The sequence below is a fragment of the Ascidia mentula genome, chromosome 7, assembly GCF_947561715.1.
Source record: "Ascidia mentula chromosome 7, kaAscMent1.1, whole genome shotgun sequence".
Classification (NCBI taxonomy): domain Eukaryota; kingdom Metazoa; phylum Chordata; class Ascidiacea; order Phlebobranchia; family Ascidiidae; genus Ascidia; species Ascidia mentula.
The window spans coordinates 10,013,552-10,137,707 of record NC_138572.1 but is presented as its reverse complement, the minus strand read 5'-3'; the positions used below and the strand labels follow the sequence as shown (position 1 = coordinate 10,137,707).

Below are 124,156 nucleotides of genomic sequence, written 5' to 3'. Positions count from 1 at the left end.
CAGACGCCTGTGTAAAGGTGATTTCCTCACGGAGAATCACCGTCTGTCGTAGGATCGCAGCCAGTCGCACTGGGAGGGTTTTGACAGGCGACAGGTTCTTTAAAAATAACCTTGTAACGCCCCAACCATCTCTAACTGACACAATATTCGGGAAATTCTGAATCAATGGTACTTTTCAAGACACACTAAACCAGTTACACGACAATGTCTTAACATCTTAGGTTACAGCGAAGGCTCTGGAAGACTCGTAACAAAGTTTTCGATTGACGGTTCGTGTTAAAAAGGAACAACACTTTTTTTACTGTTGTTGTTTTTCAGACGTTTTTAAATTCATTTTATTGTGTTTACTGTAAAAAACTGAAGATGCCTATGCGGCGGAATATATATTCCTGATAAAATGCCAGGCTGATGCTGCAGTAAAAAGCTACTCTTCTGGGGTTTTTTTTATGTAAAATTGTATTTTCTTATCTGCTCAAAATTAAAAAGAGGCAAATGACGCATACACATGAAAGCATTATTACAAATAAAATACACTGAATAAAAACACAACCTACACGGCGGCACATATAGAGTACGTATACCTACTGGTAGTGAGGCTTACTTTTCTAAATATATGATAAATTTTTTTGTGATTTTTAATTTTTTTTTTTAATTGTGATTTTTAATTTTGTGAAAATGATTGAGCTCAACAGAATCGTTACAGCGAACATTCTGTATTACTACGTAACAGAATTACAGAAAACTTTCGAATTTTTTGCACCTTTTCCTTTCTTTGTGACCTCGTGCGGTGTCGTTGCGATGCCTCTGTGACATCAGTTAGTTCGTTTCCTTGTTCTGACTGTGTGCCATAAGCAAGAAGTGGTTTAATTATGCAAAAAAAGTAACGCAAACGAGGTTAAAGGTTATCTTCCATAAAAGTAAGTAAACGTTTAATATAGCCTCAGTCATTGAGAATTGATTCTGGGAATCATTTCCCATTCTGTTGCAATTTGGCCCTGAAGATTTCCACCTTATTATATATATAACAACTGTCTATGAAACTTTCGTTTCAGGTTAAAATCTTTCAGTCTTCTTTAATTAGACATGTATATTTCGCTTCGTTAAAAGCATCATCAGTGTCTATAAAAGCAAATTAAGAATTAGGCCTCAGTCATTGTTGATAATTTTGACATATTTTAATATACATACGTCATATTTTAATACACATACGCCATATTAGACCTTGCGTGGTGTCGTTGCTGTAGAACAACTTCGAAGTCAGGTATTTAGTCTCGTTGTTACGACTGTTTTCCAAAGGCAAACAATAGTTGAAATATTGGAAAAATAAAACGCACACGCAAAAAAACATCACTTTTCTTAAATGTTTTGTTTAGTGCCATTGCGAGGGGTATCCCAAGCTAGAGTTTTTTTTGCCAGAAAGCGATTTGCCGTTATGTAAAATTTTCAACTTTAGTCGACAGAGCACAGTGGCCCTACGTGTCCAGGATAATATAATGAACTGATGATTTTTTCGATGTCGATTTAAACCCGTCAAAAAAAGCTCTTCCACTTAGCATGGATGCAATGCCAGTGAAACCTGAAAATGTCATTTATAATAAACATGCAAATCATCTATGCTTGACCTCCAGCAAAGTTCTTCAATATTTAAATCCCACCACTGCTATAAACTGTATATAAGTTGTAACAATAAACACAAAATGCGAATTGTACCGCTAATGGATTCTTTTGTCAATCAAAATTACAGCTGTAACCAGTATTGGTGGCAAAAAGTAGCACAACGACATCATACAATAACTACAACAAATTTGCAATATATTTTGCAACCCTTTCAGCTAACTACTGAAATGCCGCAATGAAAAACTAGTTGGAATTTCTTTTTCCATCCCCAAACCTACTTCCCTTTCGCGCAAACCAGCTCTGTCGAAATTAAGCATACGCTTGACTGCATGACATGGGCGACTGAACAAAACCACATTCAAGATCACATTCCGCTTCGTACCTTGCAGCTGGATTTCCTCGGTCAAGATCCTATACGACCAACACGTCAACGATTGGCATTAAAGCTATGTAACCAATATGTTTTCAATAGTGAGCCATGGAAAGGTCCACTGTTTCTACATAATAGGTCCTACAATGATCTTGTATGTGAGCAGTCAAGCAAGACATTCAATTTGTGGTGACTACAGCACAGTCGCCGTCAACCATTGGGAACAAAGCTAAGCGCAACCCGCGGAAAACAAACCAACATGGAAGTGCTAAGAAAAACTTGTACAAGCTATAGGGCCTAAAAAACAACTATAAAAGCAATTTCAAGCACTTCTTGTATTTCAATGTTTATCATTTATCTGGTGCAATGTGACAAAGTTAACAACCTAAAAACCGGTTGCATTTGTTTAAAAGCGAAGTGGTTTGGAAGTGATTCGAATTCAATACACCTCATTTGAACCGGTAGAACGCGAGAACAATTGAGTGCGGCAGTGCTCCTCTTGCACATGAAAAGGGAGGAGCGATTGGGCGAAGCGAATTCGAATTCGTTCTTCACGTACAAATTTACGTGTGCAGAACATCTTAGATGCTCCATAACACGTTTAGCGAATGATAACACAAAATCAATCATCCGGACGTGGGCGCTGTTGAGCTGTTTTAGTTATGAGTTGATGGTCGATGAGCAATTGGGGGCGGTTGATTGGTAGCATTGGCCATGTGTCCGACCCATATACCAAGAAGAAAACCTGATCGGGATTCGTGGCGAGGATATCCTGGGTTCAAACATCGGTGTGGTAAAAAAAAATATGAGCAATTGGCAACATCATTTAAGAAGCCCCGACCCATGTAGACTTGTAGCCGAGATATTCTGGATTCGAATCTCGGTGTGGTCGAAAATTTAAAAAAATAGAGAATTTTTACCTGTATTGGCTCACGTTAAAGTCGCGTCGCATCACTTGACGTTGTTTAACCGTATACGATAATCATTCTGTAGTTGTTTGCAATAGGTATTGTAAAAAGGGATAACATGGAAAAAGTAAACGAACTAGAATTACCTTCCATAGAGGTTACCGATTCTTGTCTGTTTACGTTAAGTGCAGCTATCCTGCAAGAACCTTAAAACACTGCAATGTTTTATTTGGTATCTATTATCGTGCAATCAATATTATGGCATCACTGACGATAAACAGTACACCAGTTAATGTGAAACAATCGTTTTGTTGGCAAGATTTTTTCAGCAAACAAGTACTTCAGTCCGTCGCATTTTTGTTAAAAACCCTTCACATAAAATGCGCTTGAATTTCCTCTAACGTTTTTCCCTTGGTGTCGGGCACATAAAAGATTTGGAAAAGCAAGAAACAAGCATGAAACACTATCGCTTTGTAAAAAGTACTACTTCGCGATATTAATAAATTCATAGTGTATTTGTATGTTAATGTTTGTGTGAAAAGTACCACATGTACAAGTATGCCACCAGTCAACTGCAGGTACGCGATTGAATCAATTTTCTCAGTCGGACAAATATTAAACATTTACTCAAATTTGATTTCTTGAAACCTCAACAAAATCTATTTTGTTCGTTCCCGTGGCATTCGCTTGCGATTGTTGGCGTTTGCGTTATCGCACGAAACACCTTTGTTGTTGCTCAACCATTTTGTCAAGTTATATCCTCCACGTCGCGGCAATGCGCAGACCTTCTTTACTAACTAAATTCCTACCAAGATGGTGGAGACTTACGTTTAGCAGTCGTTATAGCAGCCAAATATGAAAACTCCTGTACCGTTTTGTTCTTGTGCGTTTCGGCGCTTTGCAGGGATCATAAAAGTACGATATGATTCTCCATGTTGTCAACAAAAAATGCAGAAATGATAATTATTATTTTCCTGACACAGTTAAACAAATGAAAAAGTCAAAAAAAGCAGCGAGAGACCTTTATAAATCTGTTTGTGTTGATAATACAGTACGAAATGCATTTCACACATCCCATAGAAAGCAACACAAAACCAATTTCATCAATAACGAACAAAAAAAAACACCCAAATCTTAACCAAGTTAAGAGCATCTTTCCCTATGAACTGCATCTTGCCGATCACATAATATATATTTTTACCTACGACATCTTGGCACAGTCGCCACAACTTCCTTCTGACCGATTTGCTGGCGAAACCGTTTGAGCGCCTCTAGTGAGCTCAGTTTTTAAGGCCTAAAAGCATATCTTGCTCGGCGAGTGAAATGTTAAAATTAGCGCCAGCTATATTAATTTTATTGAAGCACTTGTGGCTAAGGGTCTGTATTTATTGCTTACTTTATACACGCACATGTTATGACAGCTACAACGCAAAAATTGTAAAGCGAATTAAAAGCAAAATGGTCGCAAATCATAAACGGCAAAATTATGTACACCTTTTTATACAAAACGCTGCAACACAATTCAATGCCAATTAGCAAATCATTAGTCAAACTACCAATGTCAAAAATATTGTATGTCAAGATGTACAGTTAAACCTTCAGGCAATAGCTTTTAAATTGGTAAATCTAGGTTTACATGAACCCATTACTCGCGTGAGCAACCATTCTTCCGGTTTTGTGGCGAAGCCCATTTTCTGCACATCCGCTTCGACAACCCAAGATTTAAACCATAATTGAACATTCCTGAAGAAAACGTGGGCGTCTTGAAGGGTTTGGACATACATTGTTTTGTGAAACAAATTCACGTTTTTCCATTTTACTAAATGAGATTCTATATTCCAATTTTAAAGCTGCAAGTTTTTCCTCCCTAATATCTGCTGGCAAGTTTGCTGTGAAAGCCTTGCCTATGTTTTCCACTTTGTCATAAAATATTCCCATCTGGGTACCGCTCATTTTTGTTCCAGAAAGCATCTAATAAAGAATAGGAATTTTGATTAATGTTTATTTTACGCAAGTTTGGACAACAAAATATAATTTTGTGGAAATAGAAAGGAGTCGAAAAGTAAATACGAACATATTTCCCACCCATTGCATTTCTTTATTTCATTTTTTCAAAAGGAGTTGTAATAGAACTGATGATCTTTTTCGTTGATAATTCTGGCATAAATAGACAAGCATCTAATTATTAAATTACAAATAATTTACCCAGTATGCCAATTCTCACCAAGTACATTTTATTGTATTTTTTCTGTGTTTCTATCCACTTTTTAACTGTTTCCTTTGGACAAAGAGAAAGTATTTCCTCGGTATTTGCCGAACTTCTCCATTTATTTAAACTTTTCTCGGAAATGGAAAACAAGGATTCAACTCGAAACATCTTAAAAATTATACTGCAATAATCTGTTTGGCAAATGAACAGAAATGATTTATTTTATTTTCCTACCGATGTTGCCAGCAATATTTTTCTTGCACAAAGAATGAATGCTTTGTATTGCCTTTTCCAATTCAACACGATTCTTTGTCTAGAAAAATGCATGTAAGTATTTATATTTTTGCAAAAATGAACACAGTAATGTAATGCCACACGTCTTCTTTCAGTTTATATTCAACGTCATTTTGATCACTGGAGGTTGAAAACTGGTCAAAGTAGTGTTTAACGATGTTGTCCATCGAAGAATCAAGTTTTCGTTTGAAAAGATCCTGCCACGTTGCTGGCAGGTTCCCCATATGATCAACAACAAAATCGTCCATCGTTTGTTTTTTTATACTCAGGACGTTTTTCTCAAGTATGCCTTTATTTTTGACCTATGTAAGCGAAAAGAAAAAAATGCAGCAGGCCTTTAGCTTTTCATGTACAAAATTTTCTTACCTTTTCTTGAAAATTTTGAAGCACATTTTCAGATTCCTTCAAAACAGCGATAGCAGTATTTACCTACAATATACACAGTTTCTTGCATTTGACGTGGCATAAAATATTCGTAAATGCTGTCTCACATTCTCTCGCCCAGTGTGTGTGTGTGTGTGTGTGTGTGTGTGTGTGTGTGTGTGTGTGTGTGTGTGTGTGTGTGTGTGTGTAAAAAACTTTGTTTGGTTTTACCTGTTGTAGTTCATTATCCTCCAAAAATACCCTTAATAATAGGTCAAGTTTCTTTTCCAGTTCAACCAGCAGTTCTGCTTCAAAAGTTTTGTCAACCACTTTGTCGCCTGCAGTGTCCTTGAACAGTTTAATTGCGTTGTTTTTCATTTCACCAAACTCTTTCTTTATTCTATCAGCAGACAAGAAGCGACATTGATTCACGTGTCTTCCGTATATTCTCTAAAGTCATTCGTTTTGAGTTAAGCTATTTGTTATGTACTGTTCTGTCTGCACACACAAACCTTAAACTCATTAAGGCATGCATCGAAACAGTCTTCCATCAACAAGCGGTATAGCTCCCACACACCTGCCTGTGCATAAAAAGATAACAAAAATTGATTTATTTTGTTTGAACAAAAGTCGAATGAACCAGATATTATCTAATCATCCTAGTGCCAAAGTTTTTAGTTGACACAAAAAATTATTTTTCCTGCAATCACAAAGATAAAATAACGTCCCGACTAATATACTAAGCACTGTAAAATATAAATGCAGCACAATACTACACACAACAACTTTAAAATATTTACAGCCAATATACCCTTGAAATGTTGTTTAGATTTTCTGCAATAAATATTCTTTTTTCCAGACTCTTTTCCAAATCAAGTCGACTTTGTGAAACAAAGTGTTGTAACTCAGGCTTTAACCATGTATCAGACAATTTCATCACTTTATTAACAATTTTTGAATAAGTATCCTTCAAAACTTTATCGGACATGTATTTGTTTTCAGTTGAGGCAACCTAAAAAGAAGCATTGTTGAAAGTTACGATTGAAAGGGTAAACGCATGCCTAGGACAGACCTTCATTTCCTTGTAGAAATCATCTTCACTGCTCTTCATAAGATTTGCAACAATTGTGGTTGATAATGCCTAAATATAGTCGTAAATTTAAATGAATATCTTCAACAACGGCAGACAAAAGACCTGTAAGATTCCATTCGGACCAAATACGTTTTTTTCAACTGTTTCCGAAATTGCTATTGCCATATTGATAATATCCTCTCCTTTGAGCGTCAAATCATTAAGCTTCTTTACTTCGATTTCCTCAAACATTTTTTTTAGAATATTATCAGTTGCATCCAAAAACATTGAGTCAATATCTGTGTTTAAAAATATATCAAAACATTTTTCAAACCAAAACAAACGTACAAAACTGTAATTGATGTAGAGAACTGCCATGTAGAGATAATTGTGACAGAAAGACAGAAATAGATAAGTTGTAACAGACATATTGGGATACAGCAAATAAAATATGGTGCTTCGTTTTTCAGCTTGCATTTGGTGAAACATTTGGAACAAAAATGCATAAGAATATATATAACATACCTTTTATACTAGCTTTAGTGTTGGTTTTGTTTCTGTATCCTATTTTATTTCCAGGTGCGGAAGCAAAGGGGTTGACCAGTCCCTCACAAGAAAGAGCAACGTCCGATTTGCGATTTGCACCAATACATTATTAATGTTTTTGGTGCGTTGAAGGCAAGATTCGTCGCACAATATTACTTTAAAAGCAACCATCTTACTTGGTAACTTTCCAAAAGGTTTGCACCAAACACAAGACTTCCACAATCTGAAAACGTCGTGACACAAATATTAGATTAAAAAGTTAGTTAATGATATTATCTAGATATGTAAAAACCGACCTTCAGTTTATTCAAATGTGATGAATCTATCATGCTAATTACATTGTGAATCTGACATGAGCTTAAAAACGTACTTAAACAGAACACAAAAGAATCGGAAAACTCCGAATTTTTCCTATCAAAAACTCCTTGTGTATCCATGAGAAACACAGCTATCTGTAGATCCAAAAACATACATAATACCCTAGTATATTGTTTTACGTGATTGTGTAATGCTGTTGTTGTTTATGCTGTTGGTAATTACAACACTAAAGAAGGGACTTTAGCCTAAGGGGCCCACAAGGTGAAACTACATATTACAGATTAAAAATCGTTTCTAACATATTCTATTCGACATATTTATTACCGTGAGGAAGCCTAGCTGGATAGCTGGTAAAACGTCGGTTTAATTGTGCCAGAAAGACAGATTATTAAAATAAATTCTATTCAGATGCAACCCTTTTGGTTTTCGTTACTTTTTAGCCAAAATGGTTCACTCCAAACCAATATTCCTTCAGTGTGAGACTCAGTTCCCGGACGCCATTCAAAATACTTGTTTAACTCGGCATTTGGGTCGTTTTTCCATTCGTCTTTCTGTATCAGAGATTCAAGTTTAAAAGAAACTGAGGTAAATTAAACAAAAAACGTATCAAAAATATTCGGAATTATATAATGCACAAACTTTCTTTAAATGCATTTGACGGTGATGTCCTGTTTGATAAAATATATTGTCATATGAGCTAACCTGGTTTTTCACAAGAAAGTCCAAGTATCTTGATACCAAGTTCATAAAAAAGGACTTTCCCTTTCTTAAGCATCCTGCAATTGAGTAGATTGCAACAGGGGAGTAACGAACGTCGTTTCTTCCAAACACTTTTTTGATTTTATTTTGGTCAATCACGTGCACGTATTCCTTGTTTACTTCTTTCTTCTTTGTTATTGTAACCGCTTAAATACGACCAGACTAGTTTAAAAATTTTCATTTCGTGTAGTTATTAAGAAGGAAGTCATTATACATCAACATATGCTGCGCCCGAATATTTGTAAAGTAGGGTGGATAATGCTTAATACTGCATTTGCATGCAGTTACTTACCACAAGGCGCACTTGGAAGCGCTGGCAGTACGCTTCGGAACATGAGATCACTTCACAAAATAAAGCTTCTGTAACTAATAACATGAATAGTTAAATAAAATTTTTTGGACATATCACATAAACCTGGGTGTCCAAAACTAGAGTTTTTTTTGCCAGAAAGCGATTTGCCGTTATGTAAAATTTTCAACTTTAGTCGACAGATCACGTGGCCCTACGTGTCCAGGATAATATAATAAACTCATGATTTTTTCGATGTCGATTTAAACCCGTCTAAAAAAAGCTCTTCCACTTAGCATGGGTGCAATGCCTGTGAAACCTGAAAATGTCATATATAATAAACATGCAAATCATCTATGCTTGACTTCCAGCAAAGTTCTTCAATATTTAAATCCCACCACTGCTATAAACTGTATATAAGTTGTAACAATAAACACAAAATGCGAATTGTACCGCTAATGGATTCTTATGTCAATCAAAATTACAGCTGTAACCAGTGTTGGTGGCAAAAAGTAACACAACGACATCATACAATAATCACAACAAATTTGCGGCATATTTTGCAACCCTGTCAGCTCACTACTGAAATGCCGCAATGAAAAACTAGTAGTTATTTATTTTTCCATCTCCGAACCTACCTCCCTTTCACGTAAACCAGCTCTGTCGAAATTAGGGATTCACTTGACTGCATAACTTTTGGCCGATTAAACAGGCCACATTCAAGACCAACTTCCGCGTCGTACCTTGCACCTGGATTTCCTTGGTCACGATCATACGACCACCATGTCACCGATTGGAAAGCATTAATAATCAATAGAGTCAACAATGTTTCCAATGGTGAGTCGTGGAAAGGGCCCCTGTTTTCACATAATAGGTCCTACAATGATCTTGTATGTGAGCAGTCAAGCAAGACATCCAATTTGTGGCGACTACAGCACAATCGTCGTCAACAATTGGGTATAAAACTAAGTGCGAAACAATTTGTGCAAGCTATAGGGCCAAAAATGAATGGAGACAAACTTAAACAAACCCGCACACTTAAAACCGCTTGCATTTGTTTAAAAACGAAGTAAATTCAACACACCTTCATCGAATGGATTAAACACGGGAGCAATTGAATGCGCCAGCGCTCCTCTTACGCATGAAAAGAAAGGAGCGATTGGGCGAAGCGAATTTGAACACGCTGTAATTGTTCGGCGATACCTGGGCTTCGATTCGAGTTTACCTCTGCAGAACATCTTAAATGCTCTATGATGGGTTCAATGATTGAAAATCAATTACCCGGGGGTTGGCGCTGTTCACCTGTTCCAGGGATGAATTAATGGTAAGATTATTCAAGAACCCCGACCCATCGCGATTCGTAGCCGGGATAACCTGGGTTCGGATTCCGGTGTGGACAAAATTCCGAAAAACATAAAAAATTAACCTGTATTGACTCACTAATGTAATATAACCTAATGTTGATCATAAGGTTCACAAAGTGACTAAACGCCTTTGTTTGTTTGTTTTCTATTGTCACTGTTCAGGCAACAGACGTGGACGCTTTTGTGCTGTCTTAAGTTTCTACATTTTCCAATAGCATACACACGGGGCTGGCGATTGAGGAGAAAACCTGATCGGGATTCGTGCCCAGGTAAATCCCGGTGTGGTCATAAAAAAAACACATACACGTGAGTGGAAGAGACGACAAAAAAATGCACTTACCGGAAAACATTTAACTCCATACATGAGGCTACTGCATTCTTCGCTTTGAACGGAACCATATGTTATATGATCTAACACAGGGGAATGATTTGTCCTATATTCGTCAGTTAGTGTTTACTTGCGCAAAACAGCAACACATGCATAATGAGTTCAAACATATTGCACAACAAACGCTAAATAACCTCATCAATCCAATCGCAGTGAAACAAACAAATTGACGAGGCTGTAATTTCGTATGAGCTGGATTACACAAATCTCAAAAAACATGAACAAACATAAGACTGACGCATTTCATCTGATACGATTAAGAGAAACTTAACCCTAACTGCACCGAAGAATTGATTCAAAATTTACCAAACAAGGAAGTGTTTTTTTAGCCAGAATACATACAAAGTGCGCTAATAGTTCAGCCTGTAATTTACTACAGTTTGTTGCCCCCTTTGCAGTACAAATTTAGAGACAGTATAACAGATAAAACATAGTTGTACATTGCACGAACACATTTTAGTAGCACACTGTGGTAATTGCAGCCCATGAAGGTTACATGAGAAAAGTAGGAAAGTTTGCTGACTTGGTAGCTGTCTTGCCAGGAAAATATCCCTGTGAAAATACTTCCACATTGTGGTATCTTCGAGTCGCTAATGATTGTATCAAACTGTGAATGGATCACTTTGCAAAGTGTTTAGCTTCGTTTGCTTTGCGTTCTTGACCTCTACTATGATACTATGGTTTATCGGGTTTGTTGTCCTGCAAGAAATACATCTGATTAAACTAACTGGTTTCAATGATTACCTCCAGTGATTTAATAGAACGCAAAAAATCACTTTGTCAATTTTCTGTGATCAGACTGTTTAGTGTTTTAAAGACATTTGGCAATGTTTATTTGCCTCCCGCCTGATTCTGTGAAAATTATGAGACATTTTGGATTTGTACAAAACGAGTGCGACGATGCATGTTTCGGTAAAAATAAACTTTAAACTTTAACCCCTTAAAGCTGGCCTGCTGAAATAGGCATTGAGAATTTTTGATTCTCCTTGAAATCCACTGCAGAATTCAACAAATTTAGCAGGTCCATACGAGTCACAAGGAAAATACCTGTTACACTCGTATTGCTCGCAATTTGTACTAATTGTTTTGCCTATTTAAGACATTTGCAAAAGGAGAGAGGCCATTTGCCATCTCATAAGTTTAAGTGACATAACATTTGCAATAATATGTTATAGCAACGACGTACTTTCCCATTTTGGAGGTAAAAGCAGCGCCAATGGAATATGTTGGAGTATGTTGCAATAGTAATGGGGCATAATGCATTTTTCCATTAACTCTGAAATACCGTTAGCAAAACCGTTCCGAGTAACAAAATTTCGTTCCAAATTGAACAATTTCGTTTCGGAAAAAAATTTTGTTCCGAATTTTGTTACAAGTTACGAAAATTTCTGGTATGTCGTAACAAAATTTTTGAACAGAAAAATATCGTTAAATTGGCTGTAACAAAAAATTTTGTTACCATATTTTTTTTTCATTAGATGGCGACAGAGAGGATTTTTTTAACATATTTTCAAGATTATGAATGTTAAATTCATACATAGATGCTGAAAACGTAACAATTAGATCCCGTTACCAAAAGTGTTAGCTGTAATACAATTTTGATACAAAACTGTCAATTGGAAGAAACTACGTCACAAAAATGTTACTGGGAACAAAATTTTGCTACGAAAAGTGTTAGCTGGAACAAAATTTATGCCACAAAAAATCGTTGAAATAATAACATTTATCTCACAAAAGTGTTAGCTGGAACAAGATTTTGTGACGAAAAGTGTTAGTTGGAACATAATTTTGTTACACGAAGTGTTGGCCAGGAGCATGCTTTAAGTTGCCAAAATCATCGTTTTTTTGAATAAATTTAGCTCACAAAAAGCGATAGCTATAGGAAGATTTTGTTACGAAAAGTGTTAGCTGGAACAAAATTTTGTTAATCGAAATGTTGGCTAGGAGAATAGGCTACTTTAAGATGCAACAATCATCGGTTTTCAATATTAGCTCACAAAAAGCGATAGTTGTCAGAAAACTGTGTTGCGAAAAGTGTTAGCTGGAACAAAATTTTGTTACACAAGGTGTTAGCTAGGAGCATACTTTAAGTTGCCAAAATCATCGGTTTTAAATAAATTTAACTCACAAAAAGGGACACCTGTCAGAAAATTTTGTTACGGAACAGCTGGAACAAAATTTTGTTACAAAAAGTGTTAGCTGGAACAAAATTTCGTTGCAAAAAGTGTTAGCTGGAACAAAATTTCGTTAAGAAAAGTGTTAATTGGAACAAAATTTCGTTACAAAAAGTGTTAGCTAGAACAAAATTTCGTTGCGAACAGAGTTAGTGGGAACAAAATTTCATGACGAAAAGTGTTAGCTGGAACAAAATTTCGTTACGAAAAGCGTTAGTTGGAACAAGATTTCGTTACGAAAAGCGTTAGTTCGAACAAAATTTTGTTACTCGAAATGTTGGCTAAGAACATACTTTAAGTTGCCAAAATGATCGGTTTCAAATAAATTTAGCTAACAAAAACCGGCAGCAGTAATAAAATTTCGTTACGAAAAGTATTAGCTGGAACAAAATTTCGTAACGAAAAGCGTTAGCTGGAACAAAATTTCGTTACGAAAAGCGTTATTTGGTGCAAAATTTTGTTACTCGAAATGTTTGCTAAGAGCATACTTTAGGTTGCCAAAATGATGGGTTTTAAATAAATTTAGCTCACAAAAAGCGACAGCTGTAGGAAAATTTTGTAACGGAAAACTGTTAGCTGGAACAAAATTTTGTTACAAGTGTTAGCTGGAACAAAATTTCGTTACGAAAAGTGTTAATTGGAACAAAGTTTCGTTACAAAAGTGTTAGTTGGAACAAAATTTCGTTACGAAATGCGTTAGTTGGAACAAAATTTCGTTACTCGAAATGTTGGCTAAGAGCATACTTTAAGTTGCCAAAATGATCGGTTTCAAATAAATTTAGCTAACAAAATCCGGCAGCTGAAAGAAAATTTCGTTACGAAAAGTATTAGCTGGAACAAAATTTCGTAACGAAAAGCGTTAGCTGGAACAAAATTTCGTTACGAAAAGCGTTATTTGGTACAAAATTTTGTTACTCGAAATGATTGTTAAGAGCATACTTTAGGTTGCCAAAATGATCGGTTTTAAATAAATTTAGCTCATAAAAAGCGACAGCTGTAGGAAAATTTTGTAACGGAAAACTGTTAGCTGGAACAAAATTTCGTTACAGAAAGTGTTAATTGGAACAAAATTTCGTTACAAAAGTGTTAGTTGGAACAAAATTTCGTTACGAAAAGTGTTAATTGGAACAAAGTTTCGTTACAAAAGTGTTAGTTGGAACAAAATTTCGTTACGAAATGCGTTAGTTGGAACAAAATTTCGTTACTCGAAATGTTGGCTAAGAGCATACTTTAAGTTGCCAAAATGATCGGTTTCAAATAAATTTAGCTAACAAAATCCAGCAGCTGAAAGAAAATTTCGTTACGAAAAGTATTAGCTGGAACAAAATTTCGTAACGAAAAACGTTAGCTGGAACAAAATTTCGTTACGAAAAGCGTTATTTGGTACAAAATTTTGTTACTCGAAATGATTGTTAAGAGCATACTTTAGGTTGCCAAAATGATCGGTTTTAAATAAATTTAGCTCATAAAAAGCGACAGCTTTAGGAAAATTTTGTAACGGAAAACTGTTAGCTGGAACAAAATTTCGTTACGAAAAGTGTTAATTGGAACAAAATTTCGTTACAAAAGTGTTAGTTGGAACAAAATTTCGTTACGAAATGCGTTAGTTGGAACAAAATTTCGTTACGAAAAGTGTTAATTGGAACAAAATTTCGTGACAAAAGTGTTAGTTGGAACAAAATTTCGTCACGAAAAGTGTTAGTTGGAACAAAATTTCGTTACGAAAAGCGTTAGTTGGAACAAAGTTTTGTTACGGAAAACTGTTAGTTGGAACAAAATTTTGTTACTCGAAATGTTGGCTAAGAGCATACTTCAAGTTGCCAAAATAATCGGTTTTATATAAATTTAGCTCAGAAAAAGCGACAGCTGTAGGAAAATTTCGTTACGGAAAACTGTTAGCTGGAACAAAATTTCGTTACGAAATGCGTTAGTTGGAACAAAATTTCGTTACAAAAGTGTTAGTTGGAACAAAATTTTGTTACAAGTGTTAGCTGGAACAAAATTTCGTTACGAAAAATGTTAATTGGAACAAAATTTCGTTACAAAAGTGTTAGTTGGAACAAAATTTCGTTACGAAATGCGTTAGTTGGAACAAAATTTCGTTACGAAAAGTGTTAATTGGAACAAAATTTCGTTACGAAAAGTGTTAATTGGAACAAAATTTAGTTACAAAAGTGTTAGTTGGAACAAAATTTCGTTACGAAAAGCGTTAGTTGGAACAAAGTTTCGTTACGAAAAGCGTTAGTTGGAACAAAGTTTTGTTACGGAAAACTGTTAGTTGGAACAAAATATTGTTACTCGAAATGTTGGCTAAGAGCATACTTTAAGTTGCCAAAATGATCGGTTTTAAATAAATTTAGCTCACAAAAAGTGACAAATTTAGCTGGAACAAAATTTCGTTTCGAAAAGCGTTATTTGGAACAAAATTTTGTTACTTAAAGTGTTAGTTGGTACAAAATTTTGTTACTCGAAATGTTCGCTAAGAGCATACTTTAGGTTGCCAAAATGATCGGTTTCAAAAAAAATTTGACATGGAAAACGGTTGGCTGGAACAAAATTTTGTTACGAAAAGTGTTAGCTAGAACAAAATTTCGTTACGAAAAGCTTTAGTTGGAACAAAAGTTTGTTACAAAAAGTGTTAGCTGGAACAAAATTTCGTTACGAAAAGCGTTAGTTGGAACAAAATTTTATTACTTAAAGTGTTAGTTGGAACAAAATTTTGTTACGAAAAGCGTTATTTGGTACAAAATTTTGTTACTCGAAATGTTGGCTAAGAGCATATTTTAAGTTGCCAAAATGATCGGTTTTAAATAAATTTAGCTCACAAAAAGCGATAGCTGTAAGAAAATTTTGTTACGAAAAGCGTTTGTTGGAACAAAATTTTGTTACTCGAAATGTTTGCCAAGAGCATACTTTAGGTTGCCAAAATGAACGGTTTTAAATAAATTTAGCTCACAAAAAGCGACACCTGGAACAAATCACAGGCGGACAACTGTCAAATTTAGTTCATTTCGCCGAATCTTAGCCACCATGGTTTCAAACATGCGTTTTCGGCAAACAATAAAATTCTAAATGACATACGCCAATTTGGTTTTCAGTGCTTGTTTTGTACTGGCATCTTATAATTGTGTGCAAAATTTCAAGTCGCTTGACACAAAAACGTGGAAATCACAGGCGGACAACTGTCAAATTTAGTTCATTTCGCCGAACCTTAGCCACCATGGTATCAAACATACCTTTTCGGCAAACAATCAAATTCTATAGGAGATACGCCAATTTGGTTTTCATTGCTTGTTTTGTACTGGCATCTTATAATTGTGTACAAAATTTCAAGTCGCTTGATACAAAAACGTGGAAATCACAGCCGGACAACTGTCAAATTTAGTTCATTTCGCCGATCCTTAGCCACCATGGTTTCAACCATGCGTTTTCGGCAAACAATTAAATTCTGTAGGACGTACGCCAATTTGGTCTTCATTGCTCCTTTTGTTCTGACATCTTATATTTGTGTGCAAAATTTCAAGTCGCTTGATATAAAAATGTTGAAATCACAGGCGGACAACTGTCAAATTTAGTTCATTTCGCCGAACCTTAGCCACTATGGTTTTTGAACATGCGTTTTCGCCAAACAAACAAATTCTAAGTGACATACGCCAATTTGGTTTTCATTGCTCGTTTTGTACTGGAATCTTATATTTGTGTGCAAAATTTCTAGTCGCTTGATACAAAAACGTGGAAATCACAGGCGGACAACTGTCAAATTTAGTTCATTTCGCCGATCCTTAGCCACCATGGTTTCAAACATGCGTTTTCGGCAAACAATTAAATTCTGTAGGACGTACGCCAATTTGGTCTTCATTGCTCCTTTTGTTCTGACATCTTATATTTGTGTGCAAAATTTCAAGACGCTTGATATAAAAATGTTGAAATCACAGGCGGACAACTGTCAAATTTAGTTCATTTCGCCGATCCTTAGCCACCATGGTTTCAACCATACGTTTTTGTTTACGAATAAAATTCTAAAGGACATACGCCAATTTGGTTTTCATTGCTTGTTTTGTTCTGTCATCTTATATTTGTGTGCAAAATTTCAAGTCGCTTGATATAAAAATGTTGAAATCACAGGCGGACAACTGTCAAATTTAGTTCATTTCGCCGAACCTTAGCCACCACAGTTTCTTACATGCGTTTTCGTTTACGAATAAAATTCTAAAGGACATACGCCAATTTGGTTTTCATTGCTCGTTTTGTACTGGCATCTAATATTTGTGTGCAAAATTTCGAGTCGCTTGATATAAAAATGTTGAAATCACAGGCGGACAACTGTCAAATTTACTTCATTTCGCCGATCTTTAACCACTATGGTTTTAAACATGCGTTTTCGCCAAACAGTCAAATTCTAAGTGACATACGCCAATTTGGTTTTCATTGCTCGTTTTGTACTGGCATATTATATTTGTGTGCAAAATTTCAAGTCGCTTGATATAAGAACGTGGAAATTACAGGCGGACAACTGTCAATTTAGTTCATTTCGCCGATCCTTAGCCACCATGGTTTTAAACATGCGTTTTCGGCAAACAATCAAATTCTAAAGGACATGCGCCAATTTGGTTTTCATTGCTCGTTTTGTACTGACATCGTATATTTGTGTGCAAAATTTCGATTCGCTTGATATAAAAATGTTGAAATCACAGGCGGACAACTGTCAAATTTAGTTCATTTCGCCGAACCTTAGCCACCATGGTTTCAAACATGCCTTTTCGGCAAACAATCAAATTCTATAGGAGATACGCCAATTTGGTTTACATTGCTTGTTTTGTACTGGCATGTTATATTTGTGTGCAAAATTTCAAGTCGCTTGATATGAAAACGTGGAAATCACAGGCGGACAACTGTCAAATTTAGTTCATTTCGCCGATCCTTAGCCACCATGGTTTCAAACATGCGTTTTCGGGAAACAATTAAATTCTGTAGGACATACGCCAATTTGGTTTTCATTGCTTGTTTTGTACTGGCATGTTATATTTGTGTGCAAAATTTCAAGTCGCTTGATATAAAAGTGTTCAAATCACAGGCGGACAACTGTCAAATTCAGTTCACTTCGCCGAACCTTAGCGACCACAGTTTCAAACATACGTTTTCGTTTACGAATAAAATTCTGAAGGACATACGCCAATTTGGTTTTCACTGCTCGTTTTGTACTGGAATCTTATATTTGTGTGCAAAGTTTCGAGACGCTTGATATAAAAATTTTCAAATCACAGGCGGACAACTGTCAAATTTAGTTCATTTCGCCGAACCTTAGCCACCATGGTTTCAAACATGCCTTTTCGGCAAACAATCAAATTCTATAGGAGATACGCCAATTTGGTTTTGATTGCTTGTTTTGTACTGGCATCTTATGTTTGTGTGCAAAATTTCAAGTCGCTTGATACAAAAACGTGGAAATCACAGGCGGACAACTGTCAAATTTAGTTCATTTCGCCGATCCTTAGCCACCATGGTTTCAAACATACCTTTTCGGCAAACAATCAAATTCTATAGGAGATACGCCAATTTGGTTTTCATTGCTTGTTTTGTACTGGCATCTTATAATTGTGTGCAAAATTTCAAGTCGCTTGATATAAAAACGTGGAAATCACAGCCGGACAACTGTCAAATTTAGTTCATTTCGCCGATCCTTAGCCACCATGGTTTCAACCATGCGTTTTCGGCAAACAATTAAATTTTATAGGACATACGCCAATTTGGTTTTCATTGCTTACTTTGTACTGACATCTTATATTTGTGTGCTAAATTTCAAGTCGCTTGATACAAAAACGTGGAAATCATAGGCGGACAACTGTCAGATTTAGTTCATTTCGCCGAACCTTAGCCACTGTAGTTTCAAACATACGTTTTCGTTTACGAATAAAATTCTGAAGGATATACGCCAATTTGATTTTCATTGCTTGTTTTGTACTGGCATGTAATATTTGTGTGCAAAGTTTCGAGACGCTTGATATAAAAATGTTCAAATCACAGGCGGACAACTGTCAAATTTAGTTCCTTTCGCCGAACCTTAGCCACCATGGTTTCAAACATGCCTTTTCGGCAAACAATCAAATTCTATAGGAGATACGCCAATTTGGTTTTGATTGCTTGTTTTGTACTGGCATCTTATGTTTGTGTGCAAAATTTCAAGTCGCTTGACACAAAAACGTGGAAATCACAGGCGGCCAACTGTCAAATTTAGTTCATTTCGCCGATCCTTAGCCACCATGGTTTCAAACATACCTTTTCGGCAAACAATCAAATTCTATAGGAGATACGCCAATTTGGTTTTCATTGCTTGTTTTGTACTGGCATCTTATAATTGTGTGGAAAATTTCAAGTCGCTTGATATAAAAACGTGGAAATCACAGGAGGACAACTGTCAAATTTAGTTCATTTCGCCGATCCTTAGCCACCATGGTTTCAACCATGCGTTTTCGGCAAACAATTAAATTTTATAGGACATACGCCAATTTGGTTTTCATTGCTTACTTTGTACTGACATCTTATATTAGTGTGCAAAATTTCAAGTCGCTTGATACAAAAACGTGGAAATCATAGGCGGACAACTGTCAGATTTAGTTCATTTCGCCGAACCTTAGCCACCGTAGTTTCAAACATACGTTTCCGTTTACGAATAAAATTCTGAAGGATATACGCCAATTTGGTTTTCATTGCTTGTTTTGTACTGGCATGTAATATTTGTGTGCAAAGTTTCGAGACGCTTGATATAAAAATGTTCAAATCACAGGCGGACAACTGTCAAATTTAGTTCATTTCGCCGAACCTTAGCCACTATGGTTTTTGAACATGCGTTTTCGCCAAACAATCAAATTCTAAGTGACATACGCCAATTTTGTTTTCATTGCTCGTTTTGTACTGGAATCTTATATTTGTGTGCAAAATTTCAAGTCGCTTGATACAAAAACGTGGAAATCACAGGCGGACAACTGTCAAATTTAGTTCATTTCGCCGATCCTTAGCCACCATGGTTTCAAACATGCGTTTTCGGCAAACAATTAAATTCTGTAGGACGTACGCCAATTTGGTTTTCATTGCTCGTTTTTTTCCGACATGTTATATTTGTGTGCAAAATTTTAAGTCGCTTGATATAAAAATGTTCATATCACAGGCGGTCAACTGTCAAATTTAATTCATTTCGCCGAACCTTAGCGACCACAGTTTCAAACATACGTTTTTGTTTACGAATAAAATTCTAAAGAACATACGCCAATTTGGTTTTCATTGCTTGTTTTGTACTGTCATCTAATATTTGTGTGCAAAATTTCAAGTCGCTTGATATAAAAATGTTGAAATCACAGGCGGACAACTGTCAAATTTAGTTCATTTCGCCGATCTTTAGCCACTATGGTTTTGAACATGCGTTTTCGCCAAACAATCAAATTCTAAGTGACATACGCCAATTTGGTTTTTATTGCTCGTTGTGTACTGGCATCTTATATTAGTGTGCAAAATTTCAAGTCGCTTGATATAAAAACGTGGAAATTACAGGCGGACAATTGTCAAATTTAGTTCATTTCGCCGATCCTTAGCCACCATGGTTTTAAACATGCGTTTTCTGCAAACAATCAAATTCTAAAGGACATACGCCAATTTGGTTTTCATTGCTCGTTTTGTGCTGACATCTTATATTTGTGTGCAAAATTTCAAGTCGCTTGATATAAAAATGTTAAGATCACAGGCGGACAACTGTCACATTTAGTTCATTTCGCCGAACCTTAGCCACCACAGTTTCTTACATACGTTTTCGTTTACGAATAAAATTTTAAAGGACATCCGCCAATTTGGTTTTCATTGCTTGTTTTGTACTGGCATCTAATATTTGTGTGCAAAATTTTTGAGTCGCTTGATATAAAAATGTTGAAATCACAGGCGGACAACTGTCAAATTTAGTTCATTTCGCCGATCCTTAGCCACTATGGTTTTAAACATGCGTTTTCCCCCAAACAATCAAATTCTAAGTGACATACGCCAATTTGGTTTTCATTGCTTGTTTTGTGCTGGAATCTTATATTTGTGTGCAACGTTTCGAGACGCTTGATATAAAAATGTTCAAATCACAGGCGGACAACTGTCAAATTTAGTTCATTTCGCCGAACCTTAGCCACCATGGTTTCAAACATGCCTTTTCGGCAAACAATCAAATTCTATAGGAGATACGCCAATTTGGTTTTCGTTGCTTGTTTTGTACTGGCATCTTATGTTTGTGTGCAAAATTTCAAGTCGCTTGATATAAAAACGTGGAAATCACAGGCGGACAACTGTCAAATTTAGTTCATTTCGCCGATCCTTGGCCACCATGGTTTCAAACATGCGTTTTCGGCAAACAATTAAATTCTGTAGTACATACGCCAATTTGGTTTTCATTGCTCGTTTTGTACTGTCATCTAATATTTGTGTGCAAAATTTCAAGTTGCTTGATATAAAAATGTTCATATCACAGGCGGTCAACTGTCAAATTTAGTTCATTTCGCCGAACCTTAGCGACCACAGTTTCAAACATACGTTTTTGTTTACGAATAAAATTCTAAAGGACATACGCCAATTTGGTTTTCATTGCTTGTTTTGTACTGTCATCTAATATTTGTGTGCAAAATTTCAAGTCGCTTGATATAAAAATGTTGAAATCACAGGCGGACAACTGTCAAATTTAGTTCATTTCGCCGATCTTTAGCCACTATGGTTTTGAACATGCGTTTTCGCCAAACAATCAAATTCTAAGTGACATACGCCAATTTGGCTTTCATTGCTCGTTTTTTACTGGCATCTTATATTAGTGTGCAAAATTTCAAGTCGCTTGATATAAAAACGTGGAAATTACAGGCGGACAACTGTCAAATTTAGTTCATTTCGCCGATCCTTAGCCACCATGGTTTCAAACATGCGTTTTCTGCAAACAATCAAATTCTAAAGGACATACGCCAATTTGGTTTTCATTGCTCGTTTTGTACTGACATCTTATATTTGTGTGCAAAATTTCAAGTCGCTTGATATAAAAATGTTAAGATCACAGGCGGACAACTGTCAAATTTAGTTCATTTCGCCGAACCTTAGCCACCACAGTTTCTTACATACGTTTTCGTTTACGAATAAAATTTTAAAGGACATCCGCCAATTTGGTTTTCATTGCTTGTTTTGTACTGGCATCTAATATTTGTGTGCAAAATTTCGAGTCGCTTGATATAAAAATGTTTAAATCACAGGCGGACAACTGTCAAATTTAGTTCATTTCGCCGATCCTTAGCCACTATGGTTTTAAACATGCGTTTTCCCCCAAACAATCAAATTCTAAGTGACATACGCCAATTTGGTTTTCATTGCTTGTTTTGTACTGGAATCTTATATTTGTGTGCAACGTTTCGAGACGCTTGATATAAAAATGTTCAAATCACAGGCGGACAACTGTCAAATTTAGTTCATTTCGCCGAACCTTAGCCACCATGGTTTCAAACATGCCTTTTCGGCAAACAATCAAATTCTATAGGAGATACGCCAATTTGGTTTTCGTTGCTTGTTTTGTACTGGCATCTTATGTTTGTGTGCAAAATTTCAAGTCGCTTGATATAAAAACGTGGAAATCACAGGCGGACAACTGTCAAATTTAGTTCATTTCGCCGATCCTTGGCCACCATGGTTTCAAACATGCGTTTTCGGCAAACAATTAAATTCTGTAGTACATACGCCAATTTGGTTTTCATTGCTCGTTTTGTACTGTCATCTAATATTTGTGTGCAAAATTTCAAGTTGCTTGATATAAAAATGTTCATATCACAGGCGGTCAACTGTCAAATTTAGTTCATTTCGCCGAACCTTAGCGACCACAGTTTCAAACATACGTTTTTGTTTACGAATAAAATTCTAAAGGACATACGCCAATTTGGTTTTCATTGCTTGTTTTGTACTGTCATCTAATATTTGTGTGCAAAATTTCAAGTCGCTTGATATAAAAATGTTGAAATCACAGGCGGACAACTGTCAAATTTAGTTCATTTCGCCGATCTTTAGCCACTATGGTTTTGAACATGCGTTTTCGCCAAACAATCAAATTCTAAGTGACATACGCCAATTTGGTTTTCATTGCTCGTTTTGTACTGGCATCTTATATTAGTGTGCAAAATTTCAAGTCGCTTGATATAAAAACGTGGAAATTACAGGCGGACAACTGTCAAATTTAGTTCATTTCGCCGATCCTTAGCCACCATGGTTTCAAACATGCGTTTTCTGCAAACAATCAAATTCTAAAGGACATACGCCAATTTGGTTTTCATTGCTCGTTTTGTACTGACATCTTATATTTGTGTGCAAAATTTCAAGTCGCTTGATATAAAAATGTTAAGATCACAGGCGGACAACTGTCAAATTTAGTTCATTTCGCCGAACCTTAGCCACCACAGTTTCTTACATACGTTTTCGTTTACGAATAAAATTTTAAAGGACATCCGCCAATTTGGTTTTCATTGCTTGTTTTGTACTGGCATCTAATATTTGTGTGCAAAATTTCGAGTCGCTTGATATAAAAATGTTTAAATCACAGGCGGACAACTGTCAAATTTAGTTCATTTCGCCGATCCTTAGCCACTATGGTTTTAAACATGCGTTTTCCCCCAAACAATCAAATTCTAAGTGACATACGCCAATTTGGTTTTCATTGCTTGTTTTGTACTGGAATCTTATATTTGTGTGCAACGTTTCGAGACGCTTGATATAAAAATGTTCAAATCACAGGCGGACAACTGTCAAATTTAGTTCATTTCGCCGAACCTTAGCCACCATGGTTTCAAACATGCCTTTTCGGCAAACAATCAAATTCTATAGGAGATACGCCAATTTGGTTTTCGTTGCTTGTTTTGTACTGGCATCTTATGTTTGTGTGCAAAATTTCAAGTCGCTTGATATAAAAACGTGGAAATCACAGGCGGACAACTGTCAAATTTAGTTCATTTCGCCGATCCTTGGCCACCATGGTTTCAAACATGCGTTTTCGGCAAACAATTAAATTCTGTAGTTCATACGCCAATTCGGTTTTCATTGCTCGTTTTGTACTGTCATCTAATATTTGTGTGCAAAATTTCAAGTCGCTTGATATAAAAATGTTGAAATCACAGCCGGACAACTGTCAAATTTAGTTCATTTCGCCGAACCTTAGCCACCACAGTTTCTTACATACGTTTTCGTTTACGAATAAAATTTTAAAGGACATACGCGGACAATTGTGGTGAGGAAACAAATAGAGGAATGGTTGGTGATTGATTAGTATAAATTAAAAAACTGGATTCCGTATAGTGCAGTCGCTGTAAACGAATTCCAAATCCGTTGCAGTTTTGTCTCGACCTTTCACCCCTTAACACTTTGCTTCGATCCACATTGTTACTTTTTTGAGAAAATCATTCCGTGTGGATGTTTTTAAAATCTCAATGACTTGTAATGGTACTTTCGTAGCGCAGCGGAGTATCGTGGTGTGTAACTTTACGTATAAGTCTTAACCCCTACCTGGTGTCGAATATTTGGCTGACAAATTTGGTCAGAAATTTCAACTTTGTTTCCCACTATTACATAGGAACAAAATTTTGTCACAAAAAGTGTTAGTTGGAACAAAACTTTGTTACGGAAAGCGTTAGTTGGAACAAAATTTTGTCATATTTGGTCGTGCAATTTTACTTTTAAATTTCAGCCTAATGCGTTTTTTTGTGACGATTTCTTTGTGCTCTATTATTCCTTGTAGTTGCATGTAGTTTCTTGACATACGGGTAGTTACATTAGTCACGTGTATAGTTACCCTACATCTCATATTGGAAGTTACACAATTTTACACGACAATTTCTATATGCGCGATAGATTTTTGTAATATTCTTGTAGTTGTAAGGTTGATAGTGTGCATTTTTCAAACCGACTAAGCTGTGATGTTCAAAACTAATGTAGCCTTAGTTCACATTTGTAGCGTAAAGTTACGTATCATATAAAGCATAGTTGTAAAGTATAAGCTCATTTCACCACAAACATTGGAAGTTATACAGTTTTTGTAATCTCCCATTTGCCGCGGAGTTTGATTGATTAAATTCACACTTTCTTTCGTCGCGTGTATTACTTTCTGGACTTTTGACCTGTTTATCTTTATTGTATGAAGAAGCAAGTTGACAAACAATCTGATATTGAAAAATTTAGTACCGCAAAGTACTCGGCTTCCCTAACAATTTGTGTCGGTGATGCTACCGCAATGTGAAGGTCGGCTGACCTGTTGGTTAGTTGCCACTAAATTGTCGATTCACCTGTGCTCTCGGCCGAGATGCAGACAGGCAGAATAATTCCAATTACGGTTTATGGATCGAATCAAAATCAGAATGAGTCTTGTTCAAAATAACATAGCATGGAAGAGAATTGAATCAAATAGAATAGAATGGTCAGAAAGACGAAAGCGTTATCGTACAAAATGGAAGTCACGTGATATGCGATATTGTGAGAGAAAGGCAGTGTGTTATTAAATATCATGTGGATAATTCTCTGGGGGATTATTTAAGATAAAGTGTCCCTGTCAAAAAAAACTCCCCCCAATGATGGAACACTGGAAAAAGTTTTTATCAAAACAGCTTCCAGCTGCGGCGTTGACCGACATGCGGCTTTGTAAGGCAATTGAGGGCACATTCTCACTCCCTCAAAACAGTTACCAACACTTCAAAGGCGGTTTACATCACACGAGCTGCAGTACCACCAGCTATGCATTCAGTGTTTAAACATAGAGACGTTAAAACAAAAACCTATAGGTATAATAGACAATTTGTTGTCACTGATGGTCGGACTTACACTAGACCCCGGAAAAACTTACGCAACCTTGATACTTAAGAGGTTAAAAAGAGACTCATAGAAGCTACACGCAATGTTTTCACTGTTCAGTGTTCACTTCCATTATTTTTGTAAATAATATTCATTTATTTTTTCATCACTGTATGCTCTAACAGCTGTGCCTTGTTGCAACAACGTTGTACATCACTGTAGATTATTTATTTTCTATGTAACTTCATATTCAATAAATCTCTTCACTTCATGTAAATTTATTGCTTAAATACAGACTTGAGAATTCCAAACTAATTAACATATCAAATCATTTCAAGTGTGGGATTTTCAACGCCAAAATATATGGACCTCTACCTCCATCTAACGGTTTTCCAATGTTGAGACTCGACTTAAAAAATTATGTTCTGTACAAAAATTGTAACACCAAATGGTCGTTAGGAACCGTTACCAATGCTAACCAAAATTATGTTACAAAAAAAAATCTCGTTCCGAACCGTTACATAGGAAACAAGCGTGTAAGAACATCACAGAAAAACACAGTAAAACAAACAATATATATTGCTATGTGAAATATATGTTGGTGCAGACGATGCTTCAACTAGCATCAAACCTTTCGAGCCATCAATATAATGTCCTTGTGTGTAAGTAACGTTGCTGGGAAGACATAGAACCACCAACATAACCTTCAACATACGAAAAAATTGAAAGTAAATGAAAATAAAAAAAAATTCCACTTTACCTTCGTATACAAGTCGTGTTCCAACATTATTCGCACAACTTCTTCTTCTCCATCGAATATAAGTCGTACCTAAATATTTAAAACTTTGTTTACCAACTAATGGTTGGTCACCGGTCGTTAAAATTTTTCTGATGCGAATCATCAAACATTTTGTACCGTTGTGTAATAGTAAATCAAGACAATAAAACCATTTGATGCATAGGTTAATTTTTACTGACCGATTTTAAAAATATGTTGAGCATAGCGTCCTCTATGGGCATAAATGTATGATTACAAATGACGTTTTTTTTGGTGATGGTGTAGCGCAAAAGAACTTACCCACTTGTTTGCGTTTCATTTTCAAGTTGCACGCTTTGTTATATCACGTATTCTTTTACGCCTCGTTCTTTTTCACCTTTTGTTATTTCACCTTCCACCTGTTCATATAAATGTTTTGTGTTGATTTATATTTTTATTTACAAAGTGAACGCACCAGTTACCGCACGTTGATTTTATATTAGCAGCGCTAGCTCCCTTCCTCTCACGTGACACTGATGGGCCAATGACTGGCGAGACAAAAGATAAAACCGGGCTAACACGAGACTCTAAGAGAAATCGGAGGGAGACCGTTTTTGGCAGATTGTGTTTCGTCTGTGCAAGTTTTATAGTTTTATGAACAAGATTGAATTGAATTGTTTAACCGTTGTGCTGGAACAGGCTTGTGGTTAGCCATTAATGCAGCGTCCTGAGGACCTTGGAAAGCATTGGTTTAAGAAGCGTAACAATGACAGCGCTGGGTATTGCTTCAAGCAGATTTTCTAAAAAGATAACAATATGTTTTACAACAGCGATTTTATCTATAAAAATCCTGACCTTATTGTCAAGTAAATTCATACATGCATGTATAAAGAATTAATTACGGATACCAAGCACATACAACACATCTGATTTCCCTTCCATTCACATAGGGACCACATGGTACGTTAAAACCGCACCTTATTTCAGCAACATACAAATATGCCCCGCTTTGACTTCCCTGAGAACCTGGATTTGCTTCCGGGGTGTCATCCACACAAATATGTTTGGATGAGTGCTTCGTATCGCTTACTTTCCAGTCATGATATAACCTGTGTATTCAATCCTCCAACCATCAGGACAACTTTCACGACTTGGTATCATCAACTAAACATTACATTTAACATTTTTAGAATAAACAGGTTTTTGACTAAAAAATTATTACGTGTGTTGGACTTGTAGTGAGACATATTGCACACGGAACACCATGATATTGAAGCTGTCCATTTCTCATCAGCGAAAGATCAAACAGGGAATTTCAAGACGACGTATCGCGATATTCAACTCCATGAACATATGCTGAACCTTTTTACATAAGATATAGCAAAACAATATATATATTGCCATGTAGTATATATGTTTGTGCTGACGTTCTTTAACTAGCACCAAACCTTTCGCGCCATCAATATAATGTCCTTGTGTGTAAGTAACGTTGCTGGAAAGGCATAGGAAGTCAGATCCTCCACCAACATGAGTGTAATGCGACCCACCAGCATAACCTTTAGATTAGGGACAAAGTTTGAAAAATATAGATGTTTAAAAATTCCACTTTACCTTCGTATACAAGTCGTGTTCCGACATTATTTGCACAGCTTCTTCTTCCCCATCGAATATAAGTCGTACCTAAATGTTCAATAAAATAGAGTGGTTGCAAATTATATATAAAGTATCTTAGCTTGATTTACATTCTAATCATTTTGTTAAAATTATGATTCCAGAGATCAAATCTACTATTGTTATTTGAAATTGTGTTTACCAACTAATGGCTGGTCTCCGGTCGTTGAAATTTGACCGTCTGTGACTGAATTCTGCAATCCCGGAGATCTTTTGTGGATTCTGTGTTTTTGAGAGCTTTTTATGGCCACCTGTTGTTGATTTGCAGAAACAAAATTCTTTTCCAACCTAAATTATAGGATTTAATGAAGCTTGAAATTTTTAGTTTAACATTTTCACAAACAATTACGCATAATTTAAAAAAGTTGTATTCTGGAATATCTAAAAGTCTTCATTTCCAAACTTGAAACGACAATGCAAGATTGCAAAGTAGCAAAATACCAATGAAGGTCGACTATACCAATGAAGGTTTTAAACGTTGAAGTTCCTTTCCTCATGACATTGAAAATGGGTACAAATGTACGTTGAGGGACTTTGAATTCCTTCAATAATTGCTTTCGGAAACAATTAAATTCAATTTCTTCCTTTGACGAATGAAGAGTTGGAACTAGTCTCATTTCACTGGGAGAACAACGCAAGAAAATTGTTGTTACTGACCAATGAATTACGAATTTAACCGATACAATTAAATTTCTCATGCGAATCATCAAACATATTATAACGTTGTACAACAATAATACAAGACAATGAAACTGTTCGATGCAAAGGTTAATTTTTACAGACCCATTTTGAAAATATGTTGAGCACAGCGCTCTCTCTTGGCGTAAATGTACGACTACAATTTAAACCTCATTATGACGAGCGTGTGTGTGTGTTGTAATCACAGTTAGTAAGTAATGTGTTCGTTATTGGTGATAACAGCTCAGGTGTTGCTTCAAGCAAAAATCTAACGCGAAATATATTTTCAAAGAGGTGACAATATGTTTTACAATATAGAACTATCTATAAAAATCGTGAACTTATTGGCATGCTTTATAATGACAATTTTGTGTTCAAAGTGACGTGTCGTTGTTTCTATTTCTGTAATATTTCAGAATGACGAAACCGTCGGTCAAATTTTTGATGCTACGTCGCACGCTGCGTTTGTCTCGACAATCCATGAAGGTCATGTCGCCACGTATTTTTAAGCAATAGCGGAAGCCATTGAATGTATGTTGCAACAAAAGATAAAAATGGACATTTTCGATATTCCGAAAATTTTGATCGCTTTGCGGTTAGATTTTCTTTGTCAGCAATTTAAATTGATAACATTCATTGCTACAATATGTTTTTTATTTGAATAAAGGGTGTGTAAGAAACACTTTGAGTATTGTATTGGTAGACAAAGTTTGATTGCATGTAGCAGACATAACCACGTTTTAAACTAAAACGTATTTGGTAAATGCCATATGCTTGTCATCACCACAAACAATTTTCGCATCCGCGTCAGTGCTGATGATCCTCCAGACAGAGAAGCTCAGTTTTTTGTCACTTGTATTTGATGAAAAGCCAATTTCCCTCTGGCGATATTACTTCTGTTCACTCTTTTATCAGCAAAATTCTGGCTATCTGTAAAACGGGAATAACAGTTAACATTAAATGTTTTTAAAAAATGTTCGTTTTGAATCCGACAAAACTTGGCTTAAATCTACACTCCAGTTTCTCCCCTTCTCGTTCTCGTCGACCCGCATCGTTTAAATCATTTGAATGAAACCAAATGTAAATTTTTAAAAGAGATTCTTCCTGAAACAATAAACTTGTCCTTTTTTAGGCATTCATGGAAGTTAAGGTAGATAGGACGATCTAATAATGTGTCGCCAGTTATACACGTGACGTCATGTTCTAGAACTTTTTGTTCTTTATTTGCCTTCTCTTCCCCTCGATTCTGTGCCTCCTCTCAACAGGGAATCAAAGATCTTTTGGGTTTTCATCAAATAAATTTTGAAAAATGTTACTCAGTAAACACGATTTTTTCTTTGCATCAAAAACATGTTATCCTACGTGGGTCTCCATAGCTTTTAACAGATTTTACAGGACACAGTCTCATCAATTGGTATTAGTTGATGAAACTTTTCGCAGCATAGCTAAGCCTGTGTCACGGAACAATGTTCCGCAGTTTGAGTAACTCTGGTCTGGTAAAACCTAATCAGCTCAATATGCCCATACTTACCGTCAAACTTCCTTAGCGTAGGCAACAGCCAGTCAAAGAAACTGCATGAATAGTTTCTCGATGTAGGTTCTGGCGACAAGATTTATTCTAAGCAAACATATTTTGGTAAATTTGGCGTTTACTAAGGTGCATTTGAAGTGGGATGATTTTATCTTGAGATTGGAACGAATGAGCATTTTGAGTTAAGAGGATGAACATAATAATATATTATATTGTGTTTGGACACATTTTAACGACTTGGAAGGAACGAAGGATCAATTTAACTACTGTTACGTACAAATTTTCTCAATACAGACAAAATTACTTGCCATCATTGTGATTAAAAATGATTTGAAAACTCTGTGGTCATTGTAACATGGAACCTGTATTAAAACTGACCTGTTGTGTGCCCGTATGACAATACTGACCATCAACAAAATGGTATTCAATCGCAGCCCAATTTTTTGTAGCACAAGTCTCATTAGCCTTCAGAATACCTAAGGACGTACGGAGTAACACAGCAGCCTTTACTTGTGAAGGGGCGCAGTTAGCGAACTAGTTTAATTAAATGTTGTACTTTTGAGACATTTATAACACTTAAAAATTTGGCGTGTGATTCCACGCGAACCCGAGTTTACGAAGCCTTAAATTACTCAAATCTTTCTTGGGCTGGTTTTTATTTAGTTGGTTATTGGTTACTTCTGCTTTACGGTCAGTCATGTAATGAGTTACGAAAACCACCATTAGCAACCAATTACCATGGCGACTACGTCGTTTGCGCGACAATCGATATGAGGCAACTATACGTTCAACACGTCCGGAGATAACGATTGCTTGTCGTAAACTACTGGTTTAATTGATGTGAAGGGAGCTGGATGTAGCAAATTGCGAATCCGTCTGATAGAGACAGCACATAACACATGTTATTGGTGAAAATTTACACGTGAATTTTATTTACTGCAATCACACAATCACAATTGGTAAACGGCGAATCAATTTACTGATACATGAATATTTACATGTAAGTAAATTCATACAGGCATGTATAAAGAATTAATTACGGATACCAAGCACATACAACACATCTGATTTCCCTTCCATTCACATAGGGACCACATGGTACGTTAAAACCGCACCTTATTTCAGCAACATACAAATATGCCCCATTTTGATTTCCTTGTGAACCTGGAATTGCTTCCGGGGTGTCATCCACACAAATATGTTTGGATGAGTGCTTCGTATCACTATGACCTCCAGTCATGATATAACCTGTGTATTCAACCCTCCAACCATCTGGACAACTTTCACGGCTTGGAATCATCAACTAAACATTGAATTTAACATTTTTAAAATAAACTGGTTCTGATTAAATTTTAAAATAATTACGTGTGTTGGACTTGCAGTGAAACATATTGCACACGGCACACCATGATACTGAAGCTGTCCATTTCTGATCAGCGAAAGATCAAACAGGGAATTTCAAGCCGACGTATCGCGATATTCAACTCCATAAACATATGCTGGACCTTTTTATATAAGATCAAACAAAACAATATAAATATTGCCATGTAATATATATGTTGACGCAGACATTGCTCTAACTAGCTTCAAACCTTTCGAGCCATCAATATAATGTCCTTGTGTGTAAGTAACGTTGCTGGGAAGACAAAGAAAGTCAGATCCTCCACCAACATGAGTGTAGTACGACCCTCCAGTATAACCTTCAAATTACGGACAAAGTTTAAAAAATATGATGTAAAAAATTGCACTTTACCTTCGTATACAAGTCGTGTTCCGACATTATTCGCACAACTTCTTCTTCCCCATCGAATATAAGTCGTACCTAAATGTTCAATAAAATACAGTGGTTGCAAACTATTTATAATGTATCTTAGCTTGTTTTAAAATCTAATCAAATTCTTTTTGTTGAAATCATTATACCAGAGATCAAATCTACTATTGTTATTTGAAATTGTGTTTACCAACTAATGGTTGGTCTCCGGTCGTTGAAATTTGACCGTCTGTGACTGAATTCTGCAATCCCGGAGATCTTTTGTGGATTCTGTGTTTTTGGGAGCTTTTTATTTCCACCTGTTGTTGATTTGCAAAATTCTTTTCCAACCTAAATTATAGGATTTAATGAAGTTTGAAATTCTTAGTTTAACATTTCCACAAACAATTACGCATAATTTAAAACATTATTCAGAAACACGAACCTGTTTACACTTCTGTGGAGCAGATGAGATGAGGAAGCAATCATAGCAATCAGGAAAATAAAACCTGCTGCACAAACAATTAAAACTCTCGGTCTCCGTTGTATTCTGGAATATCTGAAAGTCTTCATTTCCAAACTTGAAACGTCGATGCAAGATTGCAAAGTAGTAAATTACCAATGAAGGTCAACACAAAGCAGTAGCGTTTTAAATGTTGAATTTCCTTTCCTCACGACATTGAAAATGGGTACAAATGTACGTTGAGGGACTTTGAATTGCTTCAAGAATTGCTTTCGGAAATAATCAAACTCAATTTCTTCTTTCGTCGAATAAAGAATTCCAGAATTCCAAGGCTCATTTCACTGGGAGAACAACGCAAGAAAATTGTTGTAACTGACCAATGAATTACGAATTTAACCGATACAATTAAATTTCCCATGCGAATTATCAAACATTTTATATCGTTGTATAACAATAATACAAGACAATGAAACTATTCGATGCAAAGATTAATTTTTACAGACCCATTTTGAAAATATGTTGAGCATAGCGCCCTCTATGGGCGTAAATGTATGACTACAAATTAAGCCTCAGTATGAGATTTTTGTGTGTTGTAATCATAGTTAGTAAGTAATGTTTTCGTTGTGGATGATGACAGCGCTGGGTGTTGCTTCAAGCAAAAATGTAATGCAAAATATTTTTTCATAAAAAGGTAACATATGTTTTACAACAGCAAATTCATGGAAATTTATGGTTTCGACCTATAAGGTTTCATCAGTGCAACTGGTGTGACTATCAGATTTCTACTATTGCCGATTTACCGCTTCCTTGTTCTATCATCGCGGGTGCAGTGTTTGTTTGTAAGAGAGAAAAACGGATAATAAATATTTTAATAATTCTTATTTTGGATGTTTTAATTTTAATATTGATGGTTCTAACAAATTCACGGGGTACTGAAACTCGATCGAGGTATGTTATTTCAAAAACCACAACTGTTAGTAAATTACCACCTGTCAAAATAGATGGTAATATGTTTGATTGACCTATGTTAAACACTTTACCCCAATGCGAAAGTGATATTAAATTTTCGAGCGATATCCTTACGCGAATATTGATACGTTTAACGATTATGGCAACCTATGTTTTATGCCACTCAAAAACTTATAGTTTCACGACTTTTTAAGTTGACTAGGCGAATATTATGTCGATCTCCATGTTTTGCTGAGCCACTTGTTTCCATTTGGGACATATACTCGTTTAACAATGTACATCAACTTGTCAGCGAATTGAACAGGCATGAAAACTTTTTATCAATAAACGTTTGTTTTTGGTGTAGTTTTGCAAAGTTTGATTTGGATCTATAATATAAACAAGATAGCCCATACATAGGTAAAGAACTTCATACGAACGTTTCGATTGTTTTCTACAATCATTTTCAGTGTAAAATAAAGGCGAACCGGCAAAATGGTGCGGTGAAGTTGCGACATGTAAAAAAAGGCTGGAAGTTGAATAAGCGCAATTGTTAAGATTAGAGTCGAGCGGAGTTGCCTGTGGTAGTGATGAAAACAAAGGGTAAAAAACAAATTAAATGCACTGTGCACGATAAAAAATTAGCACATGACGAGCCCTTCTTGGGATGTTTGTCAACATCTTGTGGCCAATCCAACACACAAGATAGACTTTAACAACCCAACCATCCTTGGACAGATTGAAGGAAAACGGCGTCTATCTTTTTTGGAAACAATTTACATCCAAAATTTTCAGCCACTGTTAAATGCCGATACATCCTCTGTGCCATTACGACTTTTCAACGTATAAACCTCCCTTGGTCGCCGTGTATTTTATAGGATTTTTAATTTTTTATCGTGCACAGTGCATTTAATTTGTTTTTTTACCCAAGATTTGGTTCTAGTTTTGCAAAGTAATTAGAGTACAGTTGCGTTACGATACCGAATTGTATTTCGCAAAGACAGCCCCCAGACGCCATCGGTCAGTTAAAGTTAAACGATCGACATATCGTGAAGACGCATGTCCTGGTCAACTAAAATTTAAACGCAGCCTTCAAGCAAACTCCCACCCAATCTGTCGCGAGCTTCGCTATATACCTTGGACGCAATATTAGAACATTTATTAGTCAACGAATTAAAACAAACCACGGCCTCACGTTACTAGACATATAAACAACTAAAGCCGGAAGCAGTTGATGAAAATTGATATCAAGCTGAGAATAAATCACTTTGCAAAGTGTTTAGCTTCGTTTGCTTTGTATTCTTCATCTCTACTATGATACTATGGTTTATCAGGTTTGATTTGCAAATGTCATAGATAGGCATGACACAAAATTAAGACATATCGCCAGGAGTGCGAGATAATTTTAATAAAATCAAATTGGTATGTGTCACGCAAATCAACACGCTGCAATATTTATAAACCCTACACTTGAACGTTTATGCGTCATATTGTTTATTGCTGATACCAGAAGTTATATATTTGAATTGTTTTCCGCATGGCTAAGTCTGTCCCTCGTTAATGTTTTTAGTCGAAAGACTTTGCAATGTCAAATGCAGGATACACAAGGCTATATTCTGTAAGAGCGCACAGTTTGCAAATAAAAAACATTCCCCAGCATTAATTTTCGCTTTACGCTTCCACCAACACCGATATTTGTATGCGAAAGCGAACAAAAAACCTTGAGGAACTATAAAGTTGCACGCAGGATTAACTGAATGCGATGTGATAACAATTAAAATAATACAACAAAAAAACTATTTACAATTTTATTCTTGCTAATAGGAAGACACAAAGCAGGCAATGTTTACTTCAATCCTTTTTACGTAAGCAGTTTACATGGCAACCGATAGAAATAGAATCAGAATCAAAATTAACGCTAGACTGCAACGCAGGCAGCCCAGAACATACGAAACAATTAACGCTATAACATAAATCAGCACTTAGCAGTTCACACGGAAAACAGGATTTGTTTACACACACATGCATGGAACATATTGCGCAACTCAGTGGTTGAGTTTATGGTAACGACGTAAAATATTTCAGCTTGGTAATTATAAGATTGTTGCACGCACCGTTAATAATATCGTGTGTGATTCTCTACGTTTAAAACTACACGAACCGATAATATAGTTACATACAGTCCATGTACATTCCAAATTTTACACACATTCTCACAAAATCCAAAATGCGATAGCCACGTGGAGTTACGATATTCAACAGATGTTTACAAATCAATAAATGTACAAGCAAGGAATATAATTGGTTATTTTACAAGCCCATTTGGATTGGTTTATGGACAAGAATGTTAGGCTACACTTTTTAAGTTGTTGTATTTTGGTTTGTAATCACCCATCATTACATCGAGAGACCAATCCTTCGGTTTTGTAGCGAGGTGCATTTTTTGTACATTCGCTTCAACAAACTTAGATTTTAACCAAGATCCAATGCCCTGAAAATAAACCTCGATATTCCAAAGCCTACGAACATAAATAGATTTGTGAAAGTTGTTGATGACTCTCCACAAAACCACAGCAGCTTCCAATTCCGTTTTAAGCGAATTGCTTTCCTCCATAGCAATTTCTGGAGGCAAATCCATTGTGAATGCCTGAATCCTGTTTTCACATTTTTTGTAAAACAATTCCAAGTGAATCTTTGAAACTTTCTTTCCAGTTAGCATCTGAAACAAAAATTACCTTTCTCAAACTGCTTACCATGATGTGCAAAGATATTGGTTTTCGTTACCCAACGCATGTCATCGTGATATTTTTTGGCAACAAGCTTCCTTTGATGTGCTGCCCTATCTTTGTCGAATTTCTGTCGCATATTAGTGAACAGTAGAATTTAAAACAATAAATTAACTTAATCAATACCTTTTGTGTTGTGATATACATTTCTTGTGTTTTCATCCAGTCTTTAATTGTTTCGTGTATGCGGGTGAAAGCGTCCTTAAAACTTTTGGACAAGGGTCCCGCACTCTCTTTACTAATGAAGGATTTAATTGAATTTTCCAAATGTTCTAGGTCTTTGACAGGAATGGTGAACATGACTTCCAATCGGTTCAACTTATGTTGTGAAAACGTTTTAGTTGAGTGAAAACACAAAGGTTTTAAAAGCTTTTACCGAAATTTTTCCATTTGTTTCTTGGATTGTTAAACCAGGATGCCCCAGCTGTGACAGATTCTAACAAATGTACAAAAACTCTATTAGCCATTTAAAAGATCTACTTGTAGTCTATTACTTACCCAAAACCAAGGATGTTTGTTCAGAATTATCTGAAAAGCATCGTTTGTTGATTTCCAAGCGTTAAGGTTTACGAGAGCCTGAGGCAAATTATACTGCTTTAAAATTTTTGGTAAACCATTCGTCGACAAAACATAAGCATGTTATTAACTGACACTTTCCGACCCAATTTCTTTTGGCTCTGTTTTGAGTCTCGACCAAATAGTTTTTTACTTTTAGTGCTTTTTCGAACCAATATTGCTAGTTAGCGTTTGCAACACCTTGGACTGACAAGAAATGACATAGGAATTTAAGTACCTTTAAATTCGTTTCTTAAATAATTTATTCGTCATTATGCACGAAAATAAAGCTACATGCGAAGCTAAAATATTTTGTTTTTATGTTTTTGGGGGGTTATACGAAGATAACACCCATAATATTTCACTTGGGTTCGGCAAGTCCTTTGGAGTGAAGTTCATATCGGAAATGCGGTGAAGTGCATGGTTTTTCAGTAGGATTACCTGCTTTATTTCCAAATCTTCTGTAAAAACTTTCAAAAGTAAACCAAGTTTTCCTTTGAGATCAAGAGAAGATTCCTTTTGCATCTTTTCATTGAGTACATTTTTGTTTGCAATCTCATTAAATGTGGCCACTGCTTGATCCAAAACTTTCATAAAATCTTCTGAAAGTTGCTCAACAGTAGGTAGTTGCTTTTCCTTGAGATGGTTTTTGTATTGGCACTACAAAATATCGATTTAGCAATGTCAAAGGCAGTGTTGTAACTTTGATAAATTTCAACGAACCGAAAAGACGTCCAAACAACCCTCAAAGCAATCTTCCATCAATAAGCGATATGCTTCCTTTATACCTGCCTGGGGGAAGAAAATGAGTTTGAAAACATGTGAATGCGACATATTGACGATACAATTTCGAAATCATTAAATTACCTCGGCTACTTCGTTTAGATTTGTCATCACCAGACGTTTTCTATCGAGGCTGTCTTCCAAATCACCTCTACATTTCGAAATCATAGGATTCAACCCAGTATTGTGTCTTTCATCAAAATACTGCATTGCTTGTGAAACAACTTTGTTGTGTACTTCTAACAATCTCTCTTTTGAAGAAACATATTTGTGATCTGCTACCGATATATGTTTCTGAACAATAAAACCCGCTGTCATTATTTGTTTTTCATATGTTAAGATTTGGTGCCGAAACCTTACATTTTATTATGTTATTTATTGAAAAATTGTCGTGAAAATTACAATCCGACTATAAAATAACACAACCAGATATATTTACATGCAATCGCTATGAAATCTATATACCTGCATTTCTGTGTAAAAACGGTTTTCACATCGCTGAATGAGACTCGCCAAAGTAGTTGATGAAAAGGCCTAATGTAAAATGATAAAAGTCTTACAGTTTAATTAGAAAATCAAAAATTACAACAAAACCTCAATAAGTGCTTCCGCTCCAAACTTATTTTCTTCCACCATGTTCGAAAACTTCATGGCGAGATGAATAATATTTTCTCCAGTGATGGCTGACTCATCAAGTTCTTTTACTTCAACTTTTTTAAACATTTCTTCCAAAAGTTGGTCCATTGCTTCCAAAAAATCTTCGTCAATGTCTAAATAACTTTGTTGCTCTTGAATTTTGCCATCCGGACTTTAAAACGTCTTGCCTACTTTGTTGGTGAGTAATGTTTACCGATTATTTTTTATGCGTTACTCTAAGCGTTAAAATAGAAACACTACATTACTTGGTAACAACAAACCAATTCTTTCACCTCAAATATGTTTTGAAAAATAGAAATTGGTCTCTACTTTGAAGATACCTTTGATTACAGCACAACGGTCTGTTTCCTTTCGGTGTGCAATTTTTTTTCCAGGATGTGGAAGCAGAGCACACTTAACTTCCTTGAATGAACTTTTAATGTTTCGACACAAAGATGTAAACTCTGTTGAGTTCTCTTCACTTGGAGCAAACAATGAATCAATATATTTTTGACCGTCTTTGACACCAAATTCATAATCGACGTTGCCCCAATCTCTCATGAGAAAAAGCAAGGTCTAAAAAAGTGGCCAATTATCTTTCGAAAAGTGACAACATTATTTTGGTCCTATTGTATTATGATCCAAAAGATTTCAACAAAAAGCTTTAACATGTTTCTTAACTCTTTGAAAATTCTTAGCTCTTTAAAAAAAAGCCTGCCTGATAACTTTCGCTCAACTTCGTTCCATATATATTTGCTCCATACTCTGAAAACACCTTTCAAGGAGAGAAAATTGGAGCATCACCACACAATGTTAACATGATGCTACGTACCTTTAAGTGCTCGAAATGCGCACTATTAACTGTTCCTTTAAGATTATAGATTTGGTAGGAACTGAGGAAGGCGCTCAAACAAAACATTACAGAATATGAAAACTTGGAACTGATATTGTCGAAAACTCCTTGCGTATCCATAAGAAAAACAGCTATCTGTACAACAGATTTTATTGCAAATATTTAGCTTGTAAAGATATGTTTTTCAAAATTTCTAACTAAATAAGCCAATTGAACCAATATTAAAACTGTGTATAAGCTGCAGACAGATGGCCACTGTTTCGACCTAAAAGGTCTCATCAGTGCAGCTGGTGTGACTATAAGACGACTTTGCTGACCAAACGGCCAAGCAAAGACTTCCACTTTGTGATGACTACACAGTCACCGTCATCCGTTGGGCACCAAACTAGGTGCAACCTTACGGAGCAAACAAGGTGGAAACACTACGGCCAAGCAAGCTCAACCAATAGTGCCGTCAGGCCCCGTGTCACAATAATCATATGATAAGCAATGTGGAGCCAATAATATGAATTGTGTATAAGCTGCAGACAGATGGCCACTGTTTCGACCTAAAAGGTCTCATCAGTGCAGCTGGTTCATATTATTGGCTCCACATTGCTTATCATATGATTATTGTGACACGGGGCCTGACGGCACTATTGGTTGAGCTTGCTTGGCCGTAGTGTTTCCACCTTGTTTGCTCCGTAAGGTTGCACCTAGTTTGGTGCCCAACGGATGACGGTGACTGTGTAGTCACCACAAAGTGGAAGTCTTTGCTTGGCCGTTTGGTCAGCAAAGTCGTCTTATAGTCACACCAGCTGCACTGATGAGACCTTTTAGGTCGAAACAGTGGCCATCTGTCTGCAGCTTATACACAATTCATATTATTGGCTCCACATTGCTTACAATATTAAAACATTGACACTTCTTATGGAAAGTACAACAGCGAAAAACAAAACAACTTCAGTGATAACCACTAGCAAATTGGCAAAAAAGAAAGAAAGTTTTAATGGCCTAAGGCCTTGACGTTTATTATTCCTAATCGTATAAAGCTCTTCTGGAACACGGCTTTTACCAAATAAATGTAACAGCAAACAGTTTTCTTTATAAATTTGTTATCAGCGTACACTACCTTTTCGTATCTGTCGCTGCTTAACCAGAAAGGTTCACTCCACACCAATATACCCTCTGTATGCCTTTTGGTGCCACCACGCCATTCAAAACTTTCGTTAATCACTGCCTCGGAATATTCTCTCCACTCTGGTTTTCCCGAAGCATTTATTTTTGTTTTACATCCGGTCTGGAATAAAACTCAATCCGTTGCAAATAGATATTTTTAAGTGTTGAACTTATAAACGGAAATACCTCATCAAACTTGTTATTTTTCAAATATCTGGTGACCAAGTTAAGAAAGAAAGACTTTCCATTCCTTAAACTTCCTGCAATGGAGTAGATTGCTACAGGGCATTTGTAGACATCATCCCGTCCGAAAACTTTCTCGATTGCTTTCTCGTCAATCACTGGCACAATTTCGCCATCTATTTCTTTCATCTTGGTGATCTGAATTGCTATCAATGCCAAAAACTTTTTGAATTAGGAACTCTACTCACAGGTTTCCTCATAATTTTAGGAATAAAATGACTGGACCATTTTGTTGTTAACATTGTCATGTTTGAAAAAACGTTCCGGCAAGAACTTATGCCATCAACAGTTTCTGAATTAAGTTTCGTGGCATCAAGATCTCGAACAAATTACGCTTTTTTGAACTAATACGCTGCATTTTTATGCTTTAACATTTAATGCGGAGTGTTTATCATACAAAACCACCACCCTTACCTTGATTTTTTGATTTAAACACGTTTTCTGAATTAGTAGTATTGCTGCACCCAGACATTTTGTTCAGATAAAGTCCACCACAAAAAAACACACACACAATTATTAGCTGCCGACGAAATAATATACAAAAGATTAGGAATCTTCTTCTACCAGTTTGTCGACTAAAAATACAATCTACAGTAAAATAGCAGTCTAGCATGTTCTACAAACATTTTATGTTATGCATACTTGTTTGGATTAAGGTTATACAGTATGCTGCCTATAAGCTACGTGGTATACACGAAATGCTGATAGTTGAATAACACTTTTTAAGAATCGACAGATAAACCCACAATGTATGCCTTTTTTTATTCTTGATTTTATCGGCCACGTAATATACCTGCAGCAGTGTTTGGCAGGTGTTTGCGCAGTTAACAGCATTTTTTATTTTTGCGCTTAAGTATTAATGTGGACTGCACACAACTTTATCTGCAACGCACTGTAAAAAGTAGCAAAGCGACAACATACACCAAACATAACAAATTTGCCGTATATGTTGCAACCCTGTCAGTTATTCACTGAAACACCGAAATGAAAAACTGGGTGGTGATTATATTTCTGTTCCAACGCCTATTTCGTTTTCATGTAAGCTTCTGTAACTAATAACATGAAGTGTTTAAATAAAAGTTTTGGACATATCACATAAACATGGGTGTCCCAAACTAGAGTTTTTTTTGCTAGCAAGCGATTTGCCGTTATGTAAAATTTTCAACTTCAGTCGACAGATCACGTGGCCCTACGTGTCCAGGATAATATAATAAACTCATGATTTTTTCGATGTCGATTTAAACCCGTCAAAAAAGCGCTTCCACTTAGCATGGATGCAATGCCAGTGAAACCTGAAAATGTCATTTATAATAAACATGCAAATCATCTATGCTTGACCTCCAGCAAAGTTCTTCAATATTTAAATCCCACCACTGCTATAAACTGTATATAAGTTGTAACAATAAACACAAAACGCGAATTGTACCGCTAATTGAGTCTTATGTCAATCAAAATTACAGCTGTAACCAGTGTTGGTGGCAAAAAGTAGCACAACGACATCATACAATAATCAAAACAAATTTGCAGTATATTTTGCAACCCTGTCAGCTCACTACTGAAATACAGCAATAAAAAACTAGTTGGAATTTCTTTTTCCGTCCCCAAACCTACTTCCCTTTCGCGCAAACCAGCTCTGTCGAAATTAAGGATACGCTTGACTGCATGACATGGGCGACTGAACAAAACCACATTCAAGATCACATTCCGCTTTGTACCTTGCAGCTGGATTTCCTCGGTCAAGATCCTATACGACCAACACGTCAACGATTGGCATTAAGCTATGTAACCAATATGTTTTCAATAGTGAGTCATAGAGGGTCCACTGTTTCCACATAATAGGTCCTACAATGATCTTGTATGCGAGCAGTCAAGCAAGACATCCAATTTGTGGTGACTACAGCACAGTCGCCGTCAACCATAGGGAACAAAACTAAGCGCAACCCGCGGAAAACAAACCATCATGGAAGTGCTAAGAAAAACTTGTACAAGCCATAGGGCCTAAAAAACAACTATAAAAGCAATTTCAAGCACTTATTGTCTTTCAGTGTTTTTCATTTATTGATGCAATGTGACAAAGTTAACAAACTAAAAACCGGTTGCATTTGTTTAAAAGCGAAGTGGTTTGAAAGCGATTCGAATTCAATACACCTCATTTGAACAGGTTAAATGCGAGAACAATTGAGTGCGCCAGTGCTCCTCTTGTACATGAAAAGGGAGGAGCGATTGGGCGAAGCGAATTCGAATTCGTTCTTCACGTACAAACTTACGTGTGCAGAACTTCTTAGATGCTCCATAACACGTTCAGCGAATTAAAACACAAAATCAATCACTCGGACGTGGGCGCTGTTGAGCTGTTCTAGTTATGAGTTAATGGTCGATGAGCAATTGGCAGCATTGGCCATGTGTCTGTCCCATATACCAAGAAGAAAACCTGATCGGGACACAAAACCAATTTCATAAGTAAAGCACAAAAAAACACCTAAATCTTAACCAAGTTAACGTCATCTTTCCCTATGAACTGCATCTTGTCGATCACATAATATATATTTTTACCTACGACATCTGGGCACAGTCGCCACAACTTCCTTCTGCACCTCTAGTGAGCTCAGTTCCTTTTTTAAGGCCTGAAAGCATATCTTGCTCGGCGATTGAAATGTTAAAGTTAGCGCCAGTATATTAATTTTATTAAAGCACTTGTGGTTTAGGATCTGCATTTATTGCTTACTTTATACATGCACATGTTATGACAGCTACAATGCAAACACATCAAATGTAAAGAGAATTAAAAGCAAAATGGTCGCAAATCATAAACGACAAAATTATGTACAATATATTATACAAAACGCTGCAACACAATTCAATGCCAAATAGCAAATCAATTAGTCAAACTACCGATGTTAAAACTAATGTATATCAAAATGTACAGTTAAACCTTTAGGCTATAGTTTTTAAATTGGTAAATCTAGGTTTGCATGAACCCATTACTCCCTGGAGCGACCATTCTTTCGGTTTTGTGACGAAGCGCATTTTCTGCACATCCGCTTCGACAAACCAAGATTTAAACCATAATTGAACATTCCTGAAGAAAACGTGGGCGTCTTGAAGGGTTTGGACATAGATTGTTTTGTGAAACAAATTCACGTTTTCCCATTTTGCTAAATTAGATTTTAATTCCGAATTTAGTGCTTCATGTTGTTCCTCCCTAATATTAGCTGGTAAATTTTCTGCGAAAGCCTTGCCTGTGTTTTCCACTTTGTCATAACATATTCCGATCTGGGTACCGGTCATTTTTGTTCCAGAAAGCATCTAATAAAGAATAGGAGTTTTAAATAATATTACATTTACAAAAGTTTGGCCAACAAGAGGTATTGTTGTGGAATTTACAAGGAGTCGAAAAGTAAATACGAACATATTTCCCACCCATTGCATTTCTTCATTCCATTTTTTCAAAAGGAGTTGTAATAGAACTGATGATCTTTTTCGTTGAAAATTCTGGCATAAATAGATAAGCGTATAATTATTAAATTACAAATAATTTTCCCAGTACCTAATTCTCACCAAGTACAATTCATTGTATTTTTGCTGTGTTTCTATCCACTTTTCAACTGTTTCCTTTGGACAAAGAGAAAGTATTTCCTCGGTATTTGGCGAACTTCTCCATTTATTTAAACTTTTTCCGGAAATGGAAAACATGGCTTCAACTCGAAACATCTTAAAAATTATACTGCAATAATCTGTTTGGCAAATGAACAGAAATAATTTATTTTGTGTTTACTTACCGATGTTGTATCAGCAATATTTTGCTTTGGCTTTTCATGTACAAATTTTCTTACCTTTTCTTGAAAATTTTGAAGCACATTTTCAGTATCCTTCAAAACAGCGATAGCAGTATTTACCTACAATATACACAGTTTCTTGCATTTGACGTGGCATAAAATATTCGTAAATGCTGCCTCACATTCTCTCGCCCAGTGTGTGTGTGTGTGTGTGTGTGTGTGTGTGTGTGTGTGTGTGTGTGTGTGTGTGTGTGTGTGTGTGTGTGTGTGTGTGTGTGTGTGTGTGTGTGTGTGTGTGTGTGTGTGTGTGTGTGTGTGTGTGTGTGTGTGTGTGTGTGTGTGTGTGTGTGTGTGTGTAAAAAACTTTGTTTGGTTTTACCTGTTGTAGTTCATTATCCTCCAAAAATACCCTTAATAATAGGTCAAGCTTCTTTTCCAGTTCAATCAGTAGTTCTGTTTCAAAAGTTTTGTCAACCTCTTTGTCCTTGAACAGTTTTATTGCGTTGTTTTTTATTTCACCAAACTCTTCCTTTATTCTATCAGCAGACAAAAAGCAACATTGGTTCACGTGTCTTCCGTATATTCTCTAAAGTCATTCGTTTTGCGTTAAGCTATTTGTAACGTATACTGTTCTGTCTGCACACAAACCTTAAACTCATCAAGGCATGCATCGAAGCAGTCTTCCATCAACAAGCGGTACAGCTCCCACACACCTTCCTGTGCATAAAAGGAGAACAAAAAATGTTTCGTTTTGTTTGAACAAAAAGCGAATGAACCTAAAGTGTTTAGTTGACAAAACAATTATTTTTATAAATATAAATGCAGCACAATACTGCATTGCCAACAACCTTAAAATATATACAGCCAATATACCCTTGAAATATTGTTTAGATTTTCTGCAATAAATATTCTTTCTTCCAGACTCTTTTCCAAATCAAGTCGACTTTGTGAAACAAAGTGCTGCAATTCAGGCTTTAGTGTGGTGTTAAACAATCTCATCACTTTATTAACAATTTTTGAATGAGTATTTTCCAAAACTTCTTTGGACATGTATTTGTTTTCAGCTGAGGCGACCTGAAAAACAAACATACTAGAAGTTTGAAGCAGTTATGATTAATCGCCAAGGACAGACCTGTATTTCTGTGTAGAAATCATCTTCGCTGCTCTTCACAAGATTTACAATAATTGTGGTTGATAATGCCTGAATATAGTCTTAAAAGTGAAAGAAATAGTTTTTAATAATAACACACAAAAAACCTGAAAGATTCCCTTTGGATCCAATAGTTTTTTTTCAATTTTTTCAGAAATTGCTATTGCCATATTGATAATATCCTCTCCTTTGAGCGTCGTGTCATTAAGCTTCTTTACTTGGATTTCCACAAACATTTTTTTTAGTATATTATCAGTTGCTTCCAAAAACATTAGGTCAATATCTGTGTTTAAAAATATTTTAAAAATAGTTTTCAAACCAAAACTGTAATTGATGTGAGGTAACTGCCATTTCTAGATAAGTGTTACACAAAGACAGAAATAGATAAGTTGTAACAAATATACAGCAAATAAAATACAGTGCTTTGTTTTTCAGCTTGTGTATTTGGTTGTGATAAAAATGCATAAAAATAACAAAACATACCTTTTGTACAAGCTTTAGTGTTGTTTTTTTTTCTCCATGTTATTTTATTTCCAGGGTGCGGAAGCAAAGCGCAATTTACTTCTTTGAAAGATGTTTTGATATTTCTGCACAACGATTGGTACTCTGCAGACTTTTCTTCATGTTGTTGCATTTCTTCCTTTAGATGGAGTTTACCACCTTCAAAACCGAGTTCATCTGCGGTTGACCAATCCCTCACAAGAAAGAGCAACGTTTACCAATTTTAACAATGCATTGTTAATGTTTTTGGTGCGTTGTAGGCAAGATTCGTTGCACAATATTTCTGTAAAAGCAACCATCCTACCTGGTAACTTTCACACAGGTTTGCACCAAACACATGACTTCCACAATCTGAAAACGTCTGAATACAAATATTAGATTAAAAAGTAAAAGTTAGTTAAGAATATTATCTATATATGTAAAAAACGACCTTTAGTTTATTCAAATATAATGAATCTACTATGTCCAATACATTGTAAATCTGGCATGAGCTTGAAAACGTACTTAAACAGAACACAACAGAATCGGAAAACTCCGAATTTTTCCCGTCAAAAACACCTTCTGTATCCATTAGAAACACAGCTATCTGTAGATGCAAAAACATACATATTACCGCAGTATATTTTTTTCACGTGATTGTGTAATGCTGTTGTTGTTTATGGTAACTACAACACTAAACAAGGAACAGACCCACAAGGTGAAACTACACATTATAGATTGAAAATCGTTTATGAATATATTCTGTTTGAATTATTTATTATCCTGAGGAAGCCCATGGCTGAATAGCAAGTAAAACGTCGATCAATAAAAGTTACGTTTAATTGTGCCAGAAGAACAGATTATTAAATTAAATTCCATTCAGATGCAACCCTTTTGGTTTTCGTTACTTTTTAGCCAAAACGGTTCACTCCAAACCAATATTCCTTCAGTGTGAGACTCAGTTCCCGGGCGCCATTCAAAATTCTTGTTTAGTTCGGAATTTTTCTCCTTTGTCCACTCGTCTTCCTGTATCAGAGGTTCAAGTTTAAAGGAAACTGAGGCAAATTTAACAAAAGAAATGTACAAAACATTTTCGGAATTATAATGCACAAACTTTCTTTAAATGCATTTGACGGTGATGTCCTGTTTGATAAAATATATTGTTAATGAACTAACCAGGCTTTTCACAAGAAAGTCCAAGTATCTTGATACCAAGTTCATAAAAAAGGACTTTCCCTTTCTTAAGCATCCTGCAATTGAGTAGATTGCAACAGTGAAGTTTCGAACATCGTTTCTTCCAAACACTTTTTCGATTTTATTTTGGTCAATCACGTGCACATATTCCTTGTTTACTTCTTTCTTCTTTGTTATTGTAACCGCTTAAATACGACCAGACTAGTTTAAAAATTTTATTAAGTGTAGTTATTAAGAAGAAAGTCATTATACATCAACATATGCTAGGGAAGATAATGTTTAATATTACATTCGCATACAGTTACTTACCACATGGCGCACTTGGAAGCGCTTGCTGTACGCTTCGGAACATGAGATCACTTCACAAAATAAAGCTCCTGTAACTAACAACATGAAGGGTCAAATAAAAGTTTTGGACATATCACATAAACATGGGTATCCCAAGCTAGAGTTTTTTTTGCCAGAAAGCGATTTGCCGTTATGTAAAATTTTCAACTTTAGTCGACAGAGCACAGTGGCCCTACATGTCCAGGATAATATAATGAACTGATGATTTTTTCGATGTCGATTTAAACCCGTCTAAAAAAGCGCTTCCACTTAGCATGGATGCAATGTCAGTGAAACCTGAAAATGTCATTTATAATAAACATGCAAATCATCTATGCTTGACCTCCAGCAAAGTTCTTCAATATTTAAATCCCACCACTGCTATAAACTGTATATAAGTTGTAACAATAAACACAAAACGCGAATTGTACCGCTAATGGATTCTTTTGTCAATCAAAATTACAGCTGTAACCAGTATTGGTGGCAAAAAGTAGCACAACGACATCATACAATAACTACAACAAATTTGCAATATATTTTGCAACCCTTTCAGCTAACTACTGAAATGCCGCAATGAAAAACTAGTTGGAATTTCTTTTTCCATCCCCAAACCTACTTCCCTTTCGCGCAAACCAGCTCTGTCGAAATTAAGCATACGCTTGACTGCATGACATGGGCGACTGAACAAAACCACATTCAAGATCACATTCCGCTTCGTACCTTGCAGCTGGATTTCCTCGGTCAAGATCCTATACGACCAACACGTCAACGATTGGCATTAAAGCTATGTAACCAATATGTTTTCAATAGTGAGCCATGGAAAGGTCCACTGTTTCTACATAATAGGTCCTACAATGATCTTGTATGTGAGCAGTCAAGCAAGACATTCAATTTGTGGTGACTACAGCACAGTCGCCGTCAACCATTGGGAACAAAGCTAAGCGCAACCCGCGGAAAACAAACCAACATGGAAGTGCTAAGAAAAACTTGTACAAGCTATAGGGCCTAAAAATCAACTATAAAAGCAATTTCAAGCACTTCTTGTATTTCAATGTTTATCATTTATCTGGTGCAATGTGACAAAGTTAACAACCTAAAAACCGGTTGCATTTGTTTAAAAGCGAAGTGGTTTGGAAGTGATTCGAATTCAATACACCTCATTTGAACCGGTTAAACGCGAGAACAATTGAGTGCGGCAGTGCTCCTCTTGCACATGAAAAGGGGGAGCGATTGGGCGAAGCGAATTCGAATTCGTTCTTCACGTACAAATTTACGTGTGCAGAACATCTTAGATGCTCCATAACACGTTTAGCGAATGATAACACAAAATCAATCATCCGGACGTGGGCGCTGTTGAGCTGTTTTAGTTATGAGTTGATGGTCGATGAGCAATTGGGGGCGGTTGATTGGTAGCATTGGCCATGTGTCCGACCCATATACCAAGAAGAAAACCTGATCGGGATTCGTGGCGAGGATATCCTGGGTTCAAACATCGGTGTGGTAAAAAAAAAATATGAGCAATTGGCAACATCATTTAAGAAGCCCCGACCCATCTAGATTCGTAGCCGAGATATTCTGGATTCGAATCTCGGTGTGGTCGAAAATTTAAAAAAATAGAGAATTTTTACCTGTATTGGCTCACGTTAAAGTCGCGTCGCATCACTTGACGTTGTTTAACCGTATACGATAATCATTCTGTAGTTGTTTGCGATAGGTATTGTAAAAATGGATAACATGGAAAAAGTAACCGAACTAGAATTACCTTCCATAGAGGTTACCGATTCTTGTCTGTTTACGTGAAGGGCAGCTATCCTGCAAGAACCTTAAAACACTGCAATGTTTTATTTGGTATCTATTATCGTGCAATCAATATTATGGCATCACTGACGATAAACAGTACACCAGTTAATGTGAAACAATCGTTTTGTTGGCAAGATTTTTTCAGCAAACAAGTACTAAAGTCCGTCGCATTTTTGTTAAAAACCCTTCACATAAAATGCGCTTGAATTTCCTCTAACGTTTTTTCCTTGGTGTCGGGCACATAAAAGATTTGGAAAAGCAAGAAACAAGCATGAAACACTATCGCTTTGTAAAAAGTACTACTTCGCGATATTAATAAATTCATAGTGTATTTGTATGTTAATGTTTGTGTGAAAAGTACCACATGTACAAGTATGCCACCAGTCAACTGCAGGTACGCGATTGAATCAATTTTCTCAGTCGGACAAATATTAAACATTTACTCAAATTTGATTTCTTGAAACCTCAACAAAATCTATTTTGTTCGTTCCCGTGGCATTCGCTTGCGATTGTTGGCGTTTGCGTTATCGCACGAAACACCTTTGTTGTTGCTCAACCATTTTGTCAAGTTATATCCTCCACGTCGCGACAATGCGCAGACCTTCTTTACTAACTAAATTCCTACCAAGATGGTGGAGACTTACGTTTAGCAGTCGTTATAGCAGCCAAATATGAAAACTCCTGTACCGTTTTGTTCTTGTGCGTTTCAGCGCTTTGCAGGGATCATAAAAGTACGATATGATTCTCCATGTTGTCAACAAAAAATGCAGAAATGATAATTATTATTTTCCTGACACAGTTAAATGAATAAAAAAGTCAAAAAAAGCAGCGAGAGACCTTTATAAATCTGTTTGTGTTGATAATCCAGTACGAAATGCATTTCACACATCCCATAGAAAGCAACACAAAACCAATTTCATCAATAACGAACAAAAAAAAACACCTAAATCTTAACCAAGTTAACGTCAACTTTCCCTATGAACTGCATCTTGCCGATCACATAATATATATTTTTACCTACGACATCTTGGCACAGTCGCCACAACTTCCTTCTGACCGATTTGCTGGCGAAACCGTTTGAGCGCCTCTAGTGAGCTCAGTTCCCTTTTTAAGGCCTAAAAGCATATCTTGCTCGGCGAGTGAAATGTTAAAATTAGCGCCAGCTATATTAATTTTATTGAAGCACTTGTGGATAAGGGTCTGTATTTATTGCTTACTTTATACACGCACATGTTATGACAGCTACAACGCAAAAATTGTAAAGCGAATTAAAAGCAAAATGGTCGCAAATCATAAACGGCAAAATTATGTACACCTTTTTATACAAAACGCTGCAACACAATTCAATGCCAATTAGCAAATCAATAGTCAAACTACCAATGTCAAAAATATTGTATGTCAAGATGTACAGTTAAACCTTCAGGCAATAGCTTTTAAATTGGTAAATCTAGGTTTACATGAACCCATTACTCGCGTGAGCAACCATTCTTCCGGTTTTGTGGCGAAGCGCATTTTCTGCACATCCACTTCGACAACCCAAGATTTAAACCATAATTAAACATTCCTGAAGAAAACGTGGACGTCTTGAAGGGTTTGGACATACATTGTTTTGTGAAACAAATTCACGTTTTTCCATTTCACTAAATGAGATTCTATATTCCAATTTTAAAGCTGCAAGTTTTTCCTCCCTAATATCTGCTGGCAAGTTTGCTGTGAAAGCCTTGCCTATGTTTTCCACTTTGTCATAAAATATTCCCATCTGGGTACCGCTCATTTTTGTTCCAGAAAGCATCTAATAAAGAATAGGAATTTTGATTAATGTTTATTTTACGCAAGTTTGGACAACAAAAGATAATTTTGTGGAAATAGAAAGCAGTCAAAAAGTAAATACGAACATATTTCCCACCCATTGCATTTCTTTATTTCATTTTTTCAAAAGGAGTTGTAATAGAACTGATGATCTTTTTCGTTGATAATTCTGGCATAAATAGACAAGCATCTAATTATTAAATTACAAATAATTTACCTAGTATGCCAATTCTCACCAAGTACAATTTATTGTATTTTTTCTGTGTTTCTATCCACTTTTTAACTGTTTCCTTCGGACAAAGAGAAAGTATTTCCTCGGTATTTGCCGAACTTCTCCATTTATTTAAACTTTTCTCGGAAATGGAAAACAAGGATTCAACTCGAAACATCTTAAAAATTATACTTCAATAATCTGTTTGGCAAATGAACAGAAATGATTTATTTTATTTACCTACCGATGTTGTGCCAGCAATATTTTTCTTGCACAAAGAATGAATGCTTTGTATTGCCTTTTCCAATTCAACACGATTCTTTGTCTAGAAAAATGCATGTAAGTACTTATATTTTTGCAAAAATGAACACAGTAATGTAATGCCACACGTCTTCTTTCAGTTTATATTCAACGTCATTTTGATCACTGGAGGTTGAAAACTGGTCAAAGTAGTGTTTAACGATGTTGTCCATCGAAGAATCAAGTTTTCGTTTGAAATGATCCTGCCACGTTGCTGGCAGGTTCCCCATATGATCAACAACAAAATTGTCCATCGTTTGTTTTTTTATACTCAGGACGTTTTTCTCAAGTATGCCTTTATTTTTGACCTATGTAAGCGAAAAGAAAAAAATGCAGCAGGCCTTTAGCTTTTCATGTACAAATTTTTCTTGCCTTTTCTTGAAAATTTTGAAGCACATTTTCAGATTCCTTCAAAACAGCGATAGCAGTATTTACCTACAATATACACAGTTTCTTGCATTTGACGTGGCATAAAATATTCGTAAATGCTGCCTCACATTCTCTCGCACAGTGTGTGTGTGTGTGTGTGTGTAAAAAGTTTGTTTGGTTTTACCTGTTGTAGTTCATTATCCTCCAAAAATACCCTTAATAATAGGTCAAGTTTCTTTTCCAGTTCAACCAGCAGTTCTGCTTCAAAAGTTTTGTCAACCACTTTGTCGCCTGCAGTGTCCTTGAACAGTTTAATTGCGTTGTTTTTCATTTCACCAAACTCTTTCTTTATTCTATCAGCAGACAAGAAGCGACATTGATTCACGTGTCTTCCGTATATTCTCTAAAGTCATTCGTTTTGAGTTAAGCTATTTGTTATGTACTGTTCTGTCTGCACACACAAACCTTAAACTCATCAAGGCATGCATCGAAACAGTCTTCCATCAACAAGCGGTATAGCTCCCACACACCTGCCTGTGCATAAAAAGATAACAAAAATTGATTTATTTTGTTTGAACAAAAGTCGAATGAACCAGATATTATCTAATCATCCTAGTGCCAAAGTTTTTAGTTGACACAAAAAATTATTTTTCCTGCAATCACAAAGATAAAATAACGTCCCGACTAATATACTAAGCACTGTAAAATATAAATGCAGCACAATACTACACACAACAACTTTAAAATATTTACAGCCAATATACCCTTGAAATGTTGTTTAGATTTTCTGCAATAAATATTCTTTTTTCCAGACTCTTTTCCAAATCAAGTCGACTTTGTGAAACAAAGTGTTGTTACTCAGGCTTTAACCGGGTATCAAACAATTTCATCACTTTATTAACAATTTTTGAATAAGTATCCTTCAAAACTTTATCGGACATGTATTTGTTTTCAGTTGAGGCAACCTAAAAAGAAGCATTGTTGAAAGTTACGATTGAAAGGGTAAACGCATGCCTAGGACAGACCTTCCTTTCCTTGTAGAAATCATCTTCACTGCTCTTCATAAGATTTGCAACAATTGTGGTTGATAATGCCTAAATATAGTCGTAAATTTAAATGAATATCTTCAACAACGGCAGACAAAAGACGTGTAAGATTCCATTCGGACCAAATACGTTTTTTTCAACTGTTTCCGAAATTGCTATTGCCATATTGATAATATCCTCTCCTTTGAGCGTCAAATCATTAAGCTTCTTTACTTCGATTTCCTCAAACATTTTTTTTAGAATATTATCAGTTGCATCCAAAAACATTGAGTCAATATCTGTGTTTAAAAATATATCAAAACATTTTTCAAACCAAAACAAACGTCCAAACCGGAATTGATGTAGAGAACTGCCATGTAGAGAGAATTGTGACAGAAAGACAGAAATAGATAAGTTGTAACAGACATATTGGGATACAGCAAATAAAATATGGTGCTTCGTTTTTCAGCTTGTGCATTTGGTGAAACATTTGGAACAAAAATGCATAAGAATATATATAACATACCTTTTATACTAGCTTTAGTGTTGGTTTTGTTTCTGTATCCTATTTTATTTCCAGGTGCGGAAGCAAAGGGGTTGACCAGTCCCTCACAAGAAAGAGCAACGTCCGATTTGCGATTTGCACCAATACATTATTAATGTTTTTGGTGCGTTGAAGGCAAGATTCGTCGCACAATATTACTTTAAAAGCAACCATCTTACATGGTAACTTTCCAAAAGGTTTGCACCAAACACAAGACTTCCACAATCTGAAAACGTCGTGACACAAATATTAGATTAAAAAGTTAGTTAATGATATTATCTAGATATGTAAAAACCGACCTTCAGTTTATTCAAATGTGATGAATCTATCATGCTCATTACATTGTAAATCTGACATGAGCTTAAAAACGTACTTAAACAGAACACAAAAGAATCGGAAAACTCCGAATTTTTCCTGTCAAAAACTCCTTGTGTATCCATGAGAAACACAGCTATCTGTAGATCCAAAAACATACATAATACCCTAGTATATTGTTTTACGTGATTGTGTAATGCTGTTGTTGTTTATGCTGTTGGTAATTACAACACTAAAGAAGGGACTTTAGCCTAAGGGGCCCACAAGATGAAACTACATATTACAGATTAAAAATCGTTTCTAACATATTCTATTCAACTTATTTATTACCGTGAGGAAGCCTAGCTGGATAGCTGGTAAAACGTCGGTTTAATTGTGCCAGAAAGACAGATTATTAAAATAAATTCCATTCAGCTGCAAACCTTTTGGTTTTCGTTACTTTTTAGCCAAAACGGTTCACTCCAAACCAATATTCCTTCAGTGTGAGACGCAGTACCCGGACGCCATTCAAAATACTTGTTTAACTCGGCATTTGGGGCGTTTTTCCACTCGTCTTCCTGTATCAGAGATTCAAGTTTAAAAGAAACTGAGGTAAATTAAACAAAAAACGTATCAAAAATATTCGGAATTATAATGCACAAACTTTCTTTAAATGCATTTGACGGTGATGTCCTGTTTGATAAAATATATTGTCATATGAGCTAACCTGGTTTTTCACAAGAAAGTCCAAGTATCTTGATACCAAGTTCATAAAAAAGGACTTTCCCTTTCTTAAGCATCCTGCAATTGAGTAGATTGCAACAGGGGAGTTACGAACGTCGTTTCTTCCAAACACTTTTTTGATTTTATTTTGGTCAATCACGTGCACGTATTCCTTGTTTACTTCTTTCTTCCTTGTTATTGTAACCGCTTAAATACGACCAGACTAGTTTAAAAATTTTCATTTCGTGTAGTTATTAAGAAGGAAGTCATTATACATCAACATATGCTGCGCCCGAATATTTGTAAAGTAGGGTGGATAATGCTTAATACTGCATTTGCATACAGTTACTTACCACAAGGCGCACTTGGAAGCGCTGGCAGTACGCTTCGGAACATGAGATCACTTCACAAAATAAAGCTTCTGTAACTAATAACATGAAAAGTTAAATAAAATTTTTTGGACATATCACATAAACCTGGGTGTCCAAAACTAGAGTTTTTTTTGCCAGAAAGCGATTTGCCGTTATGTAAAATTTTCAACTTTAGTCGACAGATCACGTGGCCCTACGTGTCCAGGATAATATAATAAACTCATGATTTTTTCGATGTCGATTTAAACCCGTCTAAAAAAAAGCTCTTCCACTTAGCATGGGTGCAATGCCTGTGAAACCTGAAAATGTCATATATAATAAACATGCAAATCATCTATGCTTGACTTCCAGCAAAGTTCTTCAATATTTAAATCCCACCACTGCTATAAACTGTATATAAGTTGTAACAATAAACACAAAATGCGAATTGTACCGCTAATGGATTCTTATGTCAATCAAAATTACAGCTGTAACCAGTGTTGGTGTCAAAAAGTAACACAACGACATCATACAATAATCACAACAAATTTTCGGCATATTTTGCAACCCTGTCAGCTCACTACTGAAATGCCGCAATGAAAAACTAGTAGTTATTTATTTTTCCATCTCCGAACCTACCTCCTTTTCACGTAAACCAGCTCTGTCGAAATTAGGGATTCACTTGACTGCATAACTTTTGGCCGATTAAACAGGCCACATTCAAGACCAACTTCCGCGTCGTACCTTGCACCTGGATTTCCTTGGTCACGATCATACGACCACCACGTCACCGATTGGAAAGCATTAATAATCAATAGAGTCAACAATGTTTCCAATGGTGAGTCGTGGAAAGGACCCCTGTTTTCACATAATAGGTCCTACAATGATCTTGTATGTGAGCAGTCAAGCAAGACATCCAATTTGTGGCGACTACAGCACAATCGTCGTCAACAATTGGGTACAAAACTAAGTGCGAAACAATTTGTGCAAGCTATAGGGCCAAAAATGAATGGTGACAAACTTAAACAAACCCGCACACTTAAAACCGCTTGCATTTGTTTGAAAACGAAGTAAATTCAACACACCTTCATCGAATGGATTAAACACGGGAGCAATTGAGTGCGCCAGCGCTCCTCTTACGCATGAAAAGAAAGGAGCGATTGGGCGAAGCGAATTTGAACACGCTGTAATTGTTCGGCGATACCTGGGCTTCGATTCGAGTTTACCTCTGCAGAACATCTTAAATGCTCTATGATGGGTTCAATGATTGAAAATCAATTACCCGGGGGTTGGCGCTGTTCACCTGTTCCAGGGATGAATTAATGGTAAGATTATTCAAGAACCCCGACCCATCGCGATTCGTAGCCGGGATAACCTGGGTTCGGATTCCGGTGTGGACAAAATTCCGAAAAACATAAAAAATTAACCTGTATTGACTCACTAATGTAATATAACCTAATGTTGATCATAAGGTTCACAAAGTGACTAAACGCCTTTGTTTGTTTGTTTTCTATTGTCACTGTTCAGGCAACAGACGTGGACGCTGTTGTGCTGTCTTAAGTTTCTACATTTTCCAATAGCATACACACGGGGCTGGCGATTGAGGAGAAAACCTGATCGGGATTCGTGCCCAGGTAAATCCCGGTGTGGTCATAAAAAAAACACATACACGTGAGTGGAAGAGACGACAAAAAAATGCACTTACCGGAAAACATTTAACTCCATACATGAGGCTACTGCATTCTTCGCTTTGAACGGAACCATATGTTATATGATCTAACACAGGGGAATGATTTGTCCTATATTCGTCAGTTAGTGTTTACTTGCGCAAAACAGCAACACATGCATAATGAGTTCAAACATATTGCACAACAAACGCTAAATAACCTCATCAATCCAATCGCAGTGACACAAACAAATTGACGAGGCTGTAATTTCGTATGAACTGGATTACACAAATCTCAAAAAACATGAACAAACATAAGACTGACGCATTTCATCTGATACGATTAAGAGAAACTTAACCCTAACTGCACCGAAGAATTGATTCAAAATTTACCAAACAAGGAAGTGTTTTTTTAGCCAGAATACATACAAAGGGCGCTAATAGTTCAGTCTGTAATTTACTACAGTTTGTTGCCCCCTTTGCAGTACAAATTTAGAGACAGTATAGCAGATAAAACATAGTTGTACATTGCACGAACACATTTTAGTAGCACACTGTGGTAATTGCAGCCCATGAAGGTTACATGAGAAAAGTAGGAAAGTTTGCTGACTTGGTAGCTGTCTTGCCAGGAAAATATTCCTGTGAAAATACTTCCACATTGTGGTATCTTCGAGTCGCTAATGATTGTATCAAGCTGTGAATGGATCACTTTGCAAAGTGTTTAGCTTCGTTTGCTTTGCGTTCTTGACCTCTACTATGATACTATGGTTTATCGGGTTTGTTGTCCTGCAAGAAATACATCTGATTAAACTAACTGGTTTCAATGATTACCTCCAGTGATTTAATAGAACGCAAAAAATCACTTTGTCAATTTTCTGTATCAGACTGTTTAGTGTTTTAAAGACATTTGGCAATGTTTATTTGCCTCCCGCCTGATTCTGTGAAAATTATGAGACATTTTGGATTTGTACAAAACGAGTGCGACGATGCATGTTTCGGTAAAAATAAACTTTAAACTTTAAACTTTAACCCCTTAAAGCTGGCCTGCTGAAATAGGCATTGATAATTTTTGATTCTCCTTGAAATCCACTGCAGAATTCAACAAATTTAGCAGGTCCATACGAGTCACAAGGAAAATACCTGTTACACTCGTATTGCTCGCAATTTGTACTAATTGTTTTGCCTATTTAAGACATTTGCAAAAGGAGAGAGGCCATTTGCCATCTCATAAGTTTAAGTGACATAACATTTGCAATAACATGTTATAGCAACGACGTACTTTCCCATTTTGGAGGTAAAAGCAGCGCCAATGGAATATGTTGGAGTATGTTGCAATAGAAACAAGCGTGTAAGAACATCACAGAAAAACACAGTAAAACAAACAATATATATTGCTATGTGAAATATATGTTGGTGCAGACGATGCTTCAACTAGCATCAAACCTTTCGAGCCATCAATATAATGTCCTTGTGTGTAAGTAACGTTGCTGGGAAGACATAGAACCACCAACATAACCTTGAACATACGAAAAAATTGAAAGTAAATGAAAATAAAAAAAAATTCCACTTTACCTTCGTATACAAGTCGTGTTCCAACATTATTCGCACAACTTCTTCTTCCCCATCGAATATAAGTCGTACCTAAATATTTGAAACTTTGTTTACCAACTAATGCTTGGTCTCCGGTCGTTAAAATTTTTCTGATGCGAATCATCAAACATTTTGTACCGTTGTGTAATAGTAAATCAAGACAATAAAACCATTTGATGCATAGGTTAATTTTTACTGAACGATTTAAAAATATGTTGAGCATAGCGTCCTCTATGGGCATAAATGTATGATTACAAATGACGTTTTTTTTTGGTGATGATGTAGCGCAAAAGAACTTACCCACTTGTTTGCGTTTCATTTTCAAGTTGCACGCTTTGTTATATCACGTATTCTTTTACGCCTCGTTCTTTTTCACCTTTTGTTATTTCACCTTCCACCTGTTCATATAAATGTTTTGTGTTGATTTATATTTTTATTTACAAAGTGAACGCACCAGTCACCGCACGTTGATTTTATATTAGCAGCGCTAGCTCCCTTCCTCTCACGTGACACTGATGGGCCAATGAATGGGGAGACAAAAGATAAAACCGGGCTAACACGAGACTCTAAGAGAAATCGGAGGGAGACCGTTTTTGGCAGATTGTGATTCGTCTGTGCAATTTTTATAGTTTTATGAACAAGATTGAATTGAATTGTTTAACCGTTGTGCTGGAACAGGCTTGTGGTTAGCCATTAATGCAGCGTCCTGAGGACCTTGGAAAGCATTGGTTTAAGAAGCGTAACAATGACAGCGCTGGGTATTGCTTCAAGCAGATTTTCTAAAAAGATAACAATATGTTTTACCACAGCGATTTTATCTATAAAAATCCTGACCTTATTGTCAAGTAAATTCATACATGCATGAATAAAGAATTAATTACGGATACCAAGCACATACAACACATCTTATTTCCCTTCCATTCACATAAGGACCACATGGTACGTTATTACCACACAGTATTTCAGCAACATACAAATATGCCCCTCGTTGAATTCCTTGTGAACCTTGAATTGCTTCCGGGGTGTCATCCACACAAATATGTTTGGATGAGTGCTTCGTATCGCTTACTTTCCAGTCATGATATAACCTGTGTATTCAATCCTCCAACCACCAGGACAACTTTCACGACTTGGTATCATCAACTAAACATTACATTTAACATTTTTAGAATAAACAGGTTTTTGACTAAAAAATTATTACGTGTGTTGGACTTGTAGTGAGACATATTGCACACGGCACACCATGATATTGAAGCTGTCCATTTCTGATCAGCGAAAGATCAAACAGGGAATTTCAAGCCGACGTATCGCGATATTCAACTCCATGAACATATGCTGGACCTTTTTATATAAGATATAGCAAAACAATATATATATTGCCATGTAGTATATATGTTTGTGCTGACGTTCTTTAACTAGCAACAAACCTTTCGTGCCATCAATATAATGTCCTTGTGTGTAAGTAACGTTGCTGGAAAGGCATAGGAAGTCAGATCCTCCACCAACATGAGTGTAATGCGACCCACCAGCATAACCTTTAGATTAGGGACAAAGTTTGAAAAATATAGATGTTTAAAAATTTCACTTTACCTTCGTATACAAGTCGTGTTCCGACATTATTTGCACAACTTCTTCTTCCCCATCGAATATAAGTCGTACCTAAATGTTCAATAAAATAGAGTGGTTGCAAATTATTTATAAAGTATCTTAGCTTGATTTACATTCTAATCATTTTGTTAAAATTATTATTCCAGAGATCAAATCTACTATTGTTATTTGAAATTGTGTTTACCAACTAATGGTTGGTCTCCGGTCGTTGAAATTAGACCGTCTGTGACTGAATTCTGCAATCCCGGAGATCTTTTGTGGATTCTGTGTTTTTGAGAGCTTTTTATGGCCACCTGTTGTTGATTTGCAGAAACAAAATTCTTTTCCAACCTAAATTATAGGAATTAATGAAGCTTGAAATTTTTAGTTTAACATTTCCATTAAAACTCTCGGTCTCCGTTGTATTCTGGAATATCTAAAAGTCTTCATTTCCAAATTTGAAACGACAATGCAAGATTGCAAAGTAGCAAAATACCAATGAAGGTCGACTATACCAATGAAGGTTTTAAACGTTGAAGTTCCTTTCCTCATGACATTGAAAATGGGTACAAATGTACGTTGAGGGACTTTGAATTCCTTCAATAATTGCTTTCGGAAACAATTAAACTCAATTTCTTCCTTTGACGAATGAAGAGTTGGAACTAGTCTCATTTCACTGGAAGAACAACGCAAGAAAATTGCTGTTACTGACCAATGAATTACGAATTTAACCGATACAATTAAATTTCTCATGCGAATCATCAAACATATTATACCGTTGTACAACAATAATACAAGACAATGAAACTGTTCGATGCAAAGGTTAATTTTTACAGATCCATTTTGAAAATATGTTGAGCACAGCGCCCTCTCTTGGCGTAAATGTACGACTACAATTTAAACCTCATTATGACAAGCTTGTGTGTGTGTTGTAATCACAGTTAGTAAGTAATGTGTTCGTTATTGGTGATGACAGCTCAGGTGTTGCTTCAAGCAAAAATCTAATGCGAAATATATTTTCAAAGAAGTAACAATATGTTTTACAATATAGAACTATCTATACAAATCGTGAGCTTATTGACAAGCTTTATAATGACTATTTTGTGTCCAAAGTGACGTGTCGTTGTTTCTATTTTTGTAGTATTTTAGAATGACGGAAACCTCGGTCAACTTTTTGACTGAACATTAGGAACTTGAATATAAAATTCCCGAAATCGGATCTTTTGATGCTACGTCGCACGCTGCGTTTTTCTCGACAATCCATGAAGGTCATGTCGCCACGTATTTTCAAGCAATAGCGGAAGCCATTGAATGTATGTTGTAACAAAAGATAAAAATGGACATTTTCGATATTCCGAAAATTTTGATCGCTTTGCGGTTAGATTTTCTTTGTCAGCAATTTAAATTGATAACATTCATTACAAAAATATGTTTTATATTTGAATAAAGGGTGTATGGGAAACACTTTGAGTATTGACAAAGTTTGATTGCATGTAGCAGACATAACCACGTTTAAACCAAAACGTATTTGGTAAATGCCATATGCTTGTCATCACCACAAACAATTTTCGCATCCGCGTCAGTGCTGATGATCCACCAGACAGAGAAGCTCAGTTTTTTTATCACTCGTATTTCATGAAAAGCCAACTTCCCTCTGGCGGTATCACTTCTGTTCACTCTTTTATCAGCAAGACTTGGCTATCTGTAAAACTGGAATAACAGTTAACATAGAAAGTTTTCAAAATCTACACTCAATTTTCTCCTTTTCTCGTTCTCGTCGGCCCACAACGTTTAAATCATTTGAATGAAACCAAATGTTTATTTTTGAAAGAGATTCTTCCTGAAACAATAAACTTGTCCTTTTTTAGGCATTCATGGACGTTAAGGTAGATAGGACGATCCAATAATGTGTCGCCAGTTATACACGTGATGTCATGTTCTAGAACTTTTTGTTCTTTATTTGTCTTCTCTTCCCCTCGATTCTCTGCCTCCCCAAACAGGGAATCAAAGATCTTTTTGGTTTTCATCAAATAAATTTAAAAAAAATGTTACTCAGTAACCACGATTTTTTCTTTGCATCAAAAACATGTTATCCTACGTGGGTCTCCATAGCTTTTAACAGATTTTACAGGACACAGTCTCATCAATTGGTATTAGTTGATGAAACTTTTCGCAGCATAGCTCAGCCTGTGTCACGGAACAATGTTCCGCAGTTTGAGTAAACTCTGGTCTGGTAAAACCTAATCAGCTCAATATGCCCATACTTACCGTCAAACTTCCTTAGCGTAGGCAACGACCAGTCAAAGAAACTGCATGAATAGTTTGTCGATGTAGGTTCTGGCGACAAGATTTATTCTAAGCAAACATATTTTGGTAAATTTGGCGTTTACTAAGGTGCATTTGAAGTGGGATGATTTTATCTTGAGATTGGAACGAATGAGCTTTTTGAGTTAAGAGGATGAACATAATAATAAATTATATTGTGTTTGGACACATTTTAACGACTTGGAAGGAACGAAGGATCAATTTAACTACTGTTACGTACAAATTTTCTCAATACAGACAAAATTACTTGCCATCATTGTGATGAAAAATGATTTGAAAACTCTGTGGTCATTGTAACATGGAACCTGTAGTAAAACTGACCTGTTGTGTGCCCGTATGACAATACTGACCATCAACAAAATGGTATTCAATCGCAGCCCAATTTTTTGTAGCACAAGTCTCATTAGCCTTCAGAATACCTAAGGACGTATGGAGTAACACAGCAGCCTTTACTTGTGAAGGGGCGCAGTTAGCGAACTAGTTCAATTAAATGTTGTACTTTTGAGACATTTATAACATTAAAAAATTTGGCGTGCGGTTCCTCGCGAACCCAAGTTTACGAAGCCTTAAATTACTCAAATCTTTCTTGGGCTGGTTTTTGTTTAGTTGGTTATTGGTTACTTCAGCTTTACAGTCAGTCATGTAATGGGTTACGAAAACCACCATTAGCAACCAATTACCATGGCGACTACGTCGTTTGCGCGACAATCGATATGAGGCAACTATACGTTCAACACGTCCGGAGATAACAATTGCTTGTCGTAAACTACTGGTTCTATTGGTGTGAAGGGAGATGGATGTAGCAAATTGTGAATCCGTTCGATAGAGACAGCAGATAACAGATGTTATTGGTGAAAATTTACACGTGAATTTTATTTACTACAATCACAAATTCACAATTGGTAAACGGCGAATCAATTTACTGATACATGAATATTTACATATAAGTAAATTCATACATGCATGTATAAAGAATTAATTACGGATACCAAGCACATACAACACATCTTATTTCCCTTCCATGCACATAAGGACCACATGGTACGTTAAAACTGCACCTTATTTCAGCAACATACAAATATGCCCCGCCTTGACTTCCTTGTGAACCTGGAGTTGCTTCCGGGGTGTCATCCACACAAATATGTTTGGATGAGTGCTTCGTATCACTGAAACCTCCAGTCATAATATAACCTGTGTATTCAACCCTCCAACCATCAGGACAACTTTCACGACTTGGAATCATCAACTAAACAATGAATCAATTGATGTATAGAAAGAGTATTTTAAATGTTAAAATTATTACGTGTGTTGGACTTGCAGTGAGACATATTGCACACGGCACACCATGATACTGAAGCTGTCCATCTCTAATCAGCGAAAGATCAAACAGGGAATTTGATGCCGACGTATCGCGATATTCAACTCCATAAACGTAACTTATACCTTTTCATACACGATCAAAGAAGACAAAATATATCTCTGTGTGTTATATATGTTGTTTCTGTCTTTGCTTTAACTAGCACCAAACCTTTCACGCCATCAATATAATGTCCTTGTGTGTAAGTAACGTTGCTGTGAAGGCATAGGAAGTCAGATCCTCCACCAACATGAGCGTAATACGACCCACCAGCATAACCTTTAGATTAGGGACAAAGTTTGAAAAATATGGATGTAAAAAAAATTCCACTTTACCTTCGTATACAAGTCGTGTTCCAACATTATTTGCACAACTTCTTCTTCCCCATCGGATATAAGTCGTACCTAAATGTTCAATAAAATAGAGTGGTTGCAAATTATTTATAATGTATCTTAGCTTGATTTACATTCTAATCACTTTGTTGAAATTATTATTCCAGAGATCAAATCTACTATTGTTATTTGAGTTTACCAACTAATGGTTGGTCTCCGGTCGTGGAAATTTGACCGTCTGAGACTGAATTCTGCAATCCCGGAGATCTTTTGTGGATTCTGTGTTTTTGGGAGCTTTTTATTTCCACCTGTTGTTGATTTGCAAAATTCTTTTCCAACCTAAATTATACGATTTAATGAAGTTTGAAATTCTTGGTTTAACGTTGCCACAAACAATTACGCATAATTTAAAACATTATTCAGAAACACGAACCTGTTTACACTTCTGTTGAGCAGATGAGACGAGGAAGCAATCATAGCAATCAGGAAAATAAAACCTGCTGCACAAACAATTAAAACTCTCGGTCTCGGTTGTATTCTGGAATATCTGAAAGTCTTCATTTCCAAACTTGAAACGTCGATGCAAGACTGCAAAGTGGCAAATTACCAATGAAGTTCGACACAAAGCAGTAACTTTTTAAATGTTGAATTTCCTTTCCTCACAACATTGAACATGGGTACAAATGTACGTTGAGGAACTTTGAATTGCTTTCGGAAATAATCAAACTCAATTTCTTCTTTCGTCGAATAAAGAATTCCAGAATTCCAAGGCTCATTTCAATGGGAGAGCAACGCAAGAAAATTGTTGTAACTGACCAATGAATTACGAATTTTAACCGATACAATTAAATTTCTTATGCAAATCATCAAACATATTATACCGTTGTACAATAATAATACAAGACAATGCAAAGGTTAATTTTTACAGACCCATTTTGAAAATATGTTGAGCACAGCGCCCTCTCTTGGCGTAAATGTATGACTACAAATGACGAGTTTTTGTGTGTGTTGTAATCATAGTTAGTAAGTAATGTTTTCGTTGTGGATAACGACAGCGCTGGGTGTTGCTTCAAGCAAAAATGTAATGCGAAATATATTTTCAAAGAAGTGACAATATGTTTTACAATATAGAACTATCTATAAAAATCGTGAGCTTATTGGCAAGCTTTATAATGACAATTTTGTGTTCAAAGTGACGTGTCGTTGTTTCTATTTCTGTAATATTTTAGAATGACGAAACCGTCGGTCAAATTTTTGACTAAACATTAGGAACTTGAATATGAAATTCCCGAAATCGGATCCTTTGATGCTACGTCGCACGCTGCGTTTGTCTCGACAATCCATGAAGGTCATGTCGCCACGTATTTTCAAGCAATAGCGGAAACCATTGAATGTATGTTGTAACAAAAGATAAAAATGGACATTTTCGATATTCCGAAAATTTTGATCGCTTGCGGTTAGATTTTCTTTGTCAGCAATTTAAATTGATACCATTCATTACTACAATATGTTTTATATTTGAATAAAGGGTGTATAGGAAACACTTTGAGTATCGACAAAGTTTGATTGCATGTAGCAGACATAACCACGTTTTAAACTAAAACGTATTTAGTAAATGCCATATGCTTGTCATCACCACAAACAATTTTCGCATCTGCGTAAGTGCTGATGATCCACCAGACAGAGAAGCTCAGTTTTTTTGTCACTCTTGTTTGATGACAACCCAATTTCCCTCTGGCGATATCACTTCTGTTCACTCTTTTATCAGCAAAATTCTGGCTATCTGTAAAACGGGAATAAAAGTTAACATAGAAAGTTTTTAAAATATGTTCGTTTTGAATCCGACAAAACTTGGCTTAAATCTACACTCCAGTTTCTCCCCTTCTCGTTCTCGTCGGCCCACAACGTTTAAATCATTTGAATGAAGCCAAATGTTAAATTTTTAAAGAGATTCTTCCTGAAACAATAAACTTGTCCTTTTTTCGGCATTCATGGATGTAAAGGTAGATAGGACGATCTAATAATGTGTCGCCAGTTATACATGTGACGTCATGTTCTAGAACTTTTTGTTCTTTATTTGTCTTCTCTTCCCCTCGATTCTCTGCCTCCTCTCAACAGGGAATCAAAGAGCTTTTGGGTTTTCATCGAATAAATTTTGAAAAATGTTACTCAGTAAACACGATTTTTTCTTTGCATCAAAAACCTGTTATCCTACGTGGGTCTCCATAGCTTTTCACAGATTTTACAAGACACAGTCTCATCAATTGGTGGTAGTTGATAAAATTTTTCGCAACATAGCTGACGGAACAATGTTCCGCAGTTTGAGTAAACTCTGGTCTGGTAAAACCTAATCAGCTCAATATGCCCATTCTTACCGTCAAACTCCCTTAGCGTAGGCAACGGCCGGTCAAAGAAACTGCATGAAATAGTTTCTGGATGAAGGTTCTGGCGACAAGATGTATTTTAAGCAAACATATTTTGGTAAATTTGGCGTTTACTAAGGTGCATTTGAAGTGGGATGATTTTATCTTGAGATTGGAACGAATGAGCTTTTTTGAGTTATTAAGCATAAGAGGACGCATATAACAATAAATTTTGTTGTGTTTGGACACATTTTAACGACTTGGAAGGAACGAATGATCAATTTAACGACTATTACGTACAAATTTTCGAAATACAGATAAAAACAATTGCCATCATTGTGATTAAAAACGATTTGATAACTCTGTGGTTATCGTAACATGGAACCTGTATTAAAACTGTCCTGTTGTGTGCCCGTATGACAATACTTATCATCAACAAAATGGTACTTAATCGTAGCCCAATTTTTGGTAGCACAAGTCTCATTAGCCTTCAGAATACCTAAGGACGTATGGAGTAAAAGAGCAGCCTTTACTTGTGAAGGGCGCAGTTAGCGAACTAGTTCAATTAAATGTTGTAATTTTCAGATATTTATAACACTTAAAAATTTGGCGTGTGATTCCTCGCAAACCCAAGTGTACGAAGCCTTAAATTACTCAAATCTTTCTTGGGCTGGTTTTTATTTAGTTGGTTATTGGTTACTTCTGCTTTACGGTCAGTCATGTAATGAGTTACGAAAACCACCATTAGCAACCAATTACCATGGCGACTACCTCGTTTGCGCGACAATCGATATGAGGCAACCATACGTTCAACACGTCCGGAGATAACGATTGCTTGTCGTAAACTACTGGTTCAATTGATGTGAAGGGAGATGGATGTAGCAAATTGCGAATCCGTCTGATAGAGACAGCAGATAACACATGTTATTGGTGAAAATTTACACGTGAATTTTATTTACTACAATCACAAATTCACAATTGGCAAACGGCGAATCAATTTACTGATACATGAATATTTACATTTGATTAAATTCATACATGCATGTATAAAGAATTAATTACGGATACCAAGCACATACAACACATCTTATTTCCCTTCCATTCACATAAGGACCACATGGTACGTTAGTATTGCACGCTATTTCAGCAACATACAAAAATGCCCCGCCTTGACTTCCTTGTGAACCTGGAATTGCTTCCGGGGTGTCATCCACGCAAATATGTTTGGATGAGTGCTTCGTATCACTATGACCTCCAGTCATAATATAACCTGTGTATTCAACCCTCCAACCATCAGGACAACTTTCACGGCTTGGAATCATCAACTAAACAATAAATCAATTGATGGAAAGAAAGAGTACTTTAAATGTTGAAATTATTACGTGTGTTGGACTTGCAGTGAGACATATTGCACACGGCACACCATGATACTGAAGTCGTCCATCTCTTATCAGCGAAAGATCAAACAGGGAATTTGATGCCGACGTATCGCGATATTCAACTCCATAAACGTAACTTATACCTTTTCATACACGATCAAAGAAGACAAAATATATCTCTGTGTGCTATATATGTTGTTTCTGTCTTTGCTTTAACTAGCACCAAACCTTTCGCGCCATCAATATAATGTCCTTGTGTGTAAGTAACGTTGCTGTGAAGACATAGAAAGTCAGATCCTCCACCAACATAAGTGTAATGCGACCCACCAGCATATATGCTTTATATCCTTTAGATTAAGGACAAAGTTTGAAAAATATAGATGTAAAAAAATTCCACTTTACCTTCGTATACAAGTCGTGTTCCGACATTATTCGCACAACTTCTTCTTCCCCATCGAATATAAGTCGTACCTTAATGTTCAATAAAATACAGTCGTTGCAAACTATTTATAATGTGTCTTAGCTTGATTTACATTCTAAACATTTTGTTGAAATCATTATTCCAGAGATCAAATCTACTATTGTTATTTGAAATTGTGTTTACCAACTAATGGTTGGTCTCCGGTCGTTGAAATTTGACCGTCCGAGACTGAATTCTGCAATCCCGGAGATCTTTTGTGGATTCTGTGTTTTTGAGAGCTTTTTATTTCCACCTGTTGTTGATTTGCAAAATTCTTTTCCAACCTAAATTATAGGATTTATTGAAGTTTGAAATTCTTAGTTTAACATTTCCACAAACAAATACGCATAATTGAGAACATCATTCAGAAACACGAACCGGTTTACACTTCTGTTGAGCAGATGAGATGAGGAAGCAATTATAGCAATCAGGAAAATAAAACCTGCTGCACAAACAATTAAAACTCTCGGTCTCCGTTGTATTCTGGAATATCTGAAAGTCTTCATTTCCAAGCTTGAAACGTCGATGCAAGATTGCAAATGAGCAAATTGCCAATGAAGGTCGACACAAAGCAGTAGCGTTTCAAATGTTGAATATCCTTTCCTTACAAGATTGAAAATGGGTACAAATGTACGTTGAGGAACTTTGAATTGCTTCAATAATTGCTTTCGGAAATAATCAAACTCAATTTCTTCTTTCGTCGAATAAAGAATTCCAGAATTCCAAGGCTCATTTCACTGGGAGAGCAACGCAAGAAAATTGTTGTAACTGACCAATGAATTACGAATTTAACCGATACAATTCAATTTCTAATGCAAATCATCAAACATATTATACCGTTGTACAACAATAATACAAGACAATGAAACTGTTCGATGCAAAGGTTAATTTTTACAGACCCATTTTGAAAATATGTTGAGCATAGCGCCCTCTATTGGCTTAAATGTATGACTACAATTTAAACCTCATTATGACGAGCTTGTGTGTGTGTTGTAATTACAGTTAGTAAGTAATGTGTTCGTTATTGGTGATGACAGCTCAGGTTTTGCTTCAAGCAAAAATCTAATGCGAAATATATTTTCAAAGAAGTAACAATATGTTTTACAATATAGAACTATCTATAAAAATCGTGAGCTTATTGGCAAGCTTTATAATGACAATTTTGTGTTCAAAGTGACGTGTCGTTGTTTCTTTTTCTGTAATATTTCAGAATGACGAAACCGTCGGTCAAATTTTTGACTAAACATTAGGAACTTGAATATAAAATTCCCGAAATCGGATCTTTTGATGCTACGTCGCACGCTGCGTTTGTCTCGACAATCCATGAAGGTCATGTCGCCACGTATTTTTAAGCAATAGCGGAAGCCATTGAATGTATGTTGCAACAAAAGATAAAAATGGACATTTTCGATATTCCGAAAATTTTGATCGCTTTGCGGTTAGATTTTCTTTGTCAGCAATTTAAATTGATACCATTCATTACTACAATATGTTTTATATTTGAATAAAGGGTGTGTATGAAACACTTTGAGTATTGACAAAGTTTGATTGCATGTAGCAGACATAACCACGTTTTAAACTAAAACGTATTTGGTAAATGCCATATGCTTGTCATCACCACAAACAATTTTCGCATCCGCGTAAGTGCTGATGATCCACCAGACAGAGAAGCTCAGTTTTTTATCACTCGTGTTTGATGAAAAGCCAATTTCCCTCCGGCGATATCACTTCTGTTCACTCTTTTATCAGCAAAATTCTGGCTATCTGTAAAACGGGAATAACAGTTAACATTAAATGTTTTTGAAAAATGTTCGTTTTGAATCCGACAAAACTTGGCTTAAATGTACACTCCAGTTTCTCCACTTCTCGTTCTCGTCGGCCCACAACGTTTAAATCATTTGAATGAAACCAAATGTAAATTTTTGAAAGAAATTCTTCCTGAAACAATAAACTTGTCCGTTTTTCGGCATTCATGGAAGTTAAGGTAGATAGGACGATCTAATAATGTGTCGCCAGTTATACACGTGACGTCATGTTCTAGAACTTTTTGTTCTTTATTTGTCTTCTCTTCCCCTCGATTCTTTGCCTCCTTACAACAGGGAATCAAAAAGCTTTTGGGTTTGCATCGAATATATTTTGAAAAATGTTACTCAGTGAACACGATTTTTTCTTTGCATCAAAAACATGTTATCCTACGTGGGTCTCCATAGCTTTTAACAGATTTTACAGGACACAGTCTCATCAATTGGTATTAGTTGATGAAACTTTTCGCAGCATAGCTGAGCCTGTGTCACGGAACAATGTTCCGCAGTTTGAGTAACTCTGGTCTGGTAAAACCTAATCAGCTCAATATGCCCATACTTACCGTCAAACTTCCTTAGCGTAGGCAACAGCCAGTCAAAGAAACTGCATGAATAGTTTCTCGATGAAGGTTCTGGCGACAAGATTTATTCTAAGCAAACATATTTTGGTAAATTTGGCGTTTACTAAGGTGCATTTGAAGTGGGATGATTTTATCTTGAGATTGGAACGAATGAGCTTTTTGAGTTAAGAGGATGAACATAATAATAAATTATATTCTGTTTGGACACATTTTAACGACTTGGAAGGAACGAAGGATCAATTTAACTACTGTTACGTACAAATTTTCTCAATACAGACAAAATTACTTGCCATCATTGTGATTAAAAATGATTTGTAAACTCTGTGGTCATTGTAACATGGAACCTGTATTAAAACTGACCTGTTGTGTGCCCGTATGACAATACTGACCATCAACAAAATGGTATTCAATCGCAGCCCAATTTTTTGTAGCACAAGTCTCATTAGCCTTCAGAATACCTAAGGACGTATGGAGTAACAGAGCAGCCTTTACTTGTGAAGGGGCGCAGTTAGCGAACTAGTTCAATTAAATGTTGTACTTTTGAGACATTTATAACACTTAAAAATTTGGCGTGTGATTCCTAGCGAACCCAAGTTTACGAAGCCTTAAATTACTCAAATCTTTCTTGGGCTGGTTTTTGTTTAGTTGGTTATTGGTTACTTCTGCTTTACGGTCAGTAATGTAATGAGTTACGAAAACCACCATTAGCAACCAATTACCATGGCGACTACCTCGTTTGCGCGACAATCGATATGAGGCAACTATACGTTCAACACGTCCGGAGATAACAATTGCTTGTCGTAAACTACTGGTTCTATTGATGTGAAGGGAGATGGATGTAGCAAATTGTGAATCCGTTCGATAGAGACAGCAGATAACAGATGTTATTGGTGAAAATTTACACGTGAATTTTATTTACTACAATCACAAATTCACAATTGGTAAACGGCGAATCAATTTACTGATACATGAATATTTACATTTAAGTAAATTCATACATGCATGTATAAAGAATTAATTACGGATACCAAGCACATACAACACATCTTATTTCCCTTCCATTCACATAAGGACCACATGGTACGTTATGACTGCACCTTATTTCAGCAACATACAAATATGCCCCGCCTTGACTTCCTTGTGAACCTGGAATTGCTTCCGGGGTGTCATCCACACAAATATGTTTGGATGAGTGCTTCGTATCACTGAAACCTCCAGTCATGATGTAACCTGTGTATTCAACCCTCCAACCATCAGGACAACTTTCACGACTTGGAATCATCAACTAAACAATGAATCAATTGATGTATAGAAAGAGTATTTTAAATGTTAAAATTATTACGTGTGTTGGACTTGCAGTGAGACATATTGCACACGGCACACCATGATACTGAAGCTGTCCATCTCTAATCAGCGAAAGATCAAACAGGGAATTTGATGCCGACGTATCGCGATATTCAACTCCATAAACGTAACTTGTACCTTTTCATACACGATCAAAGAAGACAAAATATATCTCTGTGTGCTATATATGTTGTTTCTGTCTTTGCTTTAACTAGCACCAAACCTTTCACGCCATCAATATAATGTCCTTGTGTGTAAGTAACGTTGCTGTGAAGGCATAGGAAGTCAGATCCTCCACCAACATGAGCGTAATACGACCCACCAGCATAACCTTTAGATTAGGGACAAAGTTTGAAAAATATAGATGTTTAAAAATTCCACTTTACCTTCGTATACAAGTCGTGTTCCGACATTATTCGCACAGCTTCTTCTTCCCCATCGAATATAAGTCGTACCTAAATGTTCAATAAAATAGGGTGGTTGCAAACTATTTACTTTAATGTATCTTAGATTGTTTTAAAAATCTAATCCAATTCTTTTTGTTGAAATCATTATTCCAGAGATCAAATATACTATTGTTATTTGAAATTGTGTTTACCAACTAATGGTTGGTCTCCGGTCGTGGAAATTTGACCGTCTGAGACTGAATTCTGCAATCCCGGAGATCTTTTGTGGATTCTGTGTTTTTGGGAGCTTTTTATTTCCACCTGTTGTTGATTTGCAAAATTCTTTTCCAACCTAAATTATAGGAAAAATGAAGTTTGAAATTCTTAGTTTAACGTTGCCACAAACAATTACGCAAAATTTAAAACATCATTCAGAAACACGAACCTGTTTACACTTCTGTTGAGCAGATGAGATGAGGAAGCAATCATAGCAATCAGGAAAATAAAACCTGCTGCACAAACAATTAAAACTCTCGGTCTCCGTTGTATTCTGGAATATCTGAAAGTCTTCATTTCCAAACTTGAAACGTCGATGCAAGATTGCAAAGTAGCAAATTACCAATGAAGTTCGACACAAAGCAGTAGCGTTTTAAATGTTGAATTTCCTTTCCTCACAACATTGAACATGGGTACAAATGTACGTTGAGGGACTTTGAATTGCTTCAATAATTGCTTTCGGAAACAATTAAACTCAATTTCTTCTTTCGTCGAATAAAGAATTCCAGAATTCCAAGGCTCATTTCACTGGGAGAACAACGCAAGAAAATTGTTGTAACTGACCAATGAATTACGAATTTAATCGATGCAATTAAATTTCCCATGCGAATCATCAAACATATTATACCGTTGTATAACAATAATACAAGACAACGAAACTATTCGAAGCAAAGTTTAATTTTTGCTCACCCATTTTGAAAATATGTTGAGCATAGCGCCCTCTATGGGCGTAAATGTATGACTACAAATGACGAGTTTTTGTGTGTGTTGTAATCATAGTTAATAAGTAATGTGACAGCACTGGGTGTTGCTTCAAGCAAAAAGCTAATGCAAAATATTTTTTCAAAAAAGCAATATGTTTTACAATATAGAACAATCTATACAAATCGTGACCTTATTAGCAAGATTTATAATAACTATTTTGTGTTCAAAGTTACATGTCCATGTTTCTACATTTGTAATATTTTAGAATGTCGGAATCGTCGGTCAACTTTTTGACTAAACATTAGGAACTTAATTACAAAATTCCCGAAATCAAACCTTTTGAAAGCTACATCACACGCTGCGTTTGTCTCGACAATCCGTGAATGTAATAAGTATTTTCTCGTACGTATTTTCAAGTAATATCGAAAGCCATTAAATGTATGTTTTTGAAAAAACTGACATTAAAGGACATTTTCGATATTCAGAAAATGTTGGTGGCTTTATGGTTAGATTTTCTTTGTCAGCATTTTAAATTGATAACACTCATTGCTACAATATGCATTACATTTGCATAAAGGGTGTTAAAAATACTTTTTAGTATTGTATTGGTAGACAAAGCCTTGATTGCATGTAGCAGATATAACCACGTTTTAAACTAAAATGTATTTTGTAAATGCCATATGCTTGTCATCACCACAGACGACTGTCTCCACCAGGCGGAGCAACACAGTTTTTTATCACTCTTGTTTGATGACAACCCAATTTCCATCGGGCGTCAATACTTCTGTTCACACTATCAGCAAGAATTCTGGCTATCTGTAAAACGGGAATAACAGTTAACATAGAAAGTTTTCAAAAAATGTTCGTTTTGAATCCGACAAAACTTGGCTTAAATCTACACTCAATTTTCTCCCCTTCTCATCCTCGTCGACCCGGAACGTTTAAATCATTTTAATGAAGCCAAATGCTAAATTTTTAAAAGAGATTCTTCCTGAAATAATAAACTTGTTTTTCTTTCAGGCATTCATGGACGTTGAGGTAGATCTGATAATGCGTTGCCAATTATATATGTGATGTCATATGAATCTCCTGTTGCTGCCAGGCATATTGCAATTTCAAATGTAGTGTTTTTCTGGCATAAAATATACGTGCTGTGTTCTTACGACGTTTCGTTTGCCATTCGGTGAGGCTTCATCAGGTATTGAGCCGCAATTTTAAAGTAAACCACACTAAAACATTCAAGGACACAAAAAATAAAAAAGGACACGTTGACACCGCTTGTTAGATCACGTGGCAGAGGCAAAACACGAAACAATGCAGGAGGCGCAACAGTTACAACAAATTGCTATAACTGCCGGAAAGAAAACTCATTGTTTCTTGTCGTTTCCACAGTTTTTGTGAATGTGACGCGACTCACAAAAGAGCCGTTTGGTGTGGTCCAACTCATTTTCCAGAACTTGGGCTTTATCGAAGGCAACTTTGTGTCGGTCTCACCGCATGCTTGGCCAACGCAGTATTGCTAGCATCTTTCGATGCGACATCACGGCGGTTCTCTTTTATAGTCGCGTCTTAAAGGCCTGTTCGGTTTTGCCAATCTTTACAGGGTATTAAATAGACCACACCTTTTGGCTCGGTAGTCTCCGTAGCAATGGGTCGTGAAATTAGATTACCAAGCATTGTATGAGGCTTCGTGTAAACTTTTATGCCGTAATCCGACATCAATCTTCGCAATGTTTCGGTAAGGCCAGGGATGTAGAGAATTACAACTGTTCCGCTAGTGGGCGTTTCATGCTTTTGAGTTACTGCCGGTTTCGCGCTTAACATCCATGCAGGATATTGGTTTGTTCGCAGCGCATCTTTGACGACACTAACTCCTTTGCTTGGTCTTTTACTTTCGAAATATGGGTCTTGGCTCTATCCCATAGCGATCTTACAACCTCCCTTTTATGTTCTATCGGGTGTGCCGAAAGAAACGAAAGGTAGCGATTCGTATGTGTTGGTTTTCGATATACATGAGTATTGATTTATTAAACGTGCCGTATCAGTCTATATGATGTGTTAAATTCTTTCTCTGATTGGCACTCTTTTGCAAAAGACTGACTTTCCTAATGTAAAAAGCACACTAGCTTTCGCGATTTCCCCTCGCTTCGTCAGGTGTAAAAGAACACAATTCGATACAAAAAAAAAGCGCAAGGCGGTCGAAGAAAAAGGGCACTGTAAACGATAAGCTGCCGTTAGTTGGCGTCGTCGTGTTGCGGCATCGTTCCTGCGGCATCGTCGTGTTGATAATGGCTCATGAATCCCCAATCTCTGTTGAGCCCATCTTTGATGGCGTTGAAGCGGTTAATGCGGTGTTGCTCGGCCGTCTCCCTTGCTGATCTTGATTTCCCTTTGACTTTTTGCAAGACCATTACCCGCATGTCGTCGACGCTATGCTTGGGCTCGTTGAAGTGTGCCCCCACTGGCTTTTCAGTGTTATTATGTCGGACACCGTTCTTGCGGCCATTCATTCTCTTTCGTAGAGTTTGCCCTGTCTGTCCAATGTATAGAGCGCGTGGGCAGCGTGCACATGTTATTGCATATTGTATTGATAACTCCTTTCTTGTCCCAGTAAACTTCTACATCCAAGAAGGGAATTCAGCCACCGCTCTCCTATTGCAACGTAAACTTGATGGAATCCTCGATGCTGTTGACGTAGGTCAGGTAGGCTTGCACTTTCTCTGCATCAAGAATGACAAAGAAATGACAATCCAGTATCGCGAAGGATGCGCAAAACCGACAAGGGCTCTCTCTCCTCGATAGTTTCCATCACAATATTAAACACTACAACAGAAACCCATCGCCATCCCGTAAACCTGTTAGTAAAACTCACCCAGAAACGACAAATTGGTTGCGTTTAAACACAATATAGTCCTTCTGCAATGTCTTGCCGGGATACAAGCGTTCGATCCTCAAGATAGTCGTCTGCTTTTAAGCGTGACATAACAGTGGTGATTGCTAGGGTTACCGGTACATTGGTGAACAATGACACCACATCAAAGGATACCATGCTTTCATGTTGCGCCACTCGTATATTCCGTACCTCGGCTGCAAACTCGCCGAGTTTTTCATATGGTGAGGACTATTGCCCACCAAAGGAGCGATTCTTTTAGCAACAAATTTTGCAAGCATGTAGCTCGGGGACCGGTAAACAACACAATTGGTCTTAAGGGCTCACCTGGCTTGTGTAGCCCATACAAGTGGGGCGTTTTGCCATCTGTGCAGTGTAACTGCCAAAATTAGCTCACTGACAATGCCTCACACTCCCTGTACAAGCAACCGACAAAACGATTAACTTTCCGTTCAAAGAACAGGGTTAGGCTTTTCATCAGCTTTTTATAAGTTCTTGTATCACGTAAAGATCCCGTAACTTATCGTTATAATCCGCTCGGTTCATAACAACTGCACGGCTGCCTTTATCCGCTTGCAATATAACGATGTCTTGATTATTTCCAATATTGCCGACAAATATGGCGTGGACAAGTTCAAGGTAACAGTCGTGTGACTGCGAATGCATCCAATCACTTTGCTCTGTAGAAGTGACTTTTGCCTTTTTCGTTCGTACTGCAACAGCATATTTTTGTGCTTGCTGTGCTTTTTTGCGAACTTCTGCCTCAAGATCATTCACACAAATAGTTACGAAAACCACTATTAGCAACGGTCACCATGGCGACTACATCGGTTGCGTCGCAATCGAAATGTGGCATTTCATGGACTGATGTCAATATGAAGGCGCCTGAAGTAACCTGATTGTTGTGGGTAGTGATTATATGTAAAAATCGATAAAACATATGTTGAACTTTGTTGGTTGATTTGATTGGCTTTGCTTCGTACCTTGTTCCAAGCTTAATTGATTAATATGAATATACTGAAGATGATCTACAGGTCAGGAATTGCTATTGTCTTTTATGCAGCAACAATTATCCTGAACACCTCTGGAGATAACGATTGCTGTCCGTAAACTGCTGGAACAATTGTTGTGAAGGGAGCTGGATGTAGCAAATTGCGAGACCGTCGGATAGAGGCAGCAGATAACACATGTTGTTGGCGAAGATTTACACGTGCATTATATTTACTACAATCACGCGATCACAATTGGGAAACGGAGAATCAATTTACAGATATACACGAATGTTTACACAGAAGCAAATTCACTCATGCATGTAGATTTAATCATGGATAATAAACACATACAACACATCTTATTTCCCTCCACTAACGTAACACGAACAAATTAGCAATAGGATTTGCCCAAGTTAGATTGATTTTGTCGTTCTTTTTCTGACAGTCCATTTGTTTTGCTTGATCAGAGACAGACATTAGATAACGCATGGTGCAAGTTAAAATTTAGACGTGAATTTTTAATTGAAACAAATTGTCAGAATTGGTAAACGGCGAATGAAATTACAGATATATAAATATTTACATACAAGCAAACTCACTCATGCATGCATGCAGAATTTATTACGGATACCAAGCACATACAACACATCTTATTTCCCTTCCATGCACATAAGGACCACATGGTACGTTATGATTGCACAATATTTCAACAACATACAAATATGCCCCGTGTTGATTTCCATGTGAACCTGGAATTGCTTCCGGGGTGTCATCCACACAAATATGTTTGGATGAGTGCTTCGTATCACTACGACCTCCAGTCATAATGTAACCTGTGTATTCAACCCTCCAACCATCAGGACAACTTTCACGACTTGGAATCATCAACTAAACAATAAATCAAGTGAAGTAGAAAGGGTATTTTAAATATTAAAATTATTACGTGTGTTGGACTTGCAGTGATACATATTGCACACGGCACACCATGATACTGAAGCTGTCCATCTCTAATCAGCGAAAGATCAAACAGGGAATTTGATGCCGACGTATCGCGATATTCAACTCCATGAACATATGCTGGACCTTTTCATACACGATCAAAGAAGACAAAATATATCTCTGTGAGTTATATATGTTGTTTCTGTCTTTGCTTTAACTAGCACCAAACCTTTCACGCCATCAATATAATGTCCTTGTGTGTAAGTAACGTTGCTGTGAAGGCATAGGAAGTCAGATCCTCCACCAACATGAGCGTAATACGACCCACCAGCATAACCTTTAGATTAGGGACAAAGTTTGAAAAATATGGATGTAAAAAAAATTCCACTTTACCTTCGTATACAAGTCGTGTTCCGATATTATTCGCACAACTTCTTCTTCCCCATCGAATATAAGTCGTACCTAAATGTTCAATAAAATAGAGTGGTTGCAAATTATTTATAAAGTATCTTAGCTTGATTTACATTCTAATCATTTTGATGAAATTATTATTCCAGAGATCAAATCTACTATTGTTATTTGAAATTGTGTTTACCAACTAATGGTTGGTCTCCGGTCGTTGAAATTTGACCGTCTGAGACTGAATTCTGCAATCCCGGAGATCTTTTGTGGATTCTGTGTTTTTGGGAGCTTTTTATTTCCACCTGTTGTTGATTTGCAAAATTCTTTTCCAACCTAAATTATAGGATTTAATGAAGTTTTTATTCTAAGTTTGACATTGCCACAAACAATTACGCATAATTTAAAACATTATTCAGAAACACGAACCTGTTTACACTTCTGTTGAGCAGATGAGATGAGGAAGCAATCATAGCAATCAGGAAAATAAAACCTGCTGCACAAACAATTAAAACTCTCGGTCTCCGTTGTATTCTGGAATATCTGAAAGTCTTCATTTCCAAGCTTGAAACGTCAATACAAGATTGCAAAGTAGCAAATTACCAATGAAGTTCGACACAAAGCAGTAACTTTTTCAATGTTGTATTTGTTTTCCGCACAACATTGAAAATGGGTACAAATGTACGTTGAGGAACTTTGAATTGCTTCAATAATTGCTTTCGGAAATAATCAAACTCAATTTCTTCTTTCGTCGAATAAAGAATTCCAGAATTCCAAGGCTCATTTCACTGGGAGAACAACGCAAGAAAATTGTTGTAACTGACCGATGAATTACGAATGTAACCGATACAATTAAATTTCTCATGCGTATCGTCAAACATTTTACACCGTTCAGTAACAATATTACAAGACAATAAAACTATTCGATGCAAAAGTTAATTTTTACAGATTTTGAAAATATGTTGAGCATAGCGCCCTCTATGGGCGTAAATTTATGACTACAATTTAAACCTCATTATGACGGGTTCTTTGTGTGTGTTGTAATCATAGTTGGTAAGTATTGTGTTCGTTATTGGTGATTACAGCTCAGGTATTGCTTCTGGCAAAAAGCTAATGCGAAATATTTTTTTCATGAAAAGGTAACAACATGTGTTACAACAGCGAATTTATCTATAAAAACGTGACCTCATTGACAAGCTTTATAATAACTATTTTGTGTTCTAATTGACGTTTCGATGTTTCTATTTCTGTAATATTTTAGAATGTCGAAATCGTCGGTCAACTTTTTGATTAAACATTAGGAACTTGAATATAAAATTCCCGAAATCGGATCTTTTGATGCTACATCACACGCTGCGTTTTTCTCGACAATCCGTGACGGTCATGTCGCCACGTATTTTCAAGTAATTGCGGAAGCCATTGAATTTATGTTGTAAGAAAAGATGAAACAGGACACATATGAATATTTACACTGAAGCAAATTCACTCACGCATGTAGATTTAATCATGGAAACCAAACACACACAACACATCTTATTTCCCTTCCACTAACGTATTCGTTCAACCACACCCAAAGCCTTTATAGAAACAATACGCAACCTCTAGAGGTGTTAGAGATATGATAAATGAATGAAACATAACCCCCCATAAGTATTCCCACTCCTTAAAGTTTACACATCGAACATATCGCAAATATATCGCACACAACGAGGATTCACCCGTTTTTAAGGTAGGTCAAAGGCAGCCCACCCAGTGCAGTGTATCTATGTCCATCCTTATTAGTTCCGTTTCGCAAGACGGTACCAGTTGGACTCGAGTTCTTGGCGGCAGATTTCGGGTTTTGAAAACAGGGCAGGTGATCTCAGCCCATAAACACGTTCTATAACACGCTCATACATTCGCTGATTTTCCATGTGGCCTCCTCCGTGCTTTTGGTCATGTAAAAGCTCTAAAATCACTTTTCTCTTCGTCTGTGGAATCTACACTTGAAGGCGGTTACAAAAAGCATCTCCTTTGCACTGGCGATACTAATCACAATTTTGTCCAGACAAAATTTCTCCAACACCGTCATGGAGAAAACTTTCTCCTAACACCGCCATGGAGATCACACTCAACTACTAGAGACATATAGGGGCATGAGCATAAAAATTACAGTGATTTGAAAAGAAGATGCCGACCCGATAAGTTTGCTTGTCGGGTCGTAGGTTGTCGATTCCTGCCCTTTGTATATATGAAGGTCGTTTGACAAGTTGTTTTTTATTTATGTTTATTCTCACATATAAATTTATGTACAAACATACAAAAGAAGTCCGTTGATTTTTCTCTCAACTTTTTTACTTAAAGTAGCAGCAACGATGCGGAAACAATTATCCAAAACGTAGCCATATGATGGTATTTCAGAACAGGGTCAACGTACGTTGAACGTAACTGGGATTTTCCTATAGGTCAAATATGTTATGTGGTTTACTTTGAGGGGGAGAAATGAGCACGCGATGCTTGGACAACAGAACAACACAGTCGTGAAACTTTAACCAAACAGTCGTAAAAGTTAACAACACAGTCGTGAAATTTTGATGAGGACGGGATTCAGAATGCGAAATCTTGTAGTGCGTTTTACAATGCAAACGATCATTACATGTGAAACACATTTGCTTGTGTTCGCGTTAAAGTGATAAAATTCACCAAATCTAACGTCAATCGTAGATTAGTTCCTGTGCCACAAAGATTATGCAGTGGTTCAAGCAGTCGCTAATTGCGAAGTTGTGTCAAAAAACGAATCAATGTATTTGTGTTGCTTTACGTATGTTATCATTAAATTTCTTTGATGTGGAGCAAACCATTTAATAAAATTATTACCACCTGAAATATCACGAACGGTGAGTTTGAGAATATCATGAAAACCTTTTCTTACAAATAATTAAACCTTATTCCAGCAACAGTTGTTGTGCGTTATTTTTAAACAATATGTTTCGCTACATGTTAAAAATCTTTGGTTCTTATAAAGCGAAACAAGGTTTTTTAGTATTTTGCTTGAAACTTCAACTTGCACACCAAATAAATGCTAACATGGGAAAGTTCTTAAATATCTCAAGGTAATTTTGCTGCACTTAAAAAAATCAATATTAAAGGAAACGTAAATTGATTTCTTGTTTTTCATTTTCTAGTTTGCAGCATGTATTGAAGGAACAGGTTTGGTGGAATTTGTACTGGTAAATCCTTCCCTTGTGGATTCGTCGAAAATGTTTGATTCGAATTGCTGGTTGGTGAACAAACATTACCTGGATCGACTTTTGTTTGTTTTGGTGGAGTTTGCTTTGTCTCCAATAATAAAGCAGCTGAAGATCTTTTTGCCTCATGGCCAGGACCCCTTTTCACGGTAGCAGTGGTTTTGTAATTAACCTCTGGTATTTGATTGAAGCCAGATGGTGGCACAAAATGAGCCTTGTTTTCGTTTCGTTCTGATGAAGTGGTCGCTACGGAAAACTCTTTCTTTGTCGAGTTCGGTTGTTTTTTTATTGTTGCACTTTCCTGGCAATGGCTGGTGCTAAAATGTTGAGCTCGATCTTTCTGTGAATTAATGAAACTTCTTCACATTTTTAATCACACAAATGAAGTTTGCAAGATATTGATTTTGGGTTAACTTATCCGTTAAAACTATGGTAATACTAATATTTACAAAGGAACATAGCTCACGGTTTTATAAATCTCATGGTTTAGGAACCTAACTCACGGTTTGACAAACAGTAAAGCCCATGTAAATGCTCATTTTTCAGACGTTTCCATTGTAACTGCAACCATTCTCAATGTTGGTTTTTATCACACGACCTTAGGAAATTCTCTGTTCCGCCTCTTATCTAAACTATGCGCTCTTTCTACCTTCCCCCCCTTTTTTCTTTATTGTTCCTTAACCGCAAAATTTTGTCCGCTCGTCTGCGTTTTACAATGAGAATGATTCTAGTTATAATCGAAACATCTGAGAAGTGAATTTCTTAGCAGTTGCATGGGCTTTACTGTATGTTTTGAATATCTACATACTAACCACACATATTTAAAACTCATACCTCTGTATTGTCCGCTGTTTTCCTTCTCTTTGTTAGTGGTTGTGGGTTCGAAGGTTCTGGAGGGAGTCGATTGCCACGCATTATCATTTGAGTTAGATATTCTGTTTTGTTGCTGCGACTGTTGAAAAAAATCTTGGATATATTGCCTAACATGTACATAAAAGGGCATTCCTAAATTGCATGTTCTTTAAGTTTATCAAACCTGTTTAAAAATAAGAACACATTTTGTTTGATGTGACATTCCATATTATGCAACTAAGTTATTACTAATCAAAGTGGAGCTAATAATATGAATTGTGTAAGCTGCATGTTTCGACCAACAAGGTCTCATCAGTGAAGCTAGTGTGACTATCACACGACTTCGCAAACGGCCACGCAAAGACTTCCACTTTGTGGTGACTATACAATCACCGTCATCCGTTGGTCAGCAAAGTCGTCTGATAGTCACACCAGTTGCACTGATTATAGGTAGAAACAGTGGCTATCTGTATGCAGATTACTCAATAAGTTATTACTATTTTGATGTAGGTTTGAAGATGTGAAATTTAATTAGGAAATAAATTTGAGGATTGTTCACCCATACTTCATGATATTGACGAATGATTTTAGTTTCTCATTGCCATCGTTAGAGAAGAAGTTGACCAGGTCGTCCGTAGCAACCTTGACTGTTGACAATCCAACGTTTATCGCTCTAGCGACATCGTTTCTGTTTACAGTGCGCATATCACCAGGAATTCTGGCTATTTCGAAAAGCAAAGAAATGGCCGCCATGTTTTTGGCTTCGTTCACCCTTAAATGGTTTAACATCGGCTCTCGAAGGAACTTGCCAAAATATTCGAAGAAACTGTTTAACACCTTCCGGAAGTCTTTTCTCCATTCTCTGACCTTTTTTCCTTGGACTTCCCACAATTCAGCCAGAGGAGTTAGTTTATCCTGAATGGGATTGACTTTAATTTCAAAGAAGATTCTTCCTGAAACAATGAACTTGTGCCAATCCCTTCCCAGCCATTTGTGGTCGGACAGAAAAATGAGACGATCTAACAATGCGTCACCCGTTATGTTTGTGACGTCATGTTCCAGAATGTATTCGTCTTTCTGGGTAACTTTTCTCCATGTCGAGTTGCCTCCATCCAATAAGGCACTGAAGGTTGTTAAGTCGTCTGTGTAAATATTAATCTTTCAATCAGCAATTTTTGTTAGAAAAGTCTAATTTTAAAACTCCACATGACAGTGATATTGCACGTTTGATACAAATTGCTCTTATGATGAATTTTGTCTTATGCTTCAACAATATGCTTTTTGCGCATACCAATACACTTCTATGTTACAATCAGCCGTGCAGTCAGTATATATGGCACATAAAACCAACTTGGCCCTTCATGTTAATAACAACAAGCCACAAAAAGGTAATTTTTAGACTGTGAAAACCGTACCCAAAGACAAGTGCTTATCCATTTAATGGTATATAGTGTCATTGCAATGTATTAACTACGTACTTACCTTCCATTTTAAAGCTATTTAACTATAGTTTAATTATAACATTCATTATAAACCTGCAAACATATTAATTTACATAGTTAGGTATCTCATATTACTGTGGAAAAATTCATTATAACCTGTAATTTTATGACGCATTTCCGCCTTAGTATATACGGCGAAAGTCTCTGATACATTGTCAGATGAAACTCCAATACACCTGTAGTAGGTTTCGCCACACGTAAGTTCGAACTAACGAGCTCCTGTCATTACACGTAAATCATCTGTGCAGAGTCAATGTTTGTTTCCACGTCGGCGCTTTTACGATTACGTCTACATTCCTTTGCCCCACAACTCTGTCACGCATTGAGAGCACTCTGTTGTTGTAATATTCAGTTCGTGGTTTATTTAAAAACAAATCAAAATTGTAGCATTTATAAATGACTGGGACAGTACAATAAGCGCCGCATGGTCATAAAAAAAAATTATAGACAGTGCACACTGTTTAACCTCATTACGGCTCACAAATTATTGACATCGTTTCTTGTGTTTGTTTGTTGGGGAACTATTCATGTAGGTGATTAAATGAATCGGCCTACGGCTGGGGTATTCAAACTATGCGCGAATTTGAGTTTCCAAGTGCTTTGCGTAATGAGTTAAACAGAGAAAATCGGAGGTTGTCGAAAAATTAGAGGCATATAACAAGTTCAGTCAGCCTTATACGATTGAAAATTGTATACATTGAAACAAATCATCCCAATGAGTGGATAAATGGTGAGTGACATGTGCGGTGAATCTTTCCAAGTGTGTAGCAAACAAAATAAATTAGAGAATCACAGATCTATTTTTACGTATTTGGATATTATTCAGTCACAAAGTACAAAGGTAGGGGAAGTTTGGTAAAAAAGGTCATTCTAGATTGGTTAACTGCACCATTAAGTGCAACTTTCTGTTTCTCGTTTTCACTAAATTATCATGGGATAGCGTTAATTCATGGTGTGTTGCAAGTGTGGGAATCTTTCGGAATTTGTCATGCGAAAAAATGCCCCACTGTTAATTTCCGAAAGGTAGAAGGTAAGTGTTGCGATATAATCTATTTGTAAATCAATTAAAGAGCTCTTTTTTTTAATCGGCCGTACTTACTCTACAAAAACGACTTTTGACTGGCCAATGTTTCTTATCTATAAAAATCTACGTACAGGCCATATGGCTATAGGCAACCCACCCAACTGCTTGTGTTAATAATATGATAATTATTTAGCAGTCTCAAACAGAGAGGTATTAAAACTTCCACAAAACATATTCCTACAAATGAAAGCTCAGTGTGCTCTATGTTAAAAAAACCTTATGGCCGAAGTACAGTTTCTTTTTTAGCAGTGAGTCTGTCACAAACTTGAAAACCTCTGGTCTTGTCGCCGACGAGAACGAATACGTTCCTACTAAAGGATTTGAACCTGTGATATCATGATAACTTGATACTTAATTGTTACTGGCGTTTAATGTGTGAAGTGACTAAATAAGTTTTATATCCGGTTTTGCAAAATTACGACTACAATGCGTCAAGTGAGTGTTTAAGAGTGGTGTACAAGTTAACATTACCAGCTGTAACATGCAACACTATTTGTTTGAGGCCGCAACTCATTCCGTTATTACCTGTTATCCTTTAAAAACTCAGTTAAAAACAAATTTGGAAAATTATGTGAAATTTCAGGAAGCAATTTCGCTTTCTTTGCATTTGACGTACAAGAAACTTCTCCACACTTCCGTTTTCTATTAGGCTTTTGTTCCTTCTCTGCAGATTGGTGAGAACACTGAAATGAGGTTTTTCACGTAAATGGAATTTACCTTACTTGTACAAACGTTATTTTGAACGACGTTGCTTTCGAAGTTTTGGCCGGAAATTTCCACATGAGCATGTTTTTGTTTTCGATCAGAAGCTGCTGGTTGCCCTTTCTGTTGTTGAAGGGTTTGTGATGTTTGGGTACATTTTTCCACCATCTGATTTTTACCGAGAACTTTCTACACATTTGGGAACCAAAATAAACCGAATATATAATCTCTTTAGCCAACAATGTGTTAGTCACCAGGCTGAACTGATGAGACCTATTAGTTTGAAACAGTTTTCGTATCTGTAGCTCGCTTTTGAACACACATATAGAATAAAACGTCTACTAATCCATTAATACTAATAAGAATAAAACGTCATATGAACATAATATGGTGCGTTGAAAATAAAATAGTCGTTGCCAAACAAATAAAAAACTAGTTCATGATATTATAGATTAAAGTTTACGTTTACCTTACAAACAATCACACCACGTACTTTAAAAAAAAGCCTAATTATAATGACCAGGTGTAGGCTATCTACATCAATCCTTCAGTAATTAAAAAACGCTGTATCTAGGCACAAAAACACACGCCTGAAAGGTACTGATCCAAGCACACTATTTTACCGGTTGATTTTCTTTTGTTTTGTTCTCAAGTTTTGTTGTCATTTCTGGTGATTGATTTTTTGTCTCTGCTGCTTTTACACTGTTGCGAATCAGGGACATATTGGCCAAGTACTCAGTTTTGTTGTTGCGACTGCAGAAAGCACAAAACCGGAATAAACTTTAGCTCAAGTTAAAGAAAGTGAAACACGACAACACATACCTCATTATGTTGATAAACGCTTTCAATTTCTCGCTTTTATTATCGACGAACAAATTGACAAGATCGTCTAAGTCATCTTTTCTTGACGATAATCCAGTTTGAATTGCTCTGGCGATATCGTTTCTGTTCACTGTATCTATATCAGGAGGAGTCCTGACTATTCCAAACAACAAAGAAATGGCCGCTACATTTTTAACGTCGTAAACCCACAGTGTAGACCTTAGTGGTTTGCACAGAAAGTTATTAAAATATTCGGAAAAGTCAACCAAAACTTTCCTTAAAGCTTTGCTCCATTTATTAATTTGTTCTGCCTCGTCAACCCACAATCCTACGACAGGATTGGAACCATCTGAATTTAGACAAACTTTGACTTTGAAGAAGATTCTTCCAGAAACAATGAACTTGTGCCAATCCCTTCCCAGCCATTTGTGGTCGGACAGAAAGATTAGACGATCCAACAACGCGTCACCCGTTATAAAAGTGACGTCATGTTCTAGATAATTTTGTCCTGCTTGTGTCGTTTCTTTCCAAGACCCGTTACTTCCTCTTAACAGGGCATTAAAAGTTGTCGTGTTTCCTGCAAAACAATATGAGTTACTTGATAAGAATTCATCATTAATGTTTATTGCATTGAACAAGTTTAATTTTATTGTGATTTTTTCTGCTTCTGGCAGTTACTGAAATGATTTGATTCCTTAGGTTATATATCTGTTACGTCTTTTAGCCTTGCGTTGATAGAACTTCTAATTATCGCGGGTAAATTGTTAAGTCAACTTTTAATGCCAAGTATAACACGTCTACACATTAACCACTCGAACATAAAATGAATCATAGACAATGAACGTTGAATGCTTTACAAGTGACTCTGTTACGAGATGTACAAGAACTAATGGCAATGTATATCAATAACCCAAAAAAAAATTTTTTTTTAGCCTGAAAATAATGAACATGTTTCCTGTCTAATAAATACAACAATGACAGATCTTGTGACCATGGATATATGAGCAAAACTATACACACCTTCCATTTGTCCTATAAATGCACGTTACATTTGTTCTTGCATTCACCTGAAACAGCATATTGTAAACTGCAAATACCAAGTACTACATAAGTTTGTAACGTCACGTGGAAAATACATCGTCATGACTGACTTACAAGCTATTATCCGCTTCATAACGTATTTCCGCTTTCGCCCACTATCTGACGCTGTTGCACGTCAACGTCATTTCTGGAGAGTATATAGCGGGCCGTTCTAAATAAACGTTACTATTCTATACAGCATATGCTTAGTGGTAATTATAAATTTGCATTCCACCTTAGTCATCGGTGCGGTGTTACTTATTTTAGTACGTTCACCTGATGACGTCATCCTGTTCACGCATGCATCATCCCACGCATTTACACTTCACTCATTCGTCACGCAGAAAAACTGTACTTTCCACTGCAAGTAGTAATTGGCTTTGAAGGTAATACATAGACAGCACAAAATCTATTCGTGGTTTTTATTACAGTGTTTATTTTTGTGGCATATGTTCATACTCCAACAATAAGATTTCCAAGCACAATAAATTTTTCAAACACAAACACAAAAACAATAAACTAACAAATTACAGCAGCACAACTCTACCGGTAGCCCACCTGCCACAAAGGATAACATTACATACTGCTTTTAACAGCTCAAACCGTTGTATTCGACACAAGGTCTAATTGTGATATTGTAGTGAATAAAAACCGAAAAAGAAGACTGTTACGAAATAAAAAATATACCCACGTCAACTGCAGTTGATAACAAAAGCCTTAAAAGTGATTACGGATCGGTTTACAGAATGAAATTCAAAAAAAGAAAGTCGCGTTTATATCCTGACGTTGTCCTTGATAATATTAAACAATTGAAACAATCACACGAAGCTAATAAAGCGAAACAAGGAACAAGTGACGAAAGAAAAAGGGCTTAAAGAACAGACAAAAAAAACACTCGTTCTGCAGCAACATTGTTCCTCTGCGCCGTAGTCGCATAATCAAACACAACAAAAGTTCAACAACTAACAAAGCATAGGACACGAATAAGTTAAACTTGCTTTGTTTGTTTTGGTGGTGCAGATATATTTGGACATTGTTTCGTGCGACATCCTATATACACCGATACGTTTGTCCAGTATATGTTTGCAGCAATTTTGTCAAAGAGTCAAAACAGCTCCAATTAAAATAGTATCGTTTTCATTTCAGGTTTAAAGCGAAAGAATTCTTCGCAGAACTTAGCTTTTTTTGCTTTATTTTGAATAATCTCGTTTTGGGAGCCAAAAGTAATTTTTAGTCTTTAAATCCAAACTTGTATTTTTGCATAGATGAAGCTTTCTGGGATGTTTGAGTGCGTTTTCGCTGTGCGGGAGCCTTTTTTTTCTTGGCGAGAAGAAGCTGACGTTTTGCTTTGGCATTTTGAACCAACCTCGAATAGGATGTCGTCGGCAGGTTTTTCGCACCCTTAGCTGTTTGGGGCTTACTTAGATTTTTCTTCTTCATTACGTGTTCTTCAGAATCTTTGGACTGTGAAAAACTCGTATTGGAATCTGATAAATCATAAGAACATTTTACAGGATTTTTTTTACGCTTGATCTTGGGTTCGCTGGAGGGGTTGTCTGCTTTACGCTTGCCTGCATGAGAAGGTTTTTCTTTTTTCACTGGTGTTTCTGTGTAATACGTGTCGATGAAACTTTGTACAGCCTTGTATCCCATATCGTTGATAGAAAGGTTTTCGTGTCGGTTGTAGTTTCTACCACAATTACTCGACGTCTCTTCATCAGAAAACTCTTGGACTTTTTCTGGTTTTTCTTTCTTTACTTTAACATGGACTTTTGATGATTTAGAAGTTGTTTTTTTCACCGGATCAATTCTCAACACATTCTGTAATACAAATTAGCGGTTTTTGGTTGACTTCTTTTATTTTGATGCAACAAGCATTGCGTGAATTTTTACACTATAAGCCATGACGTGACAATTACCTATATAAGTTGTTTATGTGTTTTAGTGCTACTGATGATGCCTAGCAGGAAAAGCACAGGTAAAATGTATATATCAAGGAGAAACTTTGTTAAACCAACTAGGATTCTGTACAGGAGTTATACAGGTCAACAAGTTTGTAGGCTATTAGCTGTGTCAGAGAAGTCATATGTTTTGAACAATGGGAGTGCGAAACAGCCCAAACCTAACTTTCACTCCTGTGTAAACATACTAGTAATTACCATTTACAAATATTTTGTAGATAGGATCACAACTTAAAACAACAGGCAACATTGCATTTCCGTTCTGAAAATTCCTTTATAATTAACATACAAGTAAAACGTTATTGTCATCAAAACTAGCACACCCTTATTCGTGGTGCCTATAACTGACACTGCGGAGATAGGCCATATTGACACTAATATCTGATGTTTGCATATTGTTACCTGATAACTTTCTCCTGTTATAACCGTATTTTTGCTTTTTGCATGCGACGATTGGGTTTGTGACTTATCCTGAGTCAATTTGTTGTTTCGTCGCATGAGCATTGGAGCCAAGTATTCGGGTTTCTTATTGCGACTGTGGGTAAGAATTTAAATTATTTCGTACTAGTGCATGGTAAGTATAACGATGTAGATCTACTAGCCAAGGTTGATACAATCTCTTAAACTATTCTGGGGCTGGAATGTTTGTAAATATCATAAATCCATCTCCCTTGTTCAGACTGATATGTAGCACTTTTGTAAAGTGGAACAAAAACGAAAAATAGGTGTACACTTACCTCATTATATTAATGAACGCCTCCTCTTTATCGCCCCCATCCTTGCCGAACAAAGTGACCAAATCGTCTACGTCATCTTTGTCTGATGACAATCCGATTTCTATAGCTCTAGCAACATCGTTTCTGTTCACGTTACTCGAATCAGCAGACACTTTAGCTATTTCAAACAGTAAGGAAACAGCCGCCATGTTTCTGACGTCATCCACTAGCAGGTGGTTAAGTAACGGTTGGCACAGGAAGTTGCTGAAATATTCGGTGAAGCCAATCAAAACTTTTCGGAATTCTTTGCTCCATTTTCTTGTCTTTTTTCCCTCGACTTCCCACAATTCAGCAACAGGATAATCTTCGAAACTTGGGCTGACTTTGATTTTCAGGAAGTTTTTTTCTGAAACAATGAACTTGTGCCAATCCCATTCCAGCCATTCGTGGTCGGATAGAAACATGAGACGATCTAATAACCCGTTATGTTTGTGACGTCATATTCTAGAATGTTTTGGTCCTTTTCAAAAACTTCTTTCCGCGATCCATTGTTGCCGTCCAATAAGGAACAGAATGTTTGCATATTATCTACGGAAAATAATCTTCATGAAAACAACTGTAATACAATGTTTCACCGCCCAAAAATTATTGTACTTTGTTACATAATGACAGGTATTTTGGGGTTGGGCGGTAATACTTAACCGTTTTATCAATCGATGTGCATTATTTATGTAGGAAAATGACAATCGAAGATTAATACACTGTATTGTTAATTGTTTATACTTACATTCCATTTCTCTCCGATTCGGACTCAAAATTTTTCATGTGCCTATAATACACAATTAGGCCTATACAAATAGTACACACAATTGAAAATTTTACATTGTTCCAAGATAGAATCAAAACCTATTAGTTGCCTAATCATTAAATCATTGATATCGAATTCAACTGCAGCCTGATGCTTTATAAATAGAACATTTGAAAATTTCCATCCCGATATCTTGTAAAATGTCCTCACGAAGATCCAACCGTTTCTTATTTGTATATTTGCCTCGCTAACAAATGATAAGTGTATGAGACAAATATTAGCTACAGTTGTCTAACACAAGTTAATATTTTACAAGTGGTGACAGGGTTGCTATCGTTTTCCTCAAATCATACCACACATGTCGTTTTTCCGTTTACTCTCTTTTTGCCCATAATGATGCTGCCCTTTCCTATTTTATTTCCTTTTGTGTTCTAGCAACTGTTTAAATGTGTATCACATCGCACTACCGTCACGGTACAACCGGTTCACTGGTTTTCAAAAAAATTGCCTGACTAGCCGCAAGTCTGGGCTTAGGGGTACTGGATTTTATTCGCAAAGCTTTGATAGAGAGTAGGCACACACATGTCAAAATTCAAAATAACAATTTCTGCAAGAAATGCATAAACTGCTTAAAATCTACCCACCCAGCTTAATGCTTAACACGTGCCATCAATTACTAACCTTAACATTAAGTGAAGTGAAGTTAAGTGAACCATTATCGCATATAGGCTGACAAATTAGTACCGGAATCTGACTTATAGCAAACCGCTCATGCAGTGACAACTTTTAAACAAGCAAAGGTGTTGTAAACATAATAGCTCAGGTGAAAGCAAGCACCCAAAAGAGTCGTGATTTCTAAACTAGCCAAAATTCATTTCTGTGAGCTGTATACAGATGGCCAATGTTTTGACCTATGAGGTCTCATTGCTTATATAACCAAATGAGATAAAAAATATATTTGACTGATCAATTTCGCCTTGTTATATGAATTGTTCTAGGATTTTTCACAAAAGTTTTACTCCTAATCTTTCCATACTTTGTTCCTAACCTTCGCACTATTCACAATTGTCTAGTTTTTTTTCTGCAAACGCCGTTGCCTTTATCAGAAAACTTGGGTTTCGTGTTGTCGTGGCCGTTACACATGAGCGCGTCCGATCAAAATAGCGTAGCTTTTACGACAACTTTCTCCTATTTTAACGGTACTTTTCCTTTTTGCATTCGATGATGGGGTTTGTGTGACTTATTCAGAATAAACCTAGGACAAATATTTGCTGCAGTTGCCTTACGCAAGTTAAAATTTTTCATGTGCCTATAATACACAAATAGGCCTATACAAATAGTACACACAATTGAAAATTTTACATTGTTCCAAGATAGAATCAAAACCTATTAGTTGCCTAATCATTAAATCATTGATATCGAATTCAACTGCAGCCTGATGCTTTATAAATAGAACATTTGAAAATTTCCATCCCGATATCTTGTAAAATGTCCTCACGAAGATCAAACCGTTTCTTATTTGTATATTTGCCTCGCTAACAAATGATAAGTGTATGAGACAAATATTAGCTACAGTTGTCTAACACAAGTTAATATTTTACAAGTGGTGACAGGGTTGCTATCGTTTTCCAAATCATACCACACATGTCGTTTTTCCGTTTACTCTCTTTTTGCCCATAAAGATGTTGCTTTTCCTTTTTCCACTAGATGGAGTGACACGCTGCTAATTTAAGCCATGTTTGAATGGATCTTATGTAGCTAAATGTATTACAATTATGATACACATTTAAATAGTTGCTAAACACACAAGGTACATTTTTTATTACTTTACACTTTCACTGACTGTTTATATCCCTTTTCGACCACAAGTAGGATTCACCGCAACAAGGAACGGTTTGGCAACAGAATTGTCACAAGGAAAGCAAAATCTTGAGTCGGCGTTGTTCGTTTAAGAGTATGCAGTCACCGAATGTGATCTTGGAAAGAACTAAAGTAAGGACAATTTCAGGTCGGTTTTGCCGCTGCAGTTAATGCCAAACGCTTGTAAGACGTAATCCCGCAACTTGACTAGGATTGTACGAGACTGCCAACAGCAACCCAATGATGCTGAACATTCGAAGAGAACATATGACCATGATATGTGGTGCCACAAGCGCCAAAGGGTTTTGCTATTGCGTAGTCAGACTTGTATTAGGCCGAGGAGACAATCATAAAAGAATCAGAAGAATGGCGCTGAGAAAAACAACAACTAACGCACAGTAACTGGTGCCTTTAACCCCTTAAAATTGTGCAGTAAAATTACATAAACATGGCAAAGAAATGACAACAAAATCGCGTAACGCCAATTGCAGCAGATAAAAATCAATTGTGATATTCAGCTGCTTTGAAAATCTGTGCAATTTGCAATTTAAGAGATAGTACATGTTACGACCATAATTACACCTAAAACAATAAATGTATGGGGAGGATCGATAATACATAAACACACACATCCTAAATATCATTCAAGTAATCATCAGATAAAACTTTAGGGAGTCCAACATTATATCGCGGTACAAAAAGACTGCACACTGCGCAGACAACATAATGTTCAAAACACTAAGAATTGCTCCCTCTTTTTTCTTTTTCTATTTGCTGCAAATATTGAAACATTTCCGCAATTTGTGACGGGTTGAGTTGAGTTTGTGCCGATATTTGCTCCATCTGGGTTTTCTTTAACTGTATTTGACTTGGTTTGTTTGATGGTGACCAGACCACTGCTGGTTCAACTTTAATTGGGGCGGACGGAGTTGGTTTGGTCTCCCCTTTTTTGCTTGATGTCGCTGCAAGTTGCGTCATTCCGATGCCAGGCGCCCCTTGCACGGTAGTTGTAGATTTTGGGAAAGGTGACTTCTGGCCAACCTCAAGTAATGTCCCTATTAATGGCTTTTGACTGAAGGCTGAGGGAATCACAAAAGGAACCTTGTGATCAGTTAGTCCTGTTGATGTGGTCGACAAACCAAACGCAGTGTTTTTTTGAAAATGTGGTTTCATATCATAAGGTGTTTCGTTCTCTTGCTTCTGACTGTTCTTGGGGGTTGGTACAAGTGAGGGCTTACTGTTGGTTTGTTCTAATGAGGGAGTGAACGAACCAAACTCCTCCATGGGTGAGATTAGTTGCTTTTTAGGTGTTGTACTTTCATAGGTGCTTGGAATAAGTGGTTGAACCGCATGTTTTTGTGAAGGCGGCATTCCGAACTTGTGTTTTTGTGACGTTGCAGTCTTTTGTGTCCTTTTTTTGGGCGCATTGGGGCCGTCAACATCACCTTCCTGTAGGTAACAGGATCTTAAATTTTAGAAATAAACTTCTCAGCCTTAAACACCATTGAGAGTGTGTAAAGAAATGCAGATTTTACGAGTCTTCGCTCCTAGCGCACAGATATAAAATTTGCCATATCAATGGTTTATCATCTTGTAAGCTACCATAAAAAGGGCCTGGGATATATCGTTGAAACTAAATCCATTGGAATGTGTATATTACAAATCATGAAAGTTTGAGATATTTACCTCTAGGCTGTCCATTGTTTTGCTTCTCTTTTTTGGTGTTTGTGGGTTGCAGGGTTCTTGTGGAATGCTGTTGCGACGCAGGAACATTTGCGTGAGGAATTCTGTTTTGTTACCGCGGCTGTTGAAACAAATTATCAACGGAATGCTGTGAAAAGTGCGTCACATATACATAACTATGACCTTGACTTAGCTTCTTGGTTTAAAAGCCTCTACCACCACAGTTTATGAAAATAAGCATATTTGGATTAAAAAGTTAAAGATTCATATCAACAAACTAACAAACTTGTCAAGAAACGTTTATTGCGCTGTGCTCTTAATCATTACCAAATTGTAATTTGTTAAACCTATGGCCATACTTCATTATGTTGATAAACGACTTCACTTTCTCGTTTTCATCTTTGACAAAGAGATTGACCAGATCATCTGCATCACCCTTGTCTGATGACAATCCGACTTGAATCGCTCTAGCGACATCGTTTCTGTTCACAGTGCGCATATCACCAGGAATCCTGGCTATTTCAAAAAGCAGAGAAATGGCCGCCATGTTTTTGGCTTCATCCACCCTTAAATGGTTTAACAGCGGCTCGCGAAGGAACTTAGTGAAATAGTCATTGAAACCTTCCAAAACCTTCCGGAAATCTTTGCTCCACTTTCGTGTTTTTTTATCCTGAACTTCCCACAACTCGGCGGCCGGACCCGAATCATCTGAACATGGGCTGGTTTTGATTTTGAAGAAGTTTTTTCCCGACACAACAAACTTGTGCCACATTTTGCCCAGCCATTTTTGGTCGGACAAAAAAATTAGACGATCCAATAATGCGTCACCGGTTATGTTTGTGACGTCATGTTCTAGAATAGTTTTGTCCTTTTGCGTGGCTTCCTTCCAAGTTCCGTTACCACCCTCCAATAGGGAACTAAAAGTTGTCAAATTATCTGTGAAAAATATATTAGTTATCATATAGGCTAAAATTCTGAAGAATGGAATGTATAAACCTACTGTCGCTATAAGCTGCTAGCGTGACAGTGTTAATGCTATACTATAAGCCTGTATAAGGTATATCAGTCAACACGTTAGCTTGCTGTTTGCGAATGTAGCGGCATTGTCATCCGTTGTGTTTGCACTTTGGATTATGCTTCGACTCAATATTTTTTTTCGTTTTGTCTGTGCTCATGCCATTTTATTTGCGATATTTGTTGTTCATTTACGTTGTTATAGGTTGTTAACGATACATTGTATACTTATTCTCGCAAGTAGTAAGGTTTAAATTGATTTCTCGTGCATTTGTCAGCGGTTTTACCACAATATATTGTAACACTTATTTTCACTTACCTTCCATTTCAATCCTATCGCCTGCATTCACTCTGTTGATTCTCTATTACTAATACCTACGTGGAATACACACCATACACATTAGTTTCCGGCAGTTACCATTGATCAAAACAGGTCAGCATTTGATTCATATTTGCTTCCATGTGTAGTGCAAACTACACACCTATGTGTACGCACCACCGTAGCGACACAAACGGTTTACGGGTTAATGTTTAACAAATTTACCTGGCTAGCCGCAAGCCTGGGCTTAGGGGTACTGGATTTTATTCGCACAGCTTTGATAGAGGGTAGACACATTCATGTTAAAATTCAAAATATCAATTTCTGCAGGGAATGCAGGGAATGCATGAACTGCTTAAAATCTACCCACCCCATTTAATGCTAAACACGTGCCATCAATTACTAAACTTAACTTAAGTAATGTAGGGTGAACCATTATCACATATAGGCTGACTAATTATTACCGGAATCTGACGTAGCAAACCGCACATGCAGTGACAGTTCTTAAACAAACAAAGGTGTTGCAAACAATAGCTCGGGTGATAGCAAGATCCCAGAAGAGTCGTGATTTCTAAACTAACCAATAATGATTTATGTGAGCTGTATACAGATGACCACTATAATCTGTTGTAGGATTTTTCACACAAGTTAACCTTACTGCTTGCTTTAAACCTTTTTCACCAAATATATATATATGTAATAGAACTTATTACTTCAAAGTTTTACAGTTTGTTGCTGATGCTGCTAGGCATATTACTTGGTTATGTAAGGCTCTTCTGGCAAAAGACCTTCATCAGGACAAAGTTTTACTCTTAATCTTCCCATAATTTGTTCCTAACCTTTGCGCAATTCACAAATGTCTAGATTCAGAAAACTTTGGTTTCGTGTTGTCGTGGCCGTTACACATGAGTGCGTCGGCTCAACAAAGCATAGCTTTCACGAGCTAGCTTTGAGGTGTATCCCAGTATCCCAGTTCCTGAACTGAATTTAAATTGTATTATTATGGTGGCGTCCTTCGGCGCGGTTTGCAATAATCTATTTCAGAGATTCCCGAATTTAAAGGTTTCATACAATACTGTCTAGTTTTATTCAAAAAACATGTCTGTTAGGCCTGAGCTGGAATGCAAGTTATGACAGATTCACAAATTACATGTAGCTGACTACGGCGCGTATTTACAGTTTAAAGTGCATATGACATGGCAACTTTGCGTAAAACTAAAGGTATAGCAGCAACGACATTACTTTGTACGTCGATAAGACGGAAATGGTGCGTTTCTTTGCTCAGTGACATTACATGACGTCATTTTGGATGTGATGTCATAACTTTAACCTCACCTTTGTGTTGACTTTAATTTGATGATTCCAACACTTCTAGTTACAACTATATTGCGAAAACTACATTAGAGGTTGATTGTGCCGTATTAAGCAAATCATTTATGACGCGAACTCGTAGGCAACGCTACTGCCGGACAAAAAGTGGTACTATGACAGAATAACAGTGTTGTGTTGCATAATTAGCTAATTTGGTCGGTTTTTCTCGGCGGTCTTTGCCAGCCTCAAAATTCAATTAACCTATTTCTATATTTTGCTGTGAGTGGACAAAACAACAATGCTAAATTCACGGTTTGTCTCTGTCGTGTTTTCAAAAGTTCATGCATCACGTTAGCGATCATAAATGCTGTGGCAACAAGAACACCCTGTCCCAGTAACTGTTTTATTATTCCACAACTAAATAAGACATAATAGGTCGAAACAGCTGCCATCTGCCTGCTGCAAATTAATATCAAAATCCGTTTGTTTCACTTGTCCCCTGTTTAATACAATACTTTACTCAACCAGTTTTACAATGTTTTCCATTCCTACGCTTTGCGCCTTCTATGACGTCACGCAACAATATCTCGCTTTCGCACGATTTCGTTCGCAGCGGTGAAAATGCGACTTTGATCAGCTGTATCTCAGAAATTCGGCCGTTATTCAATTGTTACATGAAAAGCGGTTATGAAGTATTTGGTTTCCTTGTCAAATTGCATAACCTTGCAGTTTTCAGCGGAAAAAAAGTTTGGTAAACACTGATCTAGTCGCTCTAGTCAGCTGAAGACCAAGTTTTTTTACGTTTTCAGCCCAAAACGTCCATAACCTAACAAATTAGTAACGCATTGATAATTGATAGCCTGTTGTCAACGTTGTTTAAAATACCATGTTACACCAGTTAACCCTTAAACCAAAGCAAAATTTTTAATGGCGAAGGGAATAAAACCGTAGTGGGGTGTGCGGGCTCAATTATTATTGTGAGGCATTCTGCAAGCCTAACATCTCAGACGTCAAGCTACGTTATGTAGGCAACAACACGTACAACGGATTATTGCTTTGTGAAATGCAATTACAGTAGCTTATGAAGCTAAATTGTACCACTTCCTACCTTTGTGGCATTCCTTTCTTATGCTGCTATTAGTTTTAAATTTGTGGCCAATATGTCATCAACATAATCGGGACTGTAACCTGTAAAATATATACCTTTACAAACGGGTATATAGGAACTCAAGAGCAAGAAATATTTCGCGTAAAATTCGACCAACATATGAGATTACGCTTTCTAAACGAATTTAGCAACAGCATTTCTAATTAGAAATGTAGATAAGGCATCCTTGCCCCACGTTATCGTTTTGCATCAGTGGTTCCCAAAGTGTGCGACGCCCTATAGTGCGCATCGCGTAACAATATAAACGAAACTTGCAATTCAAAGAGATTTTTTTGAAAAATGGTGGCAAATTACATGTTTGTGACTGAAAATTATACGCATATTAACGACATGCACAAATCCTAATAGATTTATAATTGGTGCATCCCAAGCGCGTAGCAGGTAAAAAAGTTCAAGAACCCCTGCGTAAATAAACATATTACCTGCAGACATATTACATGCGAGGGCAAGATTTGCTAAAAGAACACATTTGTCACATTCTCACTGGGATGCTACGCTATTACGTATCAGCTTTCATGGTCCTTAGAACATGTTAGGCCTAGGTAGGTATGTTACAGTACCATGCCACAAAAGAATGATAAAACATAGTCATAACAAACAATAGTTTAACGATGATCACAGGCATGACGCAGCAGCTCAACACATCCTCAAAACGGGTCACGTGACGCTCACATACAGTGCAGAGTATTTCCGCCGCTGTGTGACGTCACAATGTGTCGATTGTGCGGGGTAATTCAACAGGTATAGTTTTGTTATGGTGCTGTGCTTAGTTTAGTCATATAATTCAACAGGTATAGTTTTGTTATGGTGCTGTGCTTAGTTTTGCACATTTAGTGACAAAGAAAATTAATTTTGTGTATAAATGTTGACTTAACGGTTTGTTTGTTGGTTGAAACCTAAGATTATGTCAACGTAGATTGAGCGTACATAAAAAAAAAATGATGATCTTTGGAAACTGTTACACAAGAATAGCTATGTTGACATGCAGCCTAAGAAACTTTAATGGTGAATTAGCGGAAGGACATCGTGGCATAGTGATGCTCCATTGTTGTGTCGACTGCAGCTACAAAAGAAGCGGAATAAATCTTTGGTCGAAATACCTTACACGCGGGAAAAGTTCCGTTAAAAATCTCAAGAGCTGTAAACTTTTATACTTTATTCAGAACCTGTCCGGAAATACTATGAATGCTAAGAGTTTAAAAGGGCAGTTTCCGCTTAAAGGCTCTTTTTGCGATTTGCGTTTACTGCGCCGTGACGTCAAATGAAAAGTATGACGTCATCCAGAACAATTACAGTACGAGCGCAAGTAATTGGTGTCGTGCCCTTCAGTTTTACGAAACGCTTGTGGTATATACAGTCGGTAGGTGTACCGTAGCCAACTTGTAGTTATTACTGCAAACACTGTGAATGACGTCACCATATCATTCTGTTGTCCCCGGAGGCGCAAGCGTAAAAGAAGATCCGTACTCGGAAGTGGGGGCGCCCTTTACTCCAATACCTGTACAAGGATATGTTAATTACACCTATGAGGTAAGCAAATGTTAAGTGTATTTTTCGTACAATACTTGAACCTGATTTTAAGGCTACATATTTGGGATATGAAACCGTAAAACAGGTGCCATTGCGATACAAACTGTTATGCTGACCAAACTCAACTCACAAAAAGTAAAATAGTGAACTGCATCAATAAACTATTATTACGGGCTCACTATGCCCATTAGCACCAGCCTGGGATAAAACTTAGCGATATTGCAAGAGTCTTAATTATATTTCTACCAGGTTGGGCGTAAAGGTAAAGCCCCGGGGCAGTTCGGGGGGTGGATTCAGCATTTTGCCCCAAGCAAAGACGGCAAGTTGTTGTACGTCTGCGACTTGTGGAATAAAAGGATCCAGGCTATTGACCTCTTAAAGCGGAAACCAGTGTAAGTTTAAGGGAACACTTCAGGTCATTTCGCACACACGATTATGCTTCATTACTGCAGGGCCTTGTTTTTGTTTGTGTGCATAATATCTATGGTATACAAAAGTTGTGTAACCAGCACACCGTAAAGGTATCAACAAATATACATGCAATATATCAATGGACTAATTTTGAATTATACTTTGCCTATTCATTATCAACGTTGTGACACAACGCTTATGTTTTTAGATTTTCCTTTCCGACCACGATATCAGAGTTCAATTTTCAAGCTCAAGGAATTCAAGTATTTAGAAATGGAAATTTGTGCGTTAACTGCGTGGGGTTCGATGGGACTTCGAGGATCGGAATTTTTTCTCCAGAAGGCCGAAAAATTCGCAGCTTCGGCCCGGGGGTGATCGGATCTACTTCCGCTATAGCTGTTGACAGCATGGACCGAATCACTGTAATTGACAGGTACGCAATTATCCAAAAGGTTGTAGTAAGTTACATGTTATAGATAGAACTATTAAATTTAGTATAGGGATCTCCCAACAGTCTTATGGCCAACAAGTACTTGTTTTTTTATCTGATTTTTGAGCAAGTTATATAAAAGAAAACCTGTATAAGAAACAACATAACGAAAAATGACTTCGGCTTTGTCTTGTATAACTTGTTAGTACATGTTATATGAGAAAAAACCTGAGTAATTTAACATATTTCGCCATAATTAGGCATCGTCAATATCACTGAAAAACAGCGTTGCAGTACACGTACGGCCCATGTAATTTGTAGCTTTGTTTATTGCCCTGCTTTTTCTACGATTATCATTTTGTACCTTTGAGCGATCTTTAAATTTTTGCTGGTTTCTGCCGTCTTTAGGGATAGAGAACTATTGGGAATAGAAAAAGAAATACATTAAGTCTGGATATTGCTTGGGCTCCTGGTATATATTACCACCACTTTAAACCTTTAAAACAATATAGACGAAGTGACGAATTTCCGCTGCGTTGTATCCTATTGTCTGAGAACCAGATGCTCGGCTGCAACAGTCAGAAATAGGGCCTTTGGCCGCCGATTTTTAAAGGAATTAGTGCCAAATGCCTACTTCAACGCGTAATTAATCGCAAATCCAATTTTCTAATGAGGCAATACAATTGTCGTAATTTTCAGTTGGCCAACCTCGATATTGAGCAATCCGAGTTTGTTTAAACTGCAAGTCACGAGAGTTGAGCATATCAATAAACAAAGCATTTGTATCAACAGTTCACACCGCGGCCAAAGCAGACAGCTTTGCAGATGTGGGTTTTATTTCATAAAATATATTTCGCGATAAAGACTTCATCAGTGTAGACAAATGTGAACTTACCACGCAAATGCGACGAAGTGCATAAGCTACACTTATGCAAGCAATTGACTGTTTATGTATAAGGGGTGTCATGCATGACGTCTCCACGTGAAAATGTTTCGACGCAAATATGGCGGAGTGGATTTTGTGGATCGCATCAGGCTCAAAAAGCCAGACATACAACACTAAACATTTTTGTTGTTTGAAATTGTGATAAATTTGGTCGTAATTACAAACTCCACGCAGGCGGAAAATGCGCATATCGACTTGCTCTGTAGAAGGTCGTTTGCTGGAAAGTTTCGATCCTGGAATCAAGACTGACCTCTTGCGGTTATGCTGCAACAGCAAGGGTCACGTGATCATACCGAATCACCTTAGCAACCAGGTGGTGGTGTTCGACCCCTACGGGTCCCCAATCCGTCTCATTCGGCCCTTGAGCGGCTGCGGTTACGAGTTCAAATACCCAGCGGGAGTCACGTGCGACTGCGATGACAACATATTTGTATCGGATGTGGGGAATCACCGCGTGTTGCAGTTCAACGCCGACTGTGAGTTTCGTGGGGCTTTGTTAACCAAGCGTGACCACAAGCTGTGGCGACCGCATGACGTCGTCGCTACCAGCCAGGGAGACATGGTTGTCAACGAGGTTTCAGAGACTTTCTTGAAAATTTTCAACTTTTCGCCGAAAGAGTATTGAGATTTTGCTGATTGTTTTAACGCTTAATAGACCCGACAGTTGTACTGCCAGCTTAAAATGTGCAATGTTTATCGATCTATTAAAAATTGTATAGTTTAACGAATTTTTATTTAAACAGGCTCCAATAATGACACTTATATGTTTGTTACTTTTGCTGGCTGTTGCCTAGTGATTTCGCATGAATACATGTTACAAATGCATCAAAGCACAGACTCCACATACAATAATCGGAATAAGGAGATATTTACCAAACGGAAAATAAGACCATGTGGCGGCACCTATTCGCGTGAGTCTAACGCAACGGATATTTTGCCTTCCTCTTTCCGTTCTCTCGTTTCGTTTCGTGTTACGAATTTGCATCACGCTCACCGAATAAAGAGCGTTGCTTTGCTATGCTGATATTGGTTTTTAATTTGTGGGTAATATGTCATTAGAAGCTTGGCAAGTGTAATCGGCAAATGGCATTTGTAAAAAAAGATGGGTTTACGCTTTCTAAGCAAATAACAAGTTTGTTACTGAAAATTGTACACATATTAACATACATTGCAAAAAACAGGTACACATTATCGTGGTAGATTGTTAGTTTGTACATAGCAAAAAGTTCCTCCGCTTTAAATAAACATGCTACTTGCATACATATTACATGCGAGGGCAAGATATGCTAAAAGGACACGTTTGACACATTCACATTTGGGTGACTACGCTATTACGTACAGCTTTCTTGGTCCTTAGAACATAAGGCTTACATAGGTATGTCGCAGTACTATGTCACAATAAAATAATAAAACATAGTCGTAGCAAACAATAGTTTAACGATAATCGCAGTCATGACGCAATACAGGTCACGTGACCCTCACACGCTGTGTGGAGTGTTTCCACCGCTCCATGACGTCACAATATGTCAATCGACCTCAACCGGCTGAGTTGTCGTCATGGTGCTCATCTTGAAACGTACACCATCTTCAGGTGTTGCTAGTCTAGCTTCCGGTCACATAACCTCCGATTATCTTCCGATTGGAGTAGATCATGGGTTTTTTCATTTCACATTCCCTGCCCATTTCTGTAACAAACGGGCACATTTTTTTAATTTAAAGCTCCTCTGGCAAAAAAACTACTTCTTTAGACGACGTTTCGGTCGTGATACAACATATCTTCATCATAGGACAAGCAAAGAACGCCAACACGGCGATAAATAGTAACGCATGAAAAAGGCAAAAAGGAGGTACGCAGGACAATCAGGTTCCATCAGGGGGCGTGCCGCGCAGACCGTTTATCAAATGACGATAAACGGGTAGATGAAAAGGTTTCCCTTTTATCATTTAGCGCAAATTCATGTGACACTCCCTCTGATTGAACGTGATGGTCCTGCGTACCTCAGGGCACTGTGCTTAGACCCCGGTATCTCGTTTCCTTGTTGGCGCGCATTTTTAATTTTTTGTGCTCCCTTTTTAGTTTGTTTCGCTCTTTTTCGCCTTTTTTACGCGTTACTAATTTATCGCCGTATTTGCGTTTCACTTTACTTGTCCTGATGAAGGTCTGTTGTATAACGACAAAAACGTCGCCCAAACAAGTGGTTTTCTTGCCAGAGAAGCTTTAAATTATTGAGTAATATGCCTGAATGGCAGCATTAGCAACAAACACGGGTACAATATCAAATGGTATGCAAGGCCCACAACACGGGACCTGAGGTGTACATACATTTTACGCATATGCGCTGTGTAACATTTAGTTGTTCAAATAGTTTGGGTTTACTTCCTTTGCCACCTACTTGGATTGATGACGTAACACCCCATAGTTCGTGCTATAGAGCATCCGTCATTGCCATACTGCGCTGAATATTCCAGTCGCCTCCCACTGTGTTGCGACCCCAGGCATGGATAGCACAGCAGCCATTTGTTTTGCACAAACTCCCTTGTTTCGTCTTTTTTTTCTTTAAAGTTGCTGCAGTTGTCTGGACTATGGGTTTGGCAGCAGAAAAAGCATAGGTTTTAAGTCTTGTTTTAAGGAAAACTTGTGGCCTTTGGGGCTTCAGTCGCAAAGTTATAAATCAACACTCGTTGGCGCCCCACAATAGCACGTAATACAAAGTAAAACAGCAAATTAGGCAGACAGCATAAGCAGCACAACCAAACACAAAAGACTAAACGTAACGAAGAATGCCCGCCATCCGGCCGAGACAATGAAACTAACAAAGACAGTGACGAATATACGCATCATAACCGTAAATACGTGAGTGCCAGTAGCCTATAATGGCCGCGAGAATCTACAGAGGTTCTGATGCTGGAAAAATACCAACACCATAGCACAGTCAGGTCGAAAACCTGATCCACATAAAAGCCGATGTCACAGAGAAATCAGTGGGTGCGTTAACAGTCAGGTGTAAACAGACCAAATAGATGTTATTTTTGGTTATCAATTCAAATTTAAAATACATAATTAATTAAACAGTTATGATTGTGTGGATCGGGGTTTGCGACCTGACTGTGAAACTGTTTATTTGCATTTTCCTTGATGCTGAGTTAGCGGAAGGGCGTCGAAGCGATGTTTACCGATCTGTCAGGAATTGAGCTACGTAAGAAATTTTTGAATTAAACCAGGCTCTAATAAAAACGAAAATTAAAGACCCATTTGTTTGTTACTTTTACTGGCTGTTGCCAAGTGATTTTGAATATATGTTACAGTACACAGTTGAGATGAATAATTGTTGGAGAATGCAATAAAGGCACAGACTACACCATAGCCAATATGTAACGAAATATAAGAGCCAAATGGCAAAACATTAACAGGAAAGACTTTAACAGGAAATAGCTGTAGAGGGATCTAGCCCTCGGTTAGGCATTGTTTATTTTAGTTGGTGTATTTTACGATGTAAATCAAAGGCTTGTTGCTTCATTATATACATTAACAGGAAACAAAGCTATCCATATCCTGAAACAGTGGCATTCTAAAAATTAGAAATGGTTTTACCAGATAAATATGATAGTAATACTAACAGGGTTGCCATGTGCTTTGCATGAACATACATGTGAAATATAAATGTATTGGATAAGAAAGTGTATGTACGTTTTTGTGGCCTGTGTCATTGAACGGACACCTTTGATAACAATGGCATTACCGATGAAATAATTCTTGTTGATTTGCATATTGTAATGATAATATTTGCATTTTACGATCACGAACTCCCACAGTGCAGTTGAAATAGACAACAATATATTGTACGTGCTCGCCTGCCTTTCAGTTATTTGAAAAAAACACTGTGCGAGTAAAGGTGGAAAGCAATTTACGATTTAAGCGATGATGTTGGTTAGGTTTGTAAGTATGGAAGTATGGACTGACGTGCAAGTGTAAAAAGTTATGTTGTTTACATATCCGTTAGTTAATTGTATACTTGTAACAGTTTTAATATGGTTCGAGGTATGGGACAGAGATTATTTAACTTTTTACTGTATTCTTCCTTTTTTCGAAATTTAGGAGAAGTGTTTACATTTGAATCTCTGCTTTAAGCATGACCAAAAGTGTGGGACAAAATATGTTGGGATTTTATGTTATGATGTTGCTTTGTTCATCGGAAGTTCTGGCAAAAGACGTTTCAAATCCTTGCGACGAAAGAAAATTGATCAATGAAAGCTTCCTGTCACTGTATTTTAGAAAGGAGTCAAAATCTAGGTATGCTCAAAAACTTCCTCGAGGTAGCTTTGTTTATATTGATTGCAGCGCTAGAGGATTGAAAGAAGTGCCTAAAGTTCTTGACTCTGGAGTTGAGGTTCTTAATTTGGGAAGCAACACGATAAGAAATATCAGAGAAAAAGATTTTGCGCATTTGAAGAAGCTTAAAGTTGTTTGGTTGGAAAAGAATTGCATAACTAGGGAAATGGCAACTTACAGAACCGACATTCCACCTATGCCTGTATGCCAAAGCAGTTTGTCCGTCGAACTTGGAGATTCACCAGGTATTGTATGGCTTGATTTACAATTCAACTTTATGGAGAAGTTTCCTCACAAACTGCCATCCTCGCTTCGAATTCTGGACATTTCAGTGACTGGATTGAAAAGAGCTCCGGATGATATGGAAAACAGATTTCCCAACTTGACTGTGTTTAGAGGAAAAGCCAATTGTTTTATTTACGGTGCCTTTAAGGAATTTTGCCCAAAGGGAAACTTCTCACTGGGAAACTTCTCGCCAAAAAGTTTGGAAAATTTGGATCTGTCCTTCAATGTTTTCAGACAAGTTCCAAAATATCTTTTCTCAAACAACCTCCTCTTTCTCAATCTGAACACAAATCCAATAGGGTACTTAAAAAATAGCGACTTTCACGATTCTCAGGGTTTAAAAGAATTGACATTAAATACCATTGTGTGCCAGGATGACCCACTTGCAATGGAAAACAAAGTGTTTCACAAACTTACTGAGTTAATTGTCTTGTTGCTTAGCGAAAATAATCTTCAATACATTCCTCGAGACCAGTTTATTCATAACACCAAGTTAATGAAACTGGATCTTAGTTTTAATTGTCTGTTTAAACACCTCGAAGAGCCGCGTTTCTTGGCATCATTGCACAATTTAAGATGGTTGGATCTATCGTATAGTTCAAGCTGTGCGACATCCCAACAAAACACACTCAAACATCTACAACTGGGAGAGACCTATAAAGTCCTTCAATCGTTGGAGAGTCTGTTCCTTGGTCCTTCCAAGGAGGTTTATTTTCCCCGTTACGATCCGTCGTTGACGTTATATAGTTCGTTGAACGCATCTTCTTTTAAATCGTTGCATTCTCTCCCACGGTTTTGGAAAATTTGTGTCGGTTACAGTGGAGTAGAAACTATTTCCGCGGATGTCTGGCATGGGTTTGCCAATTTGACTGATATCCTCATTTACCACAACAAGTTGGGATCCCAAAACTTTATAAAGCCGCAGTCTCAAAAAAGAAGATTCCACTTGACTAAAACTAAGCGTGTCATGGAAATTCAAACAGATTACGAGTCACGCTCCAGTGAGAAGGTTGTAATGGATTACTCATCCAACAAAATATCAAATCTATCTTTCCATTTCGATTCCATTCTTCCCAACGTTACAATATTGGATTTGTCCCATAATCAACTGCATCATATCAGTGGCAAAGATTTTAATGCTACGCCGCATATTAAATACCTGATACTAAGCGGAAACCCGTTACTTACAATCAGTCGGTACGCATTTTCTGGCTTGAAGAGTTTGCAAGTTCTAGAGATGTTCAACGCTGTAGCCACCCCGTACATGCACCTGGATTCTTTATTTTGCTTACAGAAGAAACTACCCTTCACCTTGCAGATTCAAGGACCCGATGGATACGTGTTTGAAACGATATTTTACACAAGCGAAGTTTTGAATTGGACTGGAGCTCAAATCTCAGATTTAGATTTATCGCAAAACAGTATACAAACACTCGGGGCGGTTGCCAACAAAAGTTTGCGCATGTTTTCGGGGTTAAACAGACTCACCCTGCAATCATGCCGGATTTCAAGGATTCCCAATGACTTCTTTTTGGGGGCTACAAAGCTTCAGTTCCTGGACTTGAGTCATAACAAGTTGCTTGCAACTCCAACGTTAGTTCTTCGCAATTTTGCAGATCTTGTAAAACTGATTTTAGATGATAATGTCATTGATGCGCTTAACGACAACATGTTGTCATATTTTCCTAAATTACAGTACTTCTCTGCATCTAAAAACCAAATTAGTTATATAATACCGGGATATTTTTCTTCGTCGCCGTTGTTGTGGCATTTGGACCTGAGCCATAATGCCATAGTTTCTTTGGGTAGCGATGTTTTAAGCATGGCAGTGTTGTCTTCGTTAAAATACTTGGATATACGTTGGAACAATTTGGATTGCTCCTGTGGCAAGTGGTTTACTTTTTACACTTGGTATGTTTCACCACAAAGCACTGGAGCAAATGTCCCAGGGATGTTTCCTGATTGTTCTGCGATCTTCGACAAATTCTATGGAGGTTGCGTTGCTTGTCATGCTCCTTTGGCTTATGCTGGACACTCGGTACTGAGGAAAACGTACCTGACAGCTTGTGACTTACGCATGGCCGTATATTTTTGCATTGGGTTTACTTCAGCTATTGTCGTGTTTCTATTTGCAGCCACGTTTGTCCACAGCAAGTGGTTCAAAGGCGCAGTTTTTCGTGCCGTTCACAAGCAATTGCGCGCCAATTGGATTTCGAGAGAACGGCATCAGCCACATATACATAATTCTGACTACTTTGCCGATGTTTTTTTATTCTATGATACTTCAAACGATGAAGTGGGAGACTGGGTCGACAATAGGTTACTTCCCGTTATGCAAAAAACGTATCCGCGATTCAACTTCGTTATCACCGGGTGCGATGTCTACTGTGGCGCTGGACAAGCACGCCAAATTACAGAAAGCATAGAGAAGTGTAGAAAAACAATCATCTTGCTTTCAAAGAACTTCGTGAACAGCAACACTTGCCAGTAAGTTATTTATATTTCATGGACTGTTACATTGCTGTATATTAGGAATTCTGATTTAGATATTGAGTTGTAGTGCTGATATAACAGTTATACGGAGCATATTGGATACCAATATAAATGTTGATCTTAAACCATGGCAAATGAGATTTTTTAAATATTAAAGAAACAGTATCGTGGATAACGTGTTATGTAATAACTTAACTTGAAAAACTCTTCTGGCAAAAAAAAACTGTTCATTTTAATCGACGTTTCGGTGGATATTCAACCTAGATTTCCCAGGATACTGCATGCAGCTGCATCAACACTGACAATGTAAAGCGCAAAAAATATAACCACTAAATGCGCAAAAGTTTTAAAAAAATACGTGAAATACATGCAAACTATATTTAACCGAAGGCAGAAGTAATGCCATGCTTACGCATAGCAAGGCGGGAACGCATTTAGAGGTATGCGTAAGCATGGTATTATTTCTGCGTTATCTGATTACGGTGGTGGAGATCCTCTAAGCTTGTGATGGTCGCCTGACAAGTTGTGCGCTTGCGCACCAGTGTACCTTGGCCACAATATACCCCGTGAAGCTACTGAGCTCCTGTAGCTCAGTTGGTAGAGCGTTGGGCCTGGTTAGCCCAGGGTCGTGAGTTCAAACCTCACCGGGAGCTTGATTTTTCAGATCTCGCTCCGACTTGTCGGGAAAAGCGGCTGATCCAGCTTAAGTGCATAAGCTACACTTATGCAAGCAATTGACTGTTTATGTATAAGGGGTGTCATGCATGACGTCTCCACGTGAAAATGTTTCGACGCAAATATGGCGGAGTGGATTTTGTGGATCGCATCAGGCTCAAAAAGCCAGACATACAACACTAAACATTTTTGTTGTTTGAAATTGTGATAAATTTGGTCGTAATTACAAACTCCACGCAGGCGGAAAATGCGCATATCGACTTGCTCTGTAGAAGGTCGTTTGCTGGAAAGTTTCGATCCTGGAATCAAGACTGACCTCTTGCGGTTATGCTGCAACAGCAAGGGTCACGTGATCATACCGAATCACCTTAGCAACCAGGTGGTGGTGTTCGACCCCTACGGGTCCCCAATCCGTCTCATTCGGCCCTTGAGCGGCTGCGGTTACGAGTTCAAATACCCAGCGGGAGTCACGTGCGACTGCGATGACAACATATTTGTATCGGATGTGGGGAATCACCGCGTGTTGCAGTTCAACGCCGACTGTGAGTTTCGTGGGGCTTTGTTAACCAAGCGTGACCACAAGCTGTGGCGACCGCATGACGTCGTCGCTACCAGCCAGGGAGACATGGTTGTCAACGAGGTTTCAGAGACTTTCTTGAAAATTTTCAACTTTTCGCCGAAAGAGTATTGAGATTTTGCTGATTGTTTTAACGCTTAATAGACCCGACAGTTGTACTGCCAGCTTAAAATGTGCAATGTTTATCGATCTATTAAAAATTGTATAGTTTAACGAATTTTTATTTAAACAGGCTCCAATAATGACACTTATATGTTTGTTACTTTTGCTGGCTGTTGCCTAGTGATTTCGCATGAATACATGTTACAAATGCATCAAAGCACAGACTCCACATACAATAATCGGAATAAGGAGATATTTACCAAACGGAAAATAAGACCATGTGGCGGCACCTATTCGCGTGAGTCTAACGCAACGGATATTTTGCCTTCCTCTTTCCGTTCTCTCGTTTCGTTTCGTGTTACGAATTTGCATCACGCTCACCGAATAAAGAGCGTTGCTTTGCTATGCTGATATTGGTTTTTAATTTGTGGGTAATATGTCATTAGAAGCTTGGCAAGTGTAATCGGCAAATGGCATTTGTAAAAAAAGATGGGTTTACGCTTTCTAAGCAAATAACAAGTTTGTTACTGAAAATTGTACACATATTAACATACATTGCAAAAAACAGGTACACATTATCGTGGTAGATTGTTAGTTTGTACATAGCAAAAAGTTCCTCCGCTTTAAATAAACATGCTACTTGCATACATATTACATGCGAGGGCAAGATATGCTAAAAGGACACGTTTGACACATTCACATTTGGGTGACTACGCTATTACGTACAGCTTTCTTGGTCCTTAGAACATAAGGCTTACATAGGTATGTCGCAGTACTATGTCACAATAAAATAATAAAACATAGTCGTAGCAAACAATAGTTTAACGATAATCGCAGTCATGACGCAATACAGGTCACGTGACCCTCACACGCTGTGTGGAGTGTTTCCACCGCTCCATGACGTCACAATATGTCAATCGACCTCAACCGGCTGAGTTGTCGTCATGGTGCTCATCTTGAAACGTACACCATCTTCAGGTGTTGCTAGTCTAGCTTCCGGTCACATAACCTCCGATTATCTTCCGATTGGAGTAGATCATGGGTTTTTTCATTTCACATTCCCTGCCCATTTCTGTAACAAACGGGCACATTTTTTTAATTTAAAGCTCCTCTGGCAAAAAAACTACTTCTTTAGACGACGTTTCGGTCGTGATACAACATATCTTCATCATAGGACAAGCAAAGAACGCCAACACGGCGATAAATAGTAACGCATGAAAAAGGCAAAAAGGAGGTACGCAGGACAATCAGGTTCCATCAGGGGGCGTGCCGCGCAGACCGTTTATCAAATGACGATAAACGGGTAGATGAAAAGGTTTCCCTTTTATCATTTAGCGCAAATTCATGTGACACTCCCTCTGATTGAACGTGATGGTCCTGCGTACCTCAGGGCACTGTGCTTAGACCCCGGTATCTCGTTTCCTTGTTGGCGCGCATTTTTAATTTTTTGTGCTCCCTTTTTAGTTTGTTTCGCTCTTTTTCGCCTTTTTTACGCGTTACTAATTTATCGCCGTATTTGCGTTTCACTTTACTTGTCCTGATGAAGGTCTGTTGTATAACGACAAAAACGTCGCCCAAACAAGTGGTTTTCTTGCCAGAGAAGCTTTAAATTATTGAGTAATATGCCTGAATGGCAGCATTAGCAACAAACACGGGTACAATATCAAATGGTATGCAAGGCCCACAACACGGGACCTGAGGTGTACATACATTTTACGCATATGCGCTGTGTAACATTTAGTTGTTCAAATAGTTTGGGTTTACTTCCTTTGCCACCTACTTGGATTGATGACGTAACACCCCATAGTTCGTGCTATAGAGCATCCGTCATTGCCATACTGCGCTGAATATTCCAGTCGCCTCCCACTGTGTTGCGACCCCAGGCATGGATAGCACAGCAGCCATTTGTTTTGCACAAACTCCCTTGTTTCGTCTTTTTTTTCTTTAAAGTTGCTGCAGTTGTCTGGACTATGGGTTTGGCAGCAGAAAAAGCATAGGTTTTAAGTCTTGTTTTAAGGAAAACTTGTGGCCTTTGGGGCTTCAGTCGCAAAGTTATAAATCAACACTCGTTGGCGCCCCACAATAGCACGTAATACAAAGTAAAACAGCAAATTAGGCAGACAGCATAAGCAGCACAACCAAACACAAAAGACTAAACGTAACGAAGAATGCCCGCCATCCGGCCGAGACAATGAAACTAACAAAGACAGTGACGAATATACGCATCATAACCGTAAATACGTGAGTGCCAGTAGCCTATAATGGCCGCGAGAATCTACAGAGGTTCTGATGCTGGAAAAATACCAACACCATAGCACAGTCAGGTCGAAAACCTGATCCACATAAAAGCCGATGTCACAGAGAAATCAGTGGGTGCGTTAACAGTCAGGTGTAAACAGACCAAATAGATGTTATTTTTGGTTATCAATTCAAATTTAAAATACATAATTAATTAAACAGTTATGATTGTGTGGATCGGGGTTTGCGACCTGACTGTGAAACTGTTTATTTGCATTTTCCTTGATGCTGAGTTAGCGGAAGGGCGTCGAAGCGATGTTTACCGATCTGTCAGGAATTGAGCTACGTAAGAAATTTTTGAATTAAACCAGGCTCTAATAAAAACGAAAATTAAAGACCCATTTGTTTGTTACTTTTACTGGCTGTTGCCAAGTGATTTTGAATATATGTTACAGTACACAGTTGAGATGAATAATTGTTGGAGAATGCAATAAAGGCACAGACTACACCATAGCCAATATGTAACGAAATATAAGAGCCAAATGGCAAAACATTAACAGGAAAGACTTTAACAGGAAATAGCTGTAGAGGGATCTAGCCCTCGGTTAGGCATTGTTTATTTTAGTTGGTGTATTTTACGATGTAAATCAAAGGCTTGTTGCTTCATTATATACATTAACAGGAAACAAAGCTATCCATATCCTGAAACAGTGGCATTCTAAAAATTAGAAATGGTTTTACCAGATAAATATGATAGTAATACTAACAGGGTTGCCATGTGCTTTGCATGAACATACATGTGAAATATAAATGTATTGGATAAGAAAGTGTATGTACGTTTTTGTGGCCTGTGTCATTGAACGGACACCTTTGATAACAATGGCATTACCGATGAAATAATTCTTGTTGATTTGCATATTGTAATGATAATATTTGCATTTTACGATCACGAACTCCCACAGTGCAGTTGAAATAGACAACAATATATTGTACGTGCTCGCCTGCCTTTCAGTTATTTGAAAAAAACACTGTGCGAGTAAAGGTGGAAAGCAATTTACGATTTAAGCGATGATGTTGGTTAGGTTTGTAAGTATGGAAGTATGGACTGACGTGCAAGTGTAAAAAGTTATGTTGTTTACATATCCGTTAGTTAATTGTATACTTGTAACAGTTTTAATATGGTTCGAGGTATGGGACAGAGATTATTTAACTTTTTACTGTATTCTTCCTTTTTTCGAAATTTAGGAGAAGTGTTTACATTTGAATCTCTGCTTTAAGCATGACCAAAAGTGTGGGACAAAATATGTTGGGATTTTATGTTATGATGTTGCTTTGTTCATCGGAAGTTCTGGCAAAAGACGTTTCAAATCCTTGCGACGAAAGAAAATTGATCAATGAAAGCTTCCTGTCACTGTATTTTAGAAAGGAGTCAAAATCTAGGTATGCTCAAAAACTTCCTCGAGGTAGCTTTGTTTATATTGATTGCAGCGCTAGAGGATTGAAAGAAGTGCCTAAAGTTCTTGACTCTGGAGTTGAGGTTCTTAATTTGGGAAGCAACACGATAAGAAATATCAGAGAAAAAGATTTTGCGCATTTGAAGAAGCTTAAAGTTGTTTGGTTGGAAAAGAATTGCATAACTAGGGAAATGGCAACTTACAGAACCGACATTCCACCTATGCCTGTATGCCAAAGCAGTTTGTCCGTCGAACTTGGAGATTCACCAGGTATTGTATGGCTTGATTTACAATTCAACTTTATGGAGAAGTTTCCTCACAAACTGCCATCCTCGCTTCGAATTCTGGACATTTCAGTGACTGGATTGAAAAGAGCTCCGGATGATATGGAAAACAGATTTCCCAACTTGACTGTGTTTAGAGGAAAAGCCAATTGTTTTATTTACGGTGCCTTTAAGGAATTTTGCCCAAAGGGAAACTTCTCACTGGGAAACTTCTCGCCAAAAAGTTTGGAAAATTTGGATCTGTCCTTCAATGTTTTCAGACAAGTTCCAAAATATCTTTTCTCAAACAACCTCCTCTTTCTCAATCTGAACACAAATCCAATAGGGTACTTAAAAAATAGCGACTTTCACGATTCTCAGGGTTTAAAAGAATTGACATTAAATACCATTGTGTGCCAGGATGACCCACTTGCAATGGAAAACAAAGTGTTTCACAAACTTACTGAGTTAATTGTCTTGTTGCTTAGCGAAAATAATCTTCAATACATTCCTCGAGACCAGTTTATTCATAACACCAAGTTAATGAAACTGGATCTTAGTTTTAATTGTCTGTTTAAACACCTCGAAGAGCCGCGTTTCTTGGCATCATTGCACAATTTAAGATGGTTGGATCTATCGTATAGTTCAAGCTGTGCGACATCCCAACAAAACACACTCAAACATCTACAACTGGGAGAGACCTATAAAGTCCTTCAATCGTTGGAGAGTCTGTTCCTTGGTCCTTCCAAGGAGGTTTATTTTCCCCGTTACGATCCGTCGTTGACGTTATATAGTTCGTTGAACGCATCTTCTTTTAAATCGTTGCATTCTCTCCCACGGTTTTGGAAAATTTGTGTCGGTTACAGTGGAGTAGAAACTATTTCCGCGGATGTCTGGCATGGGTTTGCCAATTTGACTGATATCCTCATTTACCACAACAAGTTGGGATCCCAAAACTTTATAAAGCCGCAGTCTCAAAAAAGAAGATTCCACTTGACTAAAACTAAGCGTGTCATGGAAATTCAAACAGATTACGAGTCACGCTCCAGTGAGAAGGTTGTAATGGATTACTCATCCAACAAAATATCAAATCTATCTTTCCATTTCGATTCCATTCTTCCCAACGTTACAATATTGGATTTGTCCCATAATCAACTGCATCATATCAGTGGCAAAGATTTTAATGCTACGCCGCATATTAAATACCTGATACTAAGCGGAAACCCGTTACTTACAATCAGTCGGTACGCATTTTCTGGCTTGAAGAGTTTGCAAGTTCTAGAGATGTTCAACGCTGTAGCCACCCCGTACATGCACCTGGATTCTTTATTTTGCTTACAGAAGAAACTACCCTTCACCTTGCAGATTCAAGGACCCGATGGATACGTGTTTGAAACGATATTTTACACAAGCGAAGTTTTGAATTGGACTGGAGCTCAAATCTCAGATTTAGATTTATCGCAAAACAGTATACAAACACTCGGGGCGGTTGCCAACAAAAGTTTGCGCATGTTTTCGGGGTTAAACAGACTCACCCTGCAATCATGCCGGATTTCAAGGATTCCCAATGACTTCTTTTTGGGGGCTACAAAGCTTCAGTTCCTGGACTTGAGTCATAACAAGTTGCTTGCAACTCCAACGTTAGTTCTTCGCAATTTTGCAGATCTTGTAAAACTGATTTTAGATGATAATGTCATTGATGCGCTTAACGACAACATGTTGTCATATTTTCCTAAATTACAGTACTTCTCTGCATCTAAAAACCAAATTAGTTATATAATACCGGGATATTTTTCTTCGTCGCCGTTGTTGTGGCATTTGGACCTGAGCCATAATGCCATAGTTTCTTTGGGTAGCGATGTTTTAAGCATGGCAGTGTTGTCTTCGTTAAAATACTTGGATATACGTTGGAACAATTTGGATTGCTCCTGTGGCAAGTGGTTTACTTTTTACACTTGGTATGTTTCACCACAAAGCACTGGAGCAAATGTCCCAGGGATGTTTCCTGATTGTTCTGCGATCTTCGACAAATTCTATGGAGGTTGCGTTGCTTGTCATGCTCCTTTGGCTTATGCTGGACACTCGGTACTGAGGAAAACGTACCTGACAGCTTGTGACTTACGCATGGCCGTATATTTTTGCATTGGGTTTACTTCAGCTATTGTCGTGTTTCTATTTGCAGCCACGTTTGTCCACAGCAAGTGGTTCAAAGGCGCAGTTTTTCGTGCCGTTCACAAGCAATTGCGCGCCAATTGGATTTCGAGAGAACGGCATCAGCCACATATACATAATTCTGACTACTTTGCCGATGTTTTTTTATTCTATGATACTTCAAACGATGAAGTGGGAGACTGGGTCGACAATAGGTTACTTCCCGTTATGCAAAAAACGTATCCGCGATTCAACTTCGTTATCACCGGGTGCGATGTCTACTGTGGCGCTGGACAAGCACGCCAAATTACAGAAAGCATAGAGAAGTGTAGAAAAACAATCATCTTGCTTTCAAAGAACTTCGTGAACAGCAACACTTGCCAGTAAGTTATTTATATTTCATGGACTGTTACATTGCTGTATATTAGGAATTCTGATTTAGATATTGAGTTGTAGTGCTGATATAACAGTTATACGGAGCATATTGGATACCAATATAAATGTTGATCTTAAACCATGGCAAATGAGATTTTTTAAATATTAAAGAAACAGTATCGTGGATAACGTGTTATGTAATAACTTAACTTGAAAAACTCTTCTGGCAAAAAAAAACTGTTCATTTTAATCGACGTTTCGGTGGATATTCAACCTAGATTTCCCAGGATACTGCATGCAGCTGCATCAACACTGACAATGTAAAGCGCAAAAAATATAACCACTAAATGCGCAAAAGTTTTAAAAAAATACGTGAAATACATGCAAACTATATTTAACCGAAGGCAGAAGTAATGCCATGCTTACGCATAGCAAGGCGGGAACGCATTTAGAGGTATGCGTAAGCATGGTATTATTTCTGCGTTATCTGATTACGGTGGTGGAGATCCTCTAAGCTTGTGATGGTCGCCTGACAAGTTGTGCGCTTGCGCACCAGTGTACCTTGGCCACAATATACCCCGTGAAGCTACTGAGCTCCTGTAGCTCAGTTGGTAGAGCGTTGGGCCTGGTTAGCCCAGGGTCGTGAGTTCAAACCTCACCGGGAGCTTGATTTTTCAGATCTCGCTCCGACTTGTCGGGAAAAGCGGCTGATCCAGCTTAAGTGCATAAGCTACACTTATGCAAGCAATTGACTGTTTATGTATAAGGGGTGTCATGCATGACGTCTCCACGTGAAAATGTTTCGACGCAAATATGGCGGAGTGGATTTTGTGGATCGCATCAGGCTCAAAAAGCCAGACATACAACACTAAACATTTTTGTTGTTTGAAATTGTGATAAATTTGGTCGTAATTACAAACTCCACGCAGGCGGAAAATGCGCATATCGACTTGCTCTGTAGAAGGTCGTTTGCTGGAAAGTTTCGATCCTGGAATCAAGACTGACCTCTTGCGGTTATGCTGCAACAGCAAGGGTCACGTGATCATACCGAATCACCTTAGCAACCAGGTGGTGGTGTTCGACCCCTACGGGTCCCCAATCCGTCTCATTCGGCCCTTGAGCGGCTGCGGTTACGAGTTCAAATACCCAGCGGGAGTCACGTGCGACTGCGATGACAACATATTTGTATCGGATGTGGGGAATCACCGCGTGTTGCAGTTCAACGCCGACTGTGAGTTTCGTGGGGCTTTGTTAACCAAGCGTGACCACAAGCTGTGGCGACCGCATGACGTCGTCGCTACCAGCCAGGGAGACATGGTTGTCAACGAGGTTTCAGAGACTTTCTTGAAAATTTTCAACTTTTCGCCGAAAGAGTATTGAGATTTTGCTGATTGTTTTAACGCTTAATAGACCAGACAGTTGTACTGCCAGCTTAAAATGTGCAATGTTTATCGATCTATTAAAAATTGTATAGTTTAACGAATTTTTATTTAAACAGGCTCCAATAATGACACTTATATGTTTGTTACTTTTGCTGGCTGTTGCCTAGTGATTTCGCATGAATACATGTTACAAATGCATCAAAGCACAGACTCCACATACAATAATCGGAATAAGGAGATATTTACCAAACGGAAAATAAAACCATGTGGCGGCACCTATTCGCGTGAGTCTAACGCAACGGATATTTTGCCTTCCTCTTTCCGTTCTCTCGTTTCGTTTTGTGTTACGAATTTGCATCACGCTCACCGAATAAAGAGCGTTGCTTTGCTATGCTGATATTGGTTTTTAATTTGTGGGTAATATGTCATTAGAAGCTTGGCAAGTGTAATCGGCAAATGGCATTTGTAAAAAAAGATGGGTTTACGCTTTCTAAGCAAATAACAAGTTTGTTACTGAAAATTGTACACATATTAACATACATTGCAAAAAACAGGTACACATTATCGTGGTAGATTGTTAGTTTGTACATAGCAAAAAGTTCCTCCGCTTTAAATAAACATGCTACTTGCATACATATTACATGCGAGGGCAAGATATGCTAAAAGGACACGTTTGACACATTCACATTTGGGTGACTACGCTATTACGTACAGCTTTCTTGGTCCTTAGAACATAAGGCTTACATAGGTATGTCGCAGTACTATGTCACAATAAAATAATAAAACATAGTCGTAGCAAACAATAGTTTAACGATAATCGCAGTCATGACGCAATACAGGTCACGTGACCCTCACACGCTGTGTGGAGTGTTTCCACCGCTCCATGACGTCACAATATGTCAATCGACCTCAACCGGCTGAGTTGTCGTCATGGTGCTCATCTTGAAACGTACACCATCTTCAGGTGTTGCTAGTCTAGCTTCCGGTCACATAACCTCCGATTATCTTCCGATTGGAGTAGATCATGGGTTTTTTCATTTCACATTCCCTGCCCATTTCTGTAACAAACGGGCACATTTTTTTAATTTAAAGCTCCTCTGGCAAAAAAACTACTTCTTTAGACGACGTTTCGGTCGTTATGCAACATATCTTCATCATAGGACAAGCAAAGAACGCCAACACGGCGATAAATAGTAACGCATGAAAAAGGCAAAAAGGAGGTACGCAGGACAATCAGGTTCCATCAGGGGGCGTGCCGCGCAGACCGTTTATCAAATGACGATAAACGGGTAGATGAAAAGGTTTCCCTTTTATCATTTAGCGCAAATTCATGTGACACTCCCTCTGATTGAACGTGATGGTCCTGCGTACCTCAGGGCACTGTGCTTAGACCCCGGTATCTCGTTTCCTTGTTGGCGCGCATTTTTAATTTTTTGTGCTCCCTTTCCCGCTTTTTTAGTTTATTTCGCTCTTTTTCGCCTTTTTTATGCGTTACTAATTTATCGCCGTATTTGCGTTTCACTTTACTTGTCCTGATGAAGGTCTGTTGTATAACGACCGAAACGTCGCCCAAACAAGTGGTTTTCTTGCCAGAGGAGCTTTAAATTATTGAGTAATATGCCTGGCAGCATTAGCAACAAACACGGGTACAATATCAAATGGTATGCAAGGCCCACAACACGGGACCTGAGGTGTACATACATTTTACGCATATGCGCTGTGTAACATTTAGTTGTTCAAATAGTTTGGGTTTACTTCCTTTGCCACCTACTTGGACTGATGACGTAACACCCCATAGTTCGTGCTATAGAGCATCCGTCATTGCCATACTGCGCTGAATATTCCAGTCGCCTCCCACTGTGTTGCGACCCCAGGCATGGATAGCACAGCAGCCATTTGTTTTGCACAAACTCCCTTGTTTCGTCTTACTTTTCTTTAAAGTTGCTGCAGTTGTCTGGACTATGGGTTTGGCAGCAGAAAAAGCATAGGTTTTAAGTCTTGGCAAAACTTATGGCCTTTGGGGCTTCAGTCGCAAAGTTATAAATCGACCCTCGTTGGCGCCCCACAATAGCATGTAATACAAAGTAAAACAGCAAATTAGGCAGACAGCATAAGCAGCACAACCAAACACAAAAGACTAAAGGTAACGAAGAATGCCCGCCATCCGGCCGAGACAATGAAACTAACAAAGACAGTGACGAATATACGCATCATAACCGTAAATACGTGAGTGCCAGTAGACTATAATGGCCGCAAGAATCTACAGAGGTTCTGATGCTGGAAAAATACCAACACCATAGCACAGTCAGGTCGAAAACCTGATCCACATAAAAGCCGATGTCACACAGAGAAATCAGTGGGTGTGTTAACAGTCAGGTGCAAACAGACCAAATAGATGTTATTTTTGGTTATCAATTCAAATTTAAAATACATAATTAATTGAACAGTTATGAATGTGTGGATCGGGGTTTGCGACCTGACTGTGAAACTGTTTATTTGCATTTTCCTTGATGCTGAGTTAGCGGAAGGGCGTCGAGGCGATATTTACCGATCTGTCAGGAATTGAGCTACGTAAGAAATTTTTGAATTAAACCAGGCTCTAATAATAATGAGAATTAAAGATCCATTTGTTTGTTACTTTTATTGGCTGTTGCCAAGTAATTTTGAATATATGTTACAGTACACAGTTGAGATGAATAGTTGTTGGAGAATGCAATAAAGGCACAGACTCTACACCATAGCCAATATGTAACGAAAAATAAGAGCCAACTGGCAAAACATTAACAGGAAAGACTTTAACAGGAAATAGCTGTAGAGGGATCTAGCCCTCGGTTAGGCATTGTTTATTTTAGTTGGTGTATTTTACGATGTAAATCAAAGGCTTGTTGCTTCATTATATACATTAACAGGAAACAAAGCTGTCCTTACCCTGAAACAGTGGCATTCTAAAAATTAGAAGTGGTTTTACCAGATAAATATGATAGGAATACTAACAGGGTTGCCATGTGCTTTGCATGAACATACATGTGCAACATAAATGTATTGGATAAGAAAGTGTATGTACGTTTTTGTGGCCTGTGTCATTGAACGGACACCTTTGATAACAATGGCATTACCGATGAAATAATTCTTGTTGATTTGCATATTGTAATGATAATATTTGCATTTTACGATCACGAACTCCCACAGTGCAGTTGAAATAGACAAAAATATATTGTACGTGCTCGCCTGCCTTTCAATCATTTGAAAAAAACATTGTGCGAGTAAAGGTGGAAAGCATTTTACGATTTAAGTGATGATGTTGGTTAGGTTTGTAAGTATGGAAGTATGGACTGACGTGCAAGTGTAAAAAGTTATGTTGTTTACATATCCGTTAGTTAATTGTATACTTGTAACAGTTTTAATATGGTTCGAGGTATGGGACAGAGATTATTTAACTTTTTACTGTATTCTTCCTTTTTTCGAAATTTAGGAGAAGTGTTTACATTTGAATCTCTGCTTTAAGCATGACCAAAAGGGTGGGACAAAATATGTTGGGATTTTATGTTATGATGTTGCTTTGTTCATCGGAAGCTCTGGCAAAAGACGTTTCAAATCCTTGCGACGAAAGAAAATTGATCAATGAAAGCTTCCTGTCACTGTATTTTAGAACGGAGTCAAAATCTAGGTATGCTCAAAAACTTCCTCGAGGTAGCTTTGTTTATATTGATTGCAGCGCTAGAGGATTGAAAGAAGTGCCTAAAGTTCTTGACTCTGGAGTTGAGGTTCTTAATTTGGGAAGCAACACGATAAGAAATATCAGAGAAAAAGATTTTGCGCATTTGAAGAAGCTTAAAGTTGTTTGGTTGGAAAAGAATTGCATAACCAGGGAAATAGCAACTTACAGAACCGACATTCCACCTATGCCTGTATGCCAAAGCAGTTTGTCCGTCGAACTTGGAGATTCACCAGGTATTGTATGGCTTGATTTACAATTCAACTTTATGGAGAAGTTTCCTCACAAACTGCCATCCTCGCTTCGAATTCTGGACATTTCAGTGACTGGATTGAAAAGAGCTCCGGATGATATGGAAAACAGATTTCCCAACTTGACTGTGTTTAGAGGAAAAGCCAATTGTTTTATTTACGGTGCCTTTAAGGAATTTTGCCCAAAGGGAAACTTCTCACTTAAAAATTTGCCAAAAAGTTTGGAAAATTTGGATCTGTCCTTCAATGTTTTCAGACAAGTTCCAAAAAATCTTTTCTCAAACAACCTCCTCTTTCTCAATCTGAACACAAATCCAATAGGGTACTTAAAAAATAGCGACTTTCACGATTCTCAGGGTTTAAAAGAATTGACATTAGAAACCATTGTGTATCAGCATAACCCACTTGTAATGGAAAACAAAGTGTTTCACAAACTTACTGAGTTAACTGTCTTGTTGCTTAGCGAAAATAATCTTCAATACATTCCTCGAGACCAGTTCATACATAACACCAAGTTAATGAAACTGGATCTTAGTTTTAATTGTCTGTTTAAACACATCGAAGAGCCGCGTTTCTTGGCATCATTGCACAATTTAAGATGGTTGGATCTATCGTATAGTTCAAGCTGTGCGCCATCTCAACAAAACACACTCAAACATCTACAACTGGGAGAGACCTATAAAGTCCTTCAATCGTTGGAGAGTCTGTTCCTTGGTCCTTCCAAGGAGGTTTATTTTCCCCGTTACGATCCGTCGTTGACGTTATATAGTTCGTTGAACGCATCTTCTTTTAAATCGTTGCATTCTCTCCCACGGTTTTGGAAAATTTGTGTCGGTTACAGTGGAGTAGAAACTATTTCCGCGGATGTCTGGCATGGGTTTGCCAATTTGACTGATATCCTCATTTACCACAACAAGTTGGGATCCCAAAACTTTATAAAGCCGCAGTCTCAGAAAAGAAGATTCCACTTAACTAAAACTAAGCGAGTCTTGGAAGTTCAAAAAGAATACGAGTCACGCTCCAGTGAACAGGTTGTAATGGATTACTCATCCAACAAAATATCAAATCTATCTTTCCATTTCGATTCCATTCTTCCCAACGTTACAATATTGGATTTGTCCCATAATAAACTGCATCATATCAGTGGCAAAGATTTTAAAGCTACGCCGCATCTTAAATACCTGATACTAAGCGGAAACCCATTACTTTCAATCAGCCGGAACGCATTTTCTGGCTTGAAGAGTTTGCAAGTTCTAGAGATGTTCAACGCTGTAGCCACCCCGTACATGCACCTGGATTCTTTATTTTGCTTACAGAAGAAACTACCCTTCACCTTGCAGATTCAAGGACCCGGTGGATACGTGTTTGAAACGATCTTTTTCACAAGTGAAGTTTTGCATTGGACCGGAGCTCAAATCTCAGATTTAGATTTATCGCAAAACAGTATACAAACACTCGGGGCGGTTGCCAACAAAAGTTTGCGCATGTTTTCGGGGTTAAACAGACTCACCCTGCAATCATGCCGGATTTCAAGGATTCCCGATGACTTCTTTTTGGGGGCTACAAAGCTTCAGTTCCTGGACTTGAGTCATAACAAGTTGCTTGCAACTCCAACGTTAGTTCTTCGCAATTTTGCAGATCTTGTAAAACTGATTTTAGATGATAATGTCATTGATGCGCTTAACGACAACATGTTGTCATATTTTCCTAAATTACAGTACTTCTCTGCATCTAAAAACCAAATTAGTTATATAATACCGGGATATTTTTCTTCGTCGCCGTTGTTGTGGCATTTGGACCTGAGCCATAATGCCATAGTTTCTTTGGGTAGCGATGTTTTAAGCATGGCAGTGTTGTCTTCGTTAAAATACTTGGATATACGTTGGAACAATTTGGATTGCTCCTGTGGCAAGTGGTTTACTTTTTACACTTGGTATGTTTCACCACAAAGCACTGGAGCAAATGTCCCAGGGATGTTTCCTGATTGTTCTGCGATCTTCGACAAATTCTATGGAGGTTGCGTTGCTTGTCATGCTCCTTTGGCTTATGCTGGGCACTCGGTACTGAGGAAAACTTACCTGACAGCTTGTGACTTACGCATGGCCGTATATTTTTGCATTGGGTTTACTTCAGCTATTGTCGTGTTTCTATTTGCAGCCACGTTTGTCCACAGCAAGTGGTTCAAAGGCGCAGTTTTTCGTGCCGTTCACAAGCAATTGCGCGCCAATTGGATTTCGAGAGAACGGCATCAGCCACATATACATAATTCTGACTACTTTGCCGATGTTTTCTTATTCTACGATACTTTAAACGATGAAGTGGGAGACTGGGTCGACAATAGGTTACTTCCCGCTATGCAAAAAACGTATCCGCGATTCAGCTTCGTTATCACCGGGTGCGATGTCTACT

General features: G+C 37.3%; 17 protein-coding genes, 2 long non-coding RNA genes, 2 other non-coding genes and 2 pseudogenes across 26 annotated transcripts in view; 6 read left to right on the top strand and 17 right to left on the bottom strand.

Annotated features, from left to right (window-relative positions):
* Positions 1-4,321: 4,321 nt before the first annotated feature.
* Positions 4,322-5,174, bottom strand: LOC145909136 (uncharacterized). Its single transcript, XR_014403108.1, has 3 exons — positions 5,120-5,174; positions 4,981-5,052; positions 4,322-4,866 (listed from the first exon to the last, which is right to left on the bottom strand). It is a non-coding gene; the product is annotated as an uncharacterized LOC145909136 (long non-coding RNA).
* Positions 5,175-5,238: 64 nt separating this feature from the next.
* On the bottom strand, positions 5,239-7,472 carry LOC145907863 (uncharacterized). The gene is made up of 10 exons (XM_082994951.1): positions 7,359-7,472; positions 6,957-7,132; positions 6,834-6,902; positions 6,573-6,773; positions 6,274-6,342; positions 5,993-6,211; positions 5,765-5,827; positions 5,482-5,700; positions 5,339-5,417; positions 5,239-5,272 (listed from the first exon to the last, which is right to left on the bottom strand). The coding sequence occupies exons 2-10, from the start codon at positions 7,119-7,121 to the stop codon at positions 5,259-5,261; spliced, it is 1,098 nt and encodes a 365-aa protein (XP_082851077.1). The 5' UTR covers positions 7,122-7,132; positions 7,359-7,472; the 3' UTR covers positions 5,239-5,258.
* A 629-nt stretch (positions 7,473-8,101) lies between these two features.
* Positions 8,102-9,077, bottom strand: LOC145909539 (atlastin-1-like). The gene is made up of 3 exons (XM_082996924.1): positions 8,749-9,077; positions 8,400-8,602; positions 8,102-8,248 (listed from the first exon to the last, which is right to left on the bottom strand). The coding sequence occupies exons 1-3, from the start codon at positions 8,789-8,791 to the stop codon at positions 8,102-8,104; spliced, it is 393 nt and encodes a 130-aa protein (XP_082853050.1). The 5' UTR covers positions 8,792-9,077.
* A 16,961-nt stretch (positions 9,078-26,038) lies between these two features.
* Positions 26,039-26,674, bottom strand: LOC145909538 (uncharacterized). Its single transcript, XR_014403135.1, has 3 exons — positions 26,576-26,674; positions 26,254-26,322; positions 26,039-26,197 (listed from the first exon to the last, which is right to left on the bottom strand). It is a non-coding gene; the product is annotated as an uncharacterized LOC145909538 (long non-coding RNA).
* A 290-nt stretch (positions 26,675-26,964) lies between these two features.
* Positions 26,965-32,453, bottom strand: LOC145909537 (uncharacterized; annotated as a pseudogene).
* A 2,632-nt stretch (positions 32,454-35,085) lies between these two features.
* On the bottom strand, positions 35,086-40,873 carry LOC145908486 (atlastin-2-like). 2 transcript variants are annotated; one of them, XM_082995782.1, is made up of 16 exons: positions 40,720-40,873; positions 40,249-40,451; positions 40,016-40,183; positions 38,884-39,039; positions 38,770-38,826; positions 38,393-38,627; positions 38,010-38,185; positions 37,881-37,949; positions 37,500-37,709; positions 37,356-37,424; positions 37,074-37,292; positions 36,576-36,653; positions 36,454-36,513; positions 36,204-36,395; positions 36,076-36,147; positions 35,086-36,010 (listed from the first exon to the last, which is right to left on the bottom strand). In XM_082995782.1, the coding sequence occupies exons 1-16, from the start codon at positions 40,775-40,777 to the stop codon at positions 35,639-35,641; spliced, it is 2,394 nt and encodes a 797-aa protein (XP_082851908.1). In that variant the 5' UTR covers positions 40,778-40,873; the 3' UTR covers positions 35,086-35,638. The 2 variants fall into 2 exon arrangements, with proteins under 2 accessions (XP_082851908.1, XP_082851909.1); XM_082995783.1 differs by having other exon boundaries at positions 40,249-40,443; positions 40,711-40,826.
* A 2,233-nt stretch (positions 40,874-43,106) lies between these two features.
* Positions 43,107-53,420, bottom strand: LOC145907861 (uncharacterized). 4 transcript variants are annotated; one of them, XM_082994946.1, is made up of 15 exons: positions 47,215-47,834; positions 46,888-47,090; positions 46,620-46,737; positions 46,163-46,318; positions 46,037-46,093; positions 45,715-45,926; positions 45,339-45,514; positions 45,214-45,282; positions 44,955-45,155; positions 44,730-44,798; positions 44,461-44,667; positions 44,085-44,201; positions 43,864-44,016; positions 43,726-43,797; positions 43,107-43,611 (listed from the first exon to the last, which is right to left on the bottom strand). In XM_082994946.1, exons 5-15 carry the CDS (start codon positions 46,069-46,071, stop codon positions 43,240-43,242), a joined length of 1,683 nt encoding a protein of 560 aa, XP_082851072.1. In that variant the 5' UTR covers positions 46,072-46,093; positions 46,163-46,318; positions 46,620-46,737; positions 46,888-47,090; positions 47,215-47,834; the 3' UTR covers positions 43,107-43,239. The 4 variants fall into 4 exon arrangements, with proteins under 4 accessions (XP_082851072.1, XP_082851074.1, XP_082851073.1 ...); XM_082994948.1 differs by having other exon boundaries at positions 44,139-44,201; XM_082994947.1 differs by having other exon boundaries at positions 46,237-46,318.
* LOC145908443 (uncharacterized) lies at positions 50,373-51,667 on the bottom strand. Its single transcript, XM_082995723.1, has 5 exons — positions 51,442-51,667; positions 51,297-51,377; positions 51,078-51,230; positions 50,939-51,010; positions 50,373-50,824 (listed from the first exon to the last, which is right to left on the bottom strand). Exons 1-4 carry the CDS (start codon positions 51,604-51,606, stop codon positions 50,957-50,959), a joined length of 453 nt encoding a protein of 150 aa, XP_082851849.1. The 5' UTR covers positions 51,607-51,667; the 3' UTR covers positions 50,373-50,824; positions 50,939-50,956.
* Positions 53,329-55,106, bottom strand: LOC145908441 (atlastin-3-like). 2 transcript variants are annotated; one of them, XM_082995722.1, is made up of 6 exons: positions 54,784-55,106; positions 54,661-54,734; positions 54,312-54,514; positions 54,028-54,162; positions 53,590-53,745; positions 53,329-53,516 (listed from the first exon to the last, which is right to left on the bottom strand). In XM_082995722.1, the coding sequence occupies exons 2-6, from the start codon at positions 54,701-54,703 to the stop codon at positions 53,466-53,468; spliced, it is 588 nt and encodes a 195-aa protein (XP_082851848.1). In that variant the 5' UTR covers positions 54,704-54,734; positions 54,784-55,106; the 3' UTR covers positions 53,329-53,465. The 2 variants fall into 2 exon arrangements, with proteins under 2 accessions (XP_082851848.1, XP_082851847.1); XM_082995721.1 differs by having other exon boundaries at positions 53,330-53,516; positions 54,661-55,106.
* Positions 55,107-58,790: 3,684 nt separating this feature from the next.
* On the bottom strand, positions 58,791-60,172 carry LOC145909536 (uncharacterized; annotated as a pseudogene).
* Positions 60,173-62,804: 2,632 nt separating this feature from the next.
* Positions 62,805-64,290, bottom strand: LOC145909535 (uncharacterized). The gene is made up of 7 exons (XM_082996923.1): positions 64,204-64,290; positions 63,948-64,102; positions 63,714-63,853; positions 63,518-63,586; positions 63,354-63,461; positions 63,129-63,268; positions 62,805-63,071 (listed from the first exon to the last, which is right to left on the bottom strand). The coding sequence occupies exons 1-7, from the start codon at positions 64,288-64,290 to the stop codon at positions 62,805-62,807; spliced, it is 966 nt and encodes a 321-aa protein (XP_082853049.1).
* A 2,645-nt stretch (positions 64,291-66,935) lies between these two features.
* Positions 66,936-68,222, bottom strand: LOC145909534 (uncharacterized). The gene is given in 5 exon segments (XM_082996921.1): positions 66,936-67,202; positions 67,260-67,399; positions 67,485-67,727; positions 67,861-68,000; positions 68,095-68,222. Coding segments are annotated over 5 exon segments (918 nt in total).
* Positions 68,223-71,117: 2,895 nt separating this feature from the next.
* On the bottom strand, positions 71,118-72,490 carry LOC145909533 (uncharacterized). Its single transcript, XM_082996920.1, has 6 exons — positions 72,275-72,490; positions 72,042-72,181; positions 71,830-71,898; positions 71,667-71,774; positions 71,442-71,581; positions 71,118-71,384 (listed from the first exon to the last, which is right to left on the bottom strand). Exons 1-6 carry the CDS (start codon positions 72,400-72,402, stop codon positions 71,118-71,120), a joined length of 852 nt encoding a protein of 283 aa, XP_082853046.1. The 5' UTR covers positions 72,403-72,490.
* Positions 72,491-77,247: 4,757 nt separating this feature from the next.
* Positions 77,248-78,562, bottom strand: LOC145908979 (uncharacterized). The gene is made up of 6 exons (XM_082996296.1): positions 78,460-78,562; positions 78,227-78,366; positions 78,025-78,093; positions 77,861-77,968; positions 77,636-77,775; positions 77,248-77,580 (listed from the first exon to the last, which is right to left on the bottom strand). The coding sequence occupies exons 1-6, from the start codon at positions 78,501-78,503 to the stop codon at positions 77,314-77,316; spliced, it is 768 nt and encodes a 255-aa protein (XP_082852422.1). The 5' UTR covers positions 78,504-78,562; the 3' UTR covers positions 77,248-77,313.
* Positions 78,563-83,836: 5,274 nt separating this feature from the next.
* LOC145908923 (uncharacterized) lies at positions 83,837-87,287 on the bottom strand. The gene is made up of 6 exons (XM_082996243.1): positions 87,240-87,287; positions 86,220-86,796; positions 86,021-86,150; positions 85,418-85,586; positions 85,221-85,359; positions 83,837-85,021 (listed from the first exon to the last, which is right to left on the bottom strand). Exons 1-6 carry the CDS (start codon positions 87,244-87,246, stop codon positions 84,913-84,915), a joined length of 1,131 nt encoding a protein of 376 aa, XP_082852369.1. The 5' UTR covers positions 87,247-87,287; the 3' UTR covers positions 83,837-84,912.
* A 540-nt stretch (positions 87,288-87,827) lies between these two features.
* LOC145908842 (uncharacterized) lies at positions 87,828-90,824 on the bottom strand. Its single transcript, XM_082996165.1, has 4 exons — positions 90,764-90,824; positions 89,998-90,564; positions 89,663-89,795; positions 87,828-89,120 (listed from the first exon to the last, which is right to left on the bottom strand). Exons 2-4 carry the CDS (start codon positions 90,438-90,440, stop codon positions 88,530-88,532), a joined length of 1,167 nt encoding a protein of 388 aa, XP_082852291.1. The 5' UTR covers positions 90,441-90,564; positions 90,764-90,824; the 3' UTR covers positions 87,828-88,529.
* Positions 90,825-92,703: 1,879 nt separating this feature from the next.
* LOC145908672 (uncharacterized) lies at positions 92,704-95,745 on the bottom strand. The gene is made up of 4 exons (XM_082995994.1): positions 95,661-95,745; positions 94,687-95,263; positions 94,331-94,448; positions 92,704-94,093 (listed from the first exon to the last, which is right to left on the bottom strand). Exons 1-4 carry the CDS (start codon positions 95,665-95,667, stop codon positions 93,383-93,385), a joined length of 1,413 nt encoding a protein of 470 aa, XP_082852120.1. The 5' UTR covers positions 95,668-95,745; the 3' UTR covers positions 92,704-93,382.
* A 3,755-nt stretch (positions 95,746-99,500) lies between these two features.
* Positions 99,501-102,398, top strand: LOC145908601 (uncharacterized). The gene is made up of 4 exons (XM_082995910.1): positions 99,501-99,669; positions 99,919-100,061; positions 100,289-100,513; positions 101,631-102,398. The coding sequence occupies exons 1-4, from the start codon at positions 99,547-99,549 to the stop codon at positions 102,079-102,081; spliced, it is 942 nt and encodes a 313-aa protein (XP_082852036.1). The 5' UTR covers positions 99,501-99,546; the 3' UTR covers positions 102,082-102,398.
* Positions 102,399-105,586: 3,188 nt separating this feature from the next.
* LOC145909532 (toll-like receptor 7) lies at positions 105,587-110,247 on the top strand. Its single transcript, XM_082996919.1, has 2 exons — positions 105,587-108,558; positions 109,480-110,247. The coding sequence occupies exons 1-2, from the start codon at positions 105,587-105,589 to the stop codon at positions 109,928-109,930; spliced, it is 3,423 nt and encodes a 1,140-aa protein (XP_082853045.1). The 3' UTR covers positions 109,931-110,247.
* On the top strand, positions 109,144-109,217 carry Trnat-ggu (transfer RNA threonine (anticodon GGU)). The gene has a single exon. It is a non-coding gene; the product is annotated as a tRNA-Thr (tRNA).
* A 3,188-nt stretch (positions 110,248-113,435) lies between the features above and the next one.
* Positions 113,436-117,991, top strand: LOC145909530 (toll-like receptor 7). The gene is made up of 2 exons (XM_082996918.1): positions 113,436-116,407; positions 117,329-117,991. Exons 1-2 carry the CDS (start codon positions 113,436-113,438, stop codon positions 117,777-117,779), a joined length of 3,423 nt encoding a protein of 1,140 aa, XP_082853044.1. The 3' UTR covers positions 117,780-117,991.
* On the top strand, positions 116,993-117,066 carry Trnat-ggu (transfer RNA threonine (anticodon GGU)). The gene has a single exon. It is a non-coding gene; the product is annotated as a tRNA-Thr (tRNA).
* A 3,755-nt stretch (positions 117,992-121,746) lies between the features above and the next one.
* LOC145909529 (toll-like receptor 7) overlaps positions 121,747-124,156 on the top strand; it is a 4,256-nt gene continuing 1,846 nt past the window's right edge. The window contains exon 1 of the mRNA XM_082996917.1: positions 121,747-124,156. This exon is cut by the window's right edge and continues 100 nt beyond it. Coding sequence (XP_082853043.1) covers positions 121,765-124,156 — 2,392 coding nt within the window. The 5' untranslated portion in view covers positions 121,747-121,764.

What these genes read in the sequence shown, in the direction of transcription:
- LOC145909533 (XM_082996920.1), bottom strand. Translation starts at nt 72,402, where the DNA reads ATGAAGACTTTCAGATATTCCAGAATACAACGGAGACCGAGAGTTTTA. An exon ending in CTCAACAGAAGTGTAAACAG is followed by an intron (nt 72,182 to 72,274) that starts GTTCGTGTTTCT and finishes CCTATAATTTAG; the next exon opens with GTTGGAAAAGAATTTTGCAA. An exon ending in CGGAGACCAACCATTAGTTG is followed by an intron (nt 71,899 to 72,041) that starts GTAAACACAATT and finishes TTGAACATTTAG; the next exon opens with GTACGACTTATATTCGATGG.
- LOC145908842 (XM_082996165.1), bottom strand. Translation starts at nt 90,440, where the DNA reads ATGTTTCTATCCGACCACGAATGGCTGGAATGGGATTGGCACAAGTTC. An exon ending in GCGTTCATTAATATAATGAG is followed by an intron (nt 89,796 to 89,997) that starts GTAAGTGTACAC and finishes TCTTACCCACAG; the next exon opens with TCGCAATAAGAAACCCGAAT. An exon ending in TAACAGGAGAAAGTTATCAG is followed by an intron (nt 89,121 to 89,662) that starts GTAACAATATGC and finishes TTTGTATTACAG; the next exon opens with AATGTGTTGAGAATTGATCC.
- LOC145908486 (XM_082995782.1), bottom strand. Translation starts at nt 40,777, where the DNA reads ATGTCTGGGTGCAGCAATACTACTAATTCAGAAAACGTGTTTAAATCA. An exon ending in GTTTTTACACAGAAATGCAG is followed by an intron (nt 37,710 to 37,880) that starts GTATATAGATTT and finishes TTTATTGTTCAG; the next exon opens with AAACATATATCGGTAGCAGA. An exon ending in AAACAAATGGAAAAATTTCG is followed by an intron (nt 36,396 to 36,453) that starts GTAAAAGCTTTT and finishes TCACAACATAAG; the next exon opens with TTGAACCGATTGGAAGTCAT.
- LOC145909530 (XM_082996918.1), top strand. Translation starts at nt 113,436, where the DNA reads ATGACCAAAAGTGTGGGACAAAATATGTTGGGATTTTATGTTATGATG. An exon ending in GTGAACAGCAACACTTGCCA is followed by an intron (nt 116,408 to 117,328) that starts GTAAGTTATTTA and finishes AACTCCACGCAG; the next exon opens with GCGGAAAATGCGCATATCGA.
- LOC145909532 (XM_082996919.1), top strand. Translation starts at nt 105,587, where the DNA reads ATGACCAAAAGTGTGGGACAAAATATGTTGGGATTTTATGTTATGATG. An exon ending in GTGAACAGCAACACTTGCCA is followed by an intron (nt 108,559 to 109,479) that starts GTAAGTTATTTA and finishes AACTCCACGCAG; the next exon opens with GCGGAAAATGCGCATATCGA.
- LOC145908441 (XM_082995722.1), bottom strand. Translation starts at nt 54,703, where the DNA reads ATGTTCCGAAGCGTACTGCCAGCGCTTCCAAGTGCGCCTTGTG. An exon ending in GCTTCCAAGTGCGCCTTGTG is followed by an intron (nt 54,515 to 54,660) that starts GTAAGTAACTGT and finishes GTCGTATTTAAG; the next exon opens with CGGTTACAATAACAAGGAAG. An exon ending in ACTTTCTTGTGAAAAACCAG is followed by an intron (nt 54,163 to 54,311) that starts GTTAGCTCATAT and finishes TCTCTGATACAG; the next exon opens with GAAGACGAGTGGAAAAACGC.
- LOC145908979 (XM_082996296.1), bottom strand. Translation starts at nt 78,503, where the DNA reads ATGATTGCTTCCTCATCTCATCTGCTCAACAGAAGTGTAAACAG. An exon ending in CGGAGACCAACCATTAGTTG is followed by an intron (nt 78,094 to 78,226) that starts GTAAACACAATT and finishes TTGAACATTTAG; the next exon opens with GTACGACTTATATTCGATGG. An exon ending in TCACTGCAAGTCCAACACAC is followed by an intron (nt 77,581 to 77,635) that starts GTAATAATTTTA and finishes TTTATTGTTTAG; the next exon opens with TTGATGATTCCAAGTCGTGA.
- LOC145908601 (XM_082995910.1), top strand. Translation starts at nt 99,547, where the DNA reads ATGACGTCACCATATCATTCTGTTGTCCCCGGAGGCGCAAGCGTAAAA. An exon ending in ATGTTAATTACACCTATGAG is followed by an intron (nt 99,670 to 99,918) that starts GTAAGCAAATGT and finishes TATTTCTACCAG; the next exon opens with GTTGGGCGTAAAGGTAAAGC. An exon ending in CGAATCACTGTAATTGACAG is followed by an intron (nt 100,514 to 101,630) that starts GTACGCAATTAT and finishes AACTCCACGCAG; the next exon opens with GCGGAAAATGCGCATATCGA.
- LOC145908672 (XM_082995994.1), bottom strand. An exon ending in TCGTTTATCAACATAATGAA is followed by an intron (nt 94,449 to 94,686) that starts GTATGGCCATAG and finishes TTGTTTCAACAG; the next exon opens with CCGCGGTAACAAAACAGAAT. An exon ending in AAACAATGGACAGCCTAGAG is followed by an intron (nt 94,094 to 94,330) that starts GTAAATATCTCA and finishes TGTTACCTACAG; the next exon opens with GAAGGTGATGTTGACGGCCC.
- LOC145908443 (XM_082995723.1), bottom strand. Translation starts at nt 51,606, where the DNA reads ATGGACAATTTTGTTGTTGATCATATGGGGAACCTGCCAGCAACGTGG. An exon ending in AATATAAACTGAAAGAAGAC is followed by an intron (nt 51,378 to 51,441) that starts GTGTGGCATTAC and finishes GCATTTTTCTAG; the next exon opens with ACAAAGAATCGTGTTGAATT. An exon ending in AATACAATAAATTGTACTTG is followed by an intron (nt 51,011 to 51,077) that starts GTGAGAATTGGC and finishes TATTTATGCCAG; the next exon opens with AATTATCAACGAAAAAGATC.
- LOC145907861 (XM_082994946.1), bottom strand. Translation starts at nt 46,071, where the DNA reads ATGTGTTTGGTGCAAACCTGTGTGAAAGTTACCAG. An exon ending in ATCTAAACAATATTTCAAGG is followed by an intron (nt 44,799 to 44,954) that starts GTATATTGGCTG and finishes TTTTATGCACAG; the next exon opens with GAAGGTGTGTGGGAGCTGTA. An exon ending in CATGCCTTGATGAGTTTAAG is followed by an intron (nt 44,668 to 44,729) that starts GTTTGTGTGCAG and finishes GAATGACTTTAG; the next exon opens with AGAATATACGGAAGACACGT.
- LOC145907863 (XM_082994951.1), bottom strand. Translation starts at nt 7,121, where the DNA reads ATGTTTTTGGATGCAACTGATAATATTCTAAAAAAAATGTTTGAGGAA. An exon ending in AGGATAATGAACTACAACAG is followed by an intron (nt 5,828 to 5,992) that starts GTAAAACCAAAC and finishes TGTATATTGTAG; the next exon opens with GTAAATACTGCTATCGCTGT. An exon ending in AATATAAACTGAAAGAAGAC is followed by an intron (nt 5,418 to 5,481) that starts GTGTGGCATTAC and finishes GCATTTTTCTAG; the next exon opens with ACAAAGAATCGTGTTGAATT.
- LOC145909535 (XM_082996923.1), bottom strand. Translation starts at nt 64,290, where the DNA reads ATGAGCCTTGGAATTCTGGAATTCTTTATTCGACGAAAGAAGAAATTG. An exon ending in CGGAGACCAACCATTAGTTG is followed by an intron (nt 63,587 to 63,713) that starts GTAAACTCAAAT and finishes TTGAACATTTAG; the next exon opens with GTACGACTTATATCCGATGG. An exon ending in TTATATTGATGGCGTGAAAG is followed by an intron (nt 63,269 to 63,353) that starts GTTTGGTGCTAG and finishes GTGTATGAAAAG; the next exon opens with GTATAAGTTACGTTTATGGA.
- LOC145908923 (XM_082996243.1), bottom strand. An exon ending in AAACAAAAGAAAATCAACCG is followed by an intron (nt 85,587 to 86,020) that starts GTAAAATAGTGT and finishes CCAAATGTGTAG; the next exon opens with AAAGTTCTCGGTAAAAATCA. An exon ending in TCAAAATAACGTTTGTACAA is followed by an intron (nt 85,360 to 85,417) that starts GTAAGGTAAATT and finishes ACCAATCTGCAG; the next exon opens with AGAAGGAACAAAAGCCTAAT.
- LOC145909539 (XM_082996924.1), bottom strand. Translation starts at nt 8,791, where the DNA reads ATGTTCCGAAGCGTACTGCCAGCGCTTCCAAGTGCGCCTTGTG. An exon ending in GCTTCCAAGTGCGCCTTGTG is followed by an intron (nt 8,603 to 8,748) that starts GTAAGTAACTGC and finishes GTCGTATTTAAG; the next exon opens with CGGTTACAATAACAAAGAAG. An exon ending in ACTTTCTTGTGAAAAACCAG is followed by an intron (nt 8,249 to 8,399) that starts GTTAGCTCATAT and finishes TCTCTGATACAG; the next exon opens with AAAGACGAATGGAAAAACGA.